Consider the following 113,120-nt stretch of genomic DNA (forward strand, 5'->3'; position numbering starts at 1 on the left):
CCAAAAAGTACACGACCTTCTGTCAATGAAAAGTTCACAAGTAGTTTTCTACCTTGCGTTGGTATCCTCCACCATGTGAAACTTTTAAGCTGAATATTGATGGGGCTATATTTAGCTTCTCACATTCTTCTGGTGTGGGTGTTGTGCTGCAGGATGACAATGGATGTATAGTCATGACAATGTTTATAAGGGAGTTGGGTATTCATGAGATGGAAGATATAAAAGCTCTTGTTGTTCTAAAGGGTTTGCAATTAATTTCTCATCTGGATATTTCTCATTTGATTATAAAGGGGGAGTCACTGGCTGTAGTGGAGGTTATTTGCTTGAGGGGGGAGGATCTAAACAGGTGCAGTCTTTTAATTCATGAGGTAAATAAGTTGCCGTCCAATTTTATTTCTTTCGAGGTTCTTCGTGTTGGTAGACATGTCAATGAGGTTGCACATCTTCTAGCTCGATAAGCACAATTTGTGGATGACACTTTGCAGTAGTGGAATGAACCTCCAAACTTTATTCGAAGTAGCCTTGTGGTGGATGTAATGGGTGTTTTATGATAGTTGTTGTTTGTTAGTTGGTTGTTAATGTGTCCGTGATGGTGTATTATGTATTGAACTCTGTTTCTATGCATGAACGTAGAAAAAAATTTATTCTAAAAAAAAAAAAATTCATTTAATTCTTTTTATATATTGAATGAGGGATTCAAATCCATGATCTCTATTTTAAATATGTGAGTCAAATCCTATCAGACATGCCATTGGCAAATCATTTAATTTTTAAACCATCGATTAATCTAGCACAAAAATAAAAATCCCATTAATTATTTAGATTCGCCTTTTGGCTGGACAACCAAAAAAAAAAAAAAAAAAAAAAACCTCACGAGTTATGACTGTATAACCATCTGATTTCACCCGCTTGTGTAATGCTTACGTGGCTTTAAAAATGTTCTTATAATTATTATATTATATCTCAAGAATAATGTTATATATAGTTATAGAATATATAAATGTCATATAATTATTTTTAAAAAAATAAAGTTTATTATTAAAAAATTAATTAATTTTTATGTAAATTTTATATTTATTCAATTTTTTTAAATGATTATGTGATGTTTGTACTCTCATAATTGTAATTATTATTTATTATATATTAATATGTAATTTATTATTTTATTTAAATATATATGTAAATAAAATAATAAATTATATATTAATGTTAGGTGTAAAGATAAATATGACTTTTCTTTTGTGAAAGGTCCCTCGACTTATCGGAAAGAATCTCTCCACCATTATTGTCCAAAATATTCATTATTCAATCCGGAAACAAACAAAATAAACAGCTATGCTCCACTAGAGCGGTCCCACAAACCAATGTGGACACTGAAATTTCAAATTGCGATGTAAATTTTAGTCGTTAATGGAAAAGTTTGGAGTTAACGAGTATAGATAAAAGAGAAATCATATTATAATAGTAGAGTGTGAGTATGGTACAATTTATTTAAAAAAAAATATATGATATTTATATAAAAAATTAATTTTTTAATAATAAAATTTTATTATATGTTAAAAATTATTAAATTTAAAATTTAAAATTTAAATAAAAATTAATAAAATAAATTTTATACACAAACTTGTAAGTACATATAATATTATTAATTTAGTATTTGTTTTAGAAATACAATTTTAGATATCGAAAGAAACCCTTAATGAATAAATAGTTTCCATTTATTTATCATAAAATTTTTAAAAAGAAAATGATAGTATGTTTCATAATTTTTCCTCTTTATTTTAATAGTTCATGTATTTATTTTTTAAAAATTTGTTGTAACTTAATTATTAAAAAAATGACTATTATTTCTATATTTTTTATCTATTAAAAATATACAAAGATATTTAAAATAAAAAATAAAAAAAAAGTAGCATTTGGCCAAAGGGCCTGTAGAATAGCAGTACTATTTAAAAAAGAAATATTCTAATTTTAAAAAGATTATATAAAAATAATATTATAAATTAATGTGATTTGATTTAATTTATCATATTATAAATTTAATTTTATTATAAAATAAATTTAATAAATCAGATAAAATTATATGATTTTATGAAATTATTTTTATGTAATTAATCTGTGTATGTGACGGCCTTTAAAAAAGTGATCTCCATCTTCAACGAGGATATTTAAGACGATTATTGCACTGCAAAATCTGAGTATCTAGTCGTATCCCCATCACGTCGAAAAAACAAATGGGTTCTGATATCATCAACCGGCTGTGAGGAGCCGAGGGAGTGCTGTGACATGGATTTTTTCCCCGGCGGGTTACACAAGTAGTCATAGTCAACTTTTACAAGTTCGTGAACCTCGATGAGTTCCTCCTTCAATTGGCTCGTTTTGTCTCCTTGAACTGGGTGTGCGTTTGCGACTGTGTGCGCGCTCGTGTGGTAGCAGAGAAAATGGAGTATATGCTACTATGGAGGATGTTACCTCTGCTGACACTGGGCGCATCTTTTTTGTTCCTGTTCTACTTCCAGAACTACTCTTCCAAGGTTTCTGGTCATATTGAGTGTCATATTGAGTAAAACCTGAGAGAGTAGTAATTTTTCGGAATGGTTTTTGGCTTATGGCAATTTTAGTAGCTTCATATTTCGGGTGAATCTTATGCTGATGGAGTTTGACATTCCATGTAGCAGTTGCCTCACAAGGATTGCAGCCTTCTTCCTTACCAGCGGTATTGGATAGCCAGCAAGCGTATTGTGACACCACAAGGGGTCATTTCTGGTGCAGGTCTGTTTAATTGGTATTAATCTAGGAAAAAATGATATTCATCGTACTTTTAACCATATGATTGATGTATAAATAAATAAAAAAATAACAAATAGTTTTTCAATCATTTGATTCCCAGTGAAGGAAGGAACAAAGAAGGATGTTGGTTAAAAGATTATGATTCATGAAATAGCATTACTGAACTTTTGTTAAACCAAGATTTTTTTTAGGCTTATCATTTAACCACTTAGTTAATGCAGTTTTCTTGATGAAATCTGTAAATGGGCAGTTGAAATAAAGGAAGGGAAGATTGTATCCATTGTTAAAGAAGAGGATAGACATTGGAATTCCAAGGAGGGACATGTAGTTGATTATGGAGAGGCTGTTGTCATGCCTGGCCTGATTGACGTGTAAGCCGTGAATGCTCTCTCTTCCTTGTTGTATATTTCTTCACCTTGAAAGCATAATAAATGGTTGCATAGATTTGGTGCCGTATTTTGGGTTGTGTCTGGCCAAAGACATTAATTTGCAAAATTCTTTGTCTAATTATACGTGACATTTTCGCACTGTATTTTCATTAACATTTTGGCTCAGAGTGTAAGGTGCTTCAACTTTGATCATGTCAAAAAGCAAAACAGAGTCCATTCAAATGTTCTCCTTTGATTAGTGTTGATTATAGAGCCAATGATAAGGCCACGTCAAACCGGATTGCTCAACAACTGAATCAAAGTTCAAACATCTGAGAATCCTGTACAGAAATTGTGTTTCAGATGTAACCTTAGCCGAGCCCTTTCAAATGTATTTATTGTTTGATTTACATATCTCTTGTAGCAAACTCATCCTACTCATTACGCAATGATATGAAACCCCATGACCAGGGCACGGATGATTGCATTAAACCCTATGCTATATTGTTGGAAGTTGTTTATCATGTAGTTCTTTAGTTGGGCTGTAATTTGCAGTGCATAAGAGGTTAGTCAATTTGATTGTATCAATAAGATAACTTGCTTGCAAAAATATAAATAAGATATTATTATTTTTTTTTAATGTGAACTTCTTTGGTTTTCTTCATGGAAGGCATGCACATCTTGATGATCCTGGAAGAGCTGATTGGGAAGGATTTCCATCAGGGACTAAAGCAGCTGCTGCAGGTATGGCAATCTCCCTCATTTGTACTTGTGTTCCGAAGGTCCTTCTGTTGGTTATGAAGTTTTAACATGATTTCTAAGCGATACCAGAACTTTTGACCCTTCAATATTGATCTTCTCTGTTCTTATTTTGCATCATTACTGTGTTTTCCACAGGCGGTATAACAACATTGGTTGACATGCCTCTGAATAACTTTCCTTCAACCGTGTCTCAAGAGACTTTGAAACTCAAGGTACCGACTGATGAGCCAGAAATTTTGTCTCAATTACATTCCTACACGTCACAAAGCCAACTATTTCTTTTAACTCTTATTTTTTTCATGTTCATTTGTGTGAGTTTCTTTTGCTGTCATATCCCATCCATCTCTTTTTATTTAGAAATGAAGCTGTGAATTTATATGAGGTTATAATTGCAGATCAGTTCAATTTACTGCTATCTAATTCTGCCATTTATGCTTCTGCTTAACAGATTGAAGCAGCAGAGGAGAGGATTTATGTTGATGTTGGTATGCTGTTGAATCTATAAATTAGCCTAATGAAAATTCAAGGACTATTGTTTCTAAACTATGCGACCAACAGGTTTCTGGGGAGGTTTAGTTCCTGAAAATGCATTCAACTCAAGTGCTCTTGAGGGTCTCCTAAATGCAGGTGCTCTTGGTTTGAAGGTAACCTATTTCAGAAGTGCTGTTGGTTGTCACCGATCATATTCTTACATAGCCTGCATAGAACAGGGTTACTGTTAGTTTATCAATTGGGTAGCACTTACAGTATTAACAACTTGCAAACTCTAAAACTGTTTATCATCCTAAAATATATCAGTTGTTCTCAGCCACACAAAAACGTGTGAACCATTATGTTCAGTTTTTTCCTCTTTATTTCAAAGCATGCGTAGGATTGGGTAACTTTTCTTAGATCAAGAACTAGGGGGAGAATTGCATTCTATTGTACTAATTGGAAGCCATTTTGCCACCACAACCACGCTGCCACTTTTGGATATCTCAATTTCAATCATGGTGCTTGTGTTATTCCATCACTTCACGCATATGTGTAATTGCTAGAGATGTATTTGTTGCTTTCACGGCACTACACATCATGCTTACATTTGAGAAACGTGGATGGAACAAAGTTTACACTGGTGATAATATTTCCCTATTTGAACAACAGAACCTCCAAATCCTCATTTCTTCTGACTCTTGATTTTCCAATGTTAAATTTAGCATCCTCACATATAATTACTTTCAGAGTGTAAGCTAATTTAGCAGGCTTATGAGGGATTCATGCATAAAGTATGATTGTATCACTTCCCCCCTTTCTCTATCAGTTTATTTAGTAACCTAATCTTTCTAAGGTAGATGAAAATAATGCTCTCTAGCTACTAAGGACTGCAACATAAGATCTACTGTCAATTAGTGGAACCTAAGTTTCAGGTGTGGTTCTGTGCTGCTCTGGAACTTAGAATAGTATCAACTACCTGCTTTGGCAAGATAACAACTTGAATTGATTTTTGGCATATTCTACTTAGCTAACTTGCTAAAACTGGTTCTGCAGGGTAAAATTGGAACATTTTGTAAATATCACATCATGTAGGTTTTTTATTCATCATCATCTTTGAATTTCTATTGATAAAATACGCATGAAGAAGGCTTATTATGCGGTGAAAATACAACAACATAAAATATGCATGTATTATTTAGATCATCTTGACTCAAGATTTTCCATTTCTGATAAGTATTCTATTAGAGATCATCTGATAAAGTTCTCTTTGTTTCTTTGTAGTCCTTCATGTGTCCTTCAGGGATCAATGATTTTCCCATGACAAACATCAGTCATATTAAGGTTTGTTTCCTGATACTCAATCCAAATGTTCATACAATAGTCCAGCTGTTCTTTTCATCCGATTATACAATATTCGGTCATGATACAGGAATAATTGTGTAGGTTGCCTTTATGGCTATAATATAAGCTTGCATGTATACTCATTATTTTAGCATACTTGCATCAGATTTACAATTCTTCATTCCCCAGGAGGGACTGTCTGTACTGGCAAAATACAGAAGACCATTACTTGTACATGCAGAGCTTCAACAAGATTCTGAAAGCCACTTGGGTATTAAGGAGGGTAGTGATGATCCTCGTTTGTACTCAACTTATCTGAAGACTAGGCCACCTTCATGGTAAGATATTGCATGTGACTTTGTGAACAAGTAATCAATCTATTGAGTTATTGCTTGCTATGTTCTTATCCTCCAGACAAAAGTTTTTATGAAATTAATTTATTTCTGGTGGTTATACATATTGGTTCTGTCAATCATCCATTCTGGCTTGCACTGGGACATAGTGCACATGCATTCTGCTTCAACCTGGCATACAAATCATGTATCAACTCATTTTGTTTTCGTACCATGAGTAATGTTAAAGCATTCCAATACCTGATGTATTAGCCACAATATTTCACAAATAAAAGCCATAAACACATAGGATCTCTAGTTTTGACCACCTTTTTTTGGCACCAGATAACTACTTTCTGAATTTTCATGCCCCTTGAAACTGAGAAAAGTAGTCATTATTTTTCTCTCCAGTAATTATCAAAAGGAGGTAACTTTAGCATTTCAGGATAATCATCTTTAGTTGGAGCGATCTCTATCAATGTCATTTTACATTATTTGTGATATCATTAATTGTTCCGAATCAGGGAGGAGGCAGCTATTAAGGAGCTTGTAACTGTCACAAAGGACACAAGGAATGGTGGCCCCGCAGAAGGAGCTCATCTTCACATTGTTCACTTGTCTGATTCGAGTTCTTCCTTAGATCTTATTAAGGTATGATGCACGTAACTCCAGTGGGGCATAAATATTACTGAAGGTGCCAAATTCTTATTGACCTTTATACACATCTACTTTGGCATAGACTTGCACCCATGACAAGATCAATAATCAGAATTATCTGTTCTTCTTTTAGTTTGAAGCCTTTTTTTACTGTTGTTCTCTTCCTCATATCAACTTCCTTCAGTGGATCTTCAATTTCAGCCAACTGAGAATGGCTACATGAATTTTCTTAGAGCCATTTACCTCTGTTAATCCTTTCAAACTTTACTTCTCTCATGGAAAGCAATACTTGTAAATGCTTTTTTCTTTTGACTGAGAATGTTAGTCTCATTTCTACATTTTGTTACAGGAAGCAAAAGGTGGTGGTGACAGCATAACCGTGGAGACATGCCCCCATTATTTGGCTTTCTCAGCAGAAGAGATTCGGGATGGAGATACTCGTTTTAAGTGTTCTCCACCCATTCGTGATTCAGCCAATAAAGAAAAACTATGGGAAGCTTTGTTGGTATTTTCTATTCCATATGACTTAACTGCCATATTTTTACTATACACCACATATGATTCTACATGGTTTTAACGTATTTTCAGGAAGGACATATTGATGTGTTAAGTTCTGATCATTCTCCGACACTGCCAGAACTCAAGCTGCTTGATGATGGCAACTTTTTGAAGGCCTGGGGTGGCATATCGTCTTTGCAGGTTGGTGTGTTTACATTTAGTATAGACAGATAACTTGTCAAAATCTATGGATACCATGGAACTTGACTGAAGAATACCATAGCTTGCAATTGTTTATATAGGATGCTACTTTGAGGGACTCATCTTAGAAGTTGCAGCAAGCTTTTCATGCAATTGATTGAGCACTGTACCTAGCTACATCTTTGGATGAGGGAGGTTTCATGTTAGTGAGCATGGGACCTCATTGTCCTGTTCTGTGTGCTTGCATGGTTTTAAGTTTTAACAGGGAAAAGTTACTACACATAGGCCACAGCTGAGGAAGCTTGTCTATATGGTAGATATATATATATATATATATATATTATATTGGTATGCATAATATTTGTCTTTATCTTGGAGGAAATTAAGAAGAATAACAAAATAACGGAGACATGAGAACTAACTGCTTGGATATATATGTAGAGGCCTAGTTGTATCATAATATATGTAAGCATTATGAGAGCCAAATCTATACATTGTCCTTTAGATATGCTATCATCCAACTCAAAGGCGAAGTTGTCATTTCTAATCCCATTCGATGCCAGAGGTGGAGGATTTTATTATGGCCATTGGACAATTTGTTGCCCATAATTAGGCATGCTCCATGGGGGAATATTGAAATGATGTACTTTAAGGGGACATTGAAATATACATTAAACTCGTGATTTCAAATATGCAGAGTAGTGTAATAAGGAAAGTATGCTCCAATTTCTTGGTTCAATTAGTTTGACAGTCTTTCGGTCCTTGGTTCGAAGAAGTAACTGCCATCCTTTTGTGACTATCTGCAGTTCATTCTTCCTGTGACGTGGTCATATGGGCAGAAATATGGGGTAACTTTGGAACAATTGGCTCTATGGTGGAGTGAGCGGCCTGCCAAATTTGCCGGACTAGAACTAAAGGTGATATTACTAATTCTTTCATATTCATCATTGGGATTTAAACATTTAGGAATAAATACGTATTTTGCTTTGTTCGTAGCCATTACCGTGCACATAAATGATAAAAAAGAGCGAACTTGGAGAAGTCATCAAATTTGACCTTTATATACTATCTTAACGTTTCTTGAAGTGACATTATTAACAAGCTCAAAACAGTGGCTTGCTGGAATCAGTCCAGTACATGCAGATTAAACAATTTTGTATTATTTCCTGACAATTTCTTGCCCAATCATTGTGAGTGAATTTCGATTCTATCATCTAGGGTGCGATTGCTGTGGGAAACCATGCAGATATTGCCATATGGGAACCAGAAGTGGAGTTTGACCTCAATGATGGCTATACTGTATACCTTAAGCATCCTGTATGTCTTTGTTATGTGTCTACTATCAATTCTATTATGCATACTCAGATTATCTTCTAATACAGTACTTACTGCTGTGAACTTCATCCATATAGAGTATCTCTGCCTACATGGGATCAAAACTATCTGGAAGAACGCTGGCAACTTTTGTAAGGGGGAACCTTGTCTACAAAAAGGAGGAGCATGCTCCTGCTGCCTGTGGTGTTCCCATCCTTGCAAGATGAAAAACTTAATTTACCAGTTGCTCTTGTATGTAACTGATTCTAAATCTCAATGGTATGTGAAGTTTTCATCTTTTTACTAGTTGCTCTTGTATGTAAACTGATTCTCAATTGTATGTGAAGTTATCATCTTTCTTCAATTATGGATTTTCTGACAATCCCTTCAACTTTTGTCCATTACCTAGCCTAGTTTCAGTCGATCGAGGGTGGACCAGTTACTGTTGGGTGGGGGGCAATGCCACTGGCGGTCCAAACAACGGAGTCTTCATCGACCAGAAAATTTTATTACAAACACGGGAGTCTCATCGGAATGTATCTAAATTTTTAGTGAAACGAAGTTACCTCTAATATGCGATCAGTGAAAGAAGAATATTAAGATCTTGAAGACAAAGATGTAGCAACTTGCATGAACAAAACAAAATTGTCGCATCTAAGAAACAAGTGTTTGGTCTCGCATTAAAAAATAATAATCATTATATATAATGACTGAATTCGGTAAAAATTGTTGCTGATTTCGATAAATATATACTTAAATTATTATTATTATTATTATTTATTTTTATTTTTCTCGAGAAGCGTTATTTGAGTTCGTCTCTGTTATCTTCGATGAATTTGTCTTAAACCGACACCTGAAGCATAAACCAAAAAACTCTAATTGGCATTATGCAAGCCTGCATGCCAAGCCGACCATGCACATTACACGTATCACCCGAACGACCCTTGTAGCTGCCACATGCATACTCCCAACACAGCACTCTTGCAAGCATAAGCATCCGGAAAGCTCAACGACATTCGGTGCACCAAATTCAGCAAGCTGGGAATTCTTGGAAGTATTGCCTGGAAATGTTGGCTGTGTTTGAGAAAGCAATAGGAAAACCACCGGAGGAGCTGAAGCTTCCTTCGATGGGGACGTTAGAAAATATGAAATCTAGGCAGGAAATAGCAAAGATTATCCGGTCATTGTGGCCGGAGTCTATGGTCATGTACAACCTTCCAAATGGGAATTTTATGGCCATGTCGCATGAAAATGAAAGTCCATTACAGCCCAGGTATTAGTTTCTTGTTAAATGATCTTATTTCTACTGCTATAGTTTTGTGTGGTTTCCCCATGTCTGATTCGTTCGAATTGCACCAAAAACCAAGTGAATTCGCCTTCAAATCTTTTTTTTTTTTTTTTTTTGAAGTTCCAACATGTCTACAAATTGTCCCCCCTTAAATACATCACAAAGCCCTTAAATCCTGAAATCTTATGAGATTCTGTGCTTTATAAAGACCCTAAACGTTTCTATGTCCTTCACAATTGGCCAGTAAATCACAAAAATTTCTCAATCTTGTTCAATATATATGCGAACTTTACATATAATATATATAATATGGTACTACTCCTTTGCATATATTAATTAGAAGTAGAAGTTCCACCGTTCATATAGACAAGTACAGGGGCTCACATGTAAAGCCAACTTCTTGTACGATTCCTAGCTATTAGCTGAAAACGATATTGAGTGATTTTCTTGCTTTTAAGTGAATTCCGTGTGCTGAAGTCAAGTTGAAGTTTTGCTAGAGCTACTAAAAAGCCCTGAAATTAATTTATAACCTATAAGAAAGCATATATGAAATTATGAAATGAAGTGCATGGTGCGCTAAACTGTCCCTCATTTGCATGATGATAGGTCTAACGTAGTAAAAGACGATATCTTCTGCATTTTCAATGGGATTCTAATGAATACTCCTGAACTTAGACGACACTATGGCCTTTCAAGACAAGCTACAGAAGCCATGATTGTAGTTGAAGCCTATAAGGTTCTGAGAGATCGAGCACCCTATCCACCTGATCAAATCATTAAAGATCTCGAAGGAAAATTCGCGTTCATTATCTTTGATGCTACATCTGGAAGACTTTTTTTAGCCAGGGTGAGCTTAAGCTAGCCTGCTTTTATACGTTGGTTTCTGGAATTCACTTGCTCCATTGATTTTGGAAATTTTTTTCTCATACAAAATCAAACTTTGTGATAAAAAAAATGCTAGCTCGTGAAAGGAAAAATATTTCTACCATTTTTTTTTTCCTTCCGAACAATTATTGCTACCATTGTTAGGACCGTGAAGGACGCGTAGAACTTGAATGGGGAATGGGCAGTGATGGGTCCTTGGTTTGCTCTAATGATCCCAACCTTATAAGAGAAGCCTGTGGAAAATCTTGTGCACCTTTTCCTCCTGGTTAGTTCAGCTCACTTTTCCCCCCTTCTCCATCTTGGCTGCACAACGAGCGAGCTTTATATGCTGAAAAATAGGCTTTCGTAATGTTATGACATGCAGGATGCATTTTCATGAATGGAAGTGGGCTTTTGAGCTTTGATCATCCACTTCACAGGGTTAGAGCAATTGTTCGTGAAGACGACAATGGACACATCTGTGGAGTTATCTTTCAGGTGGACCTTTACACACGGCTTCCTAGCATTCCACGCACAGGAAGTGCAGCGAATTGGGCAGATGCCGCTGTCGCTGAGAGCGAGCAAAGATCTTAAGATTATGCAAGCTGGTGCGTGGTGAACATTATCAAGCTTCGGGGTAATAATCACTGAATACTCTGGAAATCATGTGTTAGTGGGTGCTTGATGAAGAAATGGAGGACCATTTCAAACGAATTATCATTTCGCGTCGTGACACTTCAAAATCGTAAAAGCCTCTGTATATATTGTTTTCTAGAAACGCGAGTTTCAGCAATGTTAGTTTATGTGTTAATATGGCCTGTTTCTATAAATAATGCGTAAGAATGAAGCTGATATCCTTTATTAGTAGTTTCTCATATATTTTTTTCACATCTAAAGGTATACTTCTGATCCTTGATTATACGCTTCTTAATCATGGTATTCTGACTGGCAATATATTCCAGACACAATATCAAATATTGGGTGCCATTAGAACAGATTAGAACAGATCAGTCTGAAAGTTTTATTAAGGTATATATATATATATACAGCACATGTTTTATTGAAGTACGTCCGCCCTGCAGCTGATCAGCGGACTTGCCCCAGGTCCACCTAGCCTGACTTTGGGGCCATGGCATCTCTCATGTGCTTTTGGTCACGATGATCGACCTTGTGCTCTACAATATCATCGCCACGGCTTTCATCTGTGGACCTCTTTACGCCATTATGGTCCTGATCATGATCATGATGGCCGTCGCCTTCCTTGCCGTCCTTCATGTGGTTGCCATAATCGAAGTACAATCTCATTGAACCGCATCCATCACCGAGACAATTAACCGGTGTGCACTGGAGACCACCCCATCCAATACCACCGATAGTAAAACCAGGAATTTCGAACGATGGGATCCAACCGACTGGGCCACCGCCATAACCACCTCCACTTCCTTGGCCGGAGCCGGAGCCGGAGCAGCCACCAGAACCAGAACCAGAACCAGAACCACTGCCCCCGCCATAACCGGAACCACCTCCAGAACCTCGTCCACCACAGCCGCTCCCAGTGCCGGAACCGCCTCCACTCCCTTGGCCGGAGCCGGAGCCGGAGCCGCCACCAGAACCATAACCACTGCCCCAGCCATAACCGGAACCACCTACAGAACCTCCTCCACCACAGTCGTTCCCAGTGCCGGAACCGCCTCCACTCCCTTGGCCAGAGCCGAAACCACCTCCAGAACCTCCTACACCAACCCCAGAACCCTGAGCGGTACCAGGATCAACGACAGAACCAGCAATATTCCCACCAGCAACGCCAAATCCAGGACCTGAATTGACACTAGCGCTGCCAACTCCTCCAACGGCGCCACCATCGCCGCCGCCGTTTCCCCTTGACCACATTCCTCCTTGGATGCCATGGCCTTCTTGTTTATGGTCAGCTTCTTGATCAGGCTTGGGAGGGGGGGATCTATAAGCACCACAAAATCCCAAGCTAAGAAAAAATAAGTAGGCTACGTAAGCACATTTTGCTACTGCCATGTTGTTGGGCTATATAATATACTCAATGCTTCACTCCCCTCTTGGGGTCTACTACATATTTATATGTCGACTACGTACCTAACTACATGCACGGATGGTTTGGTTTGGAGGAAAGTGGCGCAAAGGCTGGAGTTGATTGTGGAAGGTCGAAATCGCATGCATTTATTTTGTTACGAGAATCAGGTACACATGCATGGTGCTTGTGTGAACAAACGCTCGTCATCTCAATTTGTTAAATTAGTAAATGCACAAGGGATCGAAAACCCTTTATGCATGCTTCCCTCTCATAAGGAGCAATTCTGTTTAGAGTAAGCATGGTCTGATCAGGCCGATCACTTCGCTACTCACTTGTTTTGTGTTTTCCTGATCATCATGCAGATAATGTTCTAGAATTAATTCTTTTATTGGGGTCGAACACTCATATCCTCTTGTAAATAAGTTTTTAATTATCTGATGATGATAATGACTTAATATTCTTCATGATCAATCTAAAACAAAAACAAAATATCTTTGTTTTTTGTTTTTTATTTAAGAAGACGACAGTACGGTCACTACAGCCACTGCTGCTAAAATTTTTAATAAATAAATATGCTCAGCATATATTTACTTTACTTTATGGCCGGAGACCCAAATGATAGCAAATCAAATCCCACAACAAGATAAAACTTAATGGGGTTTGTCCAAACCCTAAGTAGCTGGGCCAAAGCCCAATATGGAGTACACGATGAAGACCGTCGTCTGTTTCAAAATGAACAGATTTCCACAATAACAACTAGTCAGTTGTCACGTACTTTCGATGATTCATAATCTTCTTATGAGGCTTGACCGTTCACTACCACCTCAATTCGAGTATATTATTATAAATGATCTCTGGCCTAGAGATTTTAGAACGTTAAATTTATTTGGCCTATTTAGTATTAGAGCAACGTTACATACAGTTATAAATTATGTAATTATTATATAATTATTTAAAAAATAAGAAAATTTATTATTAAAAAATTAATTTTTTTTAATGTAAATCTTATATTCATTTAATTTTTTAAAAAAATTACGTAATGCTTATATATTTTATGACTGTAAATATAATTTTTCTTAACATTAGTATTTAGTCCTAATTATTATTATTATTCTCATTATCAGTAGTGTTTCGCGAGTCAAAATTATATTCAATTGTCCTAATTATATTCAATAGGCAAAGATCACAAATCCATCCTTACGTTCAAGTTTCAACCGTTGGATGAAGCCAGAAGAGATCGGACATGGAATGAAACTTCCTAAAGCAGTATCCTATTGGACTTATAACCTTGGAATTGTCATTAATAACGAAAATAGCATTGGCAAACTTAGTGAAGAAGTCGCGTGGAAGAGACCGATATTGGCTACGAGGTTGAGGAAGGCATCAAGATCTGGCCATGCGGCTCAGACAGTGCTCAGAGGCGCCAAAAGCATCTCCCTCCCGCTTTATTTTATTTTACTGTATTGTCGTATTATTTTTACTATGGTGAGTTTGGTTACCAAACTTATCTCAACTCATCATTACAATTTTTTAAATTTCAATACAAAATATAATAAATAATTTAACTTTTTCAAATTTCAAAATAATAATAATATTAAAAAATAATATTCTAATAATATTTTATCATCTCAACTCAACTCAACTCAACTCACTTCAACATCCAAACACATACTAATTTTTTATTTTCAGTCATTGCTTTTTTTTTTCGTCCTTAAATATCGCAAACTCGGTCTCGCACATTTCATCAAAGACCCTCATTTCGTCTCTCACTGTAAGTGCCTCAAACTCTCTTCTCTCTTTGGACTGAGTTCTGTCTGTGAGCTTGAATTTCTATTTATCTTCTTATAATGCTCAAAGATTGAGAAACTGATGACGTTTCTAATTGCTACTAGTAAGAGCAATGAGTTTTAAAATTCACGAGGAACCTCCGAGCGGAATGCATTTTTTGTGCTACCAAACGCGGTCGTGTTTGTTCTTGCCTCGGAATTTGATTCGATTGGGATACTAGTGAAAATTGATAGGTTGATTGAATCACTCTTGCATTGATCTTAATACCGGTCTTGCTTTCGCTGCATTCTTGTTCTGATTGTGTGGTGCCGATTCACTGAGGCGGTTTGGCTTTTTAATTAATTTGGTTTCTGTTTTGTTTGATTTCTTTAATTATCCATTTGTTTATATGCGGAAATATATTTATCTCTCTCTCTCTCTCTCTCTCTGGCTCTTTAGTCTTTGCGTTTAATTGTTCTGCAGAATTATTTGATTGTTTGCTGCTATGGTTAAGTGGTTCAATGCTTAATTATTGAATTGAAATAAACGCAACAACCGAGCCGCGAAGAGTGATAATTTGTATTTTGATAACTTTCATTTCATCTTTTTAAGAAAAAAAACTCTGAATGATTACTTTGTCATTCTTTTGCGTAATATTGATGCATTTTGTTATGCTTATCGACTCTAATATTTTCTTTTTGATAATTTGCACTTATTATTATTATTATTATTTTAAATGTTCCGTGCCAAAGTTGGTTGAAGACCATCGAGAAGTCCTTGTTGGAGACACCGCACACTTGTGCCTCTAACATTGACGCCGTCCATCCTTTGATTAGATTCTTTCATTTTATTATTTTAGGCTCTTGTTTTACTTTGAAAGCATGTATGCATCGCACGGTACTAATTGTTTTTTTACCTCACCCATGGAAGATGAAAATTCTAGTTGTATATCAAATTGAGATGATGGATCAGCATCTTTTGTCTGTTGATTTTTGGTACTTAGCTGCGCATCAAGTTATTGATGCACCCTTTTCTTTTTGTTAATTTTCTAGTGAGAGATACTTTTTCAAACCTCTCAACTGTGGTTTATGTTCTGGTGCAAGTTCACTAGTCCTCAAATAATGTATGTAGTTGCCTTCCGGATTTGAATTTGTAATGTTGATTAAACTCTTTCTGAACCTCTTTTGTGCTGTGAAGCTTCCCTGGAATGGAAGCATCTGGCTCGAATGTGCCACAATACGACGATGAGGAGAAAGCACTGAAGGGTTTGCTCGACGCATTTAGTTCTACATGTTCTCTTGATGAAATAGCTTCTGCTTATTGCAAGGCTGGCCGAAATGCAGATTTGGCTGCTGAGATTCTGTATGACATGCAGGGAAGTGGCTCTACATCTACTACCAATGCATCTAATTTTGAAGTAAAGGGGGAAGAATCTTCAGAGTCATCCTGTGGTAACTTTTCTGAGAACTTGGGTCAAGAAAATGGAAATCCTAGAGCTCCAAAGCAAAAAAGTCGTCCAGTTTCTGGAGGTACTGTTTCAAGCATTCTTGGTAAGGACTATATCAGGTCCACATCATCATCAAAAGGGTCTTATAGGATGAGCAAACCATCCAAACCGGACTCACCGGTGATGCTGATGTCTGAACTTCCTGAAGTTGAAGCTAAGTCAGGTTCTCCAGTAGATGATCCAATGCATTGGGACATGGAAGATTTTCTTTTCAAAATGCTTGGGGATGGGTTCAAGGTGGATAGGAATGTGATCCGAGAAGTTATTGGTAAACCATTTGTTACATCTAATTTTATTGATGTTAATTTGACAGAATTGTTTAGACTATGTCTGTGGCCACTAATCAGGCTTCTTATTCAATATGCAGATTATTGTGGACCTGATATGCCAAAGGTATGCATAATATACTGTTTATGTTGTTTTCACTTTAAAAAAAATCCTTTATTTTGTGATAAATTTCAATAATAAGTTACTAGAGTGAACTTTGTCATGCTTTTGGAGATGTTCATACAGTTTGTTGACATTAAGTGCTGCTGATTTCTTCAAGGAAAAGTTAATAGAGGAAATATTGTTGGCGGTTTATGATACTTTACTGAATAAGTCTATTTAAACTGAGAAGATCCTAGCACTTCATGGTTAACCCAATGAACCAAGGGTGGTCTGAATACTGAGAAGTATGAGCCAAAAAGCGTCAGCCTTTCCGTGACAAATTTATTATAACATCCTTAGCAAACTAAACAGACGGTGCCCATAGGCAATAGGTGGCCTTTATGGAATCTCAGGCATGAATAAGATATAGAGACTAGTAGTTTAATGAAAATGAAGTGAGGGCTTAAGGTAAATAATGGAAGGTAAATAATGGGACAAGTATCCCTATTCGAAGAGCTATCACTCCAAGAAATGGAAATGGTGCTCTAATAAAATCTCTCTGAAATAAAAGAGATAAGTTATATGCCCTTGACAGACATCCAATTTAACTGTTGTAGTAAATCTAGATGGTAAATCGATTCTCCAAGTGATAAAATGTAGTTCCCTTAGTGCTGTCTATGTCATTTTCTCATCCACGACATTCTTCTGATGCATGTAAGATAAAAAAAAAAAAAAAAGCATCTCTAATTACAAATTCCTTTTTCTCTCCAACTGTTCAGTGCATGGAGAAATTACTTGAACTATCAGCAGCAAATTTAGGCACAAGGAACAATTTTGTCAGTGAATCTACTGAAAAGGTTAGTATATTACCAGTAATTTTAGAAAGCAGTGGCCGTTTAGATTATATATGCTTCCTTCTTCAGTTAGAAACTGATGTAATGCCATAATTAGTTGCTATAAGTTTTAAGAAACTGGCAATCCTGTTTTTTTGCCTCGTAACTAAGCTTATGCGAGTCAAAGGCAGGAAGTATTTATTGGAGTTGATATGACATCACATAAATGAGATGGTCTGAAATCAAATTAGTTTTGCATTTTCAGTATTTTGCCAGAGGAACATTATTTTCAGCTTGATTAAATATTTAGCATTTTACTTTGATTAAAGCGAAAGGAACTTATTGTAAATATTTACTTTTCACAGGCTGGAAATTTTTCATATTTGCTCATTGCATTTATTATTTTATTGTAAATGGTCAGTTCCTCTCTATACTATTGATGACAACATGGGAAGAGATGATGACTTTTATATTCAAGTCTAATGGAGTTATCCATGTGAATAGAGAATATACAAGAAGAGAACAGATGATAACAATTATATCTTTGTCTAATAGAATTGTGCATGTGAATAGGACTTTTCAATGTGAACTGGAAGTTTTCATTGAATGCAATATCTTCCTTAAAACCTTTGGCTTGTCATCAAGTAGCTACTAGCTATATATAACCTTGGTTGGAATATATAGAGTTATAATTTGGCTAGATGAGATGTCGATTGGGTTATGCTGCAGAGGCTGTTTATCTCCTCTGTTGTTTGAGGATCAGTTAAAAGTCCCAAATTTTGGAGGCATCTGTTCATTTGCAATGTTTTCGGTTATTGTAAAGAGAGTAACTGCCATATTTTGAACATGAATCTTTGAGAAGAGAGGCTCTTTTTTTTTTTATAAGTTTTTCAGCATTGTCTAGGGTGTGAACTTAGGGGCACCAAACTGATGACCCTGCCTCCTGGTTTCTCAAAGAGTGGACCCAACTGAACCACACAAAGAGAGTAGGTCTAGTCGGATGTTTCCGACATTGATAATGTGTTTCCAGTTTGGTTGGTTTTGTTGCATGGGAGAAACATAACAAAGAGATGAATTTTAAAATGAAAAAGGAGAAACATAATGAAGAGATGAATATTAAAAAATAAAATAAATAAACTCAGGGAAATTAGAGACTAGATTAAAAACAGATTCAATCTTATATCAAAACAACAATCAAACTAAGTAACAAACAGAAATGAAAGAGGGAATGACCGAATAGGTGTGGGCTGAGAGAAAGTAGCTTTGAGAGAGTGGACGTAAGTGGTGAGAGAGGGTGAAGCGGTGAATAGAATGGCAGCTACAATGACGATAGGTGGGCTTTGGGATTGTGACGTAGAACTGGCGGAGAGTGAATCATACTAGAAAAATTATAACCCTTGGTGACCATCGGGCTCTAATATTTAAAGGATAAAAATAAATAACTAAAAAATCTAGGGCACTTAAAAAAAACTAAAAGAATACAATATATTTAAAATTATATATTTATAGATATTGTTTGGTTCGCTCTGGGTGAACCAAGCCACTTTGACTGAAGACATCCAATAATCTTTGGTTTGATATACAAGCTGCTGGTTCTGGTTGGTCCCTGTATACACCCTAGTGTCATCGTGTTACAGATGGTGAATGTTTTGCATGCCCTCTGCAAGTACTGGATGGTTTGTCCTGAAAAACATAGTTCCTTATTGTTTCTTTATGAAATAAGCTACATTACTTTATGTTAACTAACGATCTTGCTTAAATTCAAATATTTGCATTCATGTCACACACACACACACACGCACGCACGTTTGCTATTAAGACTAGTAATTTACTGATAAAAAAGACTAGCAAGTTATTGTGGTTTATCATACATTATGTTTTTTCTTGCTTTTTTGAGATCATCTTACAGTTTGCAGACAAGGGTCAAAAAGCTGAAGTACCTTCACATCAAGGAAAGCTGCAATATGTAAATCATCCTAGAAGGTTTGATTGTTTCCTTTACATCCCTTTTGCAATAACTATTGATATACCATTCTGTTTTTACTATTGTAACTTCTATGTTAAAAGGTGCGAGGTGCGAGGTGGGAGTTCTATTGCTATTTAACTCCCCTCAACCCCATGCTCGAGGGGAAAATTAGCTATTTATACTTTTTCTTCAAGGTCTTGCTTAATCTTTATTTGCATTAATCCAGCAATGGAAATGGAGCTTCATCTATAAATGAAGTAGAACCACCTGGAAAAGTTGAAGAGAGAAATGGTCTCCAGAAGGAAGTTTTGGTTGCTTTATTTAATGCTCCTGAGAGACATGATGAGTTTCCTAGAAGAACAATAAAGGCTGTGAAGAGATATGCAGCACTTGAGCAAGTGGTGGATGGACCTATAATAGATGACCTAGAACACAAGAAGACTCTGACATACTTGCAGAAAGATAATGATGGTATGTACTCTATTTTCTAGGAACTTGATTTCTTCAGTGTCCTGAATCGAGTTTGTAGAGGGGTTTAAAATATTTAGAAACACACTCTAATTTTTTGTGGGTTACAGGAGTCATATAAAATTTTGGAGGGATGGCCAAGGAGAATTTTTAGTGGGTCAAGGAGGGGGAGGGAATTTTTGGAGGAGGGGGGGCATAAATAAATTTTCTGATTTTTTTTTAAATGGGAGAGGGTGGAAAGGTAATTTTCAAAACTTTGGGTACCCCAAGTCTACACATGGCAAAAGAGAATGGTCTGTGGAAAAGTTGATATGTTGTTAAATGTTTGGGAAACATGAGGCATCAGTTTGTTAGGAGAAGTGATGTATTGCCCTCGCAGTTTCATTCACCGCTACAAAAACAGGTCTATTCCTGTCACATGGTTTTTTCGAGTTATATTTTCCTTTGTTTACTAGAGATTGTCTCTCAATTGCAGATATAGATGATGAGGATAGCTACCAAGTTCTTCGTAAAGCTGTGAAGGAGTATCGGGGCACCATGAAGGAATACTATAAAGCTGTAGGTCACCACTTAATAATTTCTTTTTTTATGCCATCTATTTTATCTTTGAACATTACAAAGTAAGGACACCATTTGCTTCTCAGGCACTTGATGCATTTTCTGAGGGTGATCGTGTTAAAGCAGGAAAACTTCTAGATCAGGTAAGAACGCCATCCTGACTAGAGTAACAGTGGTTTGATGAGACTAGAAGCACTAGTGTTCTATTTGTTCTACTTCATTCAATATCTTTTGACTAAACACTGTTTCAGTCTGTTTGAATTTAGAGATGAGTTGAGATGGTTTTAGATGAGTTGAATAAAATATTGTTAGAATATTATTTTTAATATTATTATTGTTTTGAAATTTGAAAAAGTTGAATTGTTTATTATATTTTGTGTGGAAATTTGGAAAAATTGTAATGATAAGATGAGTTGAGTTGAGTTGAGGTGAGTTATGAATCCAAACTTAATTGCGAACTGCTCTTCATTGTGGCTCTTATTTTCAGTTACATGGACATTTTTCAGATATCTGTCATGTATCTGGACTAAAAAATAGGAGTTCTAAAAGGAATGCCACATGGTCGAATGCCCTTGGCCAATTTTAAAAATGTTATAACAAATGCTACGGAAATTGCAGGGACATTTTTTTCATGAGAAGGCTTGTGAAGCAGATGAAGAATCCAATAGAAAAATTTTTGAATCTAGGTGATTTCCCTTTTCTTTACATTGTGTGTGCATTTTGTCATATCATCTGTTTGGTTGGATGGAGGGTTACACAAACGATCCATATAATTGTAATTCACCTCTGTTTGTTCATTATCAGAAATGATGAGGCACAAGATGAAATGACGCTTGACTTGCATGACCGTGGTGCCAAGGATGCAGTACGCCTTCTGAAATGCCATCTTTCATCATTTTCAGGCATCCCATGTAAGTCGGTATTCTCCCATTTGTAATTTTCTATCAAATTGTTTACAGTAATTGAAATAATTGGCATTTCGTTGTTGTTCCCTTCAGCATTCAAGTCCCTTAAGGTCATTTTAGAGACAAAGGATGAAGATGCCACAAAAGGATCTCGTAGACGACTGGTAAGAATGGCTGATTGTTTTCATCTTAGTTGATTTTAGTTGGATAATGCTTCTCCAATTAACAACTTTATAGGGCTAAAGGTAATAATATGTGGAAAGAAAGTTCTAACTCTGTGAAATTCAAAAGGCAGTTCAGGAATCACACCTGAATGGTTTTTTGTAGAATGGAGTATTAATTCACATTTGAAAATGTTGATTGAACTATCCAGGGTTAGAATTTCCCTACTTGTGAAGCATCTTTTCTTTCTTTTGCCTTTCTTTTTTATTCATTATTTTAATTTTTAAGCACCTTTAATTTTCCTTCATGGTCCCTGGTTCGATCTGGTAACTATCCGGTTTCATTTTGGATAGGTTATGAAAATATTGGAGAAGGAATCCATTGCTTGGACTGAAGAAGAAGAAAATGCTGGAACAATATTAATCCACTTGAACAGTATCAACCGAAAACGTTTGAGTTTTGTCAAAAAATAATGCCCCAAAAAAATCATCTATTCATATCAAGGTAAAATTATCGATTCTTGAAAGGATGAGCACTGTAAGCAATTGAGGCTATACGGTGGTAGAGGAAAAAAATTGTTCAACAGTTTGGAGGCCTCGCGTGTTTATTGCTGGCCAGTTCTTCGTTAGTCATAATTTTTATGAAGACTTTTCTTGTTTTAGCCTTTCTGTTGTATGTAAGCAATGCTGCAATGTGACGACTGTTTTAACGTGACATTTAGTATTTTTCATCAAGTTTTGGCATGTAATTTCGTTTACCTGTCTTCTCTTTTCCTTTTATTTTTTAGTTTTGCTAAGCATCATCTCCATACGACACACATCATATTTATTTTTATTTTTTTAATTTCTTTCTAAATTAATTTATTTATTCTACTCATCATATATATATATCACACGTTTAGTAAGAGAGAAAAAAAAATGTGTATTGTGTGATATAAAGATGATAAATAGAATTTTTATTTATTTTTCATTATTTCAGGAGAAATGTTAATCCCAATTAAAGGGAATACATAATTTTCAAACAAAAAAATGTTAGTGCTTCACTCTCTGTAGCAAGTTACCGTTTAATTTGAATTAGGAGTTTAATGCTGGAAGAAAAGCACTGCTAGTGAGCCGTACCAGCTCACTTTTCCCGATTATGGGTGACAAGTCATGTTTTCGTATTGTATTTATAGTGCGTTAAACTTTCAAATTTTAATTCAGTCCATTAGGTGTAATAGATCAGTCATATATTTTAATTTATTTAATAATTAATTATAAATATATTAATACGATATAATTTATTTATTTCATGTTAATGAGTTGAATTAAAATGTATAACTCATTTAATCTGATTAACATAATTTTACATAAAAATTAAAATCTATATTTATTAATAAATGTAATATCTTAAAAAATATATATTAATATTTTTTAAATTTTAATATATAATAAAATTAATATTATAAGAGCGGTGTTATTCTGCCGTCTGAATATTCACCGCTCCAAGTAACCACTAGGCGAAATTGGAATTTTTTTTTTTTATTCATATATTTTTTTTCATTTTAAAACATTTAAAAAATATATAAAAAAAGATATCAATACATCAATAGTCAATTCTTTAATTATTAAGTAAAGAAAAAAATTAAAAAAAAATTTAAATACATGAGATGTCAAAATAAGGAGATAAGTTGAGTGGACAAAGTAACATTTTTTATATTACAAATCATACAATAATAAATATGAGCACAGGTCTAAAATTATAATTTTAACAATAAAAATAATAAAAATATAGACATATTGAAAAATATCAATATTATAAATTAACAATAATAAAATTTTAATTTTAAAATAAACATATCAAAATAGATTAAATTTCATGTTAAGCATATTGGTACATTTATATATCGTGTATCAACAAATTAATCAATTTTGAACCAAACTTATTAACATTAAATCCAAACTCATTAATTTTGCATCGTATTCGTATAAAGTTTACTCCTACTCCCGACTGGTTTAGCTGAATCTTGTTATGGGAGTCAGCCACGTGTAGAAGGGACCCACGAGAAGAATCCTGAATGTCCTCCACTATTTTTTCAGAAAAATTCTAAACATAAATTCCACGTCCTACACACACTTAAAAATATATATGATTTTATTTTTTTATCCTCCGCAGCTCATTTTTTCAGCTACAAAAAAAAAGAGCGACAGGCTCAACCTTTGCGCGCGTCTTCTAGGGTTTGGGAGGTGACTGGTAATCCTACGCGAGCATCAAATTTTCTATCTCCATTCCTCTTTATCTCTCACACTCTGCGTGCGAGTTTTTTGCGTTTTAGCCAACTATGGGTGGGTCGGTAAAGGACGTGCACTCAAAGGCGGAGCTTGATAACGTGGTGGGGAGTGGCGCACCGGTTATCCTACACTTCTGGGCCTCATGGTGCGAAGCCTCCAAGCACATGGACCAAGTCTTCTCCCACCTCTCCACCGATTTCCCTCGCGCCCACTTCCTCAGGGTTCTTTCTTCTTTCATATTTTTTTTATCCTCTTTTATAGCTTTCAGTGTTTTCCCAATTGTATTTTCAGTGGTTTACCATTGTTTTCTTTTTTATTTATTGAATTTTTTGGTCAAAATTATTGTAGGCTGAAGCTGAAGGGCAACCTGAGATATCTGAGGCTTATTCGGTTTCTGCGGTGCCTTTCTTTGTTCTCTTTAAGGTTTGTTGATGTATTTTTCTCATTTTAATTCGGTTTTTTTCGAGGTCTAATTTTTTGTTTTGCAGTAAGAAGGCTGAAAGGGTATGTTGGATAATCATGATATATTTATATTTATATATATATATATATATTTCTTTTTAGTTTTTTTTAGAAATTATCGATTACAGAAGTTGATATACGGGTTTTGGATTGTATTCCAGCTGTTAGTGTATTGGGACGTATTTTTAAATGGTATGTATTGGTATCAGGGATATAAACATTGATGATAACGCGTTGCGGTCATCTCTAAATCTTTGCAACTACTATTTGCGAGTGTTCTTTATTTATTTATTTATTTTTTCTGTTGGATGGTTTGTCTTACTATGTCAGTGTATACTTATAATTCGGTGGTCAAAGTGTCAATATCTAGTTTATGTATTCTAACAGCACGACCAAGTATTTAGAAATTGATGAAGAATTAGTAAAAGACTGTAGTTGGAGAGTTTGAGTTTGCAATACAAAAGTTTGTTAACGTTGATAAAAAAAATGGCGTGTGATGATGCTAGCAATTTTGCAGGTTTTAGATTGGTTGGAAGTAGACTAGCAACTTAAATTCTAATGAGATGGATTTTAAAGGTGGTATTGGATGGACTTTTAGAAGTTAGTTTGAGTGAATACCCACGACAGCATCATCTGAGGAAGAGGGGACTGGGAATTTACGACAGGAACATGGAACTAAGATTAGATTATAGAGATTAGATTATAGAAGTTCCATGCCATCTCTTTTAACAAATGTAGTTTAATGAGATTTGGGAAGACATTTAGATAGTGAGATCTTTTATAAGATATGGAAGTGAATTCCTAATGGAACATGAAGAGCACTTGTGAGTGGTTTGGGTACGACACCGTCCATTTGGTTGGGGCAGCTGAGATGCATCTCTCAGAAGATGCTTGAACCATCGGGTAGAGTTTTAGTTCTACGGAAAACAAGGGGTTGGGGTCGGGCTTGGTGTATTTTGGGTTGTTTTTCACAGGCTTTTTGGGTTATTTGGGGCTTTCTAATATGGGCAAAATGTTTTCTTGTATACATTCAGTGTACTTGGTTACTCCTATTGATCTATATAATATTTTTACTTATAAAAAAAAGATGCTTGAACCAATCATAAGATCATGAATCTGAATATTTCTATTGTATCTCAAGTAGCTTGTTGAAAAATTCATAAATATACATGACTTTTAGTAACCAGATTTGGTGACAAAGGTTCTTCCCATCTTGTACATGAACTTTGAACGTCCAGAAATGGTGGTTGGTTAAACACCCCCACCAAAAAAATGGAGTTTGGTAGCTTTGTCATATTGTGGAGAAAAAAAGTAATCGGTGCTGTTTTTATTGCATTATGCTTAGAAGTAATGATTATGGCTAATAACTATCAATTGTCATATTCTTGTGTGGTTTGATGGGCAGCTCTCTCTCTCTCTCTCTCTCTCTCTCTCTCCCCCCTTAATTATTATTGAGCCATTGCATATTTTGCCTCCAGTTTTTATAGGGTGTGTTATTTGAAAAATCTGACTTTTATCTGTACTGATACTCGGGCTGTGAGATAATTTAGCACTTTATGTTTTGATGTTCTACTTTTTGTAACAACCCCCAATTTTTGTAACTGCATAATTTGACATCACTGTATCTAAATAAACTTTGTCAGGTGGCGTTAATCTCCATTTGAGTTTAGGACTTATGATTATTCTCTCCCTTATCAAATACTGTTCTTGTGGTAAATCCATATTTTAAACTTGCTTTCTGTGTCAGGATGGTAAGACTGTTGATACCTTGGAGGGTGCAGATCCATCTAGTTTGGCTAATAAAGTTGCTAAAGTCGCTGGTCCAGTTGGCCCTGGAGAGCCTGCTGCTCCTGCCAGTCTTGGGCTGGCTGCAGGAGCTACTGTCCTTGAAACAGTCAAAGAGTTTGCTCAAGAAAATGGCTCTGCCAAAGTCGAAAACCAAGGGAAACATGGCCTTGGTGATGCATTGAAAAAACGTCTGGAGCTGCTGATTAACTCTCACCCAATCATGCTATTCATGAAAGGAAGCCCAGAAGAGCCAAAGTGTGGATTTAGCCAAAAAGTTATTGAAATTTTGAAGAAGGAAAATGTTAAATTTGGAAGCTTTGATATTTTAGCTGACAATGACGTTCGTGATGGTTTGAAGAAATTTTCTAACTGGCCGACATATCCACAGCTCTATTGCAAAGGGGAGCTTCTTGGTGGATGTGATATCGTAATTGCAATGCATGAGAGTGGTGAACTACAAGAAGTTTTCAGAGATCATGGGATTGATACTAATGCTTCAAATGAGGTAAAAGTGAGCGAAGCTGGAAGTGGAAAGGGTGGAATCTCCGAATCTACTGGTCTAAGTTCTATCTTAACCTCTCAGATTGAAAACCTGATCAATTCAAGCCCAGTTATGCTTTTTATGAAGGGAAAACCAGATGAACCCAAGTGCGGTTTCAGCCGTAAGGTAGTTGAAATCCTCAGACAAGAAAATGTTGAGTTTGAGAGTTTTGACATTCTTTCTGATGAAGAAGTCCGTCAAGGGGTCAAAGTTTATTCAAACTGGTCTAGTTACCCACAGTTATATATTAAGGGTGAACTCATTGGTGGATCAGACATTGTGTTGGAGATGCAGAAAAGCGGGGAACTGAAGAAGGTCTTAGCGGAGAAAGGTATTGTTCAGAAGGAAGCTCTTGAAGATCGTCTGAGGAAGTTGATAAGTTCTTCACCAGTAATGCTGTTTATGAAGGGTACCCCAGATGCTCCCAGATGTGGTTTCAGTTCCAAGGTCATAAATGCCCTACGTGAGGAGGGTTTAACTTTTGGTACCTTCGATATATTAACTGATGAGGAAGTGAGGCAGGGGCTAAAGGTCCTCTCCAACTGGCCAACTTTTCCCCAGCTTTACTATAAAGGCGAGCTAATAGGAGGCTGTGACATTGTGATGGAGCTGCGAGATAACGGAGAGCTAAAATCTACCCTATCTGAGTAAGGATTGGTTTTATTTTTGCAAATAATGCGGGACATCTTTTTTACCCAAATTTCCGACTGTGTTCGAAGCCGTGCTTTTGACATCATACTTGTTTTAAACGTTTGCCTTACATATATCTTATTAATGTTCGGATACTCTTTGTATGTTGTTTTTTTTTTGGGTATATTACTCGATGCTTCAATGTCTGAAAAACTCTGCATTATTTCTGCAAATCGAAGTTATATTATGAAGGTTGATAGTTGTCTGCAAAACATCCTTACCTTTTCAGTGGAGAATTATATGGATAGTAACTCTTTTAAGTAATTTTATGTCTTGCAATTAACCTGGCGGGTTTACACGTGTCAGCATATAATTTGGTTGGTGTGATAAATCTTACAACTGAGATTCAAGGCCTTTACGATGGACGACAATCAGATAGAAAGTTTTCTTCCATTTTCCTGTTCATCCTGATTTCAAAATCTCGATATGCATGGAACAATTGGTACGGTTGTACCAGCCAATGACTTGCAATCGAAAGCACACCAAGAAGCGAGTTTAGCTCACTATTAAACTTTCTTCATTATTTAACTCATTATTATTTATAAAAAATTGAGTTTAACTCAACATCCAAATACAGCCTTAATCTCGAAAAATGTTAAGAAACCGAAAGGTGTATCGATAAAATGCAGTGTATTTCTTCTTCATCTTTTTTTTTTTTTGGAAAATGATTATTAAATACGTTCATTATATATATTTTTATTTTTATTTTTTAATGGTTAAGAAAGTGACTATTAATAAATTCATATTTTCTTTTCTAAATGGTTAAAGATGTTTTAAAATGATTAAATAAAAATAAAAAAATTCATTTGTACTAATGTGCACATTTGGTAGTCACTCTAGCATTACATTTTTTTTTCAAGAAAATATAAGTATGTCTAAGGGTGCAAATCGGTTGGTTCAATCCGGTCCGGTCTGGCAATGGACCAAACTTTTTCGGTTCATCATTTTTCCGGATCAGACCAGACCGAACACCCATAGGGACTAGATCGGTAGCTATTGGTCTAGTCCGGTCCGGTCGATCCAACCTAATTACTATTTTCTTTTCTTTTTTTAAATCAATTAATAAAAAAATTTATTTAAAATACTAAATTAAACTAAGTGACTTATTAATGTAGATTATGTAACAAATTCAATAAAAAAAATATTTTATATGGTTAATGATAATAAATTAGATGAAAATTACATTATTAATTTATATAATTACTATATAATTAACTAATTAATATTATATATTAGTTAATTAATAAAATATTAACAAGTGTTAATAACATATTTAAGATTTTATATTGTTAAGAGTGAGAGGTTAGATGAAAATATATAAAAAATATTATTAATTTATAGAATATTAACAAGAATTAATAATATATTTAAAATTTTATATTGTTAATTATATAATTATTATATAAATAATATATATAAAATATATATATTTTTTATTTTTTATTCGGTCCGGTCCGAGGTAGAAAAACCTTAGACCGTGGATTGGACTGAAACTTTTTGGTCCTCTAAAACATGGACCATTTGGTCCGTTCGGTCCGGACCGACCGTTTATTATCCCTGAATATGTCCCCATGATTTTGTCCTCTTGTTTTGACCACTTACATATTTAATTTAATTTTTTTTTTTACTTAATAATTAAGAATGTATAAAAGGACCCGTAAAAGGGACCCTTAAAATCTTTACACATGACAACATTGTTGGCAAGTCAAAAGAAATCTATAGATACTATCACCTTGAACATACAAACGACGAGCTGATAAACAGATGGTAATGGGATAGGAAAATGTTATGATATTAAAAAAAAAACCATATATATCAATGTACCAGCGGTAAGCAGTAATTTTGAAAGTTTGGGATGAGCTGTACATTTAAGAAGGCAGAGTAGCAGGCGTTCAGCCCATGGGCTTGCAGCCTGCAACTCGAGTAACTGGGACTACCCTAACTCCAGGTTCTTGCATAAACGATTTCATCTTATTTAATTAGTACTTCTTTATTTAGTTTTTTTTTTTAATGGAAAAGTGAGTGAGCAAGGGTGAGGCACAGGAAATGTTCGAAACAAAGCAGGACTGGACTTGATCCAGAGTACATCAAAGACTCTATAGTAGAATATTCTACAGAGCACTATAGTGAATGTTTGCTGTTCGAAATTCCTTTGATGAGAAGCAAAGCAGTGCTAGAATTAGGTAATTTAACGCTTTTTCAACACTATGACCTCAAATTGAGCAAATAAACGGCCTTCAAAAGAAAATCAGCCATTATGTTCCAACAGAAGCAGTTTAAAATTTAGGTCTGCCTCGTGCCAAGAATTCTCTTCGTTTCTTCGTCTTCATCTATCTTATCAATTTTCATGCGTTGCAACAGTTCGTCTACTTCTTTACCATCTCTAACATGTGCCTTGATGAGAGCATGATACATATGCCTATTCACTGGGACTATGGTCTGAAGCGAGCTCACAAAAGCTTCTACATCTCCGACACTGCCTTTCTCACCAAGCCAAGACAGTATCCCTGAAATTACCTTTGGGTTGGGCTTCCATCCTTTATTCTCCGCGTGTAAAGAGAAAGCTGCTTTCAAGCATTCCATGGCTTTCTCCATCTCACCCTTACCCAGGTATCCAGCTGCCACCAGGCTCCAACTGTTAGGAGTAGTAGCCTCTCCTTTCTCCCTCAAGTCTTCGAGCATGGCTTTTGCTTTCTCAAGTAAACCCTTTTCAGAACACCCAACAATGACCGTATTTGGGATTCGAAAATCGTAACAGTTCCCAGATGATTCCCACTCCCTTATTACTTTCTCAGCTTCTTCAAGCTCACCAAGCCTCACAAGAGACTCCAGCATAGTGATAAAATCCCTGTTTATGCATCTCTTACAAGCAGTTTTCTCCAGACCCCATAATCTTAAGACCTCATCCTTCTTCCCTAGTTTGGCATAAAGTGAAATTAGCTGGTTGAAGCCAAGCCCATCTTTCTCATCCAGCTTCTGTTCTGATTTCTTCAGGGCATCAATTGCCTTATCCGTCAGGTCAGCTTTTATGTAGAAATTAGCAGCAACAGCGTATGTATTCCAATCCATGACAATATAAGGTTGGCGCTCCATCTCTTTTAAAATATTTTCCATTCCCTCAAGATCAGATCTCACACCGTAAGAATTGATGCATATTCTGTAGCTGAAGTTGTCAGGGGAAACACCGTTCTTCTTCATCTCAGTTAGCACATCAGGAATCTTCTCGTGCTGCCCAACATTTGTGTAAAGACACATAAGGTCATTGTAAGTGAGAGGGGACGAAACAAAACCCATCTCCTTCATTTTCTGCAAATGAGAGAGGGACTTCTCAGTTTGGCGCTGACGGACATAGCAATTCAGCAGAGCACCGTACGTCTTATCAGTCTTATGTTGATCCTTCAAGTTACTGAAATAACTTTCTGCAGAAAGAAATCCACGAACCCTGCCTATGAGATCCAACTGCACCGCATGTTCAACCGGAGAAAATATACATATAGCCTTTTCGTTCATCCACTCAGAAACCTGCACCGCAAATAAGGTGAAGATTACTGACTTAACCGCGTTAATCAGCAAATTGTTTCTTGATTAATATTACGAGCACATAAAGGAAGAGTCTCGTAAAAATCAATTAGTACACGCAGAGTCCTTCAAGATGAACAAACTTAATAAGCACAAATCAATAAATTACCAAACAAAAACCAAATAATGAACAGTACAACAATTGAAATTTGAAACCTTTAACCTTCATTAAAATTACTGGAATTGGACAATAAATTGGCTTCTGGTCCCCTATAGACAATTACCCTCCATTAGTTAAAAAGCGAAATTTAATTCTTATTTCCGTCGCCCCAAACAGTTGAACCAGCCTCAGACGGCTGAAGGTTTATTTTCTGGACGGTTAAATAAAATTTCTAACTATGAAATATCTTTTATTTTCCCACATTTTCTCAGCAACCAAACAGAGACTAGCACAAAACTATTCCCCCCCAAAAAAAGCAATTGCAAACCTCAAGGGCCTGAGAGAACCTCTTGCGCTTGCGAAGATCGCGAATGATGCGATGAAGCTCCGCGATTCGGACCTTATTTCCCTTCTGGACCCAATCGTCGAGCTCCGGTACCACGCTTAAGCCAGGGCTTCCAAGGGGACTGATTCTCGAGTACAGGGTCGGCTTGAGACTCCTACTCGTGTAGTACGATCTTGTTGTAATCGCACTACGGATTAGGGTTTTCGAGAAGAGCTTTGGATCCATTGGCTAAGGGTTTTAGGAAGACGTTAGAGCCAGAGACAGACACAGGGAGACAGAACAAATGGCGAGGAATAGAAATGGGGGAGCTCAGTAGGGTTTAAGGTTTTGAATATCGGCTTCCAGGTTGGGCCGATCGAGCCCATTATCGAATACGGGCTTAAGTTTCTGGGCTCAAAGTATTGGTTGAGTCTCAAATAAATTTTGTTTCTTTTTCTTTTTTAAATTTATGTTAAACGATTTAATCAAGCAGTCGAAAAGAATACCAAAAAATCAATTATTTTATTTTATCCGTTCTAAGTTGAGACAACCCTTTTGGAAGACATAAAAAAGAAGCCATTTTCCTCAAAATTGCTTGACAATGCCTCAGCAAGCTAAACAACAAAAATTATAACACTCTAACATAAAATGATGAAAAATAGAATTCTACAGTATTTAGAAAGAAGAAATCATTACAATTTTTAACGATTTGAAAAGATTTCACTAATTATTTTTATTTTATGACATAAAAATCCATTTGTAAGTTGAGTTTTGCTTTTCATGTTGGACCGTTACAAATTCTGTTAAGAACATTCAATGTTTTGGTTCTATATATATATAGAGAGAGAAAATATATTTATAATTATGAATTGCATAATTACTGCATAATCGTTTTGAAAAAAATGAATAAAACATGAGATTTACATAAAAAAAAATTAATTTTTTAATAGTAGATCTTATTAACCATATACCCTTTATACCCTCTGCTGTAACGTAACATTTAGTTGTATTTTTATACTTTTATATTCTTTTGTAACTGAATTTGATTCCCTGTAAACAGTGTATAAATATACACTGACTTGATGATGAATAGTAGAGAAAATATTCAGAAATTGGTCTCGTCTAACATGGTATCAGAGCTGCTCGACTAGCAGTCTCTCTTGATCCATGGGTTCGCCTTCTCCTAGCCTATCTCACGTAGTGACTACCAAGCTCACTACTGAGAATTTCTTGCTCTGGAAAGTTCAGATATCTGCATACCTTAGAGGACAAGATCTCTATGGATATGTAGATGGAACTAATCGGTCACCTCCACAATTTCTCTCTTCTACCACTGAATCTGTTCCAAAAATCAACCCAGATTATCTTGTCTGGAAGAGAAATGATCAGCTAGTTCTTAGCATCCTTTTCTCTTCGTTATCAGACTCCATCCTCGGCCATGTACTCCGAGCTACAACAGCTCGTGGCCTCTGGGATTCTCTTAGCACCCTTATCTCTTCTCAGTCTCAAGCAAAGGAGTACCAAGTGCGTTTTCAGCTTACCAATCTAACTAAAGGAGATCTGTCCATAACAGACTACCTTGGTAAAGCTCGTCTCCTTGCTGATACACTTGCCTCTACTGGAAATCCCTTGCCAGACAAAGAAATTGTCACCTACTTACTCAATGGGCTTGGACCAGCCTATGAGCCTTTTGTGACTTCTATCACCACGAGATCTGATCCGGTTACTACAACCGAACTCTATCAGCTTCTATTGGTGCATGAAAGTCGGCTCACTCATTCTACTCGATCTGCTGCTGAGTTCTCAGCAAACTTTAGTTCTTATCAACGTGGTGGACATGGCAATAATCATGGTGGACGACAGGGAAGAGGCAGGGGATGCTCAACTGGAAGAAATGGCCGTGGACCCACTGGAAACTTTCATCAAACACCTGGCGCCCACCAACGTCCAACGTGCCAAGTTTGCAATAAACAAGGTCACGTAGCTCTCCAATGCAGGCACCGATTCAACCAATCCTATCAGTATGAAGCACCATCCTCCTTCTTTGCCAACTATGCCTCTCCAAACACCCATCCACTACCAAACACCAACCCGTGTTCATCAAACACCAACCCGTATACACACTGTGATCCCACCTGGTACCCAGATTCTGGAGCTACTCATCATCTAACCCATGATCTTGGTAACCTCAATCTCTCCAGTGAACCTTATGGTGGTCCTGAGACAATACGCATCGGTGACGGTTCGTGCCTTCCTATACAGAACTCCGGTAATGCTTCTCTTCTCTCTAACTCCTCTCCTTTCCATCTTCGAAATCTCCTCCATGTACCAAATATTTCAAAAAATCTTGTTTCGGTTCGACAATTCTGCCTTCATAACAACTGCTTTTTTGAATTCCATTCTTCCCATTTCTGTGTTAAGGATTCTCGGACCAAGAAATGCCTCCTCATCGGTCCAACTAAGAATGGTCTCTACGCCTTTCCACCAGCCATAACATCGACTGCTCAAGCTTCGGCTTCCTCCTACCTCGGCGAGCATACCTCTCTCTCGCAGTGGCATCACCGTTTGGGTCACCCATCACTTGAAGTTGTCTCTTCCATTGTGCGCACCAACTGCTTGCCCATTGTTCCCAGCAGCAGCTCTATGTCCAAATGTGTCTCCTGTCCCCTTGCGAAATGCCATAGACTTCCCTATGTATTTCGTGGGCTTCAGTCCTCACGGCCTTTGGAATTGGTTACTGCCGACTTATGGGGCCCAGCACCTGTTGTTTCTCAAATTGGATATAGATATTATGTTTCCTTTCTTGATCACTTTACACGTTATACATGGATCTTTCCTTTAAAATTAAAATCAGATGTTCATCAAATTTTTCCCCACTTTCTTGCTCGCATAGAACGTCTCTTTAACACTAAATTAATTAATTTACAAACCGACGGTGGCGCTGAGTTCAAACCCATCACCACTCAATGCATTAATCTTGGCATTAATCATCGATTCTCTTGTCCTTATGCTCATCAACAAAATGGTCTTGTTGAGCGTAAACATCGTCATATCGTTGAAACTGGGCTTGCTTTACTAGCCCATTCCTCTCTCCCCTTATTCTTTTGGACTGAGGCTTTTGAAACCGCTGTATATCTCATAAACCTTCTTCCTTCTAAAATTCTCCGCAATAAATCCCCTCATTTCTTGGTTTACAATAAAGAACCTGATTATCATTTTTTGAAAACTTTTGGGTGCCAATGCTGGCCCAACCTCAGACCATACAACAAACACAAATTAAATTTTCGGTCCATCTCTTGCATTTTCCTGGGATACAGTCTATCTCACAAAGGCTATAAATGCTTCGAGCCCATTTCAAAAAAACTCTACATCTCAAGAGATGTTCTATTCTCTAAAAATTCCTTTCCTTACTCAAACAACCAGCCCAATTCGATTTCCCCAGCCCAACCATCCTCTCATACACTTCTACCCATACTTGCCCCACCATCTTCTATTCTCGGCCCAGGCCCATGGCCCATTCCGTCTCACACCCATTATCAAAACCCTAATGACCCGACCCCTAATCACTTTCCCATATCTGCTGCCGCCTCTCCCTCGAATACCTTCCCTACCCGAAGCACTGAAACAAACCCTAACCCTAACTCAACCTTCATCACTTCCACTCCCACCTCTTCATCCCATACGTCGGAGCCTTCCACTACACTTCCCGAAACTTCACCCTCTCACGAAGTCTTTGTTCCGTCCAATCTCTCTGAGCCTCCTGTCACAAACGCCTCCCCTGCACCTCGTCAACTCCCACCTCACAATCTCATTCCTCCTCAGTCTCCGATCATTACTCACAGCCACACGGACTCTCTACGGCCTCGTAACTTTACCGATGGCACTGTTCTGTACCCGCAGCGTCATTGTCTCAGTACCACTATGGAGGTCCCGGATGAACCTACGAGCTTCACGGTTGCCTCCAGATTCTCTGAATGGTATGATGCTATGTCCTCTGAGTTTAATGCTTTAAATCAAACCAGAACTTGGACATTGGTTCCTCCAAACCCTAGCTATAATGTAGTTGGTTGTCGTTGGGTCTATAAGACCAAGTTGAATTCCGATGGGTCATTTGCTCGTCGGAAAGCCCGTTTGGTAGCAAAAGGGTACCATCAACAGTTTGGTTTAGACTATGGTGCGACCTTTAGTCCAGTTGTTAAAGCCACCACCATTCGTCTAGTTCTATTTATTGTTGTGAGTCATACCTGGCCTCTGCGCCAAATAGATATTCAGAATGCTTTTTTGCATGGAGAGCTTACTGACACTGTTTTTATGCAGCAACCTCAAGGATTTATTGATAAACAATATCCTGATTATGTGTGCAAACTCAACAAGGCCATTTATGGTCTTAAACAGACACCAATGGCCTGGTTTGCTCAATTGAGCACCTGGCTCACTGATTATGGCTTCTCTGCTTCACGTGCTGATCCATCACTATTCATTTTGAATTCTGGTGATTTACATATGTTTCTACTGATTTACGTTGATGATATGCTCATTACTTCTTCCATACCTGCTGCTATAGACAAACTGATTTCTGCTCTGGCCAGAGCCTTTCCTGTGAAGGATCTAGGCCGATTGTCTTACTTCCTTAGGATTGAAGTTGATTACTCTAATTCTGGGATTTTTCTGTCTCAAAGGAAGTATATAAAAGATCTCTTGGAAAGAAGTAACATGCTTAATTCTAAGCCAATGACCTCACCTATGGCAGCTTCTCTCAAGCTGTCACAATTTGATGGTCCTGAATTCACTGACCACACTTTATTTCGAAGCATTGTTGGGGGCTTACAATATTTATCAATGACTAGGCCCGACATTGCTTTCTCAGTAAATAAAGTTTGCCAATTCATGCATTGCCCAAAAGTTTCACACTGGTCAGCTGTGAAGAGGATTCTTAGATACCTCAAGTCCACCATAAATTATGGCATGCTCTTCAAAACCTCTTCAAGTCTTACCTTGCAGGCCTACACAGACGTAGATTGGGCAGGATGCCCAGATGATAGACGCTCAACTGGAGCCTTTTGTATTTTTCTTGGCAAGCACCTTATATCATGGAGCTCAAAGAAACAGAAGACTGTGGCCAGATCAAGCACAGAAGCCGAATACAAATCACTTGCCACCACAGCTGCGGAGTTGATCTGGATTCAAACTCTTCTTCGGGAACTTGGCCTTTTTCTAACTCAGCCACCTACTCTCTGGTGTGACAACATTGGGGCAACCTACCTATCCGCCAATCCTGTCTATCATTCAAGAACAAAGCACTTAGACATAGACTTTCACTTTGTACGTGATAGGGTAGCTGCAAATAGTCTTAAAGTCTTGTTCTGCTCTTCCAAAGATCAAATAGCTGATGTACTTACTAAGCCAATTGTTTCTGAGCGATTTGCTGCTCTTAGATCAAGTCTCACAGTGGTTGATACCCCTATGGACTCGAGAGGGCGTATTAACCATATACCCTTTATACCCTCTGCTGTAACGTAACATTTAGTTGTATTTTTATACTTTTATATTCTTTTGTAACTGAATTTGATTCCCTGTAAACAGTGTATAAATATACACTGACTTGATGATGAATAGTAGAGAAAATATTCAGAAATTGCTCTCGTCTAACAGATCTTACTCATTTTCAAAGAGAGTATTTATGCATATATATATATATATATTGATTCCCCATGAGATAACTAAAACTGAAAAATAATTTCCACCACCCAATGATATAATACAAATTTTCTCTAAGTAGGCTATATATCATACAAATTAGCTTTGTTCGTCTCAGACCTTCTAATTACAAGGCCTAGCTAGCTCCTAACTTTGTTCTGGTTGTTGTTTCCCCCGGCCCCATGTATTGAGAGAGGCAATCCAACAACTTTAATTCCAGTGCTTTGAAATGGGCTATTTGCATCTGCAATTCCACCTTCTCCCTCCTTAGGTCCTTGTTCTCCTTCAGGAGTAGCAGACGATTAGTCTCCTCCATGCAGGCAGCAGTCATCTTACTGCTCTCTTCAGAAGCCTTGAGATATGCTGGAAAGATACTTGGCTCGCTCTTCTTCCTAGTGATCTCAGCAAGCATTTGCCTGCACCCCTTCTTGAACTTCTCGTGCTTGAATTCCCACCTTTTCGAAGATGTTTTCTTGAATCCCTGCTTTTTTTTTTTGGGATGAAAGAATTAGCAAATTAATAAGCCAAACCCAAATTAAGACACGTACGAGATAATAGATAGCTTTCATTTTGTTCATGTGTCTTCGCTTTCCGGCTCATATACGCAGTCTCCGATTTAATTCCATGGACACAGTCTCATACTATGGATGCAACTATCAAGAACAGAGTCTAATCTTACAACTTAAATTATCAGAACCTAATCCCGTCAGTCTCGGACAAGTTAAAACACTGTCTCCCCTTAATTTTGTCATTGCACTGTACCTCCAGTTGTAAACAAGCAACTAGTGTAGGGTGAACTTTCCCTTTCTTCTCTTTTCTTGGCAGTGTGATTATCTTGACTTGTTAAAATTAAGAAGGAAAAAAAAAACACATTCTTTTGACTCTTGTTTATTTTTACAGATGAGACAAGATGAGTTGACATTAAAGTTAAAAGTTGAATAAAATATTATTAGAATATATATTTTTTAATATTATTTTATTTTATGATTTGAAAAAGTAAAATTATTTATTTTATTTTATATAAAAATTTTAAAAAATTGTAATAATTAGATGAGATGAATTAAATTAAGAAGCCTTAATATGAAAACAAACGAGGCTATTTCCCGTCCTGGCTCTATTATTAAAGTATGACCAATAAAATCGAATATATCGTTTCACATCATGATTTGCTTTCACCACATATATATATCTTTGAAAAAACGAGTCTTTTTTGTTTTAGCAGTTTGAAATTAAAGTGCATATATACATCACACATCCGATCGTCTTATTTCAAATGCTAAGAATAAGGGTAGTGCATGCGACCATTCAACGACGTTTACTGGCTAGCTAGCTAGATTCCGCAAGGAAGGGAGAAATTCCTGGGCGACCATTGAAATTCTCCACTCCAGATTCTAACCTACATGCAGTACTTACTTCTTTTAAGAAATTAAGCAAATATATATATATATTTTCTTGCCAATACAGGAAAAAAACCAAATGTATGATCAAAAACCACATGTTGATAAACTGGAATAATGGTGGCTGATCATTTACTTTGAAATAAAAGAGGAAGAGACAGAAACCCATGCATAATTTAGGAAGAGACAGAGAGTATACTGCTTACATAGGTATTCAGCTGGCGAATGAAGCTAGAGAAGTTGTTGTGCTTGAAGTATTTAGGCAACAAGAGCTCCGAGAACTCTGCTGGAGACCAAACAACAAACCCAGTTCCCTCCGCATTCCATGACACGATTCTCTTGCCTGCACGATCATGATGATCATCATCTGCTCTTCCTTCTTCTAACAAGTCATAAGTCTTTGACAAAAAGGGAGCTGGGCATCGTGATCTCGGAGATTGGCTTGAACTAGCAGTACTCTTGCTTGTGCCCTCCTGCTCCATGGAGTGCCCAAATACCGTTCCTCGTTCCTGACCTTTCCTTATATATATATATGACGTACCCTCTTTTAGCTAGGAAACTGCTAGTGCCGTGTACCGTGGACAAACTTCACGTACACTTTTCTTCTGGTCTCTCTCCCTTTTTTTCTTCTTTCTTTCTTTCTTTAGTGCATGCAACTTTCTTAAAGGAAAAGAGATCAGGTATGTAGTATCCTAGCCACAGATCATTTGAAGTTTGAAACCAAGCTTGGAATGGAATCATGGAAGTTCCATGAATCCGGCATCAGGCAGTGACAAGTGGCACTTCGGAGTTAATTAGTAGCTAGGCCCATTTTACTTGATTGATAGTTTGGTTTGTTTAGGTAAAATCAAATTATCTCGTTTCATCTTATTTTATCTCATATAAGAGAAAAGTTATTTTGTCACTTCAATAATACCGCTCAAGTGTACCGCTTGATAAATTTTTTATTTTATATATTTAGTGATTAAGGAAGTGATTTTAAGTGTATTTTTTATTTTTTTAAATATTTAAATATATTAAAAAATGTGAATAGAAAAAAAAAAATTTGCAAAAGCAACTGACGGTAAAGACTAAGCGGTGCTATTCAGGCGGCAAAATAGTACCGCTCTTCATATAATTATTACAACTTTTTCAAATCATGAAATTAAAAAAATATTTTAATAATATTTTATTCAACTTTCAACAAAACATTACATCTCATATGATCTGTCAAACCAAATGAGACTTGGAGTTAAGGCTTTACTCAACATATAATACATAGAAAAATGCTGAAGACAGTCGCCTCACATAAACGGGGCACAAACGGCTGCCGATGTGGAAAAAACAAAACGCACCGTTTCGTTAAAAACCAAAACCAAAACCACGCCGCACTTCCCCCTCTGTCGGCATCCTCTGGGTTGTTTTGGGTGAACCCAACGTCCAAGCTCCTTGTTTTCGGTCTCTGTTTCCTGGGTTAGTGCTGTCGGCACTTTCTGTTCCTGGTGTGATAAATTTCGATAGCCTCTGTTCACATTTCGGCATCTCGAAATTTCTGGGCTGGGCATCTCCGTACTTGTTCATTCTTGACATCTTAGATTCTCATATAGCCGCAACTTGCTTCTGCGAATCTTTTTTATTGGTCTGGTAATTTTTTGGCAATTTTATTTGTCTTCGGCATTTATGAGACCTTACCCTTTCAATTTCATCTGAACAAGAACATGACAGAATAATAATAATAATTTCAACTTGTGAATTGCACATTCTAGCTTCCGAAAGAATTAGTTACAAAAGAATTTCCTAGTTAACACCAAGCATTCTAAATCAAGGTCTGTTCCAGAACTAGAAAAACAACATCTTCTAGAATTCTTTTCATTTCCTTGAATTCTGTTTCAAGATCTATATCTAAATTTGCAGAATTTGCAGTAGCAGAATTGAAGGAATTCAACTCTCTGTGCACTTATTCCCTACAAGGCCAAAAGCTTTCATCTTCAAGTGTAACCCTTTGAAAATTAAAATCAAGGTTATAAAAAGTGTAATTTTTAACTTGAAAAATTTAACTCTCTGTGCACTGTGAAGAAGAAGACGATGACCCACCAGTTTGTTTACTGACGCTTACCTCCCACGCGACTGCTCAACCTTTTTCTTAATTTTTTCTACTTTCTTTCAACAATCCAAGCAACAACAACAAAATTTTTTTCAACATAACCCAAAGCTTCTCGGAAGAACGGAAGAAAAGAAACTTGAAGAAGAAGCCAGTAGCATTTTCCCTCATTTCTTGTTCTGAATTTTTTTTTTTTAATTGACGTGGCATTGCCACGTTGGGCCGACTGCACACCGCTTGTAGGTGCCTATTGCCCCTAACAGAACTGTTGAGTATCTCTAATTTTTTTTTTTTACTAATATATATACTGCCTCAAAAGGGTTCCTTACACACATATACAACGTACGGTTTCAAATTCATGATTTATAGTATATATGTGAAATGTTTATCAAATCTCGGTTGTTACTCAACTTTCCTTTGAGGATGAATTGGGCTAATTAATTTTGAAATCTTATTATTCTCAGTGTCCAAAGAAAAAACCAAGATTAAAGAAATGAGAAAAACAAAAGCAAAATATATAAGACGAAATTCCCAAAAAAAAAGAAAAAGAAAAGAGGATTGGAACAGGATTTGGGTGCATTGAATTATTATCCACTCTTTTGTCACCATATCAGTCACCCGACAAGCTCAAACATGCAAGAGAGTGGAAATTCAAAGGAAGGGCCGCGAACTCTGACCCAGTTTTGCCAAGAGTCTAGATCGCAAAATCTGTCTATTCCCAATATGACTGCCATGCCACTATTCTTCTCGTGATGCAATAATTACTTGGGTATTGCCATCTTATCCATTTCTTGCAAATACATAGGATGTTTCCAAGAAATGATAAAAAAAAAAAATTATAGATGAAAAAAATTTCTAACTTTTTACTCAAATTTATAAGTTTTCAGTAGAAAATAGATAGACACATAAATTAAATTATACAATATTTATTGTTTATATGTTTATATATCTTTCTTCTATTTGAGATTTTTAAATTCAGACAAGAACGTGAAAGTTCTTAGATTAGTGATGGTGGGCCGTACTGGCTAATTCAATTATGTAACCAATGCATGTGCTTGTTAATGGGGTCACCGTCACTCATCGCGTTAATCATGAGTTAATTAGAATCTCCCAGAGACCTTAGTTGTTGGCAATTTCCTTATTGATATATAATTGATACGACTCCCGAAGTGGTCAGGTGTTGGCTTAACTCTAGAACTTTGTGCAAGACAGTCCACTTCTTCTTTTTCCTTTTTTAACGTTTTAAGCCGAAAGGTTCTCCACGTTCAAGGCATGTTCTGAACTTCGACAATAATAATAATAAATTAATAATACTAATAGTAAACAACCGTATACTACAAAGAAGAAAATGCCAAGTACGTTGTTTTTGTTTTTATTTTTTATATTTTTTTTAGTTAGTTAAGGTATAATCTCTATTAAAAAATTAATCGTACAAGCTCGTATAGTTATATATGTTTAAAAAAACTTAAAATTATAATAATATTTTTTTAAAAATGATATTTTTTTCTCTTTTATTCTTATTCATCAATCACTCAGAACTGTAAATAATTTTTTTTTTTCGCTTTTGAAGATTTTTGTATCTTTCCTTATTTTTTAAGAATAAATCTTTATAAACTCTTCATACTCTATATATTTTTTTTAATTTTTAATATTTTTTTCTTTTATTAAATATTTATTATAGAAATAATGAATAGAAAATTTAAAATAATTTAAAAAGAATAAATTCAAAAAAATTTAAAAAATTTAAAAATTTAAAAAAATATAAAATATAGAGTGTTATAAAAATTGTGTAATAAAACTCATTTTTTAAAGTTATATATCTTGCACGCGTACGTACGATTGAGAGATCAGGAATGTCACGTGGTTGGAAATGGAAATCCAAACCAAATAAGCTGGCACATAGGATATTGTCAGGATTTAAGGATTAGTGCTTACCGGATGTTTCGAGTCTTTCTAGATATAAGTAGCTATGTCGAGAAAATAGTAGTGTCGCATATTAGATTGTACAAGTATCAGTGTATTTTTTTTTTTAAAAATAAGATTTATTAATAGAATGATAATTTTTACATATGAATTTCAAATTTATTTATTTTTAAAATATCATTTCTCATAAAAAAAATTAATATATCGATATGATTGCTTGTGTAATGCTAATTGGTGTAGTTTTGATCCGATTCTAAGAATTATTAATTTATCTGTAGTATTCCCTGTCAACCAAGTTGCTGTGGTGTAGTGGTTATCACGTCAGTCTTACACACTGAAGGTCCCCAGTTCGATCCTGGGCAGCAACATTTTCAGTTTTCTACAACCTTCCTCTCTCTACTCACCATTTTTTTATTGTGCTGCCGATGACTATCTGAATGATATATGAATCATGATATTTGCATGATCTGCTATAAAGATGTGTTTGTATTTTACACATGTACGTGGGTGCCAAAACAAAATTAAAAATAAATTCTTGGGTCTTCAAAATTTTGACCATCTCTGCGTGATTGGTTATAACTTATAATTCTAAAGAAATTAAGCATTATCATTTACATGTTAAATCGATATTGTGGACACTGTAACTATGATTCGGGGAAATTTTACTCGTGCTGTTTATATGGATCCTAATAATTCTATTTATCATCCTCACACACCACACATTGCACTTATTTTAATTTTGTTTTTCAATTTTTCTATAACAAATATATAGTGTATAGATGATAAATAGAAAAATTCAATTAATTAAATAAGAATAAAATAAAATAATAAAATAATAATATGAAAATATGTATGGTATAAGATAATGAGTATCATCTATCATATGGATTCTGTGCGTTAAGGCTTTGATTTATCACCTTTGCTTTCAAGTGTAGTGGGCTTAGTCCATTGTTGTTTCCTTAATATAAAATTTTCGGGCTGGGCCCTATTCATTGAGAGTTTGGGCTTAAAAAGTTATATTTAGTGGAGTGGGGACTGCAACTCAATGGATTCGATCATTCGAGAGATCGAGAAACAGAGTACAAAACAAAACTTGTAAACAACTCCAATATTATCTAGTTATCCAGCCTACATATGTCATGTCACTGCCAAGGATTCTCTTATAAATTCAATTGCCAAATTTGAAATTCCACCTGATTTTATTCCCATCCATTTCCTCGCATCTTGGAGTCACAAAACTTGTCTAAATATTAATTACAGCACTAACAATGATATTCTTACAATTACTAATGTCTTAAGATGTTTTTACATAAGATAGACATGTTTTGTTACCTCCCCCGTTGTTTTTTTTTTTTTTTCTACAGCAGCTTTTATATAAAAGGAGGGTGGGATTTCGAACTCATATTTTCTATTTGAAGAATCAGATTATATGCCATCAGGCTCTTGGCATCAGTAGCTTCAAATAAATAATTTAAACGGGTGATAAAAACAATAGTTGTGCTACATATAAGCCCCACACCCTGCACACCCACTTAAAAACATGTGATTTTACTTTTTTATCCTCATATTTCATATTGAATTTTTCTAAAATATGAAATTGGGAGTTTGGAGTGGGAACTAACAATCATACTACCACCCCAAAAAAGGAAGGGGTCGCGTGGCTAAAGCATAGAGTGGGATATAAATGGGTCGGTTTGTAAGTTTCAAACTTTTGATCATTCATCATATAAATCGCATGCACACTCGAGTTCAGATTTTACTTCTTTTTCAGCAGCTTGCTCTTTGGTCAGCGAAAACAATTTCTAATTTAATTAGTGGGCAGCAGGTGGACCTCAATATCTGTCTCAGAGTGGCAAAATATAATGGTTATGATCACATCATGAATGGGAATATATATCCCAATTAGTCAGAACGCATGCAAAGTCTTGCGAGTTTGTTTTCTTCCATCAGCTTCCGATCGAACCTGATCATGTTGCAGCTACCTGGCAAAAGGAAATTCATAGAGAATGACGTTGCGGTTGGGTTGGGCTGGGCAGCCACCACAGAAGCAATTATCATATCATTATCCTTATTAGTCGATGGTAGCAAATGTGAACACGGGTCATGTATATTTTCTCATTGTTCAACTAGCTATATTGGAGTCCGAGTCAATGTAACAACCATGCCTAGAGTTTTGTAAAAGAGTAATGCTACATACAGTTATTGAATGTATAAATATCATATAGTTATTTTAAAAAAGAATAAGATTTATTATTAAAAAATTAATATATTTTTATATAAATCATATATTTATTTATTTTTTTTAAAATGATTATACGACGTTTATACATTCACAATTATAAATATTATTCCTCTTTGTAAAAAACAAGGAGAACCCAACAAATTATCATGTCATATCATTATCCTTATCAGTCACTGTTTAGAGAAAGAGACGTTGCATGCTGAGTATCCCACAAGTCATCGTGGTCTTTTTGTATTTTTGGATGAGGAGAAGTGCCGGCTATGTAAAAATATTTTATAAAAATAAATTTATAAATTTAAATTAAAGAAATATTTAAATAGTGAGTTAAAATCATGAGATGAATTATAATAAAATTTAAAAATTAAATAAAATATTATTAAAATAATAATATTATTGTTTGAAATTTAAAAAAATTAAATTATTTATTATATTTTATGTAAAAATTTAAAAAAATTATAATCATTAAATGAGATCTATAAAATGAATTAAAAGACTTTTTGTATCCAAACATTTTTAAAGGTGCAGAAGTGTCATCAAACTCACATTAAAAAGGAACGTTCCTTTTTAATGCCAACGTAAAATGTGGGCAAATGTTTCTTCTCCAAAGACAAAGACGTGGATCTCAACCGATAATCAATGAGGATATTTCCAGAACTCACGACAAAGAAAAATGGAACTGATCGAATTAATAAAAATATAATAAATTGGGAAAAAAATAAGTGACATAATTTTTTTTTTTTAAATTTAATTTTTTTAAATTATTATATAAAATATAATAAATAATTTAATTTTTTCAAATTATAAAATAATAATAATATTAAAAAATAATATTCTAATAATATTTTATTCAACTCATCTCATCTCACTATCCAAACGGACCAAAAAAACAAACAGTCAAAATCTCCGCCAATTTGGATCAGAAATGGAATTGTGGTGGATATATTTTCAAACGCAAACATCAAATTAAAAATGCCAAAATTTAGCTATATTTTCTTTTTTGAAAAGAAGCCGAAAGAAACGGGGAGAAGTCAAGAAACTTGAACATGGTGGGACTCAAAATGAACCCATGTCATTAGACTCAAGTATTTCTTATTCAGACTTGAGACTACCTTGGAAAAAGATTAATGCTGCGTTCAGACCATTGCTCCCTCTTCCTCCATCTTAGTCATAAAGCCATTACAGTTGGCAGTGAATTTATTATTATTTTTAATCATAGAGATCAGCATTTTATTCATTCGAGAGCGATTGGAGTGTATCTTGTATTAGCAGGGAGATCCTTCAATAATTGGCTAGGAATAAGGTTTGAGTGTTAAAGCCAATATATGAAGTCATATATTTACAAGTGTGGCATATAATGTTGAAAGAAGATAACAGAGAAAAGAAAGTATGGAAAATGATGTTCTTCTCATTCACCTTTTGATGTACAAAATAAAGTGGCATATATACAATTCTTACGTTAACATTCTAATAAATAATGAGAGATGAAGACTATCTAATCTACGTACAACCACTCCATCAATGTCTAACCCACAACCACTTTATTAAATACAATCACTCTATTAAATACAACAAAAAGAAGAAGAAAAATAATCATAAATCTTAGCTAATAAGGCGTAGTTAGAGGGAGCAGATTTCCATTTCCTCTGGTGCTTAGTTTGAGGTCTCGATGTTGCTTCCCATTATTGCAGGTAGTAGTGGCCTCTTGTTGATCACATTGACTTGAATTTTGAGACTCCCCTCAAGATGGGCAGATATGTTCAGAATGCCCATCTTGGACAATAAGAAATAAAAGCTTGCAATTGGCAATGCCTTTATAAAAATATCTGCTAGCTGAAATCTTGATACCACATGCACTAGAACAACTACACCAACAACTATTATTTCTCGAACAAAACGGCAATCCAACTCTATGTGCTTTGTCCTTTCATAAAAAATGGGATTCTTGGTGAGGTGGATTGCAGCTTGGTTGTCACAATATAGTAGTGCTGCCTGTTTGTGTTCTACATTGAAGTCCTTTAAAAGTGTGATCAACCATACAACCTCACAACAAGTGTATGCCATAGCTTGATACTATGCCTCAGCAGAGGATCGAGACACTATAGTTTGCTTCTTGGATTTTTAACTCACTAATGAGTCTCCAAGAAAGATACAGAAAACAATAACTGACTTTCGAGTCTCAGGACATGCTGCCCAATCTGAATCACTATAAGCTTTAAAATGCAAAGAAGCTAAAGAGAAAATCCCTTGACCAATCGAACCCTTAAAGTATCTAAAAATTATGTGAGCATAATGTAAATGAATTTGAGCTGGTTTATCCATGAATTGACTAAGAACACTCACATCATAGGTAATGTCTGGTTTGCTGATTGTTAAGTAAATAAGTCTCCCAATTAGTCTCCAATAGCTTGTTACATATGTGAGCACATCAGTAGAAGAGTGAGACAGGTTATGGTTTGTTTCAATTGGGGTATTAACAGGTTTACAACCAAGCATGCTAGCATCTTCTAAGATCTCAAGAGTGTACTTCCTCTGACAAATGTGAATACTAGCTGCAGTTCTAGCCACTTTTATCCCCAAGAAGAGCTTCAAGGAACTAAGATCCTTTATCTTGAATTGATTGTGTAGGAACGTTTTGACAGTTTCAATGGCAACCAAATTGTTGCTCCCTACAATTATATCGTCAACATAAACCAAGAGTGCTGTAAAACCATTCACATCAGTCTTAGTAAACAAATAATAGTCATTTTTAGATTGATGAAAACCAATAGAAATCAGAGTTGCAGTGAATTTTGAGTTCCACTAACTAGATGCTTGCTTCAAGCCATAAAGCGACTTATGCAACCTGCAGACCAGATTCTTCTTCTGAGAAGACTCCCCATGGACCACATAACTTGGTGGTAAATCCATATATATCTCCTCATTGAGATCTCCATTAAGAAATGCATTATGCACGTCCAGTTGAGCTAAGTGCCAACCATGAATTGCTGACAATGCAAGAAAAAGATGAACTGTAGTCAATTTGGCCTCAGAGTTGAAAGTCTCCTGTAGTCAAAGCCTTCTCGTTGAGTATAGCCTTTGGCTACCAGGCGAGCTTTATGCTTGTCTATGGTCCCGTCCGATTTCAATTTGACCTTGTAAACATACTTACAGCCAACAATTTCTTTTCCATGAGGTAGGGTGGTGATAGACCAGGTATGATTAGCCTCAAAAGTTTCAATTTCAGACTTCATAGCATCTCTCCAATGAGCAGAGATTACAGCCTGATCATATGACTTAGGTTCATGGGTAAGTGAGAGAGACAAGATATATATTCGGTGAGAGGGAGATAAATGAACATATGTTATGTGATTGGTAAGAAGGATGAGGTAAGACAGAATTTGAAAGTTGTAAAGCAATATGACAATGATAGTCTTGCAAGTAGGAAGGAGGATGCCTTACTCGGTTTGATCTTCTAGGATCAATAGCAGAATTTGGCTCCAAATCTGGAACAGAAGGAGCATGTTTTGGTTCTGTAAGGACAGAGTCAATTAAAGAAGAAGAATAAGTTGATTGAGAAGGTATGGGTGAAGGGAAATGAGGTGTGGATTGTTCTGAAACAATGAGTGGAGTATTAGTTAAGGGAGGAGAATCAGTTGCGATAATAGGAGTTTGCAAATCTGACAATGCTGGTGGAAGAACAAGATTTGAATGAGGAGAAGATTGACTTGAGGATGAGTTTTGAAAATGAAAAATAGTTTCAATGCAAATGACATCTCGGGAAATATGAGTGGTATGATTTTCTAAATTATAGACTTTGTATCCTTTCACACCAACATGATATCCAATGAAAATACACTTTGCAGCCCTAGGGTCAAGTTTGGTCCTATTACGCTTAAGGGTTGAGACAAAACACAAACAATCAAAAACCTTCAAATGAGCATAGGAAGGTGGAGAAAACAGAACCTCATAAGGGGACTTGTTATTTAGAAGAGGAGTAACGGTTCTATTTATCAGGTGAATGGCAGTTAGAATGAAATCTTCCCAAAATTTAGTTGGGAGAGAAGCTTGGAAAAGGAGAGCCCGAGCCACAATGAGAAGATGCTGATATTTTCTCTCCACAACTCCATTTTGTTGTGGAGTTTAAACACAAGATTTTTTTATGTAGAATTCCATTTGAGTTATAGAAATCTGGCATTTGGAATTCCATCCCATTATCTATTCGAATTTGTTTTATTTTAAAGTTGAACTGAGTTTGCACCATATGAATAAAATTTTGTAAAAGTTGTTTGGTTTCAGACTTGAATTTCATCAAATAAAGAAAATAATGATGCCCTTGTAAAGATGATTGGGAATAAGGTCCCCAAATGTCACAGTGGATTAAATCAAAGCTGGAAAGGCTACAAGAATCACTTAGTTGAAAAGAAGCTCGTTTCTATTTTGCTAAATGATAAACAATACATTCTGTTGAAACATTGCACTTGGCATCTACATAAATAGATTGAATAGACCTAAGCCTTTGATCAGACAAATGACCCAATCTAAGGTGCCAAAGTGTGAAGTCTTCTTGTGTTACTGCACTGCAGAATCGAGGATTGAGAGGAATGGAAGGACCTTTGAAATTGGTAGGAGTTGACTGCGAGATAACTTTGTTTCTAAGAGAGCTGGGAAGGAGAAAATAGAGACCATGCTGATTTTTAGCAAGTCCAATCGTTGTCCATGAAGATAGGACTTGTATAAAACAAAATTGATTCAAAAAAATAAGGCAGAGAGAGGGTTCATGAGTGAGCTTGCTGACTAAAAGAAGATTAAAAGAAAAAGATGGAACACATAGAACACCAGTGAGAATGATGTGTTTTGAGAGCTGAACAGTACTAACATGAGTGACCTCTACACGAGAACCATTAGAAAGTTGAACATGAGCCTTGACAGAACAAGTAATGGAACTAAGAAATGAGGTGGAACAAACCATATGGTTTGTAGCACCTGTGTCAATAATCTAAGGAATGATGGAAATGTTAGAATGACTTTTAGGCATGATGGATAGACACTCATGTTGGTGAAAAGTGGAAAAAATAGATGAAGTATGAGTATGAGGTATTTCAAAAGCAAAAGGAATTATATCAGCTATGTTGGAGTACACAGTAGGAGAAGAGGCATGACTTTCATTGTTTGAGTTCTGAGGTTGTGTATTGGTCTGAACCGTGTCATTAGGATTGAGTTGTGACATCTGTCCATTGATGAGAGCCATAAGAGTCTGAATTTGATTCTGAGACAGATTCAACTGAGGATTCTCCAGCAATCTTTTCTCCTGACATTGTGAGCAAACCTGGTTTGCTACATGTGCTACAGAAGTATTCCCATTTTCATAACCAGTTTTTGGCTTGGTGAATTTAAAGTTAGGTGGGAAACCTATAAGCCTATAACACTTTTCTCAGATGTGTCCAAGTTTTCCATAATGGTAACAAGTGAGGTTAGATTTGTTTTTCTTTGATTGAGTGTTGCAAACTGCCACTGCATAAGTTTCAGGGGTAGGTATGATTAGATTTTTTATTTGTCTTTGTCTTTCTTCTTGCAAAACTAGGGAATAAATCTTGTCTAACTGATAAGGCTTAGCTAGAAGGAGTTTCCATTTCCTCTAGTACTTAGTTTAAGGTCTCGATATTGCTTCCCATTATTGCAAGTAGCAGTGGCTTCTTGCTGATCACATTGACTTGAATTTTGAGATATAACATATCACTTATTGTGAAAGAATAATGTTACTATGCCTCTTCATTTTGACAGTTTATACATTAATTTTTTTTTATTTATTGGTTAAGGAATTGACTATTTGTGTATTGATATCTTTTTATATATTTTTTAAAATGTTTAAAATGTTAAAAAAATATGAATAAAAAATTTAAGAAATGAAATTTTGCCTAGAGTCAACGGTCACTGCTGAGCAATACCCTAACAGCACTCATTGTAAATTCTTTATGTACACAAAGAGTTAAGGAATCAATATTTTTTTTTACATAAGCTGATGTGACAGATTTTCACATTAACAGTCTATTTAATTAGTGTATCAATAAAGAGGCTAACAAGATAGGAGTCTTCACATTATCTTTATTCATGGTTTTAGGCATTATACTGCGAATGACAACTGTTGCAATAGAGAAGGACTCACTTACAACAGCATCAAAGTTGATTATGATGCCGCCAGTCTAGGCTAGCTTCCATTATTCATTTTTCTTTGGTTGGAATGCAAGAAAAATAAACATAACCCAAGGATCTTGATATCTGATAAATAATCAATATTATTCGAAAATTCATATAAATAACAATAAATTATATGATGCATATTCTTAAAACTCAAGACAAAAAATTACAAGTATCAATCCAACAGAACTGTTGCAATAGAGAACTTGACAACCTTCTGCTAAATGCTGTACAGGTATAGCTATAAGGAAGTACATTTTATAGCGATGCATAAATTCTAAACGTGCCCGTGAAGTTAAAGCAGAGGGAGTTAAAGGTCAAGGTGGATCAAAATTCCATTAGATCAAAAAGCCTTAATGGCATTTTGATCCGACAAGCATTCCATTTTAGTACTTTTTTGTTTTGTTTTGGTTTTTTTATTTTATTGTTATTTTATATGTTTTGTTTTACATTTCGGTGTGAATGCATTTGGTTCAGATCTCTGAAAAGAAATGGGACATATTTTTTTGAGTTGTGACCCCATTGGCCTTCAATTTTCTTTTTGTCGGTGGTGGACCTGTAATTATTTCTCTAATATTTCCGGTCCCATCCTTTCATAGACGGAATGAAGCCCTATGGACCATGTAATTATAGCTAATCGTCAACTTTAAGTATTGACTAAAACAAGAAGAAAACAAGGGAAAATTAGATCTCACATCACTCGTGCTTTGATTCATTTCTTAACCTGGCTACAACTATTCAAAGGTCACCCTATGAGACAACGATGTTTTGAAGATTCATACATCATTTACCTAAAGTGTATTGTCACATAGTAGTTACGGTAGTTGTGCACATTTATTTATTTTTTATTTTTTACAAAATGCACAGATGGTTACCCATCTGTCTCTTCATCTCTCTCTCATCATCTCTCCAACGTCTCTCTCATCATATCTCTCTCATCAACGACTCTCTCTCACATCTCTCATGCTCTCTCTCTCATCATCTCTCTCATCGTCACTCTCTCTCTCATCATCTCTCTCACATCTCGAGCTCTCTCTTTCATAAACTCTCTCTCAGTCTATAGTAATTTCGAATTTAATCGTTGAATGTTGTAGGATATTTTTTGTCATTTTATTTATACCTCGTAGGGTGTGCAACAGCTGCTCCCACTACTGTAACTTCTCTCCAGATTTTTTCTTTACCTAAATTGGCGTGTGAATATTGGTTTTATTTTTGTACGTAGCTGTAGACCGTTAAAATCTTGGTGTGTGTATGCACAAAGAGAAACTAGGTGCCTAATGCTGGTAAATAATTTTTTTTCTATTTGTTTTAAAATCATAGAGAGCCTTTTCATAATGAGGAATTTATAAGGCTTAAGGAAGGTAACTAGCAATGAAAATGCCGCCCACAGTAAGTAAATTTGAGAACCACGATAAGCTGCTAGATTATGACAAGTTTATATTCGCAGAAGCTTTGTGACAGATGGAGTGCATCTAATTATCAATGGAGAGATCGTATAATTAGTGGCAGTAGTTGAGTGAAAAGGTCAACAGTAAGGAAATTATGGCCGCATAATATGTCAACCAAGGAAGATGAGAGAGGAGAGCGTGTCCCTTCACCTTCTCTCATTTGGGGAACGAGTTTGGCCACCAATCACGATTTCATTTACTGCTTGAATATAATGGGTGTTGAAGTTGATGGAAAAGCTTTGATCCAGAACCCATATTCTCGTTTCAAATGGGTGGATTAGTTTCGCAGCTCTAAATTATAATAAATAATAAAATCTATTTTTTATTTATTTTAAATTTCAAAATAAATATTATTTTAAGGTACCATTTAAATAAAGGTCTTGAATTTAAATTATAATTTGAAGATAAGTGATTTAGGACTATTATAGCGTACGCAATTTCAATTTACCTTATTTACTAAAATAAGGTAAGAGATATTTTGGTAGTAGGCCGGTAGCCTTGGACATTCCTTACTTAGACTCCTACCTAGCAAAAGCAAGTGCCGCAAATCTTTCAATTAACTTGCACAGTTTTCTTTTTTTTTTTTGGACAGGCATCGAAAAAGTCCCATGGTTGGTTCATTGGTTGGGAAGTACATGATGGATTCTTTCTAACATTACTGTCTTTTTTAGTTCCCAACCGATGTTTTCCTTCTTTTTTATTTTAACACATTATTTAAATAGATTTTATCACTATTTTTACTCAATAAAAATTTATGAGGTTTGAAATTAAATTACTCAATCTAATTTTAAAAAATCAAAATAATAAAAAATCTTAAAATATGGTAATTTAATTGTATAAAATAATTTTATTTAATAAATATAAATATAGATGCACGGTTTACAAATAGAGCATTAATACACATACAATACATTTCACAACAATGTTATAACATAAGAGTATTTTTATAAAATAATATTACTTTTGTAAAGTATTTTACAAACTAATCCCTCGTTTAACACATTATTGTGAAATATATTGTGAAAAATCTTTTGTATAAATAATTTTTCTTACTTTGTAACTTATCCCTCTATTTCACTATCTTGAGGGAGGATTTCCATCCGTGCAATACTGCTATGATCAAAACCCGAGAGAAAGTTTAATTAAACCTTCAATTTTTTCCCCGCTAAAAAAAATAAAGAAAAGAATAAAAGACATTGTCCAAAAACGAGAGATGAAAAGCTAAGTTAATGCTAGAAGCAAATCTAGTATATTACTGATAGATATTCACGTTCGTAAGCTTCAAACTCTTTACAAACTAGTATACAACGAAACGTGGGGGGATGGTAACCCAATCTACAGAATCAGAAGACTATGAGGCAAAGAAGAAAGCAACAGAAAAGAAAAAATGAAATTCTGTTCAGAGACTTGTTCGCTTGCATCTCCTGCCTTCTCAACCTAGGGCTACTTCTCCCCATTAGGTGATATGAGTTTGGATATGTATACAAGCTTGATGAGTTCCCAAATACCCTCTCATAAACCATCTCCCCGAACATGCCGGCGACCGGATGCTGGAAACCTGTACTAGTTCCTCCTAGATTAAGCCATGGAGATGTAGCATTCTCTTCATGGCTGCCATATGGATTAGAGTCAAATTGCTGACTTTGATAAGGATTCCGATATGGAAGCTGCTGACCAGTATTATGCATGGCAGAAAGCAGAGATTGAAAGCCGCATGCGGCTGGCCTAGGTGGTATCACCATACTCCTAAGGGGTGCCTTGCCTTCGTCTTCAGCCTCGTTTAGGATTTGGCCCCGGCCGTAGAGCGGGACCATGGTGGTATGAGATATGTCAGCCTTACAAACTGGGCACTGAGGGTGCTCATCAGGGGCAAGGGTTGCGCTCTGGACGTGGAGCCATTTGTAGATGCAAGACCAGCAGTAGAGGTGGCCGCAGAGAGTGACCACTGGCTCCTTTGCAAAGTCTAAGCAGATGTTGCAGTCAAAGCACGCATTGGTATTTTCCGAGTCTGTTGCTACACCTTGGATAGATTTCCATTCCTGGGCGTAGTAGTGCTCAAATGCCATCGCTTGTCCTCACGACTTGCTTTAGCCACCAAAAAACTCTCGACTCTGTTACAGATAAGAGGCATGAAACAAGTTTAGTGCTAAGAATTCCCAGATCTGAATAGGTTTGCAAAGAACTAACAGAATAAGAAATAAAACTATTTGGAGTATGTATAGCTGGGAGTCTGGGACTTAGAAACAAACAAATGCACCAAACAGAAGGGTCGCACCACGGGAATTAATTTTTATGCTAAAGGGGCCAAGAGCCCGAGTCCTCATCCACCTAATCCATCAAAGGAATAAATAAAGTAAAAAATTTGAAAGGAACTCGATCTCTAATCAAATACGATACATGTTCGGGTTTTTGGCTACATATTGAATCTTGATCATCCGTGCAATATGGAATATAGAAAACAGTAGCCCCGCTAAAAGTATTGGCGAATCTTCTAGATCAGATTTCGGTGAGGCACAGAAATCAAACATATTAAATAATTTTACCAAGATAATAATGCACAAAGCTTCCAAGAAAAGTCCAACTATCCAGCTAGCCGCCCCAACAAGCATAATTCAACAACTAAACACTTCGGATGGTCAAGGAGCAGCCCACGAATATATTTTAAATAAAAAATCTATTCATTATCCATTTTTTCATCAATCTCAACAAAAACTATTTTAAATACTTCTTGCTAACCAACGTAAAGAAACTGAAATTATCCTGATCCCAACAATCCCCAACGCTTTGTTTGGCTAGAGAACTCTTTATCAATGTCCAAAGTATAGGGTACGGTGATTTTTGCAGACTGTAAGAAACAACGAATAGATCAAGGCAATCAGGGAAGCAAGTCCCGTTCTCATTTGATATAATAAGAGCGAACTAGAAAAAAGAAGAAGCAAAAAAAGAGGCTTCCATTTCGAAGTAAAGAACGAGCGAGCATATGATCCCTCTGGCTATGAACTTCAAAACATCAAATTCAGGGATCAAACAGGTGTTCATTGAACAAAGAAAAGCTAAAAAATAGGCTTACATAGACCCTAAAACAGCTTTAAAATGTAAGACAATACAAACCCAACACGCGCTTGTTAAACAATTTCTTGAAATATGTTCAATGCATCAAGTTTCTCTTTCCCCACAAAGAATCAAGGTTGATTTTCCACTCAATTTTGATAAAAGTAGGGAGAAAAAGCTTTCATCTCAAACTGAAAACAAATCCACAGACCTGATGTAGTTTTTTTCACAAAACTAAAGCCATTTGGTCCTTCACGTTTGCAACCCAAAACTCGAAAGCGTATGGTTCTCACAATTTTCACAAACTAATGATAACGATAACAATAAAGTTTACAAATTCCCAACGATAAAGCCTACAATCATTTGCCCTTAAAATAATTAAAATAACCGTAAATATGATACCCGTTACCTCTCTGTTAGGTTTTCGAGAAAAAAAAAGGGTAAATTGGGCGGAAATCGCAGGAATTTTTTAGCAAAAGAACCCGCTTCGTATAACTTTCCTCTGTTTTTTCCCAGAAACCAACGAAGGCCTATGTTACAACGAAAATATAATCCCACACAGCCAAAATCCCCTTTAAATGAAAGCAAACTCTAAACGCTGAGAACAGAAAAAACAAAAAAAAAAAGCAACTCTAAACTTCTGGAACTCCGAGAGAAGAAAATCGAAGTCACAAGATTCTCGTTTCCAGCAAAAGTAGAAAGCGTAATGGACATTGGACAGGAAAATAATGTAAGAGATTTGGCACACGGACCAGAAAAAAGGTCACGGGATCAGAGGCACTGTGCCTTGTTCGGATCTGAGAGAGAGAGAGCTTCGGCGAAGTTTCAATCGATTCACATTTCACAGTGAGGGAGAGGGAGAGAGAGAGAGAGAGCTTCGGCGAAGTTTCAATCGATTAACATTTCACAGTGAGAGAGAGAGAGAGGGCGTTCCAAATTTCCAATGGGGATTGGTTGAGCTAGTATCCTTTTATAAGCGAAGAGTGCACTCTTTCTTTTCCCTGCACCGGCCCCTGCTGACGTGAACTCCACGACTGGCTTATATGCGCCTGTACCAAATCGGATCTTCACTAAATTCATCTCAATTTATCATTATAATTTTTTTAAATTTTAATATAAAATATAATAAATAATTTAATTTTTTTTAATTTTAAAATAATAATAATAATAAATAATATTCTAATTTTATTATCTTAACTCAACTCAACTGAACTCAATTTAACATCCAAACACACAAAAACGTATATTTCGACTTCGTTTGCTTCTTAAATTCATTTCACTTTATCTTAATTTATCATTATAATTTTTTTAAAATTTTAATATAAAATATAATAAATAATTCAATTTTTTCAAATATTAAAATAATAATAATATTTTAAAAAATATTTTAACAATATTTTATCATTTCAACTTAACTCCACTCAACTCAATTTAACATCCAAACGCAACCTTCATCAACAACTCTTATGTTTTGATGGTTTCAAGTAATTATTTTTAAAGAGTAATGTTACTCATATATTAATTCTTATCATCTTCTTATTATTTTATGATGTAATATTACATAATTAAAAATTATTTATTATATTTTACTTATAAACCTATCATATAATGTCACATCATGAGATGATAAAATGATGATAAAAAAATAGATAATGAATAAATTTTCTATTTTTTTAAAGGAAGATTCTGCCCAGTGCATTTTCATTTCATTTCATCAATTTTTCATATTTATAAAATAATAAGAAAATTAAGAATAAAAAAAAAAGTAATAATAGATACAATCATGAATTGTGCAAACATTAAACATTCATTTTAAAAAAGCATCAGATTCATTATTATAAAATTATTTTTTTCACATGTGTCTCATATTTTTTTACTTTTTCAAAAAAAATACTCAACACTTATATAAAAGAAGTACGCTATACTTATTCAAAAGGAATGAAAAAATTAATATTTTAATATTAAACTCCACACTTTTTTTTTTTTTTTTTTAAGAAGTACGCTATACTTATATCCAATATTATTAAAATGTCACTATGGCCACATGAGTTGGCGAAATTTGGTCGTCCCCGAAGTGGCCAAGCTTGGACCATGTAGGGTAGCCAAATCACGAGAGACTTTAATCAGCCAAAACATGCATTTCATAATAATTTACAGTAGTACTCGAAGCGTTACAGGGATAAAAAGAAAACCCAAATCAATTTGAAGTGTGATACAGGATGACTCAAAACAGGAAAACAGCTTCGGGGGACATGTTACGGCTGTGCTCGGTTAATACAAAAACACATTTGGTACACGAAATTTCTACTAGTTTAAACTTTAAAGTATCATGGCATTTAATAAGGTAGGATATTAATTCCTTGTCCATAAACTTGCATCAGTCCAAGTCTACATTCACCGTTTCACAAGCATGAACTTCTTGGCATCTTGCACCCGAAGTAATTAAAAATTAAAAACAGTTTTTATCTTCTTCTTTTTATAGGAATTTTTAATTTTAAATAATATTACAATGAAAATTTAGATATTTTATCTTTAAAATTTTTTAAAATTATATAAATATTTTTCTTAAAAAAATAATTTTTTTTCTCATTTAATAAAAAATCTATACATACAATTTCGAAATATATACCGTAAATAAAATTTCTCTAATTTAAAAGCGTAGAAGGGTGCAGAAGTTTTATCAGTCTTAAATGGGAAGTGTCATATTTTAAAGTCTTTAAAAATAATATGGAGGACACTTCTTCCGCTATTCACATGCACTATAACAAATACAACCTTTTGATGTGACTTTTATTTTCAGTGACGCTTATTGGCCGATAAATTACAGAAGTTGCCTTTCAATTTTATCCTTGGCGTCGAGTAATTGTATCGCTGTCAATTCGCGACCTTTTACGGTGAGACAACTGCGCAACAAAAACAATCTCAGCAAGATGTGAGTTATATGTGACGGCTTCAAAGGCCGCCGTTAGTAAATATATTTGCTACGAGACAGTTTTTCCGCAGTATCTTTATCACCCATTGACATGTCTTAATTTATTAAATTCGTGGCAAAAAGTATTTGCGGCGAAATTTTTTGACTACACATATACTCGCCTAAAAATATACTAGTAACTTCCATTCAACTAATCACCGCAACGCCTGGAATTTCTTGCGATAGTTGTTAGTCACCGCCAAAAGACATAGGAGAGAAGTGCTTTTGCGCTATTTTTTTAGAGATTTGCTACACAACCTCCACCACACTCCACACTCCACACTTTTTAAAATTTTTTAAATTTTTAATATTTTTTTTTAAAATTTTTTTTGAGTTTATTCTTTTTAAATTATTTTAAATTTTTTATTCATTATTTATATAATAAATATTTAATAAAAGAAAAAAATAATAAAAATTAAAAATAATGTGAAGTGTGGAGGTTGTATGAATAGTAGGAGGTTGAGTAGATTTTTTGTTTTGCATTAAAAAAACAAAAAATCTACTCAACCTCCTACTATTCATACAACCTCCACACTTCACATTATTTTTAATTTTTATTATTTTTTTCTTTTATTAAATATTTATTATATAAATAATGAATAAAAAATTTAAAATAATTTAAAAAGAATAAACTCAAAAAAAAATTTAAAAAAATATTAAAAATTTAAAAAATTTAAAAAAGTGTGGAGTGTAGTGGATGTTGTGTAGCAAAGCTCTTAAAAAAAAAAACGCCATTATAACTCATTGTATATAAAGAAATGTTTTAGGTCTCGAATTTAGAATTCAAAAGTTATTCCAAACGATGCCAAATGTTCTAGAGAGTGTCAAACCTTGAAGGTACAAGTTTACGGTGCCAAATCAATTGATTAATTTGTAATAATCCATCCAGCCGTAGCTTAGCTAATGATAAATCACCATGCATGCACTACAGTATCGATTGGGAGGACAATTTCCATAGATGAAAGAAATGTTTAATTTGAGAGCTTAATAATATATGATATATTCTGCTGCCTCAGCTTGTATTTTACACCCAAATTTGACGATCATATGCAAAAAATCTGTAAATTTTGGAAAAAAAAGTTACGCCGATAAATTCATACCTATAGCACCGAATAACCCGTCCAATAAACCCAAAAACGTTGAATCGGCAATATGGGAGAACGCCATATCTTGTGTCACATACAAGTTGTATTTTCCGACAAAAATAGTGTTGTAGCTAATTTGACCCGCGGATCTCAAATCGCAGAGAACGAACCCTCTTCGTGAGGAGCAGATGCTCGTAGGGTGCACCCAACATTTTTCGGCACTCAAATCGACTTGGATGGAAATCAATAGCGGCAGTTACCACCCTTGGCTTTCTCGGTGTGTAGATCAAAGCGAATAGCTGAAATTTTTTGGCAGCTTCCTTGCGACGAAAAACAAAGGAGGTGTTACTCTCATTTTCTGGCGTTTCGGTTGCGATGTAAAAACTGTGGCTCAAGGCATTTTCCATAGTTTTTCTCGCAATTTCGATGAGTATCGAGCGCCGCAAAAACTATTGCCTCTTGTAGTGACACTTATTAACCTTTTAACATATACGAAATGAATAATACTACTCTTACCAATTATTTTTACCAATAGTTTTTATTACTGTAATTTTTTATTTTTTATTTTTTATTTAATAATTAAGTAAGTACTTTTTAATAATATTATGAATTTTTTTATTTTTTTTAAAATATTTAAATGTGTTAAAAAATACTAAAAATAAAAATAAAAATCTCAAAATCATTAACATATTATTTTATTTTATTTTTACTGTGGCTCTAGTGCCACTCATACGAAATTTATTTTATTTTTTAAAAAGACAAAATACACTGTGGCCCGATGCATCGTCCTATAAGCATGTTCCTTTTCTTAAACAAATTCCTGGGGTTTTCACTTTGATTGGGCCCAGATCAAAAGATACGTTGTCGTGTTCTCTGGTGCGACGAGGCTGCACGCTAGGAATTTCACCCATTTGCTTTTTTTTTTTTTGGAAGGACTTGCAGATTTTATAAGGAAAATGATAAATGTGTTTAATAAAAATTTATAAAAAATTTATTTTTCTATAGGTTAGTTATTGATATATAGAAAATTATGAAATTTAAAATTTAATTTAAAAGAAATCTAATAAAATGAATTTTATAAATAAAAATATAAGTGATATTGTACTACTCATTTTATAAAGATATTATTTAAAAAAAATTATATTCATCATCTTTATATATTATATATCATATCATATTTTATTTTTTATTTATTTATATTAAATATATAATATATAAATGACGAGTAGAATAATTTAATTAATTTTAAAAGAATAAAATAAAAAAAATATTTAAAAAGAATGTGATGTGTAGTAGATAGAAATGAATTTCGTGCGCGCGCGACATAACAACCTCACTCACTTTTCAAACGGCTTCTGAAACTTTTATCGACTCAAAGACTGAAGAGTCGAGAGGTTGACAGTAGTTAACATTTCAAAAGTGAATCCCAAAACCCCTGTTTATGAGCCTCAATTTCACGAATGTCGACGTCCAAAGCAAGAAGCACGAGGAAGGAAGGATCCGAGTCCGAGCTCCCCAAACCGGCCAAGCGGAACCCAGTCGATGATGAATTCGATTTCGACTTCTCCAAGTTTGTTACCATGAATAATACTCTTTCCTTTTTCTCTCCTTTCATTTTCCGCGTTTGTTTGTTTTTTTTTTGTTTTTTTTTTTTTTTTGAGTTTTCTTGTGGAGATCGGAGACTGAAATTTTGGCCGAAAAAATGGTGGAATCGCAGTGATATCAAAGGCATTGTGTCGGCACTGCACCAGATCAGAGAGAAGGCTCAGAAGGACGGTCAGAAGAAGAACGAAGAGACTATCTCCAGGTAATACGCATCGTTTTGCTCATTTCTACGAATTGATCTCATCGATAATAAAAAACTTTGGCAGGATTCTAATGATTCTAACAAATATAGAAATCGAAGATAATATTATAATGAATCCTAATGTTATCGATAATTTCGCACGTAATGTACATTAGCGAGAAACTATACGTTTTAGCGAGACTCAGTTTCTCTAAGCCCTGATTGGCTGTATACTTGCATTTGAACATACCTGAAGGATTTTATGATCCGATGCTAATTCCATTCGTATATTTTCATCGATAAAAGTACATACTATTGTTCGTTTTGTTTAAATCCTGAAGTGTGAAAGTATATGTTCTTAGATGTTATAAATTGCAGATAAATTTCTCATAGTTTTTTTAAGGTATTACTCTGCCTTTTCTTCCAAAACAAAAACTGATTAGCTTAAACCGTGTGCAATCTCTTGGGCCATTTTCCACAACGTTCACTTTTATGACGATTAGTTGTGTTTTGGTGACAGTGTGGCCTCTGAGATAAAGTCAACAATTGAGGTGTTGAAGTCGAAAATTGAGAAGGATAGGTAAAGTGGAATACATAAAAATGAACTTTTTAAACCAAATTTTTAAGTATCCAAGTTGTCTTAATATTGTGATATCTTCATCTAATTAAATGCTATTGTATCCTTCCATTGTCAGACAAAGTTTTGCCAAAGCACTTTCGAAGAGCTCAAAAGAGGTCAGTGGCCAAAGAGCTCAAAATAGATGGCCAGCAATGACAATCTCAGTACTTGTTATTCGGTTTACAAATTTTATTTAGCTAAAGAATTTGCCTGAAAATTTTATAATTGAACATATCTAGTGTGAAAGCTGCTTGAAGAATGAGACTGCAAAGTTCCAATCACTCTATGAGAAGTTTTTCAAGGAGAGAGCTTCTCATCTGCAGGCCTTAAAAGGTACTAACCAAGTTATCTTTTGTAGCATCACTCATACAGTCATACAAGCTCTAATTTAGAGATTGGAAACACATTCTTCTTTTTTTTAATCTAGAGTGGCTGCTGATATGTCAAGTGTGGTAGTTTTATTATGTCCATTCTACACAGTTTCAGACATAAGATACACGATATGATGATGTACGTATATTAGAAACTGAAGTCAATTCAACCACCAGCAATTTTGAAGAAAATTAAAGCTCAAATATATTTTACTCCTACGGTTAATTACCATTTATTATAGATTTATTTTTCTTTTTTTAATAGTATAAGTAAACTTCTTAATGTTGGAATATGATCGGATCTTACCTTTGGTTTACTGTCAGACAGACCTAGTCCTTCCTACAGCTGCACAGAGCAGTAGATAGGTGCCTTATCATGTCTCTGTTCCAAATTATACTGACAAAGAAATTTCGTTCTGAACTACTAGTTTTGGTTGGAACTTGGATTAGCTGCTAATTGGCAGGTTCTGTTCGACAGATACGATTTCAAGATTTGAAGAAGAAAAGGAAAAGCTATTCACTCGATATGAACAACTAAGTGGGCAATCCTTCCTCCCATATAGTGAAACACAATATCCTGTAGAGACGATGAAACATATTATCGACTAACTTTGTTATGTTATGGTTTGGTAACAGGGAAGAGAGAAAGGACTATGATATCAGAACAAGAAAAATCCTGTGCTGATAAAATTGCTCAATTGGAGTCGTCCTTAAAAAAGAAGAAGCAGGTATACCTAATTAATTGAGTTTCCTGATTGTTAGAGCTGCTCTTGTACACACTGTTTTGAGCCCCACTTGTTTTTTCGAAAACAGGATGACAAGACTTTCAGCATTCTGAGGAAAACCCTCGGCTCCTTTCTGGACAATGCTTCAGATGAGGACTTCCCACCTGATGATTGAAGATTGCTTCAACAGAGTGCTGCAACCTCTTTCAACCTTGTGAAAAATGGGCAGGTTTTGATTTCCTATCTCTAAGAAACCTTTATAATACGCCTTCCACTTTCATGCAGGAAATAAAAACACTCTTAAAAACTTGCCCTTGTCTGGATGGTTGCTCTTATGGTTCTGTACATTCCCTTGATTAATTCTCATCCTACCAACTTGGATTGTTAGTTCTGTTTAACATTTTTCTCCATGAATTTAGTATATAATGATATTAAATGTGAAGAATTCCATGCCATAACATCATGAGTAGTCTCACCGGCTATCGTCCTTGCCCACCATTCTTTTCCTTTTGGCCACGATGGCGAGGCGCTATCTCCCTTCTTCTGACAGCACAGTTGAACTGTTGACATCGGCCAGCCGGATATTCTAAGTTCCAGGGTTGGGTCGGAGAGAACCAGTGTTATTTTTCTTCAGAATCCAAAAAACCAAAATATACAATAGTCGTTTCGAATTTTTCTTTCTGCAAATGAGAAATTTCAAAAAAATTGTCATCTTCCAAAATACCGTAGTCAATTAATTTAACTTTTTTTCGGCCACGTCATCAACTAGACTTTAAAACCCGATGCTGCGTCTCAACTCACGACGTCCGCAGAGTCTTTCGCCCTTTCCCCCTCCATTTCCCCTCACTTCCCCTCCTCCCAAACATCTCCCAATTCAAATTCTAAATTCGATCACAGATGTCATCCCAAACCGTCGAACACGTCGTCCTCTTCAAGGCTAAAGACAACGCTGACCCGTCCAAGATAAACGCGTGGCTCGACGCGCTCAACGGCCTGATCTCCTTAGACCAAGTCCTCCACCTCAGCGCCGGTCCAGCCCTCCGAACCCGATCCTCCTCCTCTTCCCTCGGCTTCACTCACATCCTCCACTGCCGCTACGGCTCAGAACGGGACCTAGCTGCCTACTCGGTCCACCCCAGCCACGTTAGCGTGGTCAAAGATCACGGCCAGCCTCTGATCGACGACATCATGGCCGTTGATTGGTTGGCCGCCGCCGCTCATGATATCCACCCACCGCCGGGGTCCGCAATCCGAGTCACCTTCTTGAAACTGAAGGAAGACCTGGGCGACGATGTAAAATCGGAGATCTTAGCGGGCATTAGAGGAATTAAAGATAGGTTCGCTCTAATTACACAGTTTACGTCTGGAGAGAACTTCTCGCCGGGGAGAGGCAAGGGATTTTCGCTGGCGTGGCTCGCCGTTTTTCCGGGACGGAGTGAGCTGGAGTCGATGGATTCCAACGAGGATCTGGTATATTTGAAAGAGCAGCAGAAGGTTAAGGATTTTGTGGACAGTGAACTCGTCGTTGACTATGTGGTTCCGTGACCATTAGAGAATAGATATTGTCAAGCCAATCAATTTCTAATTTGTATCATTTTAGTTCATAATGTAAGGACTTAAAAAATGTGTATTTATGTGCAACAAAAAAAGTGTTTTGGATTGGAACTGTTTGGGCAAATCTGACAGGTTAGAACTAAACCAGCAAAGGTCTCGGAGAGAAGGTTGACAAGAATGCTGACCGAGTGATTCGTCTTATAATTAGTAATTTAGCAGCACTCCCGTAAAACAAGTTTCACTAATTGAGTGATTCTATACGTCAATATTTTGAAGGATGATGACAGAAACTCCTTTTAGAAAGAATGGAAATAAACCAAAAACGGGGAACCTAGTGACCAGCGAATGTGCCAAACAGCGATAATAAGTAGTTCACTGAACAGGCTTTGGTGGAGAGGGCGGTTGCCCTTGCTGTACAGACCACGGAGGTCGCCTGTTGTGCTCCTATAAAAGAAACATATTAACATTAATTCCCTACATATTAAGCACAATCAATCATAAAATGTCGGCTACTCTACAGAGGTTATATGCACTGTTCTATCTGCATCAGTGTTTGCTATGTTATAGGTGTCCATGGACATCTTAATTACTCATCTTTCTGTTTGAAAAGTGTTGCTGAAAAGAGAATCTTTGTATTCTAGGATTTTTAAGTTATAACTTTCAGCACATAGTACTAAAAACATGGCTTTCTGCATATACTCTCGTAACATTGTACATCAATTTTTAATGTAACTGTCCTTTTCTTTATACACCCCCCTCCTTTTCCAGGCAAAAGATGGGAAAGTTTATCCTAGTATTGCACAACTTGAAAATAGAACCATGACAATTTCTTGATCCTGCTTCACGAGAAAACTTTACTTTTATGAGCAACTTTTCACAGAAGGTTTAGTTTGCATATTAACGGGCATAAATCAAAATGGTGTATCACCGTAGTTGCTAGTAAATAACCAAATGTTCTGTTTAGAATACCAGCCTATAGGAAACTATTGTTGCATAGGCATGGTAACCAAAAGTAATTGCAAATAAAATGTCTAGATACGTGGGAATCTACATATTTGCAGACAAGTAATTCACATACTGTAATTTCTGTCACAAAAGTGCAAGAGGAACACATGACTGATGATGCTCCATATGGGTACATCAGCAAAACTTCACAGCTGCCACAGTTCACTTGCCCAACCTCATGAGCTGAAAAAGAAGGATCATTCAAAATCATGTCTTGCCAAATTGACAGTAACTACTAATATGGCAGTCTCCAAAGAAGAAATTATCTTTCACTAGATAGACAATAGATTCTATAAAAACTAAAAGGAGAAACTAGACAAGTAGACTTGACTTTGATGAATGAGCACCCATCTGATTGACCAAAAGAAAAGTTATTCGATAGAATCATTTGAAACCTATCTCAGTAGATTGACCTTAGGTGCACTATTGGTTTCGCACACAATTATATATCCAGCAATCAATATATGTGGATCATAAAATCAAGTATTGCATGTGTTTTCACCCAAGTTAGAAGGTCATTCCCAACACCAAGGTTTCAAATTATAATCTCTAGTTGGAAGCAAAAATCTCAAGGTGCAATTTAGACTTACTAGACCCAACTTCAGATAGATCTTGAGACATTGTATCTGACATATCTCCAATAAGAACTTTGGTAATACACATGGGCATGTGGTCTGACAGGGAGGCACAGAAAGACAATCTCGTGATCTATGCAATCAAAGCCTTGCCACACCAAGTGAAGTTCGTACCTGGATATGTAAATACTAGAGAACAAGTACTATGGGGGTGTTTCAACTCAGTTAGGAGGTTAATGCAACAGCCACTATGGGTTTTTTTCAATAAAATTCCCAGGGGGTTGGGCATCTGGTAGGATCTTTTTTTATGTTGGGGAACCTCTCCTAGGCAGGGCCCTATGGACCCACTCTTGCAGAGTAAACCCTAGTCCCGTGCACCGCACCCACTTCCCTACATAGAACTAGTTAAATCGCTGACTTTTCACCAAGAGGTGTGGCCCCAAAGGATTATTTGCACCCATGAGGGGTTGAACCTTGGACCTTGAAGGGAGTGATACCCCAAGGCCAAAGCCTTCACCACTTGGGCCAACCCCTTGGGGTTAGGATCATTGAGGTAGCTGCAAGAAGGAAAAATACAGACCTCTAGACAATTCATAACCAGTAAAATTGTTCCTTCATATTTTAACAAAAAAAGAAGAATAACATTTGTTCCTTCAAACATTGAGGTTGTTCCTTCACAACCAATCATTAAGGATGGGCATCTGGTAGGATCATAGAGGCAGAAACAAAAATCAAAATACAGACATCTCGGCAATTCATAACCTGCAAACTTTGTTCCTTTGTATTTGGGAAAAAAACAAAATAATATAAACTAAAGAAATCTGTTAACATTTTTTTTCAAAATATTGACAGAACGGCAGAAGTATAATTGCTAATGACGAGGGAATAATTACAGGAGGAAGAGAGAGTAGGAACCTTCAAGTACCAAGTTGACTGTGTCACAGCACGAGCATTTGACATGCCTGGCTCCTCGAGGATACTTCAGCAGATGACGGCAAGAACCACAAACCATCTGAGCCATTTCTGCATCAGAATAACATGGTTCAGCAGTTGAGAGACCTTAAAATTGACTACTTCTATTGTTTTAAGAGAAATAGTTTGGGAAACATCAATATGTATTGATGAATTAAGTTCTAGGTCAAAGACATGCTTCCCCAGCAAAAAACATTCAGTCCATTCTAACCCCTTCCAGTTGCTAGTATCTGAAAACAGCCTGGCCCTAATGTCATCATCATTGCCATGTCTAGGTTAACATAATGAAGTTAATTGCATGTGCAAATCTCAAAGGGGACGTTTTAAATCATCCTACCAGTTCTTAACACGAAATACATGAAAAACAAGAAGTGTTTGTGTATGGTGGAGGAAGAGTGTAAGGGTATCATCATTGATCATTCCACTCAATGCAATTGAAGGTGATTGTAAAGAACAAAAAATTTCCTCCTGATGTCTCCCCCATGGCAGCAAATATTCAACATTGAAAAGATATAACTCTCATTATCTCTTCACAAAAAGAACTCCTCAGAAGGACATGAGTCTCCATACCTATACCCGTGGTGAATCAGAGAGGCAGGATGCCCTCGTAAGGGGAGGGGAGGTATCGTAGCCTCGTAGGAATACCAATACCATCCTAATACAAGATGCATAAAATACCTCAAAGCAAAAGCTAATATAAGACCTTTAGATAGAGCATGTTTAAACACCCTATTAAGGCAAGTAGAACTCCTAGTCTTACTAATGCTACTTACTACTAAACTCATAGCTTTTGGCTAGTCCAATGCTAGTGCTCTAAGTCTTTATAACCATCATAGCAAGTGGATGCCTAGTTCTCTTACAAACATCCACGGACCACGGCTTTAACCTCGGGATAGGAATAACTATAGGCATCGGTGCCAGAAAGCTCAAGCAAGAGGACTAATAAGCACAGCACATTCAAATGATAAGTTTAAATGAAAATGCCCTTAAAGCCAGAGACATTAGCCTCGTAAGTTTTCACAGATGAGATGAGTTGAGATTAAAATTAAAAATTGAATAAAATATTGTTAGAATATATTTTTTTAATATTATTTTTGTTTTAGAATTCGAAAAAGCTGAATTATTTATTTATTTATAAGTATTATTATTTATTTTATTTTGTGTAAAAATTTAAAAAAATTATAATAATTAGATGAGATGAATTTTAAAGAAATTTTGAAAACAAACAATAAATTTCGTGGATGTAATTTTTCTTTTTTCTTTTTCTTTCATTTTATTTTTCGAAATGGGAGCTCCTATTAGAACCCAGATATTCATCCATACAACTCTTTTGTACATCCAAGTCTTCATATTATCCAGATGTTAAGTGTTCGAGATGCACCAAGTTTGGGTGATGACCCAGCTGATTGTCTAGATAACAGTATTTGATGGCAATTGACAAACCAGGATAAAGCGAATCACCGAGTAGGCAAATTTCAAGAGCATAAAAATACTCATGCTAATGACGCCCCTTGTATATCTACATAAATCACAAAGAACCAAGAACAGTGATCGAGTCACTGAATAATATTGAGAGAGAGAGAGAGAGACTCACCGGAAAGTGGTGGTTGTAGCGGTGACTGGGAAGAAGGGAGAGGGATGGACTGCCAACCTGGTGGTGGCCCCTCGTCTTCTTCTGCCTCCACTTCTTTGCTCTCCATCCTCTCTCTCTCTCTCTCTCTCTCTCTCCCCTCAACCCCTCTCCCTCTCTAGTCTCTCCCTAGACCTGCAGAGTGGCGTCGTTCTCGTTCTAGTATTTAACCCAGACACTGACCTTCTGATCCTTTGAACGACGCCGTTCTCTCGTGAAAAAAAAAAAAAAACAAAAAACAAAAATTCAAATACATCTCAAGATTATTCTGTGTATTTCATTTTTTTTTATTATTATAATTTTTTCAAATATTCATATAAAATATAATAAAAATTTAATTTTTTCAAATTTTAAAATAATAATAATATTAAAAAATAATATTATAATAATATTTTATTCAACTTTTATCTCAACACATTTTATTTCAACTTATTATCTAAACTTTACCTAAAAAGCTACCGATAAAAGTCAGGCGAAAAATAAAATTGCGTCCAAATTTGGCAGTGACAAATACTAATGCAGAATTAAAAAAAAAAAAAAAGACTTTGATCACTAGAGCTAAATGAATTCGTTGTTAGAGCATCCACGTTGACCTCTAATATTATTTGTCAAATTTTAGTCAAAAATACCTATTCTCTATTATACTTAATTTTTTAAAACCTCCTACATCCCACTTTTTATTATTTCTCTATTCTATTAAAATAATATTTATTTATTATTATCTTAATTCATTTCTTTTAAACTTTTTCTAAACAAGAGTTATTTGTTTTCTTCATATTTTTAATTATTTATCTCAAACTATTATTTTTTTAAAATCTGAAATTATATATTTCTCACAAAAGATACTGTTTTTGACATATATAATTTTCTATTACTGATGGACTCGTTTTTAAATGACGATAAAAATGTAATAACAATGATAAAAATATAAATAACAATAAAAAAAAAGTAAGTTATAAAATAGTTTAAGAAAAGACAAATAAACTGTTATCACATATCTAGGGAAAAAACATTTAAAAGAAGCAAAGAAGAAGATAAATGATAAAAATCACTTGTCAAAACGTAACAATCACTTGTCAAATACGACATCAGCTCTAGTCTTAGCTACTAACCATTTGGGCCTCAATGATGTTGAATTATAATACCTGAAAGCACTCAGTATGGAATCCAATTCCAAACTGTAGATCTCGAAATTCAGGCTTTTGTAAAGTTAGACCCCAACTTGGGCTGGGGCTGACTCGTTTGCGGCTCAACATGCAGCGTTGTCTTTCTAGTCCAAGGTTAACCCATAAGAACGATTTATACAAAAATAAATAAATAAAGTGCTTTGCAACCATTATATGAAGTTAATTAATTTGGGACAACTTGAAATAGATATACATTTCTACAGAAGATTCTTGTTTATAGTTGCGCCATCTTGAAGGATGCAAGCAGCAATTGATGGGCATCGCAATAAACTAGGTTTCATCAAATTCCTAACTCCCAAAAAAAAAAAAAAAAAAAAAGGGATATTTAAAGGTAATATTACTTTGCACAACTCAAATCGTAATATAGCAGAACCAGTAGTTTATAAACGGCATTACCACCAGGTAGTTCCATATTATATTACCATAGATTACAAACTCCCAAAATAATGAAGGCAAAGGACGGGAAAGAAAAACGAAAAACTTCCCAACAAGGTAGTAATGCAGCTGACCCGAACCACAGCCCAGGAACCGATGCAAACGCATGATCAATTACTCCATTTATTTTCATATGCGTAGGGTGGATCCAGGATCTGATGATCCTCTGTCCAAACTATATATATGCCTTTGTCAGGACGGGGATATTACAGGAGAAAAGCAGGCAGCGCGTAGAGGCTCTTCCATCTGTGATTTAATGAAACCTTTGGTCATTTGTTTCCATTCACCGATACTCTCTATAAGTCCCATAACATCCTTTTCTCCATACCAAGACGTATACCATAAATTAGCTACAAAAACTGCTCAAGAAAATTTGTTAAGTGTAATTGGGGGGGTATCTCTCATCAGGCTCCTTTCTTCTTTTGGTCTTTGGACGGTTTGACTTCCTTCGTGAGCATTCTTGGTGCTATAGCCATAGCCATAAGTTCTTGGAAGAGCAGCTTACAGGCATAAGGAATGTGAACCTGCATATGCAAAAGCATTAAAACCCAGACAAAAGGTAAAAATAAAAATAAATCTCACAACACAATAAGATCAGAGATGATGGTCTTGCGTATTTCTCATGTCTGTGTGTGTTGTGTTGGGGAAGAGTTTCGAATCAACACCCCCACCCATCCAAAAATAGTAATCATAAAAATAATAATAGAAGGGTGTGTGAAGATACTGACCTGAACAATGTCTGTTTTGTTCTTGCAACCTCTGCACTCAAAAGAATTCTTCTTCAAGTTTGCAATGGCTATCAACCCACAATGTTCACAAACATGGATTCGGTATGCATCACTCTGATCAAACAACCTCTCTTTGAGAAAGTGAGCAGCACCATGGGCAATCATGCAATCTCGTTCCATTTCTCCAAATCGAAGACCACCATCACGGGACCGTCCCTCAGCTGGCTGCCTTGTCAAGATCTGAACAGGGCCACGCCCACGTGAATGGATCTTGTCATCGACCATGTGTTTCAATCTTTGGTAGTAAGTGGGGCCAAGGAATATCAAAGCACTGAGACGCCGACCTGTGTGGCCGTTGTACATAGTCTCAAAGCCACGCATTTGATAGCCACATTTGTGAAGAGCTTTGCTGATATTGTCCACCTACAGTGAAATCAAGAACAGGAGAAGGGAAATTTTTGAAATTTTGAATAACACGTAGCACTGTAATGCCAAAGGAAGTACTTTATCACCCAATTACTTTTAAAAAAATAAAAAATAAAATAAACTTAAATAACACAATATCACTTTCAAAACTTAGAAGGGATAACGATTGATGAAAAAAATTGTGTGAAAGTAGCAAATGCTTCTATGACACATCTTTTGGAATCTACAGTTCTGAAGGAGAATGCAACTTACAGTAACATCTGTGAAAGGAGTAGCATCTCCTTCCTTTCCCATGTGAGCTGCAACCTTTCCCATGATACACTCAATCAGCTGGCCAATTGTCATACGTGAAGGAATGGCATGTGGATTGACAATGATATCAGGGGTGATCCCTTCCATGGTCCACGGCATGTCTTCTTGAGTATATGTCATGCCTACTGTTCCCTTTTGCCCATGCCGACTGCTAAATTTATCCCCAATTTGAGGAATTCGAACGGATCTCACCCTTACTTTCACAAACCTCAGCCCATCAGCATTTGTTGTCAGTAGAACCTACCAAAGGATGAGCAAATTCATGTTTAAATTACGAAGGCACCCTGTTAGAGATACAAATTTAATAATTCAATTAAAGCTCCTGATCCATCAACTCAAAAGACGGCAACTATTTACTTGATCCACAATTCCAGTTTCACTGTGACGAAGACTGATGCTATGATCACGCCGTGAATATCGTGCATTTAGTCCCTGAGCATCCTCCTGAGCAAGGGGAGTGGTCTTTCCAATGATCACATCCTCACCTGAAACTCGTGTACCCTAATTTAAGAAAAAAAGTTAATTTCTGGGAGCAAATGGAAATTTTAGGACTATTGTGGCACAACATGCTAAGAAGAACACAAGTTGACATATACTTACAGGAGGTGCAAGACCATCATCATCCAACTTATCATAAGAGCCATGCCTCATACCCTGCAAAACAATATCTGAGTTGAACGCGAAAAATTAACTCAAGCAGAATTGACTCGTCAGTGTTATCCAAAACCAAGTTGTCACCATGGTATTGGCCCTGTCTGGCCGTCCGAAATCCTCTTTGACAAGAGTTCCCATCTTCTTCTCCTCATCCCTATGAAAGAAAGAGAAATAAAAATTACCTCCTAAAGAAAGATAATGAAGTATAGAAATTAAAAGGACTACTTATTCAAAGAAGGTGTTAGTATGCTTTACCGATATGATCGGAAAAATAGTGACCGAAAGAATCCACGGTCTATGGAGGACTGGTTCATTATGACAGAATCTTCCTGGTTATAACCAGAATAGCAGGCGATGGCAACAATGGCATTCTAAAGCAGAATAATGGGCAGAAATCATCATAAGAAACTTTTAACCAAAAACAAAAGTGTGAAAAAGAAACAAGCTATAACGAATTAGATGTTTACAATGCCGGCAGGAAGCTGCCTAAAGTGGAGATGTTCCATGGCACGTGTTGTTACAAGCGGCTTTTGAGGATAATATAGAACATAAGCCAACGTATCCTGTGTTGAAGTAAAGAGAAATAAGAACCTATGGTGATCTGATGCATACTATGCAACAAAAACTGAAAAGTAATAATCATAAAGATGGGAATGGAAGTATACCATTCGAAATTGGTAGTTGGTGACATAAATACCCATGGCTTGCTTACCCATAGCTGATTGATAAGTATTACGAGGGGACTATACACCAGAAACAAATTAGTAAGATGGAATGAAAACATAGGTATTTCTTAATCAGATGATGCCCGCACATGCACAAAAAATGCACCTGATTATGGTCTGGAAATGGAATAATTGAAGCACAAACACCCAAAATCAATGATGGGTGGATTTCACAGTGGGTATAAGTTTCAGAATAAGCCTCCTCTGGATTGAGCCTAGCTTGTACAAGATCCTGTCACCAGTTTTTTGCAGTTAGATAGTCTTCATAGCTCCTTTTGAGATGATTGATAAAAAAAGGAAAACAAAAACATAATGTGTTGTAACATAATTGTATGGCTCACATTTATGGTCATGGAAATCATTGTGGTCTCTTCTTCTTCCGTGTCAATATATTCAATAAATCCCTTTGCAACAAGATCAACCCAACCAGCATCCTCGGGGGTTTCCTGTCAATTGGAGTTATTACATTGATGTTATTGCCAAATAAATTAGTTGAAAGAAAGGTATTAAAAAAATCAACAGCTCACCCTCTGCTGCAGTAAATGGATATCCTTCTTCTTTATGAGAAGCCTTTGCTTCTCCACAATGAATAGTGGACGACTGCAACGGCCATAGTCAGTATATATCCGCAGTTCTTTCAATCGGATATCTCTAACCACCCCAACCTCGGTATTAACATCAACCTACAGATGTAAAGACTAGTCAGTATTCAATACATGTAATAACATTCAGAGCATAGATTATTTTACTTATAAAAAAAAAAAAAAAAAAACATTCAGAGCATAGATGTCCATAACCAATTGATTAAACCTGGAAATCTAAAAAGAAAGACACAAAAGTATTGATCAATCCAAAGACCTTGTTTTATGGATCTATTTAACATTAGTAGCAGGACATTTCTTCAAGCAAACATAAATGTGACCTAAGGATCTGATTTTGAAAAAAAAAAACAAGAGGCTGGGTTTCAAGGTGGGGGTTGGTGGGGGTGAGGGAGGGGACCTTCCCTTGAGATGTTAGCAGAAGTGATTTGCAATTATTGTAAAACGTTGCATATGACAAGAACACAAGATTCACTTGTAACGTTAGGGCCCCAAAAAAAAAAAAAAAAACGCAAATCAACATGAATAGATAAGTCATAAGAAAGAAAACTTATTTACAGGTGAAAAAGGGGCCAAGTACCGAGCACTTCCACTCAATCACAAGTATATACATAAGAATTTTCTTTTTATCAGTAAACAAGTTCTATTGATATAAATAGGCACAGCCCAAGAGCAAGGGGCATATATACAAGGGCAACACCGAGTCATGATTGTATGTATATACATAAGAAATTACACAAACATCTACTGACCCTTCGCCTCAGCCGTCTCAATGTTTTCACCAACATATCGGGATCTCGATGAATACCAACCCAGCAACCATTAACAAAAATTTTTGTAGCTTGTGGAATAACCGCAGGAGAAATTTCCTGAAATTAAAATAAAACTTCAAACTAGGAAAATAACAAACAAACAGAAAATTGACTGTTCACACAGGATCAAAAGCACGAACCTCAAAATTCTCAGTACCCCATTCTTCCAAAAATTCCAAAATTGGATATGCTGCCGATCCAACAGTTATGTACACCATCAATGCAAGATTCTTTACCAGCCCACATGCCTGATGTTACAGCAAAATAAACTCAAGTGCCCAAGGAAGCAATGGAGATAAGTTTCTAGTATAAAATACACAAACAGAAGTCCACAAAAAGAAAAAAGAAAAGAAAGCTCACTTGTCCTTCAGGTGTTTCAGCTGGACACATCATTCCCCACTGTGAATTGTGCAACTGGCGTGGTTTGGCCAATTTTCCTGGTGAAGTATACCTCAATTGAAGTGAAAATAAAGAAAAAAATAACAAATATGGAAATGAGCAACACAATGATTCCAGAATGTTCTATATGGTGGAAGATATTGTGACTATGTTTTACTGATGATACAACTCTATGCAAGCTCACAAATTCAGAAGACAGGACTAACCTACTCATTAAACACAAATAAGTTTACCTTCACGTCCAATGGGAGAATTTAGTCTTCTCAGATGTGACAAAGTGGAGGCATAAGTTAAGCGATTCAACACCTGTAAAAGGAAAAAAAAAAAATATATTTGAAAGCCATAAAGTAAGCTCCTATACAAATTGTGAATCTTTAAACTGAAAATGAAAGTAACATAAATTAAGAGAGCAAAGAATAAACACGCAACGAGTAAGATAATAACTAAGGCTTAAACCTGTGAAACTCCAGCTCTTGTACCAGCTGCATTTGCTTGCCCCCAGTTTCCAGTGGCAAGCGAGTATTTGAGACCACTGGTAATTGTTTTTGCTTTGATGGCAAATTGGAGGTTAACATCCTTTCCATTATCTACACACTGTACCATGCACGAAATACATAGGTACAAACCCAGAAAAAGTAGAAACTAAACTAAATAATGTCAGGGTTCATGCAAGGCACCTTCTGCACATAACCTCTCACATCCCTAGTTAACTTTCTGAATAGCTGCAATCATATAAACAATTAAGTATCAAAAAACTAAAAACAATGGTATGAACAGCAATCAATATCCAAATAATTACCGGACACCAAATTTAAAGTAGCCTCAAAATTCTCACATGGAACTAACCATTCTAAACAGGCCTCCAAGTAAGGGACCAGCAAGGTCCAGCCTCTTGTTTCCATAATGATCCCTATCATCTTCAGCCCTCCGGCCTAGTGCACAGAGCAGAAGCCGGTGAATAATATATCTGGCAGAAGCAGCAACAAGTTTAACATACATATCACCACCATGATGCAAATGCATATCTAACAGAGACCAAAATTTACCCGAAATAGTAAGCCTTCTTTGTCTCGCAAAATTCTCCAACACCTACATGAGGAAGCATTTCCTTTTGAAGAATTTCTTTGGCATACCTGTAAGGAGGATGCATAGAAAGTATTACTCAAAACTTTACACAAAACATCCCAATGCCCAACTAAAATTACCAAAGTACAACATACTTTATCCTCTTTTCCCTAGTTACACCAACAGTTGCTCCTCGTTTTCCAATGTAGTCTAGTGCAACCTGCGGCAAAAGAGGGAGAAACATGGAAAGTTAATAAAGCCCAGAAGCAGACTTTAAGAACTAAAACATAACAGAACATATACATTGTAGGAAATTGAGTAACATGCAATCACTAACAAACTCAAACCAGACACCTCCCACCCCCACACCCCAAAAAAGGGGGAGCAGAAGCAGGAAAAAATAACCATGTAGCAACCATTAGATCAAAACTATCAGGAAATGAGACAACTAAAAAATTACCCAAAACAGCACTTTGGTGCTAGATTAAAAATATAAATGGCTTAAATTTGGACGAGCTGAACTGTTAGATTATTGCACAGCTACAAGAAGCTGAAGCAGACCTGCATCACCACAAAGCAAGGACCTTTTTTCTCCCTCACACTAATTTGCATAATAAACCATGTGTAACAATGTCTCACACTGCTTAAAAAGTCAGTTATGATATAACAAGACCTCAAATAAAGAACTTAGAAGGGGGGGAAGGGGCAACTGATAGCAATAGAGCACCTGTTGATTTTGAATCACAAAGGCTTCTTCCAGGGAGGGACGAAGTAACTCCATCATTTGAGTATCAGCGAAATCATAACATATATGCTCTAGTATGTCTTTGTCAGCAACAAACCCCAGTGCTCGAAATACAATAATTATTGGAATCTCCGTTCGAATATAAGGAAGAGTGGCACGAATGTACTGCCCTGAAGAGCCCTGCAGTAGCATTGAGTGGATTAGACAAAAATATGTGAATACCATAAATTACCTCAATAGCTAATAACTAGATAGTCAAACTTTTGAGAAAAACAAAGCCCAAACACCATAGAAATCCCATTACCCCTTTGGCACTAGCCCGAGAAAGCATCCGCACAAACATGGTACTGGGAGGTCTGTTCTGAGATTCCGCCATAGACCGAACTTCTGCCACATAGGCATACTTGTTAGGTTGTCTCTTCTTGAACACATAGACATGATTGGTGCTCATCTTCTCTTGGGCGATCAGAACCTTTTCACTCCCATTTATTATAAAATATCCACCTTGATCATATGGACACTCCCCAAGCTCTGTTAAATCCTTCTCTGAATTCTCAAACACTGTGCAATAACTCGACCGGAGCATTATAGGAACCTATTAAAATATTTTTTAAGATGAGTAGGAAACCTATTAATATACAATAATAAACAACTCAGAGAAGTAAATTTGCAGAGTCGATTTCAACTTTCAGAAATAAAAATCCTACGAACCTTCCCTATGAAAACTTTGGTGAAATCATGAGTCTCAGTCACTTCTTCACCATCATGCCCTTTCTTTATAACTCTTTTTTTGACATCCACGTACAAGGGGGCGGAGTATGTTAGATTTCTCAACCTTGCAGCCTTTGGAAACAAGGTTGCTGTTTCCCCATCAGACTCGGTCATCATGGGCTTACTCAAGTATATCTGACCAAAGCTGATCTTATAGATGGTCTGCAGGAGGATAGAAGGGGAGTAGTATTAGAACCCAGTAAAGAACCATGAAAATTATTTGGTACCACTCAGACTTCATTTTATTTGTTGGAAATAATGGAAAGTAAAAAAAAATCAAAATCAGACTCTCAAATTTCATTAGTCGGACAAACAGGGCAAAAACCCTCCACTCAACCAACCTATGCCTTTTTTCATTTATCCATTCCTTGGAATAAGATCAGTGAAAAACCAGTGGAGAACCGTTAAATCTATTCCAATAACTCATTAATTTATTGCTGAGTGACTAATAAGCCCCAATGCCTAAACAGTACAACATATTTGTCACAATAAATTATGCCTTTGGTTGGGATTTTAAGACTACATCTGGTTCTCGAATTAATGGTGCTTATGTTTATCTCTGAACGTTTTCTTCATTTCTATGCAGTAAAAGATTTACTGCTATAAATGATTGAAGGTTTCTGAAACTAACTAAAATATAAGAAAACGACAGTTTCACAAAAAATGACAAGTCCCTCGATCTCAAGATTAGAGACTCCATTTGTAAAAATTTTATGTGAACATATTTACAATCTTTGTATTTCAAATTCCACCAGGAAACAACTAAAGCAAACCAATCCAAGCCCAGGGCATTATAACAGATTTAAACCATCAATTAAGCATTTCAAGCTTCAAGGCAATCCATTATTTCGGGGAAAAACCCTCTTGCTATTGTCTGAAAGCTAGTGTAAATGGAGCTTGATATTTGGAACAGCCGAAACGGCTAAAATTGAATTTTCACCAGGATGAAATTTAAGCTCTGCGATTACTAACCAGAAACCCTAAACACTCCCGTTCTCCGTGGAAATTAAAAATTGAATCTCACACGGAAACCTAAGACGCTTAAAACTCCGTTTGTTTCTAGAGATAAAAGCTATCGCATTGAGAAACACGAATTGCGTCGAGAAGCGGACCTCGGCGAAGTCCAACTGATGGCCGGGGTTGTGCTGCGACTCTGGGCGAATCTCGATTTCGGCGGACTCGTCCACGATCTCCTGCATTGTGTTCTGGATGAACTCGTCGAACGAGTCTAGCTGCTGGCGGACCAGACCCTTCTCCTCGAAGTATGCGGAGATGACGGCCCAGGCGTCCTCCTGGGTGATCTCCTCCTCTTCGTCGTCATCGTAGCTCAACTGCTGGTCGTACTCCTGGTCCTCCTCCATGTCTCTGCGTTTCGAATTCAAAACCCTAAGTGTTGTTGTTGCTTGAGGATGTGATGGTGGTGGTGGGAATGGAAGTGAAACCCTAGCAGAGCGTCGGAGGTCAAGTTGAGTTCCGACTAGAGCTGAAGGAGAGCCGAGGGCGTGTTTGGCTTTATATTTTATTGGGACCGTGGCTTTGGCGGTGTTCGTGGAAAGTGCTTTCCATCGCTTTGGCTAAGGCAGTTATGCACTTATGCTGGCGTGGCGTGTGACTGCGTGGCTGATTTGATCTTTGGACAAGTGTCGCAAGATATTCACCTGAAGATGTCAGCTAAAAATAAAATTATTAGGAAGGTAATCGGTGCGGTTTTTCTTTGATCAAAAAATTTTGATCCATCTTTTGTCCAGGCCAATTATTCACATAGTTAGGATCGGATCGTTACCTAACGATTCGGTCCGTCTAATCATTTTGATTCGGTCCGGACTAATATAAAATAGATCAAATATATAAAAAGTCTAAAATCAGTTATAATGTGTATTTTTGGTCCATTTATACAAAAAAATCTATAAGAGTATTGATAATGACTTATGCATATTTATATTTATCTTTATGTTTGTATAATATTTCTTTAAATTAGTCTGTATTGAATTATGCATCTTTAAAATTTTACATAATTATGGATAACATTTTTTTAAATTTGAATAAACACTTCACTCTCTAAATATTATTTTATTATTTTTTCTCTTTCCTACCCTTTCTCTTTCTCAACAACAACGCAAACAAATAAACTGAAGAGGACCGAACAAGATTGATAATTGCTTATTTGAAGCATATCAAGAAAAAATAATTTGATAATTGCTTATTAGAAGCATTTCATTTTTTTTTTAAAAAATAATATTTTATTATTATTTTATTCAAATATGCTTAATTCAATATGAGAGTTTTTTTTATATACAAAATAAATCTCTAAAAGATGTGGTTTTGCATATGCATATAGAGAAACCAATACTAGTGCTCTAAACTTTTGAATATAAACTATTTACCCCTATAAACTTTTTTATTCTATTTTATTTTCTTAAACAAATTAATTAAATGATAAAAATTATATAAAATAATAAAATTAAAATTAAGTGACCTCTTTAATGTAAAATATCTAATCAAGTTGTTGATAAAATCATTAATTATAATTATACTGTCAATGTTACTAACTTAGTACTCAATAGTCAATACTTAATAGTATGTGTATGGATTATGATAATTAATACATAATGACATATATTATGTATATTGTTATATGGATAATGAATAATTGTATATTGGATATTTCATCAATGTAACCTAGGTATCTTACAAAAAATATACTTTATTATTTTATTTGAGTGTAGAAACTAGAGTATGTACAACTGCATATAAATATATAATGTTATGATTTATGATGTATTCATAATCTCATATAATATATTAGTTAATATTTAATAGTATATTTAATGTTTTATATGGTCAAAGATGATAGGTTAAAGAAAAATTACATAGCTAAGTTATACAACTATACGTAAAATACTATATAAAAAAATTTAAATGTATATTTCGGTTCGTCTGGTTTGATCCGAAAAAATCACACTCCAAGATTAGACCGAAAATTGAAAATTTGGAAACTAGTGGATCGAAACTGACTAGCAGTTTTATCAGTCCACTTCGATCTGGACCACACCATTCGGTACGATCAGATTTTTCAATCCGGACTGTTTTCTTTCACCCTAATAAAAATAAGAAAGTAGTAAACATTTAACATTGGCTTCATAATGTTTATAATGGTTAGATAAATTTTTTAATTAATATTTTTCATTTTAAAACTTGAAATTTAGAGACAAATCTCCTAAAACTTCTGATCGAAAAAGAGAGAAACGCATGCAAGGCGGTGAGGAGGAAGGGTTTTAAAATAAAACAGAACACCAAAATGACGTTTTTTTTATTAAAAACTTATTTTTAATATATATATATATATATATATAAATGAGCAGGCGGAGGAGTGAAAACTCGAGGGGGCTTGGTCGAGCTCGAACCTGATCCCCTGACACCCAAATGCATGAGAGCATCCCCGCATGCTCGGCATGTGCAAACAGGTGCCCCCACCCACCCTTGGCGAGGGTCGAATGGGCCGGATGTGGAGACACGCCACCCACCCTTAATTATAGGATTTTAATCATCAATATTCCCTGAAAAATCTCAATGCTTTCAATAATTTTATTTCTTAAGTGTGGAGCCGAAATTTTTTCCTGTCGCTTCCATGCCAATAATCTCTCACACGTCAATAACTTGGATAGTGAAACTATCTAAACTCATTTTATCTAATCATTATAATTTTTTTAAATTTTTAAATAAAATATAATAAATAATTTAATTTTTTCAAACTTCAAAATTAAAATAATATTATAATAATATTTATTCAACTTTTATTTCATTTAATCTAAACTCACTATCCAAACTAAGCCAACAGGCGAGAAATGGAGTAAGGATGTAGAACTGGATCCGAATATTCGACCATAACCAGATCCGGATCCGAATTTTAAAAAATTGGGCGGATAACTACCCAAATAAGTACAAAAAGATCTGAGCGATAACCGGATGTAAATCCGGATATCTGGGTCTATTACATTTCTTTACTTTTTTTTAAAGACTTTTTAAAATCATATTCCAGCTTTGTCTTTGCATATACAATTTCATGCACTCGATAATATTTTCCAGCCTAACCTTTTGTTTGTTTTCCCATAAAAAATATTTTTGTTATTTTTAATAGTTTTTTATTAATTATTATAAAATTAATTTTATTTTGTTTTATTTTGAGATACTAATGTTTTTCTATCACGCTAGAAGATAAAAAATAATAATAATTAGAATGATGATAAATAATAAAAAAAATTATATTCCATATAATATTTGTCATTTTTTCGAATTACATAAGATATTAAGATTTGAAAATTTAGACTTAACATACAAATACGAGCTAGAGAAAAAAAGAAAGTAAGATACACTATTTACCATTACTATAGCTTTCAACATGATATATATATTAGTTAGGTAATTTTTGTTCTTGGTCTCTAAGTTGTTATTAGTTGAAAAGACATGAAGCGTTAAAAACAGTAAATTATAAAGCTATCTTAAAGAAGAATGAACAGCTTGATTTTAGTAAATTACTAAGTAGTTGAATTTGAGAATAAGCGTGGCCTGAAAGAATGGAGACTTAAGTGCCCGTTGCCCGTGTGGTGCCTACAAACCTTCAGCTTGTTGGAACACTTCATTATCTTAAAAAATATTTTTATGGAGTTTTGAGAGAGGAAAGATAAAAATCTAAATACAAATATTATAAATTTAAAATATTATTAGAATATAAGTTTTATATTCTATTTTTATTTTAAATTTTTAAAAAATTGAATTATTTTTTGTGTTTTTTTTTTCTTTTTAAATAAAACCCGGTCATGGATAACCTGTTACGTAACTGTATCCATAATCAGATTCAGATTCATCTTACCCACCTGGTCCAATCCAGACGGATAACCGCCTGGATTCACCTGGATTTATGGGTTTCAAAAAAAAAATAGGCTCGGTTGCACACCTCTAAAAGGGAGGTTGAAAAGTTTCGAAAGGCCTTTAAATCCACGGATAAGTGGTCAGCGCGAGGCAACCATGTACTAACGGGATGCATGAGACAGTTCATTGATTGTGACGATCTAGCTAATAGGGGTGAAAAAATTTTTTGATGAATTGGTAAACCGGACCGGACCGAATTGATGGGTTGGGTCCGGTACCAGGTTCAGACTGGTCTGGTCCGGTACCAATTCCATTTTTCTTAAAACCAGTCGAAATTGGTCCAGCTCTAATTTTTTTCTTTTCTAACACTGGACCGAACCGGTTCAAATACACATATTTTTTTAATTTTTTATATTGTATAAAATATTTTTTATATTATATAATTTTATATATAATATATATAATTATATATAAAATAAATTTATATTATATGATAAATTACTAATTAATATAATATTAAATTTGAAAGTCTTATATAAATAACTATATATTTATCACTATAATCTATTAATATATTAGTAGTTATACAAATACTATATCACTATATATTATAATATACTATAATATATCATTATAGTCTATAATATAATTATAATATATATTATAATGTACTGCAATATATTATCACTATATTATTATGTACTATAATATATATACTATATAATATACTGGAAAAATTATATAGGAACGGGTAAAATCAGAAGCGGTGCGGTATTGATTCTTCAAATCTCAAAATCGACTTATATTGATTCGGTTTAAAATATATTTAAAACAAGATCGAACTAGACCGATTACACTCCTACTAGCTAGCATGAAAACAAATGAGATCAGAGCGTTAGAGAGAATAAAAAGTACAAATTGATATCATTGGAAAATAAGTGTGCTTAATTAATTAGTTGTTTCATCTTGGGATTTAAGCATCTTCTTATATGAAACTACAGTACTAAATACTAATGGTTATGAGCCGCCTTCCACTACTTGGCCACCATTCAAGAAACAAATGGATCAGATCGCTTTTCTCTTCTCAGTTTCCTAGCCTGCACCGTACTGTCTGTATCGGACCGATTTATATTGGGTTCTTCATTGATTGACTTTGTACGTACCTTGATTCGTACTTGTAGTGTCTGCATGACATGAAACGCTATAGCAGCTTGTACCCAGGAATCTTCCTTTCACATGCCTTCAAACGTTCGAAAAGCTCATGAAGGTGGTTTGCACGTCCATGTAGTGTTCGTACGTACATTTATAAAAATAAGAAATCAATAAATAATAAAATATAAATAAAAAGAGAGATGCGAATTTATGTGATTTGCTATAAAAATCTACATCTACGAGTTGTCGTTTGAGAGAAAAATTCATTATGATGGTGATTTTACAGTCACTTATAATTTCACATTTTTCTCAATACAGTAGAAAAAATTAGAAAATCTAGATGTTGAAGTAGAAGCTATCCTTACAAGGAGATTAGATAAGTCCTCTCAAATTTAAATAGATTCCATCTTTTTAGAGAAGTCTATTTGTTTCTTTAGAGTTGTTGAATCACACATACCTTGTAAATACATTTAAGTTTACTTCTGACTCGATTCTTAACCTTATCATTAGTGACTTTATACCCAACACATACAGACAATTCAAACAATTTTGGTCCATGGAAAAGTAGAATTCCGGTCATATATATGACAAAGGACAAGGCGGGCCTCACCTATGGATAAGAGAAATAAATGTTTATGTGACACATGCATGCATGCATGCATGCGATCACATAATTAAAATGGGTAGGTCATTTGGTAGTCACATAAAAATCGTGTGTGATGACCAGATCGAGACATATTTTGAAACACAGATTGTCTTTGGTATCTCTTTATGCATGGCAATTGAAACAATTTCAACTACCACTTCATGTCCCTCTTTTGTAAATTAAAAACCATTAATTACCACCCAACTCACCATCTACCAGGTGACCAAGGTACCATATATATACGCTTTTGTGATCAGCAAGGCCATAATTAATTAGGAGCCTTAAATTATATATAAGAGCTCAGAACTAGTGCTGCTGCATATATATATATATATATATATATATATATGATCTATTCTGTTATAATAAGTGACTATCTAATTGTGAATAATAATTTTTATTATTTTTTCGTTTATTTTTCTTGTTTTTCTATCAAGTCTTGTTTTACCAAAAGATCCTTAAAATTCTAGACCATTTGACGTGTAACTTCTTTGTAGAATTTAATGAAGAATCTTGTTTTATCAAAATGCCCTTAATAGTTCCATGATTAGATATTTTGTTGAAGTTTAGATTCTTTTTAATCTTAATTTTTAATATTCTATTTTCTTTTTTCAAATAAATAAGCTATTAATTTTTTATTATTATTATTTAAATCATTATGTCAATTACATCCCGGACTAATGCACCCGAGACCGTCCTCTAATATATATATATACCGTACAGATAGGTTAGTTGAACGAATCATCGAGAGAAGACATCGAAAATTAAGAAATAGCTAAAGAATTCTCAAAAGCTTACGTACACATTTAAAGTTATTATTGGATAATTATTAATGAGCTCTTAAAAACTCACTTTTTTTCGTCTTTTTCTACTTGTATATATTTTTACTTGTTCACAGCGTAACACGTATTCATGCTTTAGAAGTTCCAGGCATTCATAGGCTACCAATTAACCGTTCTGGTTTGAGAGTTGCAAGAGGAAAATAAATTGTGCACCGCGCATCCTGTCTAGCTAACACACTAGCTAGTACAGTACCTCAGTATACTTGAGTTCCCAAAAGAAGCCATTTTCAGTTTTCCCCCTCGCTTGACTCGTACGACGTTGAAGCGCTAATCTCCATGACAAAGACAATGATGAGGATCTTCGTCCCTTTGCTAAGGCTCCTAGCGTTGGGTGCAACAGTTGCCGCAACCATAGTCATGGCTACAAGCCAGGACTCGACCGAAGTCTTAAACGTTGTTATCAAAGCAAAATACAGCTACGAATCAGCGTTCAAGTGAGCTTTCTTTTTTCTTTTTTATGCAGTCTGCAGATTTTCACGTACGATGTTCTTGCCAGTTTCGATATTGTCATTGATTTCAATTCAAAATGCATGCATGGTATAGGTATTTTGTGATAGGAGAAGCAATTGCAAGTGGGTACAGCCTTATTGTTCTATTTGTTTCTTCCAAGAGCTCCTCTTTGGCGCTTGGTTGTGACCCTAGATGTGGTAATTATGAAGCTTATAAATTTTTCATGATTTCTTTTAAATAAATCTTATCCAATACATGTTCTTGATTTATCATATAAAGAAGTAAATTGCTTTCTATATGTTTAGGTTATAACGATGCTACTGGCCTCTAGCGTCTCGGCGGCATTGGCAATAGCTCATGTGGGCAAGAAAGGGAACAGCCATGCCGGTTGGCTGCCTATTTGTGGACAAGTTCCTAAGTTCTGCGACCATGCCACCGGAGCTCTAATCGCAGGTTGTATTGCTGTAATAATATATTTGGTTCTTCTACTCTACACCTTCACAGCATGTAGTGTTCTTAGTCCTCCCTTCAAATCCTAGGCCAGTAGTACTTGATGATCATAGTAAAGAGATTTTTTTTCTTTTGTTTTCTTACCTTTTGCACCGTACCCTTCCTATGTTGATCTTATTCTGCAGTGTGCCGGTTTAGACAGTGAGACAACCCAAAATAGTTTTAAATAAATATTGTTAGAATATTATTTTTTAATATTATTATTATTATTTTAAAATTTAAAATTATTTATTATATTTTATTTAAAAATTTAAAAAAATTATAATGATGAAATTAAATTAAATAAAACTATCTATGAACATATCCAAACAGAACCTAAAAGTGAATGTACTGTGAGAATTATATCTCTTGAGAGTTTAATTACTATTTTGAGAAACTAATAGAAATACGAATGTTGGGTTTACCTAAATTATGTACACGTTTTGTACAAATTTATTTGTAAAAAATTTGTTCAAAACGTGTCCGATCCCATCAAAAAAAAGTAAAATTTTCAAATTTTTTCACGTATAGTCTACTTTTTTATTTATAAAAGAGTATTTTGTGAGACTTGTGTATTTGAGACTATATATCATTTCTCTAGAAATATTTTTTTATTTTTTTAAAAAAATAAAAATAAAACCTTTTCATTAAATAAAATTTTAAATAATTTTAATATTTAATATAATGAATTTTATTTTTTGATAAGTAATATAATGAATTATTTATATTTTAAATAATTTTTTAAGATCTTGTTAATTTGAGACACAAGATCTGCATTGAGGCCTCATTTTAAGTTATTATTAATGTAAATATAAATTCACAAAAATTATATTTAAAAAATTTAAATAAAATATCATTTTATTGAAAAATTTAAAAATATTTCATATAATAATTTATATTTTATTATATATATTATAATTATGAATGACTCACTTAAATCTTTAAGCCTCAATTTGTATTGAACCGTCCCTAATTTGATCTCCAATCACGATGTTAATTATCTAAATTACAAGCCAACATCACTGAAAAATCAGCGGTAGATAGAACGACTCCTCCTGTAAATAGTTCTTGTGGATACTCTCATGAGAAGTTCTGAGTTTATTAAAAAAAACTACAGAATATTACTAGGCAATTTTTCGGATATTTCTAAGCGACGACCATTGTACGTCCACTATAAAAAAAGATAACAAAACAATTTCGCCTTTACAAGTCAAACCACCGTCTCAATAGTACTTTTGTAACGGCTACAAAATACTTCGTTAAGATCTTTATTAAGGCGATAAGCATCGCCTGTGCACCGCCATAGATGCGTTGCCCAGGTTAACTTTGGTTCTTTTTTAAAAGAAAAACATTAAACAGTACGGTATATTGGTTAACTCTAGAGTAGGGGGAATCTATGGTAAATTGGGTAAGGAACACAAATCGAATCTTCTTCCTCCTCCACAAGCATATTCATGCTGACAAATGCAAGGACAAAGGATCGCCACCCAAAATGTGCCCATGTTCTAAGCCAAACAATCCACACCATCCTGGCGCCACACCAATCTACGATCAGGATTACTTGGGCAAATCTCAGTTATGCTCACTCAACCATGTACTAGTCTCCCACAAATGCACCAAAACCATCGAAGACCACGACGTGGAGAGTAAATATGAAACTTAAGAATCAGTGAGACGCAACCCAGTTGGACCAAACACCCGAAGAAGATGGATTGTGGAGTTCTTTTGTCGTCGATTTCAGTTATTTATCCATGTACGACCTCCATATATGGCTCTAAAAGATCCACTAAGATTCAAACTCGTTCTTGTGCAACACGCAGAATTCAGTGCTCAAATTCTGGTCCAGACTTGCCCCTAACAACTGGTAAGTTTATTATTTTATGTGTTAATTCAAACATCATTTGAATTTTTCACCGAGTGGAGCTTTTTAAGATGGGGGTTCCTTAAAAACCGGCTTCTTGAATCCTCCAAAGAGGTAGAATTTAGCTGCCTGTTTGGTTGAAAGAAATTAGTTGGTTTCGCAGATTGAAACTGAATGTGCTAAACTTGCTCGCTATTTGCCCTAATTTAAAGAAAACTGGAAGTTGAATGCGAAAATAATTATATTTTGTAACAACCAAGAAAGTCTAAAACCACATTTGGAATGTACTCCAAACAATGTGAGATCTCATTCACATCTGTCAATACGCAATCTGGGTATTACATATTTCCACTTACTCAATGGTTTGTGACTGGCTATCTTGAACTGTAGCTATTTTTTTATACCTGTTTATCCATAATTTTTGCTTGGCAGATAAGGTATGAAATAGCTTAGGGAAACAGCTTCTTGAAAGCCTCTACAGCTTTCTACAGAGAGGATGAAAGAATTGTGGGGAAACAGCTTTCTCTTCTTACCTTCCATTGTTTACTTAAAATTGGGTTTGTGTGCAGTGCTTGTCACTTTACCCTCTGTTATAAATATAAATTAGGAGGTTCAAAGATCTCTGTTCCATAGAGGCCGTTAAACCAGTATTTACCTGTTTTCGATACATTAGAATGAATTCAACCCATATGCTAAATATACATATTATTTTAGTTTTTTTGCATTGGGGCTTTCTTATTGGTGTCATTTATATAAAGGTATTGAATGACTTCTGGGATACATATTTCAAGATCCCCAGAGTTGCAGAGTTCCCGTTGTATGAATCTAATGATTTGGCTGAGGCCAATTTGGCACAATATTTGCTAATTAAAAATGTTCAATGGGAAATATTTCATCTTATAAGATAATTTCAGCATGGAAAATTATACTCTTCCCCATCAAGTTACCAATTCTGTAGCAATATGACCACCGAACTATCAAAGTTGTCACTTTACCCCCAAAGTACTACTTCTTTTGAATTTTTTTGTCCCCCCACCACTGAACTATCAAAGTTGTCACTTTACCCCCAAAGTACTACTTCTTTTGAATTTTTTTGTCCCCAAGATCATGCGATGTCACGTATTTTTCATTTTTATGGTCAAATATTAACAAGGGGAAGATTATGAATAATTCTTCACATTGGGGATGAATTGACAACTGTGGTAATTTGGTGGTCATACTGAAAATGGAGTGGTATATTTTCTGGAATTCAGTCTTGATTTTGATAACACATTATGGCAGAAAATTTTAAAAATGATGGTTCTATGACTGGTGGTGCATATGATTTTGAAAGAGCAACGACATCACTTACTGGTCTGTCAATATCGTCATCGAAGAAGGTGACTCTTGTAAGGCATGGCCTTAGCTCTTGGAATGAAGAGAGTAGAGTACAGGTGTGTTTCTTCTCTGTTTTCCAACTTCTGTTAGTTCTGTTTATTTTCTTTTGGGGAGGGGGGATCGATTATCTTGTGGTTTCATAAGTGAAAACTGAAGTTGTACACTTCTTTGCTTCTCAAACCCAATTGTTGTGTTTTTATACTGCCTTAAATAATTGTGCTGGTATGGAGCGCCGTTACTAAATTACCTCCATGCCTTGTTTGCCTTGGATTTATGTTAGGTAAGATTTTTGAAAGGATTTAAAGTTTTTCATGTCTACTAACTTGATTGGTATATGTACATTCCAGGGAAGCTCAAACTTATCTATCCTAACAGAAACTGGAGTGAGGCAAGCAGAGAGGTGCAGGAAAGCCTTGGCAAATATGCACTTTGATCAATGCTTTTCAAGTCCAATATCTCGTGCCAAGGTTTGAAAAATACATATTTAGTGTTTTTTTTTTTATAGTGTACATATTTAGTGTGCTGATTTTAATATTTCACAAATTTGATATGTGGGTGTTTAATGCAGTCCACTGCTGAAGTTCTATGGCAGGGGAGGGAAGAACCACTTATTTTCCTTGATTCACTAAAGGAAGCCCATCTATTTTTTCTTGAAGGCATGAAAAATGGTCTGTCTACTTTTTATTCAGATAGTTCTAAAACTTTCCAACTTTATTTGATGCAACTTTACATGATTCGTGGTGGTATCTTTAAATTAGTCAATTTTAATCCACTCGACTTCTTCATGACTCAGTCAAATATTCCGTAAGAATGGTTGAATTTTGTAAAAAGGCTCCTCTCTAGCTAGCTTGAAATATGCTTTTCTTGTGGACTTGTAATGGATCTTGATTTATATGTCTTCTTTAGTATTTATGCCCAAGACTAAATCACATTCAGAATTTGGAGGCAGTGGATGCAAAGGAGAGATATCCAAAGGAGTATACAACATGGAGAGAAGATCCTGCTAATTTCTATGTGAATGGTGTTTACCCTGTGCGAAAACTGTGGGGAACAGCAAGAGAGGCTTGGAGAGAAATATTGTTATCACCCGTAAGCCTTTCCATTAACACCATTGTTTTATATTCTCATATTGCAATCAATATAATTACCCTGTAAATATTTTCCTCATTGACCAGGGAGAGAGTTTTTTGGTTGTCACTCATAAATCAATTTTGAGGTCTCTGATCTGCACAGCTTTAGGGCTACCCCCAGAGAGGTATGTAATTGTATTAAAATAGATGCTATGACATGGTCTGTTACTTGTGATCCTTGAAAACGAAATTTTGATTGTTCACCAAGTTTCTTGACTATTCTGTAATTTATTTGGATATTCATACAAAATGGTGAAGGTTTGACCAATGACATGAGAACTTCATGAATTGTGTTTCATATTCCATTAAAGTTGGTATATTCATTCAACAAAATCCCCTTACTTTATAATAACAATCTAAACAATGATTTTGCTGGTATTGGCCTATTCTGATGGTCATAGGTAAAATCGCCTAGTACATCCAACTCCCCAAGTCAGATGTGACAATGTTAGCTCTTGGTTGTTTTTTTTTTGTTTCCATAGTGGGTTGACGTGATGTCTTTTGTGCATTTTAGATGGAGCTGTTGCTCCAACGACACATTCTTTTATCACTTCTTAACTTGTTATCTGAATAAGTCCCCATCAGTAAATTGCCATTTTATCAGAGTCAAAATGCCTGCTAGGACTATTTTAACGTTGTGATTGACCATGAAATATCATTTGACTAAAAAGGTATCACATTTATGCACTATAATTTCCTTTGGTAGTCCACCCTAACGAAGCTTTGAATGGTTCAGGTTCCGAGCAATAGATGTGTATAATGGTGGAATATCTGTCTTCAACTTCAACAAAAGAGGAGAAGCAATGCTACAATCTCTAAACATGACGGCCCACATGTACAACGATCACGTCTATCTTTACTGAAACTTATAGATGCTGTACATTCATTGATGAGAAAGAAGTAGTCCTTCTTCACCGACATATTTGGATAATACTTGGAATGTTAAGTTTATATGGCACATTCCATTTCATGGTTTCGAACATGACTTTGAGGAGAACTTCGACTGGAATGAATTTATCTGCAATTATGTAACACTTGAAGTCGCAGGCCGGCGCCTGTGCATTTGTGTGGCACTTTAATCTGGACGACTGGTGTCAGAAAATCTGTTTTCTTTTTCTTCAACCTGCATTTCCTGTTAACCTCTTCTTAAGTTATTATAGGTACTGGTGTATATGGCATAAAGGACTAGGCAGCCGCATGCAAGTCTAGTACTTCAACTGGCTCATTGTTGGTTTACCATGATTCTTTTTCTTCACCATCATCTCCTCTGGTGTTCACTGTCGAGGTCTCAAAATGACTTGCATTGCCATCAGAGTAAAGGTTTCTAAGTCTGCTATTGCGTTTAAGATCAGTGCTCTGTGCTCTATGAAAAATTCAAGCAAAATGAACTCCAAAGAGATTTTTTTTTTTTTTTCCTTTTTGAAAACTACAAGCTAAACGCCTAATTCAAGTCCCAATATGGGGTTCACGAATGATAAACAGATAGTGAGACTATCGAGGGCATACTTCAGTGATTGAGGCTTTATCGACAGACCGCGGCGTTGATTTGCTAGTATACTGATCTGAATCGAGCTCCTTTATCGGCATTTTTTGCTCCATTCGAGAAGGAAAGAAATATGCCGGTTGTTTTGGTGATGGCAGAGTAATAGAGTGAGACAACATGGATCCTATTGTGGGTCTGTCGGCTGGATCGTGCTGTACACAGAGTAAGCCAACATGGAGACATCTCATTGCTTCACTTCTCGAGTAGGAATCTCCCAGTGTTGGATCCAACAGTTCCAAGGGCGTTCCATCCATCCAATGGTTCCAGGCCTGCACCCATTTATCAAGTAAATGTTACAATGCCACTCTTCTCCCTCTCTCGTATGCATGCATATATGGTGATGATGAGGGCATTAATTAAACAACGTATGAAAACAAAACCAGAAGATTGATTTTTACTCACATAGTTTAGAAGGTGTCCAGCACCATCTGATTGATAGAAAGAACTGATCTTCATGCCACTTAAAATCTCCAGAATCAGAACACCAAATCTATACACGTCGGACTTCACAGAGAATTGTCCATATTTAGCATATTCTGGGGACATGTAACCACTGCAAACCAACATCATTGATGCAAACCAACAGTTGTTAATTTGTTATGTGTGTAAGTGAAATAGATGAACATTCGAAACTTACTACGTGCCAACAATCCTCCTGGTGCTTCCTTGAGTTTGATCGACTCCAAAAATCTGTGGCATGCCAAAATCTGAAATTTTTGGATCCATATTTTCACCTAACAAAATGTTACTAGCTTTAAGATCACGATGTACGACTTTTAGTCGAGAATCTTCGTGTAGATAAAGAAGTCCCCGCGAGATCCCTCCTATAATTCTATAACGTGTTGACCAATCAAGTTGTCCTTGCCTTTTGGGATCTACACGTTCATCAAAATTCAGAATTTTGGTTACGTGAACAGTAAATTAAAGAGAAATGATAGTTACAGTCGTGAGTGCGCAAGTACCGTGTAATCACTTTGAAAAAAAATAAATAAATACGGAATCTACATGAAAAGAAACTAATTTTTTAATAATAGATCTCATTCTTTTTCAAAACGACTTCACAACGCTTGTGCACTCCACCACGACTGTATGTAAGATTACTCTAAACTAAATTCATATGCATATCACCTAATTTAATTAACTAAAAAATGAAAAAAGATTAGAACAAAAAGACAATCTAGTGATCATCTCATGCAAACTGCACAACATAGATATTAGCTAAGCAAACATGTAACTGAACCCTCCTTGAAAGAGATTAGACAACATAGGATATTAGACATACACACTCGACACTTGTAAGGTACGGACCATAAAGAAAGTAGTCCAGGCTCTTGTTGGGCAAAAATTCGTAGACGAGTATCTTCTCTTGTCCTTCCAAGCAAAATCCCAAAAGATTTGCAAGGTTTTTGTGATGAAACCGGGCTATTAAGACGATTTCATTTTTAAATTCTCCTGCACCTTGTCTAGAACTTTTCGATAGCCTCTTCACAGCTATTCTTTGTCCATTAGGAAGTGTACCCTGAGATAAACTTGGATTCACAGACACATACATGAAAAGAAGAAATTAAAAGAAAACTAGTAAAACCTTCACAATCACCTTGTAAACTGCACCAAATCCTCCTTCACCAAGCTTGTTATCATCTGAGAATTTGCCAGTGGCAGCTTCAATTGTAGCAAAATCAAATTGCAAGGACTCTGCAGTTGTAATGTGATTCGCAGCTGCACAACAAAATAATTAATACTATAATTAACTGCAAATTTAACATTAAGAAATAAGAATAATGCATAAAAATAAAATAAAATCAGTTAGTTTTTCTTAATTACCATTTTCTTCCTGCATGGCATTGTACTTTTTTCTTTCTCTCCAACTCTTTTTAACAAATTTAAATATTTTTAAAAAATAAAAAAATATATTAATATACTAAAAGTACTTATTGTTTGGATTTATAGATGGGTTGAGATGGTTTGTGTGAAAATTTTAAAAAATTATAATGATGAGATGAGATGGGTTGTGAATAGTGCATAATCACCGCATAATCATTTTAAAAAGAGTGAAATTTATGATTAAAAAATTAATTTTTTTATGTAGATCTAATATTTTATTCATTTTTTTTAAATGATTTCGAGACAGTTGCATAATTCATTGTTGTAAATATATTTTCTCTAAATTATATAGCTTACAGCAAGAGATCTAGCTAGCACAAACGGGCTTGCTTTGGGGATTCACCACCAAAATTAGGAAACAAATGGATAAGTCTATAGAATTCTAAACTTTATTACAGCGAAGGGTTACTGAATCTGCCACATTAAGAACTTCTAGATCGTTCTAGTTTTCGTTGTGGATGAGCTAATAATAAGCTAGTTCTTTCTTTCTTTTCTTCTTCTTCTTCTTCTTTTGGTTGAGAATTAGGACAGATTTCGTTCCCGCATCAAAGATTCTATCTTTTTCACATCTTCTGGTGTGTCGACACCATGAGCATCATGGTCGACCTTGATCACCTGTGAGAGAATCGGCAAAAAAATATCAACTTTCTGATTCGGGGACAAGTTTCAATGGCCATTTTCTCAGAGAGATTAACAAGTCACAAGATAGAGTTTATAAGTACAAAAGCCAATCGCTTCAGACATAAATCTAAGAGGCATCTGCTAATGTACTACAGTAAACTCCGTTATTAAACATGTTTTCGCATTTTTAAACAATCAAAACAAGTCAAGCAATATACAAAGTCATTCACAAAGATGTAGAAACTTGTGGATAGTTTAGGCGGCAGTCTTAGTTGAAGCCCAATAAGTTAAAAGAAGTTTAACTCAGCATTGAGTTCTAAGATTGCTGCTGATTGCAGACTTCAATTGTAAGTGGCATTCATGCAAGGAACGTAGAGGATGTAAAAATCGGACACGTGCTCAGGAAAGAAATAAGGAAAAAAATGCCTTCTGATTTTCGTTTAATAAATATTTTATAGAAAAAATAGCTTTGTTAAGAAATACAATAAATATGGGTCTTTTTCCAGACTAAAAAGAGCTCCATAGCTTTAAAGCCAGGACTAGAAATTACAAGTCAACCTGGTAGACTGACTAGGCGGGCCTGATAGAATTCACTCTACTTCGAAAGTATGCTTAATTTATGCCAAACCTTAAGATCTTAGAAACGCCAGTGATATCTTTCTCTCTTGCACACACGTGCGAGCACACATATACACAGAGGAAAAAATAAATAAAAAATACAACAACTCAAACCAAAGATAAACAGTTACCTTCATCTTATATCCATTCTCAAGGACTTTGAGCTGCTCTAAATCTTCTTCTAGTTGCAAAGGAGTAGGTGGAAGCTCTGGATATATCTTTAAAAACTGTGCGTCATAGCTCTGGAAAGACAGAAGAAATGCATCAGGATGAAAAACCACACAGAAAAGTAAAAGTTCGCAAGGAAAACCCTTTTAAGCAATACCTGGATACCAAGATGGAGCAAATATGGGTATTGTGGATTGACAATCCCTGACCTGCGTTTCTTACATGAAGATATGAGTGAAACATTACTAGCCAGCTAGAAGTTCTATTCTGTAGTGCATCCATATAGGAAACACAAATAAACTTACTTGTTATACGGGATCAGACCCCTTGAAAAATAGATTGCATATCCACGAGCGTCCACCACACATTTCACACGATTTGGATCAGATGCATCTTCTGGTTTCAAGGATGTAACTGCAGTGCTGAACACAGCATCTGGGGATGCCTGCATTACTTGAACTAAACTGATTAATATATAGAAAAAGGGGGAGGGGGTGAAACAAGCCATTGCTGACCCAGCGGTTTAAAAACTAGAGTCCATATCAAAAGAGAACTTCGGAGCTGTTGTGTATATAACATTTACTAAACATATATTAGGTGTCAAAGATAAGAGAAGGGTTCGGGAGTAAACCATATTCTTGTCTCTATCAATTAAAAAGGGAAAATTATATTTTACCCTCCTAAACTGCCATCCATTTTTTAGTGTACACCCTAAATTATCAAAAATCTCAAGTTACATTCTAAGTTAAGAGAAGTTACATTGTACAATCTCATCTAGAAAATACATGCAGAGGGATACCTGCAGAGCTTTGACAACCCCATCTATTATCTCAGGCTCTAAAAGAGGCTCATCCCCCTGAATGTTAACAACAATGTCAAATTTCTTCCGAAGATATTGAAGTGCCTCATTGCATCGTTCAGTTCCTGAAAATCAAGCAATCAACTTGAGTTTATGAATCGCCTTGTGTTTTAAAAAGATAAGTTGCAAAAATACTAAGGTAGATCCATTGGTCTTACCATTTTGGCAAGATTCTGATGTCATTATCACATCAGCTCCAAATCCTTGACAGATTTCTGCAATCCTCTCATCATCGGTGGCCACAACTTGTTGAAGAATAAATCATATATAATAAGTTGGAGGAGAGAGAGAGAGATCTAAAAAGTTTATCTTAAACCAATTTGCCGTCTTGTTATGTGCTGGAATTCCAACATATGACTCCTAACATAGCTTCCCTTGCAACAGGGAGAAGAATCAAAGCGAAATTAGCTTGTCGACCTAATTGGCAAACATTATGGCATTTTGTAACTAAAGCCATTTATATGCAGTATAAGATTACACATGATGTGATCTACACCACTGATAATGTCATCTGTTCCCCAGAATGGAATCGAATGGCGATGTAGGAAGAAAGTGGCCTTAGCTGCATCTATGAGACCCACAAAACCTGCATCTTTCAGCGTAGCATAAATAAAGAATGCAGCACATGCCATGTGGTAAACTCTCGAAACTTAACCCCAATAAAGTGCCAGGAGATCTTAGAATTTCATAGCGACATGAGTCCCCTCCCCCCCTCCCCCCCTCTCTATAGTGCATCCAAATACAGCCAAATATTGGAATGTTTTTATGATTATAACCTGCAGCAACCTAAATGTCAAAACATACAGTTCTAGATATTAACATCAAAAGGATGTTCTCCCCTCAGTAACAATATATAGAACCAATCATCTTTAGAACAGCAACAATATTTTGAAAATAAACATATATATAGATCAATTACAGGACATACCAAGTTTGTTTAATGTGGTTGCAAGTTTGGCTCTTTCCCATGTTCTCTGCAAGGCAAAAGAAAATAGTAAAAAAAAATCTATAGAACATGGAAAATCAGCGCAGGGAAAAATAGTATATGAAGATTAACAGTTGGAACGAGGAACAGAAGAGCTTTCACATGGATTAAAACAAATATCAGTGTCTTACGAAAAACATGCTACACTTGCACCCCACCCAATTTAAATCTTTCCCACGCTAGTAAATCAATATGCACAAATACACTATGAACAGACAGTTTTCTGAGATCAACCATGTACTATTTACACAAGCACGAAGTCCACATCTGTACTAGAGGATCTTCACGTACTCTCGCTGAACTGTCGGATGCTCCACCACTCACTCACTCTTCTTTGAATCAGTTTACGAAGCCAATGCCATCTTACTCAGCAGGTCCGAAAATGCATATACTAGTTTGGTAAGCAAGAATTTGGCTACAAACAATTGATTGCTCCATAAAAAGAACGTATAATAAAGCATGTGCGTGGAAACAACTCCGCCATTTTCAATCTATTAAAGCATGCATCTAGCTACTTTGAATTGGTTATTTAGTTATTGTCATTTTTTTTCTAAATTTTCCTCGGTTCTGCTTTTCGGCGGGCTAAGAATAAATTCGATCCATTAAGAAAAAAGAAACTTCTGCAATTCTGGAAATCAAAGTCCAAATGAGATCCGTTGAGCCATAACTAAAAATATACGAAGAAAAAGTGAAATTAGATTAAAAGACTAAAGAAACGGGAGTGTAGGAATGTAAGACCTGAATCATGGGTTTTCCGAGGATTGGGACCAGTGGTTTGCCTTGGAATCTGGAGGAAGCGAAGCGAGCCGGGATGATTCCAATCACCTGACTCCTAAATCTCGCGGATCTGCGCGCAGAAATCAATGCGTAAGTTCCAGCCGCGGCCGCAATGGCAGCTCCGGCCAGTAGGCCCTGCATGAGCCATGAACTGGTGGTGCTGTTGGAGCCTGAGGAAGAGGAAGTGGTCGATGTGGGACTCATCGTTTAGTAGTTCAACGCTAGGTTCTCTCGGGAACGGTGGGGAGAAGTGGCGCGTGTTGAAAGTGGTGGTGGCAGCGCGTGTTTATAGTTGTGTGATTGGGAAGGAAGCTTCGTAACGGCGGGAAATGAAAGTGCCCTTTTTTCACGTTTCACGTGGCTTCCAAAACGGTACAATTCGTCTTCATCACCCTGAAAAGAAATGACAACAGTATCTTGTCTACCATTGCTGTGAGAAATTTCAGTACCAGCTTGGCTGCTTCGAAGTTTTAAACTTCAAAACTTTCCCTCTCTTTCTCTCATTTTCATGGCAGATTTTCATGGAAGCCAAACAACGAGGAAATCAGCAAATCAACCTTCAACACGGAGAACCACACTCGCACTCTCCAGCCTACCAAGCTGTTCTCAGAGCAGGCCCACGTGTCAGACCCCTCCAACAAGCCCACGCCCAGATCGTTGTCTTAGGCAAGCACTGCAACCTAGCCCTTCTCACCAAACTTCTCACGCTGGCTTGCGCCGCGGGTTCAATAACCTACACTCGCCGGCTCTTCCTCACAGTCTCAAACCCTGACTCCTTTCTCTTCAATTCGCTCATCAAAGGCTCCTCCAAGTTTGGATTCCCATACGACGCCGTCTGGTTCTACCGCCGAATGCTCCTTGCGGATATTTCGCCGTCAAATTATACTTTCACGTCTGTGATCAAAGCGTGCGCCGATCTCTCTGCATTGAGACTTGGCAGAAGCATTCATTCTCATGTTTTGGTTTGTGGATACGGCTCAGATTCATATGTTCAGGCTGCACTTGTTGCGTTCTATGCGAAGTCCAGTGAATTAAGTATCGCCCGCAGACTGTTTGATAGAATTCCGGAGAAAACGATTGTCGCTTGGAATTCCATGATTTCGGGGTACGACCAAAATGGGTTCTCACGGGAAGCGATTGGCTTGTTTGATCAGATGCGAGAGTTGGGTGTTGAGCCAGACTCCTCAACGTTTGTGAGTGTATTGTCGGCTTGTGCTCAGTTGGGGGCAATTGGTTTGGGATGTAGGGTGCATGATTATGTTGTCAGTAATGGCTTTGATGTCAATGTGGTTCTTGGTACTTCTTTGATTAATATGTATTGTAGATGTGGGAATGTGATCAAAGCGCGAAACGTATTTGATTTGATGAGTGAACGGAATGTAATTGCTTGGACGGCTATGATTTCCGGTTATGGAATTCATGGTTATGGTAGAGAAGCAATGGAGCTGTTTGGACAAATGCAAATTCAGGGTCCACGTCCTAACAATATCACGTTTGTTGCTGTATTGTCCGCATGTGCCCATGCAGGGCTCATTCAGGAAGGGCGCCGTGCCTTTGCAGACATGAAGCAAGAGTATGGCTTGGTGCCTGGAGTTGAACATCATGTTTGCTTGGTTGATATGCTTGGGCGGGCTGGACTTCTCAATGAAGCTTATCAATTTGTCAAAGACTTGAACCCTGGGGAGCTGACGCCAGCTGTTTGGACTGCAATGCTTGGGGCATGCAAGATGCATAAGAAGTTTGATCTCGGAGTGCAAGTTGCTGAGCATCTCTTAGCTGTAGAACCTGAGAATCCGGGTCATTATGTTATGCTTTCAAATATTTATGCATTGGCTGGTAAGATGGATCGAGTAGAATTGGTTAGAAATATGATGATCAGAAGAGGCCTAAAGAAACAAGTTGGCTATAGCACAGTAGAGGTTGACCATAAGACTTACTTGTTCAGCATGGGTGACAAGTCCCACCCCGAGATATATTGGTATTTAGACGATTTGATGTTGCGGTGTAGAGAAGCAGGATATGTACCGGCATTCGAGTCGGTGATGCATGAGTTGGAAGAAGAGGAGAGGGAGTATGCTCTCAGGTACCATAGTGAGAAGCTTGCGATAGCATTTGGATTGTTGAAGACCAGTGTTGGCATGGTCATCAGGGTTGTTAAAAACCTAAGAATGTGCGAGGACTGTCATTCAGCAATTAAGTATATATCAGTTGTCTGTAACAGAGAAATTATTGTCCGGGATAAGCTTCGCTTCCACCACTTTAATAACGGTTCGTGTTCTTGTCTTGATTACTGGTGATAAGTTCCATTTGCTTGTTAAGGCTTGACAATTTTGCTAACTTGATTATCAATGAGTAAAGGTTCATCAAAGGCAGTTAAAGGATACCTGACCCCTGCGCTCTCTCTCTCTCTCTCTCTCTCCCCCTTCTGGTGTAATTTATAAGTAAGCCTTCGAATAGTTATACAAATGAGATATAAATCTGAATTAATAGTAAAATAATTTGAATTAACATATTTTAAGTGGTTTTGAGAAATGAGAGAAAAAAAATTGAATAAAAATATTATAAAGTTCAAATATTGTTATAATATAATTTTTTAATATAGTTTTTGTTTTGAAATTTAAGGAAGTTCAATTATTTTTTGTGTTTTATTTAAAAGTTTTGAAAAGTTGTTATAATTAGATAATGATTAGATAAAAATTTAAAATTAAAAAATATTTATATTTAAATGGTGTTTAAATGTTTAGATGAGATGAAATTGATTGAAACTATCTATAAAACCAAACAATAAATGATTCGTTGTTGGGAATGGAACACGAACAATATGAGAAAATAGTCTATATATTTATTTGTTTACAATTCAGTATGAATGATGCATCCTCTATATCATACTAACTTTGTATGATTTGATTTGTTCAAACAATTTAGACCCGGTTTGGATATAAAATCAATTTTAATTAATTTTATCTAATTATTATAATTTTTTTAAATTTTTAAACAAAATATAATTAATAATTCAATTTTTTTAATATTAAAATAATAATATTATTAAAAAATAATATTTTATTAAATTTTTAATTTTAATTTTAATTCATTTTATTTCAATTGACTGTTTAAACGGTATCTAAATCCCTTACCCATCAAATCATGTTTTGTTAACTGTATGAAATATGTGTTTTTCACGTTAGGTTGTAGAGCAAAGGACTCGGTTGGCTTTAGATGGTTTAAATTGAGTACTCGGCCATTGCCCTATGCTAATTATTTAATGAGAATAACTTCTCACCGGAGTATCCTATAAGTGCAGAATAACGGAAACCAATAGATGAAAGCTACGTAAGGGCTATCTTCAAATCCGGTGCGCCGCACTATAGAAGAACCCACACTATCGAGAACACCCTCCTCTCTCTGTGTCTCCGAAACACACAACCCCCCCCCTGTCAAGGACTCAAGGTCAACCAGTACACCCTTTTCGATCTTATCTTGGCCCGTATTAATTTTTAAAAAGAAAATTGGAAATTAAAAAACTTCAACCAGCTAGTTTCAAATAGATACTTACAAAATTATGGAGATTTTTATCTTTGTTTGGTTGCTGAGAATCAACAACTACAAGAAAGGACAAGGCGAACGAAAAGTAGAATTAAAACAGTAAACAATGCATTAGATAATTTAAAACTATAAAAAATTCAAGCTCCCAACAATGAATGAAATTGAAAAGGTAGTGTAAGCAAGCTGACGATGCTGCTATGATTTTTTACTCAATAACCAAATAAATACAACAATAATGATAGAGTTCAGAAAAATGCAGTGAAAGAATTAACAATTACAGCAATAAATCCAGAAAAAATATAAATAGCACTCTACTATACATAACAGCCACTGAACACTAAATGTATTGGGTGAAAAAAAAAAAAAAACCACAGCACGGGTGTGCTGCGGCTATGGGCTGATGCCCAGAAGAACTTTATTCCAATCAAACTGATTTAAAAATCAAAAGTTAAAATTATTTTTATTTTAAAATAAAAAATAAAGTAAAATAAATGCTACCGTTCTCGAGTGGTAAAGGAAAATCGTTCCAGAGCTCGAGGCACGCCAAAATCTTGCACACAAAATCAACAACTTCATCGATGACCCATCATCAATATCGTCGTCGTCGTCCTCTCCTAAAGCTTGGAATTGCCCCATACTTGTTATTGTGCAACAATGTGCAGAGCTTGGTTTGATAATTTGGAGCGTAAAGGAATGGTGAAGTTTTGCTAAATGAGACATCTTCTTTACTTTTAGAGTTTCTGCGAGATCAAATAAACCATTCCCAATTTTTACTCTTCATATTTATTCTTTAGGATGTTGTTTTAACAGGTAAATTATACACTTGCCTAATTATCTACAAGTTGTACTCTTGTCATTGGATATATGTCTAAGGTCAATTGTTGATGGCTCATAGAATTTGTGTGGCAAGCGTGCTTGCAAAAGGGAAGCATAGGTTTGGATTGATTGTGAATGTTAGAATGCACAGCGGAAAAGTACCTCAAGCTCAGTTTAAAGAATTGCTCCACAAGTTTTTCCAGATTGATAAACTCCAAGCGTTTCCTCTTAGTGGCGAAAGTGTACTACGTAGTATAGAACTAGAGTAACACTTAATCAATCCACAGCCTAAGTATTTTATCAAGAGAGAACAAAAAGAGAGAGAGTCTTTTTTTTATTTTTCAGATGGTGCCAAAAACACAATTGAGGAGAACTATATATAGTCCTCCTATGCACGGCTGGCCTTAAAGGCCAGCCTTCAATATTCATGTGTAACGGCAGTAACGCATGGCTTTAAGCCATGCGTTACAAGCAAATAACGCAAAGCCATGCGTTATACTGCAGGAGGGGGTCAGCCCCATGTGGGCGCTCCTCCATTTAATATCTCCCACTCGCACATAGTGGGCATGACCCCAGATCAGCATCTCTCTAATGTTCTCAATCTTGTTCATACAAATAAATAGGCCGTGCGACCACCAAGCACATATGTAGAAAGGAGGGAGTAAATATACCAAATCTCTCCCAGAGAAGACCAGCATAGTAACATCCCTAAAGTGTCTGGTAATGTCCTAGACTTATTCGATCGCATCAAGATCAAGCATTTTCGAACCCTCTTGAGTTTAAAAACTCAGAACAATACTTGACTACCTCCAAATATTTCAATGTGTTCACAACCTTTAGCCGCTACCAAGATGTAGCGTCATTTGTATGACGTCAGCAAACACTATCGAAGATACGATATTGAACAGTCTTCCCTTTACACTCATATCACTCAACTTTGGTTGAACTGCTTTCCCAACAATGCCTCTTTAGACCGTATCAATCATGGGCATAGACAGCATGCCAAAGTAGCAAACATCACAACCTCCATCTCGTGACATAGTTAAAAGTAAAGGACATTTTTTAAGAAATGAGACTCACACAGTGAGAAAGAGGGAAACATTTTACTCACTTACTCATATGGTCGTATAAGCACATATAGTATGAAACACATGCTACGGTGGATTTCTCTTTTTCAAAGAGCATATGTCTATATCAACACCGTACAGATCTCAGTCTAGCCGCTCCTTAAGCGTCTAACCCGAATTCCTCAATTTGCACGTCTCCAAGGCGTCAAAGAGGAACTCGCATCTGGCTTACTACAGGCTACATGGATGGTGGGGTAACCCATGCATAGTCCTATCAATGGACCTCATCTTAGCTCCCACTAAGGCGACATAACTTTGTGTCAACCAACTTATCCCTTTGGACAAGTACCTAGGGACACAATGTCTCATCTCTACTCGCTACTTAAGCGCTAGAGGCGATCGCTCGTGTGAGTGAGCCGATCTAAGCCTGTTGACATATCTTGTGTGTGTGTATTAAAAACAATACGATAAAGACAAGAACTGAATCATATTGTATTAATATCCCAAAGGAAATGTTACATCTTTATGTCATTTGAAACACAAATTACATTTATAGTCTACGCAGTCCTAGATTCCTAACATGAGCCTCGAAGACATCTCTTGCTATAGGCTTCGTTAAGGGATCAGCAACCATGCGACTCGTAGAAAGATGTTTCAGAACCACTTCCTTTTGCGCTATCATGTCTCTGATGTAGTGATATCTGATATCTATGTGTTTGGTTCTTCCATGATACTTTGAGTCCTTAGCATATGCGAGAGCTGCCATGCTATCGCAGAATATTGTCACCGGATCTGATGTATCCGTGCCAATATCTAAATGCTTGAGGAACCTCCGTAACCAAACAGCTTCTTGAACTGCTGCAGAACATGCTATGTATTCTGCCTCCATGGTGGATAACGCTATACAGGGTTGTTTCTTGCTGCTCCATGTAATGGCGCCTTGGTTGAGCAGAAAGACATACCCAGTGGTTGATTTGCGCTCATCTAGGTCGCTGCCCCAATCGGCATCACTGTAACCTCTTAACTGCAAATCTGAACCCTGATAGCACAGCACATAGTCCGCAGTTCCCTTGAGATATCGCATAATCCTTTTGACCGCTTTCCAGTGAGCTAGTCCGGGGTTTGATTGGAATCTACTCACTAAGCCAACTGCATAGCATATGTCAGGCCGAGTATACATCATTGCGTAAATCAGACTACCCACAGCATTAGCATAAGGGACACGGGCCATCTTTTCTTTTTCTTTTTGAGTCTTAGGACACATCATTTTAGATAAGTTCTCGCTCCTCGCAACAGGGGTGTCAATGGGTTTACATCCATTCATTTGGAAGCGCTCGAGGACTTTCTTTATGTAAGTCTGTTGAGACAAACACAAAAGTCTCTTTGAGCGATCTCTGTAGATCTTAACTCCCAGAATGTATTCTGCCTCACCCATATCCTTCATCTCAAAATTGAAGGATAACCACTCTTTTGTGGCGACTATCAACCCTTTATCATTTCCAGCTAGTAGTATGTCGTCAACATATAATGACAACATAATGAAACTCTTCTTAGACCTTTTGACATAAACACAATGATCTTCTGTGATCATCGTAAACCCATTCGAGAGAATGGCTCGATGGAATCTGAGGTACCATTGTCTAGATGATTGTTTTAGGCCATATATAGATCGTTTGAGCTTGCACACTTTGCGCTCTTGACCTTTGACCACAAAACCCGTTGGTTGATCCATATAGATCTCCTCATCTAGTTATCCATTGAGAAATGCTGTCTTAACGTCCATCTGGTAAAGTTCCAAATCCATGTTTGCTACTATAGCTAGAATCAGGCGAATTGAGGCAAACCTCACCACTGGTGAAAAAGTCTCCTCATAGTCTATACTCTCCTGTTGGGTATATCCTTTCGCCACTAAGCGAGTTTTATACTTATCTATTGATCCATCCGACTTGCGTTTAACCTTAAGAACCCATTTGTTCCCAATAGTCTTACGCCCTATTGGTAGATCAACCAGATCCCAGACCTGGTTAGTCTTCATAGACTCAATCTCATCATTAAGAGCTTTCATCCACTCATCTTTAGTAGAAGATGAGAGAGCCTCATAAATTGTCCTAGGCTCGTCATCATTATGCGGAGCTACCATAAAAGCTTCCCCTTCAATCTCAAAACGACGACGGGGAATACTTTCACGTGTGCTTCTACGCGGCTGAGGTTGTTGTGATTGATTGACAAGTGGTGTGCTCCCACTCGGATTCAAATAATTTGTAGGAGCTTGAAGAATTTCTTCCTCATTCTCAACTAAATTCCTTGGAGCACTTTCCTCTTGTTCCACAATCTCATGAAGTTCTAAACTCCTATCAACCTCACCTCTACTTGGAAACTGATCTTCAATGAAATCCACATCTCGTGACTCAATCTCAGTCACACTTCCATCAGATTGTTCACCTATTAATACATACCCTTTAGAGTGTTCTGAGTACCTTATAAAGATACACTTCTTCCCTCTAGGGCCTAACTTCCCATACTTATGAGAAAGGTTGTGAACAAAACCCGTTGAACCCCATGGCCGCAAGTTACTCAAATTGGGTTTCTCGCCGGTCCATAGTTCATATGGGGTGGAAGTTACTGATTTGGAGGGCACTCGGTTAAGAATGTAGGCAGCAGTCAAAAGTGCATCCCCCCAAAAAGAAATTGGTAGGTTTGCTTGCGCCATCATTGACCTAACCATCTCAAGTAGTGTTCGATTTCTCCTTTCCGCCACGCCATTTTGCTGCGGCGTACTCGGCATCGTCAACTGTCTTTTGATTCCTTTTTCATCACAGAGCCTTTTAAATTGCTCAGAGAGATATTCTCGTCCTCGGTCAGTTCTTAGAGCTTTTAAACTCTTGTCTAACTGATTCTCAACCATTCTTAGATATCGCCTAAAACATTCCAATGCTTCAGACTTATGGGAGATTAAGTAGACATGACCGTAACGTGAAAAATCATCTATAAATGTGATGAAGTAGACACCTCCGTGTCTTGCCCTCACACTCATTGGACCACAGATGTCTGAGTGGACTAATTGCAGTGGAAAAGATGCCCTTGTGGCTTTTCCAAACAGTTTTCTCTTAACTTTTCCCATTAGACAATGTTCACATGTGGGCAAGATGACCTTAGCGAGATTGCCTATTAGGCCTTCTCTAGCTAACCTAGTCATTCTATCTTGCCCTATATGGCCAAGCCTAGCATGCCATTTATATGAATCCAAATTATCAGATGTAGAAAGAAAAGCAATAGACTCATTTAAATTTGAATACTCCAAATTCAATATCATAAAACCGTCTTGAAGAAAAGCATTGCCATAAAACACATGGCCCAAATGAAAAGAAACATAATTGTTTTCAAATACAATTTGAAAACCAAGTCTTAATAGAGTGACTACAGAAAGTAAGTTTCGTCGGATCTCGGGAGCGTATAGCACATTGTGAAGGAAAAGAGTGCGGCCACCCCTCAAGTCCAGCTTGTAGGTACCAAGTCCCAGTACCTCCACGCTAGCTCCATTCCCCACCTTGATATCACGACTCCCAGCTGGAATCCGGCGATACTCAACAAATCCGACTCTGTCTCGCGCTATGTGTTCGGTCGCTCCTGAATCAACAGTCCACACAGGATAGGAGTGACCAACCATCACATGGCTAGTTACAAAAACAATGCGAGAAAAGTCAGAGTGTACCTTCTTCGGCTCAGTGCAGTCACGAGCGAAGTGGCCATTCTTTTCCACAGTTGAAGCACTCTAATTTCGACTTGTTCTTCCCGCGCTTGCCCCTCTTGCTGCGCTGAGAAGTTCCTGACACCTTCTTAATTTGTCCAGCAGCTACCCCATTCTTGGACTTCTTGCGCTTAGGCCTTGATGCTTTACGCGAACCAGAATCAGCCACATAGGCCGTGTGATTGGGCTTGGCAGCCTCTAGGCGCTCAGCCTCCAATTCCAAATGACGCGAGACATCATCAAAGTCTTTGATATTCTCGTTATGCGTCAGGTTCTGGCTCATATTCTCCCAAGAATTCGGCAGTGATCTTATCATTGCCTGGACTTGCTGTTCATCAGTCAGGTTGTTTCCTGCCGACTTAAGTTCGCGGATCATGGTTGACATAGCCCTAAGATGCTGCTTCATCGTGTGGTCAGAGCGCATCTTATAGGAGTCAAACCTCATGGTTAACCCACGCAACCTAGTGGCTGAAGTTCCACCAAACTTCAACTTTAAAGCCTCCCACATGCTTTGGGCAGTGTCGTAGATCTCGAACTCACACATTAGATCATTGTGCATGCTGCTTAACATTATTATGCGCGCGCACCGACTTTTCTTAGCCCGTTGAGAATAGGCTAATTGATCTATTTTGTGTTGTTCCGAGGTCCCTTCCCCGGGCTCAGTAAGGGAGTGAGATAAGGCCTCCAAGACCTCTTGCTCATCTAAAACATATTGGATCTTTCGATGCCAAATGTCATAGTTCTCCCCATCCAATTTCTCCCCTTTGTTTAAATCGGCAACTATACTCTTGGATGCCATTTCACTACAATACGCAAATAAGAGATATTACACACACACCTAAGAAATCTGCCGCGTCCATCCAAGTTAGAAAAAAAATAATTTAGACATGTCGCAAAATCGAAAAATCGCTAGGCTTCAGAATCATCTTTTGCGCCACAATATCCAATTATTAAATTTCTAACCTAATTCCCGCGCAAATTCAAAAAAAATATGGGAGAATTAATCATAAATCTCAACCATACTCCCACTTTCTTAAGTAGTCATCTAGTCCTAGTCACATGTAAAGACATAACCTACTAAAAACGCAGTAACCTTTTGGGCCAGTCTACAAGGACAGCTACTTCAACCACAGTAACCTGTTGGGCCAGTCTACAAAGATGGTTCATATAAGACCATTACAGTCCATTTTTCTTGTTCCATCAGTGCATTTACAGTTCTTACTGGGGTCACTGTGGTCTTTTGGCTATATAATGCATTTACAGTTCTTACTGGGGTCACTGCAATTTTTTTTTTTCAGTCTATCATCTACACTGACATTTCTAACTAAGACTACTTAGTGGGAATTTTTCTATTTTATCAATAAAGACTAATGTATAAACATTTAAGCCTAACATTCATAGATGATAAAATAATCACATATCCACATGTTCAATTCACATATACATGTCATCACATTTAATATAACAAATTAAATAAAAGATCACATGTAATATAACACAATGGAATAAAAAAAAACATGAATATAACTATATATTCACATGTGATCATATTTAATCTAAAACATTAAATAAAAAATCACATGTAATATAACAATATATCTTAGCATATATTAAGCCATGCAAATTTCATCCCCTCTTTTTATTTTCTGTTAAAAAAAAATGGCTTGAAAAAATTGAGCCTTTTTTTAAAAAAAAATGCCCAGTTTTTTTTTTTTAGACATTGAAGGGCCGAATGGCCCAAAAAAGAAAAAACAAATTGGGCCAAGCCCAGCCCGAGTCATCAGGAAAACAAAAAAAAAAAAAACATTTGGGCTGGGCCGTGAGGCCCAAGCCCATGGAAGGCAGATGACCTAATGGTCATCTCCTTCCTCCCTTCGGCTACTGTTCACGTGAACAGTAGCCGTTCGAAGCAGCACCCCCTGGAGCCTCCCACGTAGCACCGCAGGCGGCGGAAATGATCGGTCCAAGCAGCAGGGTGCTGCCGACCACCTTGCCGGTGCGCGCTGCACCGCGCTGGTGCGCTCTGCACTGCGTTGGTGCGCGCAGCACCTCGCAGTGGTGCAAAGCAGCACCACTGCGTTGGTGCGCCTTCCTTATTTTTTTTAAACAGATAATAAAAAAAATGATGAAAAAAGAACACCATATAAATCTCAAGCATATGCGAGAAAAAAATATAAACTAGAAGCAATTTAAAAAAATGGCTCTGATACCAATGTTAGAATGCACAGCGGAAAAGTACCTCAAGCTCAGTTTAAAGAATTGCTCCACAAGTTTTTCCAGATTGATAAACTCCAAGCGTTTCCTCTTAGTGGCGAAAGTGTACTACGTAGTATAGAACTAGAGTAACACTTAATCAATCCACAGCCTAAGTATTTTATCAAGAGAGAACAAAAAGAGAGTCTTTTTTTTATTTTTCAGATGGTGCCAAAAACACAATTGAGGAGGACTATATATAGTTCTCCTATGCACGGCTGGCCTTAAAGGCCAGCCTTCAATATTCATGTGTAACGGCAGTGTTACAAGCAAATAACGCATGGCTTAAAGCCATGCGTTATACTGCAGGAGGGGGTCAGCCCCATGTGGGCGCCCCTCCATTTAATAGTGAAGGAGAGGGAATGAGAGAGAGGGGGATTCGTAAAGGAGAGCTGGGTTAGGATTCAATTCAGAGAGGGGTGGTTCGTGAAGGAGAGGGAAGAGGAGAGAGAGGTTAGGATTCGCTAGTTTGGTGTGTGTGTGTGTGTGAGAGAGAGAGAGAGAGATAGAGAGAGAGAGAGAGAGAGGGAGGGAGAGGTTGAGCCTCGAACTCAGAATCTCAGACCTCTAAATTTAGATATTGAACTGAGTTGAGTTGAATTGATAAAATATTGTTAAAATATTATTTTTTAATATTATTATTCTTTTAAAATTTAAAAAAGTTGAATTATTTATTATATTTTGTGTTAGAATTTGAAAAAATTATAATTATGAGCTGAGTTGAGATTAATTTATCATCCAAACGCACCCTGAAGTTCCTCTGCAGCACACCCCACTACCCAGAACATGTATCCCCTACGTGGCACTACTCCATTGGTCTCCGTTGTTATACACTTACAGGATGCAACGGTTAGAAGCGTTTCTCTTATTTAATGGCTTCTCTCTGCATAATGCTTCTCTAGTTGTCATCAAATGTTTTGATTTGGTTTTGCGAGGCTTTCTATCATTTTGGTCCAGATGTGGAGATGGGTTGGTTTGAAATCACACATTCCCGTTTCTTTCGGAAATGCTTCGCTGCTGTTGTCTTGGGCCTCTTCCGAGGTGGCCTCAGTAATCTTAAACGTTTTAAAATAGAAAATTATTTTAGTTACAAATAAATTATATTAAAATAAATTTATAAATTAATATAATATAATATAATATATCAGATTATATAGTTATTTTTAATATAAAATATATTTAACACATCAGGTGAGACTACGGTAGTTTGTGAATTTACTTTTATGTAATTTATAGTTGTTCTCTTTAAAAGAAGAGTAATGATATACACACAATACATTACACAACATATTATTTAATAATATTATAAAATAAAAATATTTTTAAAAATAATATTATTTTTATAATATATTTTATAAAAATATCTTTCATTTAAAATATAATTATATAAAATATTATATATAAATCATTTACCTTGAAATAATAAACACATGGGCTGACTGGCTGGCTGGCAGTACCATCCGTGGCGTTTCCAGCTCCAAGGTTCCCCTCGGTTTGATACTTCTGTTTTGCTAAAAACTTAATTTATTATCTATAAATTAAAAAATTAATAATCAATTCAGGAAAATTACAATTAGTGACGCTGGGATTAAAAGTAAAAAAACTAAACTAAATAGTAAAAAATACAGGACTGGTAGGTGGACACTTGTTTTGGTAGAGCCCATGACTTTAGTCTTTACTTTTTTTTTTTTGACTAATACTTTAGTCTTTACTTGGTAGGTGGACAATTGTTTTGGTAAATCCTATAATAATTTATCTAAACCATATCCCGACCATTTATTTCCATAAAACAACTTTCTAATTATATATTAAATTAAAGTTAATTTAATAAAATTAACATTTATTTTTAATAAAATTACATACTTGCATTGGTTGATTGTAAAATATATTATAAATAATTATAAAAAAATTATTATAAGTTTATCATTAATATTGAAGTGGTTATTATTTGAGTAATTAATATATTAAACTATTTTAAATAATATTAAATGGTCATTAAATTTTAAGAAGCTCATTTCTTAGACTTCACTCTCGGTTATTCAAGTAACATATATTGTTACACATAAATTAGGAATTATTTCTTAATTTATCTAGGAAAGAGACTTCAAAACCAAAAGAACGTGGAGGATAATCTCCTAAGCAATCAATTGAAGGATCCCACCATGATGCAATGGGAATATGGGATTCTCCCTCGCAATTATGAGCACGTGTCTCCACCAAAAGCAACAAGAAGTAAAAAACAAAAAGGAGCTAAAAATAGATGGCCTCATGTAAATTTCTTCTAATTTGGGGCCATACTTGTTACCGGACAGCTCATATAAGCATATTCTATGCTGCTATTATTTTCACGATCTTATAGGAACGTCAGTGTTGATATATTTAATTATTCAGTAAGATATCATCAAAAATTGAATCTTGTCTATATATACATATCGAGTAATTCTTTATACAATTGTGAAGTGCGTAATATTTTTAAAAAATAATAGAATCTATTATTAAAAAATTAATTTTTTTTATGTAGATCTCATATTTTATTTATTTTTTTTAAAAAAATTACGTTACAGTTACACAATTCACAATTATAAATATATTTTTTTTATTAGAATAATTTCCTCAGATTTGATCAAACCATTTTTTGTCTGTTCTAAAAAAAAATCACGTTGTACTGTGAAAATGGGTGAAAATAGAATCCTCTAATAACAATGACGATTTATAGATAAAAGGAGCCAGAAGCCATATCCAATAGCATGTAATTAATCCACTATGATGGCGTGATTGAAGTAAAAACGTACTTTATCAAAAGAAGTAAAAAAGGTAAAGAAATAGTCGGGATTGGATAGACAAGAGCTAGCTTTGATGGTATACAACAGTGTCGATGTTTGAAGAGCTCATACGCCAATGACGTTGGATGAGTCGGATTTCGAGAGATGAGGATGGGTTTTACTTTTCCAAAAGGAAAAAGCTTCTGGCCGGATGGGTTTGAAATTCACTTTCACACCCAACCAATAAAACAATGACACGTAGACATTTTATAAAAATTCTCATTACACCCGCATACACCTCAAAACGTCTCCTTCTCCTTCTTTCTTCCCCGCCCTCCCCCATCTGCAAGACACACGATACCAAAAGCCTCCAAAAAAAAAATAAGTACGAAGCCAAAGCTCCCTCTCCCTCCCCAATTTGTGCTCGACGCCGACGGAAGGTAGTCCCTGCAAAATCGTCTTCTGTTTGAAGCTCCCTCACGCTGAAGCTCTCTCTCCCACCACAAACGAAAAGAAAACAAGTTCTAAACAGTAATTCTTCAAACAGTGCTTGATCTGATCCCACTGCATCCCACTGCAATCACTGATGCTCTTGGAAAACTTTAAATGAAGGGTTTAAATCACCCACATGGTTCATGTGTTTTGCGCAGTAATTACTTGCCTGCCTCATCAAAATGAATCTGCTTTTCCCCATTCCCAGCCGACCCAAATACCCATTTTGGCATATTTTCGAATTTCTTGATACTTTAGCCAATTTATAGAGATTGACATTATATTTTTCAGAAATTTTTAAAAAGGGTATCTCCATAAAATAAAATTTATATATGTTTCTATCATTTTCATACATACCCATCCATTACATTGATAGTGATGAAACTTGAGCAGTTGTGTGCCTCACTTTGGTTATGCAACCCAAAACCAGATCCAGCATCTCAGTAGATTTTGAGATCAGGGGAAAACAAGGAATTAATCCAACTCGGATGGGGGGATGGACCTCTTGAGAGTGAGGGCAGGTTTGGGGTACAAAGTAAAACATAAAATTTTTATCTCATCTCATCATTATACTTTTTTTAAATTCTCGTATAAAATATAATAAACAATTCAACTTTTTCAAATTCCAATATACTTTTTTCAAATCTCAAAATAATAATAATATTAAAATATAATATTTTAAACTTTAAAATAAAATATAAAATTCTCATCTCACCTTCTAAACCTGCCCTCCCTAAAGAATCTCTGGAAATTACTCCAATTTGTAAATGAAATTCTCCTAT

At 35.8% G+C, this 113,120-nt stretch overlaps 17 protein-coding genes, 1 non-coding gene and 1 pseudogene across 26 annotated transcripts; 10 read left to right on the forward strand and 9 right to left on the reverse strand.

The window, feature by feature from the left end:
- The first annotated feature begins 2,166 nt into the window (after positions 1-2,166).
- LOC108990626 (allantoinase) lies at positions 2,167-9,457 on the forward strand. 4 transcript variants are annotated; one of them, XM_035688026.1, is made up of 16 exons: positions 2,167-2,534; positions 2,676-2,772; positions 3,041-3,161; positions 3,829-3,902; positions 4,056-4,132; positions 4,369-4,405; positions 4,479-4,564; positions 5,676-5,735; positions 5,925-6,073; positions 6,592-6,718; positions 7,074-7,229; positions 7,313-7,423; positions 8,230-8,340; positions 8,642-8,740; positions 8,836-8,989; positions 9,147-9,447. In XM_035688026.1, exons 1-15 carry the CDS (start codon positions 2,442-2,444, stop codon positions 8,962-8,964), a joined length of 1,527 nt encoding a protein of 508 aa, XP_035543919.1. In that variant the 5' UTR covers positions 2,167-2,441; the 3' UTR covers positions 8,965-8,989; positions 9,147-9,447. The 4 variants fall into 4 exon arrangements, 1 of the variants encoding a protein (XP_035543919.1); XR_001996029.2 differs by having other exon boundaries at positions 2,168-2,534; positions 8,836-9,016; positions 9,147-9,457; XR_004801055.1 differs by having other exon boundaries at positions 2,168-2,534; positions 8,836-9,016; positions 9,152-9,447.
- Positions 9,458-9,716: 259 nt separating this feature from the next.
- LOC108990629 (stem-specific protein TSJT1-like) lies at positions 9,717-11,763 on the forward strand. Its single transcript, XM_018964639.2, has 4 exons — positions 9,717-10,010; positions 10,632-10,872; positions 11,055-11,175; positions 11,275-11,763. The coding sequence occupies exons 1-4, from the start codon at positions 9,805-9,807 to the stop codon at positions 11,481-11,483; spliced, it is 777 nt and encodes a 258-aa protein (XP_018820184.1). The 5' UTR covers positions 9,717-9,804; the 3' UTR covers positions 11,484-11,763.
- Positions 11,730-12,965, reverse strand: LOC108990628 (glycine-rich cell wall structural protein 2-like). Its single transcript, XM_018964638.2, has one exon. It carries the CDS (start codon positions 12,915-12,917, stop codon positions 12,000-12,002), a length of 918 nt encoding a protein of 305 aa, XP_018820183.1. The 5' UTR covers positions 12,918-12,965; the 3' UTR covers positions 11,730-11,999.
- Positions 12,966-14,600: 1,635 nt separating this feature from the next.
- Positions 14,601-22,223, forward strand: LOC108990625 (putative nuclear RNA export factor SDE5). Of its 3 annotated transcripts, none has more exons than XM_018964633.2 (12): positions 14,601-14,704; positions 15,898-16,475; positions 16,575-16,600; positions 17,356-17,433; positions 19,307-19,392; positions 19,602-19,846; positions 20,319-20,401; positions 20,488-20,544; positions 21,020-21,087; positions 21,206-21,312; positions 21,400-21,470; positions 21,822-22,223. In XM_018964633.2, the coding sequence occupies exons 2-12, from the start codon at positions 15,908-15,910 to the stop codon at positions 21,939-21,941; spliced, it is 1,509 nt and encodes a 502-aa protein (XP_018820178.1). In that variant the 5' UTR covers positions 14,601-14,704; positions 15,898-15,907; the 3' UTR covers positions 21,942-22,223. The 3 variants fall into 3 exon arrangements, with proteins under 3 accessions (XP_018820178.1, XP_035544896.1, XP_018820180.1); XM_035689003.1 differs by having other exon boundaries at positions 19,319-19,392; XM_018964635.2 differs by lacking the exon at positions 14,601-14,704 and adding an exon at positions 14,794-14,954.
- A 1,386-nt stretch (positions 22,224-23,609) lies between these two features.
- LOC108990624 (monothiol glutaredoxin-S17) lies at positions 23,610-27,433 on the forward strand. The gene is made up of 3 exons (XM_018964630.2): positions 23,610-23,959; positions 24,087-24,161; positions 25,948-27,433. Exons 1-3 carry the CDS (start codon positions 23,789-23,791, stop codon positions 27,178-27,180), a joined length of 1,479 nt encoding a protein of 492 aa, XP_018820175.2. The 5' UTR covers positions 23,610-23,788; the 3' UTR covers positions 27,181-27,433.
- Positions 27,434-29,376: 1,943 nt separating this feature from the next.
- Positions 29,377-31,545, reverse strand: LOC108990640 (pentatricopeptide repeat-containing protein At4g21705, mitochondrial). 2 transcript variants are annotated; one of them, XM_018964658.2, is made up of 2 exons: positions 31,227-31,545; positions 29,377-30,741 (listed from the first exon to the last, which is right to left on the reverse strand). In XM_018964658.2, exons 1-2 carry the CDS (start codon positions 31,467-31,469, stop codon positions 29,503-29,505), a joined length of 1,482 nt encoding a protein of 493 aa, XP_018820203.1. In that variant the 5' UTR covers positions 31,470-31,545; the 3' UTR covers positions 29,377-29,502. The 2 variants fall into 2 exon arrangements, with proteins under 2 accessions (XP_018820203.1, XP_018820204.1); XM_018964659.2 differs by having other exon boundaries at positions 31,246-31,539.
- Positions 31,546-36,860: 5,315 nt separating this feature from the next.
- Positions 36,861-38,962, reverse strand: LOC108990606 (heat stress transcription factor B-2a-like). Its single transcript, XM_018964610.2, has 2 exons — positions 38,524-38,962; positions 36,861-37,401 (listed from the first exon to the last, which is right to left on the reverse strand). The coding sequence occupies exons 1-2, from the start codon at positions 38,797-38,799 to the stop codon at positions 37,057-37,059; spliced, it is 621 nt and encodes a 206-aa protein (XP_018820155.1). The 5' UTR covers positions 38,800-38,962; the 3' UTR covers positions 36,861-37,056.
- Positions 38,963-42,615: 3,653 nt separating this feature from the next.
- Positions 42,616-42,688, forward strand: TRNAV-UAC. The gene has a single exon. It is a non-coding gene; the product is annotated as a tRNA-Val (tRNA).
- Positions 42,689-46,680: 3,992 nt separating this feature from the next.
- Positions 46,681-47,792, reverse strand: LOC108990610 (uncharacterized mitochondrial protein AtMg00810-like). The gene is made up of 3 exons (XM_018964614.1): positions 47,711-47,792; positions 47,367-47,546; positions 46,681-47,261 (listed from the first exon to the last, which is right to left on the reverse strand). The coding sequence occupies exons 1-3, from the start codon at positions 47,790-47,792 to the stop codon at positions 46,681-46,683; spliced, it is 843 nt and encodes a 280-aa protein (XP_018820159.1).
- Positions 47,793-53,398: 5,606 nt separating this feature from the next.
- Positions 53,399-56,248, reverse strand: LOC108990637 (E3 ubiquitin-protein ligase RMA1H1-like). 3 transcript variants are annotated; one of them, XM_018964652.2, is made up of 2 exons: positions 55,988-56,248; positions 53,399-54,295 (listed from the first exon to the last, which is right to left on the reverse strand). In XM_018964652.2, exon 2 carries the CDS (start codon positions 54,248-54,250, stop codon positions 53,528-53,530), a length of 723 nt encoding a protein of 240 aa, XP_018820197.2. In that variant the 5' UTR covers positions 54,251-54,295; positions 55,988-56,248; the 3' UTR covers positions 53,399-53,527. The 3 variants fall into 3 exon arrangements, with proteins under 3 accessions (XP_018820197.2, XP_018820198.2, XP_018820199.2); XM_018964653.2 differs by lacking the exon at positions 55,988-56,248 and adding an exon at positions 55,645-55,978; XM_018964654.2 differs by lacking the exon at positions 55,988-56,248 and adding an exon at positions 55,447-55,632.
- A 4,432-nt stretch (positions 56,249-60,680) lies between these two features.
- On the forward strand, positions 60,681-63,462 carry LOC108990621 (DNA ligase 1). The gene is made up of 8 exons (XM_018964624.2): positions 60,681-60,861; positions 61,009-61,098; positions 61,598-61,657; positions 61,773-61,812; positions 61,936-62,029; positions 62,546-62,605; positions 62,704-62,795; positions 62,881-63,462. The coding sequence occupies exons 1-8, from the start codon at positions 60,752-60,754 to the stop codon at positions 62,965-62,967; spliced, it is 633 nt and encodes a 210-aa protein (XP_018820169.1). The 5' UTR covers positions 60,681-60,751; the 3' UTR covers positions 62,968-63,462.
- A 123-nt stretch (positions 63,463-63,585) lies between these two features.
- Positions 63,586-64,452, forward strand: LOC108990609 (stress-response A/B barrel domain-containing protein UP3-like). The gene has a single exon (XM_018964613.2). It carries the CDS (start codon positions 63,690-63,692, stop codon positions 64,335-64,337), a length of 648 nt encoding a protein of 215 aa, XP_018820158.1. The 5' UTR covers positions 63,586-63,689; the 3' UTR covers positions 64,338-64,452.
- Positions 64,453-64,514: 62 nt separating this feature from the next.
- Positions 64,515-68,692, reverse strand: LOC108990622 (protein LOL2). Its single transcript, XM_018964628.2, has 4 exons — positions 68,493-68,692; positions 66,842-66,949; positions 65,425-65,534; positions 64,515-64,790 (listed from the first exon to the last, which is right to left on the reverse strand). Exons 1-4 carry the CDS (start codon positions 68,596-68,598, stop codon positions 64,719-64,721), a joined length of 396 nt encoding a protein of 131 aa, XP_018820173.1. The 5' UTR covers positions 68,599-68,692; the 3' UTR covers positions 64,515-64,718.
- A 1,565-nt stretch (positions 68,693-70,257) lies between these two features.
- On the reverse strand, positions 70,258-78,929 carry LOC108990620 (DNA-directed RNA polymerase II subunit RPB2). The gene is made up of 25 exons (XM_018964623.2): positions 78,499-78,929; positions 77,327-77,548; positions 76,920-77,210; positions 76,598-76,795; positions 76,026-76,090; positions 75,852-75,938; positions 75,652-75,772; positions 75,483-75,527; positions 75,262-75,399; positions 75,039-75,111; positions 74,767-74,843; positions 74,547-74,654; positions 74,347-74,463; positions 73,523-73,678; positions 73,337-73,441; positions 73,102-73,227; positions 72,936-73,013; positions 72,738-72,833; positions 72,526-72,641; positions 72,355-72,424; positions 72,217-72,270; positions 71,974-72,117; positions 71,557-71,856; positions 70,879-71,301; positions 70,258-70,674 (listed from the first exon to the last, which is right to left on the reverse strand). The coding sequence occupies exons 1-25, from the start codon at positions 78,745-78,747 to the stop codon at positions 70,555-70,557; spliced, it is 3,579 nt and encodes a 1,192-aa protein (XP_018820168.1). The 5' UTR covers positions 78,748-78,929; the 3' UTR covers positions 70,258-70,554.
- Positions 78,930-85,171: 6,242 nt separating this feature from the next.
- On the forward strand, positions 85,172-85,884 carry LOC108990615 (annotated as a pseudogene).
- Positions 85,885-87,246: 1,362 nt separating this feature from the next.
- On the forward strand, positions 87,247-91,341 carry LOC108990638 (probable 2-carboxy-D-arabinitol-1-phosphatase). The gene is made up of 7 exons (XM_018964655.2): positions 87,247-87,698; positions 88,977-89,128; positions 89,420-89,539; positions 89,641-89,740; positions 90,022-90,161; positions 90,248-90,327; positions 90,939-91,341. The coding sequence occupies exons 1-7, from the start codon at positions 87,542-87,544 to the stop codon at positions 91,063-91,065; spliced, it is 876 nt and encodes a 291-aa protein (XP_018820200.1). The 5' UTR covers positions 87,247-87,541; the 3' UTR covers positions 91,066-91,341.
- A 92-nt stretch (positions 91,342-91,433) lies between these two features.
- LOC108990608 (cysteine-rich receptor-like protein kinase 10) lies at positions 91,434-93,536 on the reverse strand. The gene is made up of 4 exons (XM_035689007.1): positions 93,054-93,536; positions 92,383-92,620; positions 92,148-92,298; positions 91,434-92,014 (listed from the first exon to the last, which is right to left on the reverse strand). Exons 1-4 carry the CDS (start codon positions 93,295-93,297, stop codon positions 91,694-91,696), a joined length of 954 nt encoding a protein of 317 aa, XP_035544900.1. The 5' UTR covers positions 93,298-93,536; the 3' UTR covers positions 91,434-91,693.
- Positions 93,537-93,881: 345 nt separating this feature from the next.
- LOC108990605 (3-deoxy-manno-octulosonate cytidylyltransferase, mitochondrial-like) lies at positions 93,882-97,994 on the reverse strand. Its single transcript, XM_018964609.2, has 8 exons — positions 97,619-97,994; positions 96,824-96,869; positions 96,054-96,140; positions 95,836-95,960; positions 95,342-95,481; positions 95,194-95,245; positions 95,000-95,110; positions 93,882-94,244 (listed from the first exon to the last, which is right to left on the reverse strand). The coding sequence occupies exons 1-8, from the start codon at positions 97,859-97,861 to the stop codon at positions 94,152-94,154; spliced, it is 897 nt and encodes a 298-aa protein (XP_018820154.1). The 5' UTR covers positions 97,862-97,994; the 3' UTR covers positions 93,882-94,151.
- An 83-nt stretch (positions 97,995-98,077) lies between these two features.
- Positions 98,078-100,040, forward strand: LOC108990604 (pentatricopeptide repeat-containing protein At2g33760). Its single transcript, XM_018964608.2, has one exon. The coding sequence runs from the start codon at positions 98,179-98,181 to the stop codon at positions 99,952-99,954; it is 1,776 nt and encodes a 591-aa protein (XP_018820153.1). The 5' UTR covers positions 98,078-98,178; the 3' UTR covers positions 99,955-100,040.
- Positions 100,041-113,120: the final 13,080 nt, after the last annotated feature.

This window comes from Juglans regia, chromosome 3, assembly GCF_001411555.2.
Source record: "Juglans regia cultivar Chandler chromosome 3, Walnut 2.0, whole genome shotgun sequence".
Taxonomy (NCBI): Eukaryota; Viridiplantae; Streptophyta; class Magnoliopsida; order Fagales; family Juglandaceae; genus Juglans; species Juglans regia.

Excerpts from the sequence above, each read along its gene's own strand:
- LOC108990610 (XM_018964614.1), bottom strand. The coding sequence starts at position 47,792 with ATGAAGTCTGAAATTGAAACTTTTGAGGCTAATCATACCTGGTCTATC. Across the intron at positions 47,547-47,710 it reads TGGAAAAGAAATTGTTGGCT|CAATTCATGGTTGGCACTTA; the intron begins GTAAGTATGTTT and ends TTGCATTGTCAG. Across the intron at positions 47,262-47,366 it reads TGGCTTGAAGCAAGCATCTA|CACTCTTGGTTTATGTTGAC; the intron begins GTTAGTGGAACT and ends ATGGTTTTACAG.
- LOC108990628 (XM_018964638.2), bottom strand. The coding sequence starts at position 12,917 with ATGGCAGTAGCAAAATGTGCTTACGTAGCCTACTTATTTTTTCTTAGC.
- LOC108990608 (XM_035689007.1), bottom strand. The coding sequence starts at position 93,297 with ATGTATGTGTCTGTGAATCCAAGTTTATCTCAGGGTACACTTCCTAAT. Across the intron at positions 92,299-92,382 it reads AGGAGGATTGTTGGCACGTA|TGGTTACATGTCCCCAGAAT; the intron begins GTAAGTTTCGAA and ends GTTGGTTTGCAG. Across the intron at positions 92,015-92,147 it reads CTGGACACCTTCTAAACTAT|GCCTGGAACCATTGGATGGA; the intron begins GTGAGTAAAAAT and ends AAATGGGTGCAG.
- LOC108990621 (XM_018964624.2), top strand. The coding sequence starts at position 60,752 with ATGTCGACGTCCAAAGCAAGAAGCACGAGGAAGGAAGGATCCGAGTCC. Across the intron at positions 60,862-61,008 it reads TTCGATTTCGACTTCTCCAA|TGATATCAAAGGCATTGTGT; the intron begins GTTTGTTACCAT and ends GTGGAATCGCAG. Across the intron at positions 62,606-62,703 it reads CACTCGATATGAACAACTAA|GGAAGAGAGAAAGGACTATG; the intron begins GTGGGCAATCCT and ends GTTTGGTAACAG.
- LOC108990625 (XM_018964633.2), top strand. The coding sequence starts at position 15,908 with ATGGAAGCATCTGGCTCGAATGTGCCACAATACGACGATGAGGAGAAA. Across the intron at positions 17,434-19,306 it reads TCAGTGAATCTACTGAAAAG|ATCATCTTACAGTTTGCAGA; the intron begins GTTAGTATATTA and ends TGCTTTTTTGAG. Across the intron at positions 19,847-20,318 it reads CTTGCAGAAAGATAATGATG|ATATAGATGATGAGGATAGC; the intron begins GTATGTACTCTA and ends TCTCAATTGCAG.
- LOC108990640 (XM_018964658.2), bottom strand. The coding sequence starts at position 31,469 with ATGGATCCAAAGCTCTTCTCGAAAACCCTAATCCGTAGTGCGATTACA. Across the intron at positions 30,742-31,226 it reads GGTTCTCTCAGGCCCTTGAG|GTTTCTGAGTGGATGAACGA; the intron begins GTTTGCAATTGC and ends TTTGCGGTGCAG.
- LOC108990629 (XM_018964639.2), top strand. The coding sequence starts at position 9,805 with ATGTTGGCTGTGTTTGAGAAAGCAATAGGAAAACCACCGGAGGAGCTG. Across the intron at positions 10,011-10,631 it reads GAAAGTCCATTACAGCCCAG|GTCTAACGTAGTAAAAGACG; the intron begins GTATTAGTTTCT and ends GCATGATGATAG. Across the intron at positions 10,873-11,054 it reads GAAGACTTTTTTTAGCCAGG|GACCGTGAAGGACGCGTAGA; the intron begins GTGAGCTTAAGC and ends TACCATTGTTAG.
- LOC108990637 (XM_018964652.2), bottom strand. The coding sequence starts at position 54,250 with ATGGCATTTGAGCACTACTACGCCCAGGAATGGAAATCTATCCAAGGT.
- LOC108990606 (XM_018964610.2), bottom strand. The coding sequence starts at position 38,799 with ATGGAGCAGGAGGGCACAAGCAAGAGTACTGCTAGTTCAAGCCAATCT. Across the intron at positions 37,402-38,523 it reads TTCGCCAGCTGAATACCTAT|GGATTCAAGAAAACATCTTC; the intron begins GTAAGCAGTATA and ends AAAAAAAAGCAG.
- LOC108990622 (XM_018964628.2), bottom strand. The coding sequence starts at position 68,598 with ATGGAGAGCAAAGAAGTGGAGGCAGAAGAAGACGAGGGGCCACCACCA. Across the intron at positions 65,535-66,841 it reads AGTCAACTTGGTACTTGAAG|CTCATGAGGTTGGGCAAGTG; the intron begins GTTCCTACTCTC and ends CTTCTTTTTCAG. Across the intron at positions 64,791-65,424 it reads CTTTTGTGACAGAAATTACA|GAGCACAACAGGCGACCTCC; the intron begins GTATGTGAATTA and ends TTTCTTTTATAG.
- LOC108990624 (XM_018964630.2), top strand. The coding sequence starts at position 23,789 with ATGGGTGGGTCGGTAAAGGACGTGCACTCAAAGGCGGAGCTTGATAAC. Across the intron at positions 23,960-24,086 it reads CTCGCGCCCACTTCCTCAGG|GCTGAAGCTGAAGGGCAACC; the intron begins GTTCTTTCTTCT and ends AAATTATTGTAG. Across the intron at positions 24,162-25,947 it reads CTTTCTTTGTTCTCTTTAAG|GATGGTAAGACTGTTGATAC; the intron begins GTTTGTTGATGT and ends TTTCTGTGTCAG.
- LOC108990604 (XM_018964608.2), top strand. The coding sequence starts at position 98,179 with ATGGAAGCCAAACAACGAGGAAATCAGCAAATCAACCTTCAACACGGA.
- LOC108990638 (XM_018964655.2), top strand. The coding sequence starts at position 87,542 with ATGGATTGTGGAGTTCTTTTGTCGTCGATTTCAGTTATTTATCCATGT. Across the intron at positions 89,129-89,419 it reads ATGAAGAGAGTAGAGTACAG|GGAAGCTCAAACTTATCTAT; the intron begins GTGTGTTTCTTC and ends TGTACATTCCAG. Across the intron at positions 90,162-90,247 it reads GAGAAATATTGTTATCACCC|GGAGAGAGTTTTTTGGTTGT; the intron begins GTAAGCCTTTCC and ends CTCATTGACCAG.
- LOC108990605 (XM_018964609.2), bottom strand. The coding sequence starts at position 97,861 with ATGAGTCCCACATCGACCACTTCCTCTTCCTCAGGCTCCAACAGCACC. Across the intron at positions 95,482-95,835 it reads GGGTTGTCAAAGCTCTGCAG|GCATCCCCAGATGCTGTGTT; the intron begins GTATCCCTCTGC and ends CAAGTAATGCAG. Across the intron at positions 94,245-94,999 it reads AGAATGGATATAAGATGAAG|GTGATCAAGGTCGACCATGA; the intron begins GTAACTGTTTAT and ends ATTCTCTCACAG.
- LOC108990609 (XM_018964613.2), top strand. The coding sequence starts at position 63,690 with ATGTCATCCCAAACCGTCGAACACGTCGTCCTCTTCAAGGCTAAAGAC.
- LOC108990626 (XM_035688026.1), top strand. The coding sequence starts at position 2,442 with ATGGAGTATATGCTACTATGGAGGATGTTACCTCTGCTGACACTGGGC. Across the intron at positions 2,535-2,675 it reads TCCAGAACTACTCTTCCAAG|CAGTTGCCTCACAAGGATTG; the intron begins GTTTCTGGTCAT and ends CATTCCATGTAG. Across the intron at positions 7,230-7,312 it reads AACTATGGGAAGCTTTGTTG|GAAGGACATATTGATGTGTT; the intron begins GTATTTTCTATT and ends ACGTATTTTCAG.
- LOC108990620 (XM_018964623.2), bottom strand. The coding sequence starts at position 78,747 with ATGGAGGAGGACCAGGAGTACGACCAGCAGTTGAGCTACGATGACGAC. Across the intron at positions 75,528-75,651 it reads TTGGAGGCCTGTTTAGAATG|CTATTCAGAAAGTTAACTAG; the intron begins GTTAGTTCCATG and ends ATATGATTGCAG. Across the intron at positions 71,857-71,973 it reads AAACTGGAATTGTGGATCAA|GTTCTACTGACAACAAATGC; the intron begins GTAAATAGTTGC and ends ATCCTTTGGTAG.